The sequence below is a fragment of the Phocoena sinus genome, chromosome 10 (genome assembly GCF_008692025.1).
Source record: "Phocoena sinus isolate mPhoSin1 chromosome 10, mPhoSin1.pri, whole genome shotgun sequence".
NCBI classification, from domain to species: Eukaryota; Metazoa; Chordata; class Mammalia; order Artiodactyla; family Phocoenidae; genus Phocoena; species Phocoena sinus.
The window spans coordinates 70,476,546-70,598,441 of record NC_045772.1 but is presented as its reverse complement, the minus strand read 5'-3'; the positions used below and the strand labels follow the sequence as shown (position 1 = coordinate 70,598,441).

Here is a 121,896-nt window from a genome sequence, read left to right as displayed (position 1 = left end):
ATTTCTGTAAACAGTAATTAGTCGTGCCTCCTCTAGACAGCTCCAAGAGACAGCTTCAAGTGCTTAATTTATAAGCCATGCATTGGTGGCTTGCTGATGGCAGGCTCATTTTGTTCAAAGGGTTTCAGAAATGTCTGAATCAGTTGCTAGCATTGAGAATCTGGCAGACGTTTTAGAGAAGTTCGAATTGCTCGTTCCTTTTGGAAAGTCTGAAGGTCTAGCATGTACACTGCTTCTATGTCCACAGCAGCAGTTGAGTGCGCCTTAGGAGAGCAGGTCAGTCAGCCGAAGCCTGCCCACACAGTGTTGACAATCCTGTGCACTACGCACCCTTGGGCACTCCCCAAACACCTCCACACCCATACTTGCCCAGCCTGTCACCCAAGGACCTTGTGGGGCAGGGCAACATGCCACACAGGGAAATCTGGCAGTCTTCAGTGCCCATTCCAATTTTACTACCCTTTTAGGATGGCCCGTGCTTTGTATTCTAAAGTGAGAGGGGTTAGACAGCAAATCTCTCCCTGCACTTCTGGTACTTTTTGTTTAACTCAGGAACCGGAAAGCAGAGTGCCAAGAAGAGCAAGTGCATACACAAGGTGAATCATTTTCTTTTACTGAGTGCTGAAAGGAGTTCCCATTGACGTTTTATCGGCATCCCTACGCGGGCTGTGAGCAAAATGTTCTCCAGTTTGGTCTGAGGTGAGGAAAATGCAATCATTAGGGTTCTGCTTCACCCAGGTAGAGATTAGAGGCAGTGTTTTAATATTTGATATTTACCTTGGGACCAAATTTTAGAGTTTAGTGACTGACTAGACACTTTGTTAACTAAATCTATATGAACACTTTATAGCAGCTGTAGGCCTAGTTTTCTAGCCTAATTCTTTATAGAACTGCAAGGTAGCTGCTTCCCTTTCTTCCTTTGTAGATAGTCTCCTTTGTTATTGCTATTAACCAAGATTTAAAATCTTTAAAGGGTACATTATTATTATGAATAAATATTTCTGCATTCCCTTAAAACCTTTGGCAATCTACATGACCCTTATAGAAGGAAATGAAAAGATGAATAGGGTGATTATTGCCAGAAGCAAAAGCAACTATGACTTGAAAGCTAGAGGACAGTGACTTCAGCTTATACCTGCCTTTCTCCAGGTGAAGTAAGGCTGAGTATTACCTGTTTACTATTTGTTATCCATCCTTTCCAAGCAACAGTCTTTTCTAAAAGGATGCCCACTGTTTGCAGCATAGGTTCTGAAAAGGTCTTCAAAAATCAGGAAGTCTGCTCCTGTGTCACGTGAGATTGTGAGGGAAGAAGCACTCTCGTACGTTGTAAATGTAGAGCAGGAGATGGCCTTCTGGAGGAAAACTGGTGATAACCCTCGAAATTTTAAATGCATAACCCTGGTCCCAGGAACTGTGCTGCTCAGAATTTATGTGCATATGTGCCAGTGCAGGATAAGGTGTCTATAAGGAAATTCAAGCCCATCACTAAAGGACTGGTGACATAAATTATGGTATATCCAAAAGCAGACTATTAAGCAGTCACTGCGAGAACAGGATGAGGCAGACCTATCTGCACTAACGTGGAATGTCCACATGTAAAGTGAAAAAAGCAAGTCTAAGCCGGTCTAGTGTGCTGCCATTTTTAAAAGATACATGAAGGTAAATATGGTTTGAACATCTGAAGGATACACTAGAAATGGATAACAGTGGTTACTTTTAGGGAGGGGAACTGAGGGGTGGAGAGTGGAAAGGAGAGTCTTCACTGTTTTTGTTGTTGTTTTTTAACCACATGTATGCATTATTTTTTCGCTGCTATGTTTTTAAAATGAACCAGACAAGGGAAATGGTGATATGGTTATTGAGGAAAGAGCTCTCCCCTCACTGGTGTGTTTCTGAAGGGCCTCTGTCTAGCCCAGATACCAAACCTTGCCCTATCCAGGGGTGGGTGTAGTGGATGCTGTCGAGCACTGGTTTTCCTATTGGATTCAGGTCTGCCCTCCCAAGGCCTAACAGCTTTTCCCCATACCAGTAAATACGGACAGCTTTGCTTCTGTGCCTCAACTTCTATTTTGTGCCGACTGGTAGGGCAAGTGGACACGCAGGAGTCAAATGTTGGTCTGTTAATGGTAGGAGAACGGCAAGGTAAATCAAAGGAGCAAAATGGATCCAGTGGTCTGGATATGTTTGCAGAGATCTGTGTTCAGAAAGGTAGTTTGTTATTTATTAAGCATTTATTAAATACCTTCCTAAAGTTCTGAGATACCACCGGGACATTGAGTTAGGACTGAAACATATGTGCAAGAATGGCCCATATCAAAATATTATTAGCTCATCAGTTCAAATCCAACGTAATTCTCCCTTGAAATAGAACGCACATATTAACTTGAAGTAACCAGTAACACAGCATCCTCTAAAGATTTTAAAAGAAAAACATAACCAGAAGGCCCGTTTTTCAAAACTGCTGCTAAAGGCCAACAAATTAGCTGGAAAGGAGGGATGAAAAGGAATGAATCTACAAAGTACTCTGCCACAGAAAGCAGATCCTTGTAGTTTTTTTTGGTCTCTTTCCATGAGATAATCACTACCTTGCTGAAAATGGGAAAGGCAACCCCTGCCCATCCCAAAGAGGAAAAAAAGTATTCACCCAAACAGCTTCTACTTGTTTTTACCATATATTCCAGGTGTATGTGTATGTGTAGGGGTTTTTTTTGTTTGTTTTTACATTTATACAGTTTACATTGCTTGACCCATAAATAACACTTGTAAGATTAATAGGGCCATAGTTTTAAAGAGTATTTACATAGCCCCACCATGCATACAGAGCCTTTTTAATATTGAAAAAAAAAAAAAGGGAACTTTCCATCACTAGGCAATATAAATTTGACCATCTAAACTTATAAACCCTGACTAAAATACAAGCAATCATTTCATCCATAAATGCTGTTTCTGGTTCCCTAACAAATCTAGCACTGCAGTGTAACAAACATCTTACATTTCAGGGATATAAAAATATCAGCTTTAAAATCTGAACTGTACAGTATATACATTAATATTTGCACCGTTAAATTAGGAATACACTTAAGTCTATGAAATACTACATTATAAATAGCAATGTTCTTTTCGATCTCTAGCTGGAGCTAATACAATATCATGTTTACCTGGCTAATGAGAGTTGGAAGGGGACGACGTGGCCTCGCATGATGGGACGCACAGTGTTGGCTGGGTCACATGACTACGTGCATGCCACACAACAGGACAGACTGTCAGGACCTGGGCCAACCTGGCGCAGATAAAGGACAAACACTAGTGCTTTACAAAGGTGGCTCAAGTTCTCCATTGTCTAAAATCAACACCCCCATCCAGTCACCTCTCAACAGGTTCTTGAGGATCTCTTGAGGGTTGGAGATCAAAGCAGCTGTATCAAACTGTGATGCGCCCAACAGGCACGAGAGGTCACATCCACCTGGCACCATCCAAGGAGGGTAAATGGAGAATTCACACCTTCCAAAGGTTAATCTGACACTGTAAACAGCAGTCGGGGTCTCATTTACATGGGCAAAGCACTTGAATCTATTTTAGCAACTTTCCTATGGAAGTAAAAAGATTCGATGTAAGATGGTTAATGGCTAAGCTTACCATCTCCACAGCTACTCGGTTAAGAAATGATACAGTTTTTGCCCTTGTGTCCCTTTTTCTTCTTGGATTTAGTTGTCCTCTGGCCAAACTGAGGAGTGGGGAGTGCAGAAGTTGGACTAGAAAGGTCGTCTGTATAGTATGCATATCTCTGCGGCCGGGGCTGAGGAATTGGTTGTCCAAGAAAGTATCCTTCTTCTTCTGAGTCGGAGGAGGAAGAGGTGGTGGAGGAGCACCAAGAGCCGTCGTCTTCCCCATGGAGCCCCAGGAATCGAGGTCCCCCCGGGCTCCGCAGGGTATAGCTGGAAGCGGCACGGGCGTACTGCCCGTAGAGCTCAGCGTTCCGCACGTAGGCCTGGATCTCCCGCGCGCTCTTACTCTGGATAAACTTCTCATAGTTATCAGGGGCATAAAGCCGCAGCCCGTCCTTGGGAGAGTATTTTCTTTCTGTAACAAGGTTCAAAGCATTGTCCGAGCGGGACTTCCTACTTCTTCTGCGGCGATGGTGATGAGACCGGGGTCCCCTTTCTTCAAAATGGTACACCCGTCTCCGAGTTCTCTCACTCATCGGGGGCTGCCGGATTTCGATGTTCTCATAGCTTCCGTTGTCAATGACATCATCCGAAAACTTGACCTGCTGTGGCCTGGACTGAGACTTGGACCTTCGGAGCACTGGCAGGTGGACTGGTTTCTCCTCAGGCAGGATTTTTTCTGGACACAACTCTGAACTGAGACTCTTCAAGGACTCTGTGCTCCTGTGCAGCATGGAAGAGTTCAAAGTCCCCATATTGCTCATTTTCTCACAATCTTCTGCCTCTATTTCCTCGAAGTTTTGCAGAGAATATAACGATGGCCTTGGCTTGCTTTCTCCATCCACCGAAGCCCCTAAAAGAAAAGCCAAGACAAGATGTGATTCTCAGTAAGCCTGATACTCTGACAGTTCTTACCAACAAGCTGCTGAAAGGAAGCATTTCAAAATGAAGTCTCTCAAACCTCAGTATCTGATTAACAATCACTAGGCAAAACCAACATACTATAATATACACTTAATTGACAAGAGGTATGAATTTTGTTACTGAAACAAAGGGCCCAGCATCTCCTATGAGCCCAGCCGTTTTGGAGCCAAACGTGAGTTACAGCCCATGCGATGAGCACCAACTTGAAAAGCTCTTCGTAAGAGTCCTGTCGTTAGCTTATTGATACGACACATAGAAGCTTCTGTCTCTCAACCCATTCAAGTCAGATTGCTTCATCTGAACGTCTCTCAAAGCAGTCCTTCCCTTTGCTCTCACACGACTAACATTATGGTCCTCTTCCTATAGCCAGACTAGTCTTATACCTGGTTGCGCAGCCCAAGGGCCACGTCCAGCCCACAGCCTATTTGTGGATAGAATTTCACTGGGACACAGCTACACCTAGTTGCTCCCATGCTATCTATGGTTTCTTCCACAATGACAGAGTTAAGTAGTTGCAACAAAGACTGTAAGGCCCCAAAAGTACTCTCTAGCCCTTTACGGAAGAAGTCTGCCAAACCCCTGACCTAGACCTTCATCCAGTCTTCTGTCCCTTCAACCCATAAACTAATAATGCCACTTCCCTATTAATCTCATTTTAAAACTTTTCTCAAAACCAATATTGCACTGCTTGTCATAACAGGGCTCAGGCAAGTTAAGAGAAATGGATATAACCCAGATAGCTGCAAGGAACAACAGGAAGTGGTGTGAACTATTGTCAAATGGAGGCTATACAGCTTCCTACTTTCTAAAGAAAGCCTGTTTTTCAGCCCATCATTGTCAAGAAATGTCAGCACCAGCACGACGTATACCAAATGTTGTCTATTTTTGATATTAAATGTTAAAACACCTGTCATAGGGCCTAGCAAACAGGAGGTGCTTAATATTTAGTCTTACCCACCATTCCTCAGGTCCCCTTTATTGTAGGCCTTAACATTGACAAGCCTGACCAAAGCCAGGAGGGTAGCTGTCTTATCCCTCCTTGCCCGGTACCTGGCACAGGGTCCCTCCTGGCGGCGGGCGGCTGCTCAAGCCTTTCCTGCCTATGTTACAGTGTAACATAACCTTTATGAAAGGACTGAATGTCGTTCCTTGGACTATAAAACTAGCCAAGTGACAGCAGTATTTCTGTATCCAAAAACTTACTGCAAATGTAAGATTCAGGAGGGCTGGGTTCCAGGTTCAATCTTGTCTTTAAACACCTATGTAAAGTTGGCATTTAGCCTCTCGGCACCGCTTGCGGTATCTTAGTTCCCCGACCAGGGATTGAACCCTGGCAGTGAAAGCACCGAGTCCTAACCACTGGACCACCGGGGAATTCCCTAGCCTCTTGGAAATTCAAGTTTCGTCATTTGTAAAGTGCAGCAATATCCACTCTATCAGGTCATTTTAAGGACGAAACATAGATAATTGACATGAATGTGTTTTGAAAACATTAAAGTGAAATTATTTTATAATCTGGGTAAAAAAAACCTGAGCTCTTTTTGAGCTGTCTGTCGCCACAGGGCAATTTAGGAAAATACAAAAAATGTTCTGTGCTTATAGAGTACACGTGTTGATTTTAATATCTTGAAATTCATAGCATGATCCAAAGAGTCCAATATCTTTCTTCAGATACAGATGCAGACTCCATGATCCCAATAAATTCATTTCTCCTCTTCAAAGCAGGGATAATAAGACCTATCCCCAAAGACTGTAATTGAAAATATATTTTACATGTATGCACACATGTATACACGTGTTTGTTTTGCTACAGGGTTTTTGGCATTTAACTGAAACTCCTTCCTCTCCTTGGTCTACAGTTGTAAATAACATAGCCCCCGCTGGTGCTGACCTGTAATTTGTGGAATGAACTTTTTAGTGGCTCCTTTTTCAAATACCCCATAATCCCTAGATTATGTACCTGTGATATTAGACAAAGCCAAAGAATCCATAGAATCCCGAACACTCTGCTCTGGTTTCAAGTCTGACAAACACTCCAGGGAATCTTCATACCACTGTGTTTGATCATGATTATATCCCGAAGCCCCATGGTCCAGATCCAATTCCTGGAGCCTTCGACTGCTCGCAGGGCCCGGGTGGCTGCCATAAGCAGAATCGCCCAGTCCATCTTGTGACTGTGCCCAATACATATCAGATTGGTATTTTTTACTTGCAAGGCTCTGGTTATTTTGCTTTAACTCGGTCTTATTTTTAACCATGTTATCAGATATCCAGTGCTCACTGGCTCGAATGTCCATCTCATTGGGCTGCTGCTGAAAGAGGCTTTTATCACCAAACTTGAGGAGCAGCTGCGTCATATAATCTTCATGCTCAGCCCATTCTTCAGGGTCTTCTGGGGTTTCGTGCTCTACTCTGCCTTTCCAAAATTCTTCATTGACGAAACTTGCTCCTTGCCTGGAAAGACTCAGATCATCCAGTTTCCGAGAAAGGGTGTCGTCGGCATTGCCTGAAAGGCCAGGGAACTTGTAGTTCAGAGCAGGGGACAAGAGGAGAGACTGTCGACACTGATCTGCTGACCGGCTGCTTTTGCCCATCCGGACACTTCTTCTGGAGTCTCTTGATCGAGCCGACTGGAACGCAGAGTCCGAAGAATCCGAGGCATGGACGTCTTCACCGAGGCTGCATGTCTTTGAGCAATAAATCTGACCTTGTTTGGGAAGGAAGGGGCATCCCAACAGAGAGGTTTTGCACTGGGCGCAGGAAAAGCAGGCCTCTGTAGCGTGCCAGTGCCGCCCGTCGTAGGTCATCTGCGCATGGTCCACACCTGTTTCAAAAAAGGATCCAGTAACAGGTCATAGTTCCATCTTGAAACAAAGGCAGAAGAAACAGAAAAGACAGACTGTGGGCATGAGGGAAGGCTTGGGGGTGATGGGACTGTTCCAGATCTTGATAAGGCTGTGAGTTACACAGGGGCAATTAATTCTCATTATTTGCAGATTCCATATTTACAAACTTGCCTACGTGCTAAATATTTTGTAGTTCAAAAATCAATACTCAAAAAAAAAAAATCAATACAGAGCTTTCAAGGTCATTTGTGGACATGTGCAAGGTGGCAAAAAAATTTGAGTCAAGTGATGCGTGTGTGTGTGTGTGTGTGTGTGTGTGTGTGTGTGTGTGTGTGTCCCAGCTGGGGTCAAAGGGCACTACTGCACTCACACCTGCGGCCGATTTAGGGGCATTTTTTCGCATTTTTTGTGCTTTCTGTTGGTGGTTGTGCTGTTTAAAATGGCCCAAGCATAGAGCTGAAGTGCTGTCTAGTGTTCCTAAGCGCAAGGAGGCTGTGATGTGCCTTGGAGAAGCAATGCATGTGTCAGATAAGCTTTGTTCAGGCAGGAGTTACGGTGCTGTTGGCTGTGAGTTCAATGTTAATGAATCAACAACATATATTAAATAAGGTATCTTTAAACCTAAACATACACAAAACAAGATTATATATTGGTTGCTTGATGACAATGTTGCGACCAGAGGCTCACAGGAACCTAACCCACTGTATCCCTAGGACCAGTGGCTCAGTATGGGGTAATTCAGTGTTCACGGCAACTCTACAGAACACAACTAGCAGAAGTAATGAGAATCCAGTATACACCCATTTATCAGAACTCATCAAACTGAAACATTTAAAACCTATACATTTCACGGTATGTAAACTATCCCTCAATTAAAAAAAAAAAAAAAAAGGAAAGAAAGAAAAAAGAGTGTGGGTAATCAGAGACAGACTGATGGATAAGTGACAGAGCCAACAGGCTGGGCCATGGACGCACCAATATGCTCGCCGCAGGTCTCACAGTACTCGGCGTACAGGGACTCGAAGCAGCCGCAGCAGAACGGGCGGCCGTCCTTCATGATGTACCTCTGTCCCCCCAGGACCGTCTCGCACTCAAGGCAGCAGAAGTGTTTCATGTGCCAATGGCGACCCTCTGCTTCTGTGCACTCATCAGCAAAAATTATCTTCAGAGGAATATGAGGCCATAGGATGAAAAAAAATCATTGTGAACGATTTTAAAGGTCAAGTAACTGCACGTTTGCTGGGCAACTGACAGGCACTGGATCTTAAAGCTGCTTAGACAGTGTACTTTGTTTCTTACAGCCTTAAGCTTAACTGACTAACTCGATTTAGCTATAAAACAAGAACAGAAAGTGAAAACGTTGAAAAAGAGAAACTAAGTGCATGCTTATGCTTTAAAAAACAAAACAGAATTCTACACTGGATATAATTCATTTGGTCCTATTTTTGCTCCGCAATCACACTTTGTTGGCATAATCTGGCAAAGAATACATTAACATTGAAATAATTTAGTGGTCTGTGCATCTTTTAATAAAGAAAACTCATTAAAGTGGCTGTGGAGTCAACACAGTTAGCGCTCTCTGAATGCTGGATTATGTGAACACCACCTGTGTAGATAACACTTCGTTTGACGGTGCCGTCTCCAGATTAAGGACTTTTAATTTTTTTACATTTTTGGTTTCAAAAAATTTTCAAAGAGCACATCATTGAAAAAACTTAAACATATAAAAGTAAAAACTGAAAGTTTACTGTCACTGATTGAAGTAGACTAGGGAGATAATAATGAATAAATGCAATGAGGTTCTCTGGATGGGGTCTTGGAATAAAAAAGAGACATCAGTAGAAAAACTGAGGAAATCTAAATAAAATCTATGGTTTAGTTAATGGTATTACACTAGTGTTAACTTCTTAGTTTTGATGCATATACCATGGTCATGTGAGACGTTTTAACAATAGGGGAAGCTGGGAGAAGGGTACACAGGGACTCTCTGTATCTTTGCAACTCTTCTGTAAATCTAAAATTACTTAAAAATGAAGAGCTTAAGGAAAAAAATTTCATTTCACATCACCAGCCCTCCCCTGAGTTAACATGCTCACCACTGTTAACTTAGTGTATGTCTTTACATACCATTTCTGAGTGTTTGCAAATATGTATACAATCTTGTTCTTCCCCCCTTTAACAGAAGTAAGATCAACTGCTGCATACTCTTCCTGCAACTTGCTTTTTTCTCACAGTCCATCAAGGACATGCTACTTATCAATACACAAAGACACCTACTGCTTTCTCTTTATTAGCTGCATATTATTGCATTGTACCAACGTGAAGGGTTATCTTAAAAACGTACACACAGAGCTCAAGCAGGAGAGATTTGTATTTTGCTTAGGTGTGAACAGTGGAACATTGGCTTACTAGAAGCTTATTTTTTTCCGGTGTTAAGGATGAACTTTTTTACCTCGTCACATGCTGAACACCGGGGTTTGAGCAGCTCAGCATGGTGCCGGCCACAGTGAATTTTTCCATCCTGATAAAAATAGATGAGGTCGACCAGCAGCTCGTTGCACGTGCAGCAGACAAAACAGGATGGGTGCCAGCATACTCCAGGGCCCGCTCGAGAGGCAAACACTGCAATTTCACCTCCATTTATTTTCAACCCACACTAAAAACAAAAGGATTTAGATCTTAAATGACCCCTTTTTAATGACTGGATTCTCAGCCTTTTCCACTTTATGCTAAATCCCAAGTTTGTCAGCGGAACTTTAATTTTTGTCCCCTCCTGGTGTTTTTTTTTTTTTTTTTTTGCAGTACGCGGGCCTCTCACTACTGTGGCCTTTCCCGTTGCGGAGCACAGGCTCCGGACGCGCAGGCTCAGCGGCCATGGCTTACGGGCCCAGCCTCCCCGCGGCACATGGGATCTTGCCGGACCGGGGCACGAGTCTGTGTCCCCTGCATCGGCAGGCGGACTCTCAACCACTGCGCCACCAGGGAAGCGCCCCCCGGCTCCTGCTGTTTAATGTTGGATTGTTCGTGATTCTCCACTGGAATGAACATGCCTCAGATTTACTACCACACTGGACTGCTCCTCGGAACATGCGCAGTGGTTTTCTGGAGGCGTCCTCCTGTTGGATATACTCCTACTCTGAGGACAGCCAGTAAGGAGGCCCCAAATGTCTTCATTACGCCCCTGCGTTCTTGAACACTAGGTGCACCCCAGCACTGTGCTCCAAGCCAAGACCCCACGTAAGGCCGGACTTCTCCCGATGTTTACATGCCTCCCCCATAATACACAGCGGTGTAGCCAGTTACCAACACGAATCCCCACGTAGTAAGAAGCTACGTTGCCTTTCCTTCTCTCAGTTTTTGGAGGCTTTTAGGGCCCACGCCTGTGCTGGCGCTGCCCCCTACCCCCCGAGATGATCCACGCACATCACTACTCATCCTAGAACCGGCTACCTGCTCGCACACAGCGTGCATCACTGCTCTGGACAGAAGTTTAATCGTCCCTCTTCCGAGTGCTTCTTTCTTCCGCTGAGCACTGAACACTTGCAACTCTTTTTTCTCCTCTTCACTCAAAGTCTGGCAATACCGCACCTTCACAGAAAGAAACAGAAGCACCACTCTGAAGCAAACAGCGGCCGTCACCAATTCTTTATTTCCAGAATCAAGTTTCAGGAAATAAAACAGCAAGTTGAGCTGGCCTGCCCCCGTGAATCGCCAGTTTAAAAATGACCCCATACGTTTAAAATAACACCAAATCTTGCAGCCTCTCTAGCAAAAGGGAAATGCAATTTGAAGGAATAGTCCTTTTTTTTTTAAAAAGATGAAAAGTTTAATTTAAACTCTTATCAGCAGAGACACTAAAAAAACATAAGACATGAACCTTTCTACAAAAGGTTTAAACTTGCTAATTGCCACCTTCATTCTACATTCTACAGGCACTCAAGTCCACCCCAGGCCTGAGCCACCATAAAGCACTGACGACTCTGGGTGAAGGGGTAGGGAGATCGCAGGAATTTGTAGGCTCCTGATAACTGGTGGGTGGCTGCAAACACTGTAAAAACCAACTTGTGTTAAGTTTATTGCACTGACACCCTTTTCTCTCTTAAAGAATGGAAAGCTGTATTCTCCGGCCCAATTTTAACTGAAGAAGGACAAAAGGGCCCTAGCCAGGGAGGAGCTGGGTTTTATGGGAGGCATCACGATGCTCAGGGTGGATTTTTTTTTTTTTTCCTAATTAGGCTTCTTCCTGTTATTTTACCTCATTATCATGTGGTGGCAACTGGTACAAAAGCTGTTTAATTCGGTGTTTCTCTCCAGGGCTGTTAACATAAGGAACCTTTTCCTCTGGTAAGCAAGCAAAATAGAGCTGGATCTGAGAGAGAGAGAAGAGGACGTCAGCACACAGGAAGCGAACACTTCAGCTCATTCCATCTTCGAGTTACCCTGCCCTTTAGGTACTGGCTCTGGCCTCGGACAGGATTTGGCTACTGGTAGCTAATGAGAAGAGCAGCTGAGCCAACTCAGCAGAACTGCAAACCCTCAGATAGCTAGCATCCAGCTGCTAAATTGCTCTTCAGGAATGCAATTCATAGTGACAATTAGGGGCACCATAAATTATGGACCATAAGACATGCACATTTAATGCTAGGGTCAGCCAAGAGAGTCCTAAATGAATGCTGGAAATGACCACACAGGGCTGTGTGACACTGTCCACAATCCAGCCACGACACAACACATTGGATTTGCTCTCTGAATTTTACACGTTGCAAAGACAAAAGCTGTTTTGTTAAACTCTGTAAACTCTCCCTTATCAGGTTCTCTCAAGGTTCAGCTTTCTTTGCTTGCATGGGTGCTATTTTCTAAATATCTGGAGTCAGTTTCCCCAAGGAAACGGGACGGGAGCTATATTAACCTGTACTTAGTTCACTTGGAAAGGAGAACTCAGTTTTTGTTTGAGATTTTTTTTTTTCTTTCTGTTGTAGCTAAAGGAAATCCTTAATGAGTCTTGCGAAGGATACTGCAGTGCTGAGGAAAGATGAAAAGGATTGAAGGAAAAAAAATAGGAGATTAGGCAATTTGGGGCCTGTCTGCTTCAATATCTTAGTGTCTCACGAAACCTACTCACCCTAAGCTGCAAGAAGGGTTCTCTCTTAAGAAGCAGTTTATCAAAACATTGCTTTCCTACCTGGAGGACCAGCTCGCCACCCTCTTCCACTGTATCAGCCGCAGGAGCTTGTATAGTTGTAAACACTTACTGAATACTAGCTACCTGTGTGCCAGGTATTGTTCTAGACCCTGGATCAATCGGAGCTCCCATCAAAATGGGAAACACAACCATAACTCAGAAGCAATCATACGCCTAGTTGGCTCTTTTAATTTCAAACTATCTTGGCCCTTATGTCTAACACCAGCAATTTTTAATAAGTTCATCATTATAAGGATATTGGGAAGATAAAAATAGGTACACAAAATGTTCTCATCTTCCTTAAAATAACAATACAACAAAGCACAAAATGCGCTCTTTAATTTTTTTTCCAGTTTACACCATGTGGTGACAGAATCTTTCACGTGCAAGGTTATCAAAGGTCAAATCCTACGATAACTTCAGATGGTCTCTCACAGCTCTGTATCTCCTCTCTTCCGAAGCAAAGGCACTGCTGAGAACTGACTTGGAAACTTTCCTCTTTCCTTTGATTACCTTTTTGTTGTTACTGAAGTTTTTTAAAAAGTTAAACTCCCACTCTCTCCAAAGGGACACCCCAGTCAGAAATCCACACGACAAATGCATAGGCAGTACTCTGGTCTTCACTCAGTAGAGCAAAAATAGCATCCTTATAGGGCTTCTGGATCCAAGAGTACAAAAGGGATTGAAAACGTCCATGGAGAAACTAAGTGTGACCTTAAAAGCAAAAATTTAAGACCATCCGAAGAGTGAGACGCAAGGACACAGCATGTCACCGTGTGAAACAAACAAACAAACAAACAAAACAACCTTGAAGACCTTAAATCACATTGAAAAATAGAAAAGCAGAGGACTCGGTTCCTACCTGCTCGGGTCTGAGGCCTGGGGGGACCCAGGCGTACTCCTCCAGCGCACAGCCCGAGTCGTCATCGGACGTGGAGCTCCGCTGGCACCCGAAGGCGAGTTTGCTCATTTTGGGCTCCATCTCCAAAGGCATCATAACAAAGTCAAACAGCCAGCTTCTCAGCCACAGGACATCAGACAGTGGCTGCTGTGGACAATATAAGACAAACCGAAGAGATGAACCCGAAGGCGTTGCTCTCGCCCTCCAAGAGCTTTTACTGAATTCCCGTGTACGCACAGCGGGGCCCAGAGAAAGGGACCAAGACGCCAGTGTCACCGTCCCCAGGCCCCCGGAACTTAGAATCTAGGGCCGCGTGATTCGGAAAGAGGCCCTTTACCAGCTCAGCATTTCAGAAAATGCCACCCAAACTAGTTTACTTCCAGATGCCTTGAAAAGGTGCTTCTCTACACACTGTTCATTAGAAAGGTTCTCATGAAAACTGCTTTGCTGACTGCCCACAAATGAAATCCTGCAAAGCCTCCGGGGTTGTAGGAAGAAGCTGGGGTTGCACCCCCCGCCTTGCCCACTACTGTGTGCCGTGAAAAGATGGCTCCAGTCACCCCACTTGGTTCCCTGCATTTCCTCATCCATCTTCCCAGCGGAGCACGGGGGCCTCCACAGATTGGGTCGGCTGGGCCACACTGCTTAGGTTTCAGGTTTCCAATAAAGTTTGAGAGGCACTGAACTTCATTTACTCATGGAGTAGAAATAGCACAGTTAAATCCTTTCACAGCACATTAAATCCGCAAGCCTTTACTATCCGTGGGCTAAAGTCAGCCAGACGTTCAGTAATGAGTTCCTTCATAAGACAGTAATTGAATCCAAGCACCAGGTTAAAATAAAATCCAGCGTGGTGACAACTCGTGTTTAGCGGTGTTACTAGAAGGCTTCCACTGGAAAGCTCTGCAGTACCTACTGTACTGCATGCTCTCAGCCTGCTGCGGGACACAGATTCTTAAACACTGCGCCACCAGGGTAAGTCCGCCTCTGAAAGTCTCCTCAGATGAAGGCCTATAAAGGTGTCAAGACAACAGTCCCTGACCTACAGCCCAGGAACTTTGTTATCACCATGTATGTTCCTTCTAAGTTTCTTCCAATTCTGAAAAATCATCCCCTGTCCCCAGGCACTAAGAAGAAAAAAAAGATACAAGACTTTCAGGATCAGATGCAGCTTTTTATACCTGCCCCTTTCCCTCCACCAAAAAAAAGGAAAGAAATTTACAGATAATTAGCCCAACCCCATTTTAAAGCAAACAAGGCTCAGGGAAGTTAAGTGACTTGCCTAAGGTCTCACAACTAAAAACCAGAGTCTAGTCACACTGCGTGTCTGACACATCAGACTTCCAAAAACTCTTCTGCCTTAATAAAATTCTCTCATTTGCTGCAACAAGTAGGAAAGACAGTGGAACGTAAACATTGTCAGCCTGACACTCAGTCATCTGTCAGTGACTCTCACAGTGCAACACTAGATACTTGTTGTTAGAACATGGTACCTGTTAAAGCCTGTGAGTATGAAAACTGACGATTTTTCTCTGATGAATCAAAGGACACTAAAAAATTAAAATTGTAACAGTTCACAAATGCGAGGCCAAACATCCAATGGCTACAATCTTTATTAGGGAGGAGCAATGCCCAACAGTAGATATTATTCCAACTAATAAATGTAACTTTCATTCACCCCAAACAAAAAGTAAAGATGACCTCATTTCCTGCCCCACCACTGGGAGGGACTGACCTTTTACACAAGACATAAGTTCACACCGGTGCACTTCATTCACGTCTGAGGAAAGGCTTTCTAAATATTGGCACATTCCTTGGACTCCTCAGTAAAAAAGGACGTGTTAATGAAAGTCAGAACATTTCTTGGATCTAGTCTTTCCTTTTTGTTTTGAAAAAAAACCACTCCCCCCATATGGAAGGAAGAGAACTAGAGGTTAAGAATTTAATCAGTAGCTCAAATACCCACACCAGGAGAATGGGTGCCTTCAATGCAAATGAACCTGAATCATGAAATACGCACATCTTCCCTTTGCGAAATCTGGCTGAGGAAGGAAATGTGAAGGTACCTGCTCTGCACAGACTTAATAAGATCATAAATATTAACTAGAACCTAAATCTTAAATGTCACTATATTTTAAAACAAGAGAAAACACCACAAATTAAGACAAACTGCAAATTTTCCAGGCTAGAACAAAGATGCAGATTGCCAAAGAGCTGAATTACTTTGACAGCTATATTGCCTGGTTAGCCTTCTGTGGAAACTGCACAGAAAATGACTACCCTCATCAAGGGAAATCACCTAGCACTCAGTGCCATGGTCCTGTTCTCCCAATCACCTGGACGTGCCGGCCGCGTCTCCAGCCTGCAGCTCCCACAGCCATCCCAGCCTCGGTTCAAACTGAACTGTCACTCGCCACTCATCAGCAAAGCGACGAACTTCACGATGAACTGAAGGAACATGAGTGACACAGGCGCAGCTTTCAGTGTCCTTTGTTGACACTCTGACAGCTACCTCTCACCTCTGTGCCTAGCCTGGCATGATCAGTGCTGTGACATCTGATCACCACGTCAAGCAACCCCACGAGGGCGTATCTTGCTTAAAACCGAGGAGGAAACCGAGCCTCAGAGCGATCCTCCACGGGTCAGCTGTCCAAGGGCAGTGGCCTTAGAACTGGGCTCATGGGTGACCTTAAACCCCTGCAGCCCTGCACTGCCTCCTGCGTGGAACCTTTTCTTTGGTGAAGTAGTCACGCTGCTGCACTGCAGACATGCACAATGACACAGCCGGACGGGGGGGCCAGTCCACTTCACCCAGAGGGGGCATTTTAGGGAGGACATACAGTCAAAAAGGATTATAAAAATTCAATGGCCTTATGAGCTGTTGCTTCAGCATTCTTAATTTGGAGAAAGCCTCTCGTTTTCCTTTATATCAGAGGATAATTACTTAAAATGACAAAACATTACATTTACTAACAAGTTCTAAGAGCTGGCCAAAAAATAAACATTAAAAAATATATACAGGGCCTTCCGTGGTCGTCCAGTGGACAATGCAGGGGGCCCAGGTTCGATCCCTGGTCCGGGATCTAGATCCCACATGCAAGCCGCAACTAAGAGTTCGCATGCCGCCACCAAGACCCAGCACAACCAAAGAAAGAAAGAAAGAAAGATTAAAAAATAATAAGTTACTTCGCGTGACCTCCACGTGCCAGGCAGTGGTACACATGCTGCATTACCACTAGGTATTTTTTCTCTACCTGATAGCATAACAACCTGAAGTTGGATTTTTCTTTTAGAAATTACCCGTCTTGTCAGCAGGTCCAGAAAGCATACTGTTAAGTATATCGCCATCTCAGACTTCATCATATGGAAGCAGCATGGTTCCTGCACATGCAAGAATGTATAAAATAACTGACAAAAATGTGATCTCACAAAAATACCTTATGTAGACATTTAATTACTACCTGGTATTTGCTTTGCGGCACGAGAGAAAGAGGGAAGCCTGGCCATTACTTGTGCTCTCTGGGTGATGATGAAGGGTCTTCCGAATGCCATCCACACGTGGTTGTGTTTGCTTTGCCAAAATACTACCTTTTAGGCCAAACATGAAACCACGCCTGAATTAGATCTAACAGGAAAATTCCATTCATTCTTTTTCCAGGTGCTGTCTCTTAAGGTTGACCTGTGAAACAGGGCCCACAAATCAGGTTTGCAAGTAAGCTGGATGATAACTGAAACAGGACTATTCCGCTGCGGGCTTTGATATGGAGGGTAACAGCTCTTCGAGATTTCTTTTTAGCAGAACCACACTTAACGTGGACAAGAGTGGCCCCGTCCTGTGACTCGGCCTTTAGTCATTTTGTATGTTATTCACTACTTTTGTACATTTTTATTTTGATGTAATTTCAAACTTCAGAGAAGTTGTTAAGAAGAGTAAGGAACTCCTAGACAGCCTTTCACCCAGACTCACCAGCTGTTTGCATCTTCCTTCCTTTGCCATGTCACCCCCACCTTGTCCTCCTCAGCCTCACCAGCACACCCACACACTTCTGTGGGAACCATCTGGAAGTATTTTTCACATTCTCTTACCTAACCCCAATTAAATTAAACATGTTATCTTAAAAAAAAGTTTATTTAAAAACAAATAAAACTATGTGCGGGCTTCCCTGGTGGTGCAGTGGTTGAGAGTCGGCCTGCCAGTGCAGGGGACACGGGTTCATGCCCCGGTCCGGGAAGATCTCACATGCCGCGGAGCGGCTGGGCCTGTGAGCCATGGCCACTGAGCCTGCGCGTCCGGAGCCTGTGCTCCGCAACGGGAGAGGCCACAGCAGTGAGAGGCCCGCGTACCGCAAAAAAAAAAACAAAAAACAAAAAAGCAACAACAAAAAGACTATGTGCAAGGTACCGTGTTATATGTTAAGATAAATAGAATAAAAAAGCCAAAACAGCTCAGGCCACCAGTATTCCATGCTTATTCTGAGGCAGGTTTATTGTCCTGGTCTTGAAATGCTGCCATAAACTGAATGAACTCAATCACAAGTGAATGACAGTCATGCATTAACCAATTCTGTGTTAGGTTTGTTACGGAAATGAACCAGTAGGGATTCCACCGCTCCAATGTCTCTATGATTCTGGATGTAAATAAGTCTGATAAGGCAGGGAAAAGAAGTGAAACGGTTTGAGTCTGACCATGAAGGAAATGTGTAGGGGAAGCAACATCTTTAAAGCTAAAACCACTGTCAAAGAGGCCTGAGGTTGGGTAAGGAGAGATGACATACTTTTTCCCAGAAACACGAGGATTCGGGGTTGCTCCCCAAAAGCCATGCAACGAAGTTGAAGAGTTCCATTTCCCCCCTTTGTCCTTTATTTCCCTTCTTCCTTCAAAATAGTTAAAAAAAAAAAAAAGTTAAATAGCTACTTCTCACCATTTAAAAAGACTCAGAGACAAACAGCCGGCAGATGTATGACTTCTCAATCGTCATATACTTGTCAAGAGAACACCTGACCCAAGGGACAGAAGCAGTGCTGAGGGAAGGCAACCTGTTGCCCCGGGCATTCGGTAAGCTCAGCCCTGAAGTCCTCAGACCTTTGACAAGTCACCAAACATTGTGGGACCTGGTTCTTTAAAACAGCAACTATTTTCCTTCCAAAGATGGCCTAAGGATGTGAAAGTTTTAAAGAAGAAAATAATTATATGAATATAAAGAATTAAAGTTACCACTTGACATGTCAATCGCCACTGTTACTTCCACTGATTACACACATCTTGAAGCTGACCAGAATAAGAACACTTTACTAACAAAGACCGAACATTGACAGGGGAGTTTCATCTTCTTTGTGAGTTTGGGACACTCTAGACTCCTGAAGGGCAAACAATTTTGATAAACTATTGGCCACTACTGGCCCTCAGAGTGAGCTTCTAACCAGTCCTTAAGTAAAATCTCTGACACAGACATATACACACACACCCCATGTCTGCGGAGCATGGCAGGGTCTTTCCAGGTGTCTTTGGCAAAGCAAAAATTGGGAGCACCCAGTATATGACTGGCTGTGAGATGGCACGTGTTCCCCAAATTCACTCATTTAAGGAGGGGTTCCTTGTGAGATTTACTTTCCAGATTCATTTACTTCACTCACTCATTCATCCTTATATTTAAAGCATTATTGAGTCATTCTGGGAAACATCAAAAATCAAGGAAACTGACATTTGTTCCATTAAAAGCTAGAACTTAAAAAACAAAAAAAGTACCCACTGTGATAGGAATGCTTCCAAATTCCATTTGGGATTTCCTTGCTTTCTTTAATGGTGGTATGTGTGTAAGTTATATGTGATTTAGCCTTTGGCTGATCGTTTGTTTTCATTTTGAGTAGAAAATGAATAATATAAAGAACACTGGCTTCAGGATTCCAGCAAATGGAGTTCTAAGTCAGCCATCCAGTTGGGAGGAGTTGAGGGCTATCTCACAACGCTGAGGTGATGTCCAGAACTGCATGGCTTCAGACACGTGCCTTTAATTTGTTGCTTTCGGTATTCTATAAATTAGGCAAATACGGTTTGAAAAGTTGTCCAAAAGTATGCAGAATAATTATGCTGTGGACAAGGGCTTAAGCATTCCTCCCATAAGCACAGTAATCACTGGTTAAGGAAGATAACATACAGTATGTGAAGGTGTTATTCAAACTAAAAAACTGCCTTATTATTTTGCTATGCTGTTTTGGCCATTTGGAGATCATTTATTTTCTACTGGGCTGTATGCTGCATCCAGGATAGTTAAGGATTATTATTTTGATTGATCTTGACATATACATAAATGAGCCTTTACTATTTTCCTTAAAAAGCTTAACAGGTCAACACAGTATGTGAAGGTCCAGAGGCAGTAAAGAGTTGACATTTTGCTGGAAGACACGTTCTTCCAAAGAAGCAACAATAGATGACCATGGTCATCTATGCACTGAGTAACATTTTCAAGAATTACACATCTCAAGCAGAAGACTTTGGGCTTAACCCTAATGAGAAAGGACAAAATGCATATGAGTAGGAGGGTGCCACTCCTGGTCTTAAAATTAAAAGAGAAAAGGAACCTGGAAGGGGCCTATTAGCCCACTGTCATCAAGAGAGCCTAAACATGGTGGCTTGGGGAGAGAAAGTAAAAGGAGCCGATAAGAAAGGGGGAAACTGGGTCAAACAGAGTTCTGAGTCCTAGGTGGCTGAAAGATGATGCACCAATATGGAAATACTATAAGTCAGAAGGAGAGTTAGGATTTGAGAGCATTGAGGAGAATGAGTTCAATCAGATTCAGATTGAGGTTTTAACTGTACATCAGTTCTGGTATGGTTCCTATTATTCATCATTTTCTTGGACCAAGTTACCAAATCAAATTAAAGTCATGCAAATAGAAAACAATAATTTTCAGCGCCTGCCACTGAATAATGAAGTCTAAGGTCATACCCCTAATTACAAATACTTTTCCCAATGAAATTCCACTGTAGTTCCTATGAGAAGACTACCATAGCATTATAGGATCCCTAGGAAAAAGTATTTCTTGTGTGAACACGCCCAGGGAAGTTAGAAGTCCTTTGATCACCAAAAACCAGAACAGATACTGATTTGTGAAGTCAGTTGGGCTAACATTCCCTAAGTGTCCCCTGCTGCTAAGTGCCATCCTGTGGGCCACAAGCTGCTAACAACTTCTTTGTTAAACTGCTTGTTAACAAGGCCTTTGTACATAGAAGATGCAGATCACACACACCCATTCAAGAGCTACTCTAATTCAGCCAGGCTAAATATGCAGGTGAGTTAAATTTAACTACAGACTAATTTGGTAGTACAGAACCTCCTAACACTTCCATCCTTTTCAACACACACACACAATGTATGTATGTATGTATGTATGCATGTATGTGTGTGTGTGTATATATATATCCTAGTTTTATGATGTCCTTAGCTTAAAACTTTAAAGAAGTCAGAGACCTGCAAAAGCCATAGGTCTTAAAACTATTACAATCAAGATTTGAATTCCCTAGTAAATGACACTAAACTGTAATCTCTTTAAAGTTTTCACACAAACAGCACTCAAGCCTACTGTCTGCTAAAGACAATAAAAAAGTCATGGCCAACAGAGGCCAACCCAATTTGACTTATATTGAAATGAATTATGATAACTGTAAAATAAAAACAGAATGAAGGTATCCAAAGATATTGCTTATGGAAACATTCCTTGACTAAAAGGACTTCATACCAGCAATTAGTGGCATTAGGCCATGTGCTCTTTGACCTTTTCAGTATTTTCCAGGTAAACCTCTATCCAACTTGTACATTTTCCGACAGCTGAGTGGCCCGTCAGGCACCATACCATTGCCAAGAAGCTATCCATTTTTCCAAGAGGAAATGTGGAACTCTGCAGGGTTTCAAAGCATTCTTATTTCATGCACAAATACATTCCACGACAGAAAGACAGCTTGCTTAAACAAAAGGAGGAAACATTATGACAAAGCATGGTCCCTTGCTAGAGCGGCGCTTTGGGGGTCAGGTTATTTGGCTGTAAACCGGTCTGTAAAGATAAAACCCGAAACGCTGGCTACGGTGTAAGACGGGCCACGCGAGGCACTGTTCTAATGAATTCACTATTTTCCATAATGGAGAGACGCAGATATTTTCTCAAAATCGTGTTCAAGTCTCCTATTGATTTTTTGAATTTCCATTTTCAACGGCGGCCCAAGGAAACGGCAGCCAGACTTGACTCCAATGTACACACAGACTCGGGTTTCACCCCGTCACCTGTTGGCTCTCGAACAACACTCTTCTTTGTGAAACTTACAGCCCTCATTTGAAACAAGTTTCCAGAGAAAACACTTCAAGAAAGTGTTTGAGAAGTCACGAGACTCGAGTTGTAAAAACAAATTCCACACATAGCCTGACTTAGCTGACACAGATTAACGTGAAAACCCGGGCTTTTTAAAAAGGCCGCGGGAGAGGAGTCGGAGGAAAGGATGCCACCGTCCTTCGGGAAAACCCTGCGGGCTAATTCGAGATGGGCCGCGGGTGATGGGCCTCCGGGCTCCGCCAGGCCCTCCGCGCCCGCCTCGGGAAGACGCTCGGAGCGGGAGCCCACGCCCCTGCGCCCCGCAAACCCACCCTCCGCACCGCGCTGGCTGCTCGGGCCGCCAGGGGGCGCCCGGGCCGCGGGTCCCACTCGGCCCCCGGCTCCTCCGCCTCCGCGGCCCCCCGCACCCAGAAGCCGAGCTCCAGACCCAGCGGCGGGGAGAGAAGCCCTCCTCGGCACCGGCGCGAGGCCCGCGAGGGCAGCCTCCCGACCCTCGCCACCTCCAGAGAGGGCCCCGCGCCGCCCTCGTCGCAGCGTCATCTCCCAGGGACCGCACTCGCCCCGCGGATCCCCGCGTCTATCCCCAGCTTCGGACGCGAAGCCCTCCCCGCAGTCTCAGCGTTCAGCCGCTGCCGCCCGGCTGCCATCGAGCCCCGGGACCCAGACGGCGGCTCCCCACCTGCGGCCGCGCGACCGAACGCGGCCTGCAGCCCCTCCGCGGAGCCCTCCGCGCGCACTCGCCGCCCCCCGCTCTGCGACCGGCCTAGGCTGGCGGCCAGGCGCGGGTGGCTCCCGGAGAAAAACAGGGCTGGGTGCTCTGCGGGTCACCCGCGCCCACCCATTTCCGGAGGAGACCCCAGCAGGGCGGGGACCGAGGGGCGGGGGCAGCAAGTGCGGGGGCCCCGTCGCGGCGCAATGCTGGCCCCACCCGGCGGGCGAGGGGTCGCCACCGCCCGCCGTGACGCGCTCACCGCCGGCCGGTCCTCCGCGAGCCCCCGTTCGGTGCAACGCGGAGGTCCTCACCCGCGGCCGCCAGCTAACCTGCCGTGGGGGAACCAGCAAGAGGTCCCCCAGTTCCCCAGAGACCCTCTGTCCCCGACGGCGTCGCCGACTCTGCTTCCCCCGTATTTGAGTTGCCTACCCCAGGCCACAGCGTCCCCCACGCCCCAGCCCCGCGCCTCTACAAGATCCTTCACCGCGGAAAGAAAAAACCCGTCTCCCCTCTAGCCCCGGGAGCCGGCCCTGGGCCGGCAATCTTCAGAAGTAACCAGAGCCCGCATTAAAGAAAAGTAACCATTTCGCTTCCTGACGGTCCTACCCTCCTCGCAGCGCTGCGGGCCGGCAGCCCGGCTTGTGATCCACGCCCTGCTCCGCACCCGGCTCCAGTCCGCAGGAGGCGCCTGCCCGGCCTGATCTCGCTGCCACCCGCTTTCCAGGAACTGTCACTGCAAACCGTGCCCCTGGCAGGTCTCCACGAGGTCCCGCGCACACGCTACTCCTCGAAAAGTTACCCCCCCACTTGGCCAGCCTCGTAGCTCGAGCACCTACCTCGGTCAGCCTGCTCCGTTCCCGGGAGCCCTAGTGAGTGGAGCAGCTGACATGCAAATACCCCAGGACGCTTATGTAAACTTCCCCCTCCCGCAGGTGCACGCGCGGGCCACAAAACGCTGGGAGCATATGCAAGGCCACCTCTTAAAGAAATCATCTCCACTCTGCCCATAACAATGATGTCAGCAAATGGCACGTTTAACCAAGTTCTCACTTGGAAGGGATCATTAACATATGAATTCTCCTCTTAGGACTTCCCTTGCACTTCGGAGAGATTCCTACTGCTTAGCGCAGGAGATTTATTTTTATCAGTAAATAACAGCAAAAGAAAAGGAACCAGGTCGCGGGATGCACTCATTCAAGTACATGAATAAGAGTTTTTATAAATAGGTTAAGTGAGTATCATTATTCAAACACAAGAACTATGCTCATACTCAAGGCTAATCTTGTTTCTGAGCTACTTATAGGTACACTAAGAGAAAGCGAAGCTTGACATTAGTTGTCTACAGAAAACAAAGAGAAGCAAAAACAAGACCTCAAAGCAAGCCCAGAAAGAAACGATAGATTAATAACGCACAGCAGAGGACTGAGTCTTCGGAACTACAAATTTTAATTTCTACAATAGCCTCCTTATCACAAGGTGAAAAAATGCCAAAGGAAGGGAGAGAAATAAACATGCAATATTTAAGAGCTCTATCAGTTTATAAAATGCATGTAAATGAAAACAACTTAAAATGGTCACCAGTTCCTTGGGTATCCTACCTCTTTTTCAGGCTATATATATTTTTTAAAAATCCTTAAACCAGCAGGATTCCTTGGGAGTGATTTGCATCATATATGTTTCTACAGTATACAACTGAACAATAGCCCATTGTAACTGACTTAAAAATACACAAATAAGTTGCCATAAATAGAGCAGTCAAGTAAATAATGCTGTGGCCAATTTCTGTTATCTCCACTGCAAGGCAAGGCAGCTGAGAAGCTGCTTTTTTTTTTTAACTTACTTTTTTAAAGTGGCAGAGACAAGAAAAAAAAAAAAGGTTGCGCCTCGGCTGGTAGACTAGCTTGGAAACACTGATTTAGACAACAGGATTTGTAATTTAAATAGACTCTCTGTTGGCAAATCTAGACTCCAGTTTTGAATACAGTTCCCAAACAGTTCTCATATAGAACTCCTCTAGCCTTCAGGTCCTGTGGGGATTTGTGAGAGGGTGGTGGTGGACCTCACAGGTGACCACTTTCCTCTGTGGGGCTGTGAAATTAACCATGAATACCTAGGCCAGATTTCCTTTTTCCTATTTCCTTCCCTTTGGGCTTTCTCAGGGAAGTCATCAACTGACAGTGTACAGTCCATTACTGATTTAAATCCAACCCTGAACTATCGTGTCATTATAATAAAGGGAGTATCAGCCCACCAATGCTTCAAGCCTGGTGGATGGATCCTTTTTGAGAGCTTTTAATGGAGAACTACACATTAGCCAAGGCCCCAGAACCCTCCCAACTACAAGCCATAGCAACACTTAGGAGTATTAAATGTCAGCCATTGTAAGTATGCTTCCTCTCATGCAGTTACTTGTAAATACCGTTCGTTACATTTTCAACCAGTACTGTCAGCTTTATTGCCTATTGTAAGTGTTTTCATTGATGAAGCAGTTTGGAGACAGTTAAGAGCTTCCTACTAAAGTTTCAATCTGAATGCAGCAGACCTTCATCTGGTCTGAAAGGCACTGTTATTGTCAAGGGTGAACTTATTCAGGATGCGGAGCAAGACCCCCAACTAGCATCCTTTTGTTTCAGCCAGGAGGAATATTCACTGCTTGCAGATCACACTTGCCAGGAGGTTGAGAAAGGAAGCCCAGAAATTCACAGGACTCGGTTCCCTCTTGCGATCCTGGTCTCTGCTCTGCTCTCACTCAGAGAGGCCTTTTCCAACTACCCATCCCAAATATCATGCCCCCCTTTTATTTGTGCTATTGTCTTCACAGCACTTTGCTTGACATTATAGGTCTATTTGTTCATGTTTGCTTTCTTCTCCCCTAGAAGGTAGGGACTTTGGGGATTCGTTACTATATTCTCAGCACTGAGATTCATGCCTAGCACTTAGCAGACAAGTTCAGTAAACACGAGTTAAATGAAGGAATGATTTTTGGACATTCCTCTCAGGCCCTCACAGCCATACCATACCTGAACAAGGAATGTTTCTAACCGAAAAGCCAGACTGAACTCCAGTGTCCTAATGGAGGAGACTAAGATAGAAAGACAGAAAAATGCCAAGGGCAGAGAAACAAAGAAGGGAGCATTTTGGTTGTCAAATGCCAGTCAGCTTTATTGGGTCTGGAAGAAAGAGAGAAACATACAAAATATAAAGCACACCTGGGCTCTATTCCTTGGTTCTCCTATGATTTGTATATAGAGACCTTGAGGTCTTTTCTGCTCCTTCTGTTTTTTCATTTGTAAAACAGACCTGCTTTCTAGCTTTAAGAGTAAGAGTTGCTCTTGGTCTCGGACATTTGGAAGGATTTGTAGCTAAAAGCCAGTCATCTAGGAAGAGTATATTTAAATGACTGGATGTCTAAGTTTCTGAATAGAAAAGAGAAATCAAGGGCTCTAAAATTCATCAAATGATATTTCACTCACTAAATTGAAGGGGCAGTCGGCATAAGTAATGTTAAGTAGGGTGACAGTTTTAGTTTTTAGGACAGCAGTTGGGTAGTTCTGACTATACAGAGATAGGTAACAAAGAATCACAACACCTGTAGGATGCAATTTCTAATGAAAATAAAATAGCTTAAAAAATGAATCATAGAGGACTCCCCTGGCGGTCCAGCGGTTCAGACTCCGTGCTTCCCATGCAGGGGGCGCGGGTTCCATCCCTGGTCAGGGAACTCAGATCCCACATGCCGTTCGGTGCGGCCAAAAACAAAAAACAAATCACAGAATCAGGCAATGTTAGAGTTGACAACAACCTGTAGGACCCTACATCTTGTCCAGAAAAAGAAACCGAGATCCAGAAAAACAATCTTAATCACAATTCTTCATGTTTGTCACCAAATTTGTTACCACTAAAAGTTTACGAAAAATGTTTTACTTTCTTGTTAATTTTAAACATTTGTGTCGTATTTCCGATGGGTTAGTATATCCTGCTGGGTCACTGAACATATGCAAATTCTAGCATTAGCTAAGTCTGTAGCAGCCCCAGGGAAGGGCCCAAAGGAAGATATCAGCTCTTCTCAGAGTTAACAGGCTGGATGGTGTTTTATAATAGGTTGCAGTTTCTCTAGGTCTCAAATTACTTTCTTTCCCCCTTTGATTACTTTTAAAGCAATGTGATTAGACAGCAATGGTTCTTTAACATTTTCTACACCCAATCCCTCTTCAGATTTACTACTCCAGTCCTCCCAGCCACCCGTCCCCTCCCCCAACTCCGACCTCCTTTGTGAGTGAGGAAAATCCTCCTTGCAAAGTACCCAGATGCACTGGGTTTGGAGTTGGGAGACTTAAAAGTCTATTCTCTGTCAATTACTAGGATCTGTGACCTTGGGATAAATCATTTATCTAAGGTATTAGTTTTTTTCATTTCTAAAAATGCTAGTGTTTGGGCTAGGTCGGTGGGTAGAACTTCGGAGAAGGGAACGCAACCAATTTTTCAACTAAAATAGCAATCTTTTTTTTTTTTTTGCGGTACGCGGGCCTCTCACTGTTGTGGTCTCACCCGTTGCGGAGCACAGGCTCCGGACGCGCAGGCTCAGCGGCCATGGCTCACGGGCCCAGCCGCTCCGCGACATGTGGGATCTTCCCGGACCGGGGCACGAACCCGTGTCCCCTGCATCGGCAGGCGGACTCTCAATCACTGCGCCACCAGGGAATCCCGGAATCTTTTTTTTGAAATAAATTTATTTATTCATTTATGCATTTTTGGCCGCGTTGGGTCTTCGTTACTGCGCGTGGGCTTTCTCTAACTGCGGCGAGCGGGGGCTACTCTTCGTTGCAGTGCACAGGCTTCTCACTGCGGTGGCTTCTCTTGTTGCAGAGCACGGGCTCTAGGCGCATGGGCTTCAGTAGTTGTGACTCACAGGCTCAGTAGTTGTGGCACACGGGTTTAGTTGCTCTGTGGCATGTAGGATCTTCCTGGACCAGGGCTCGAACTCGTGTCCCCTGCATTGGCAGGCGGATTCTCAACCACTGTGTCACCAGGGAAGCCCCTAAAATAGGAATCTTGATATAAAAACTGATAAACGTAAAACTGCTCTGTTGAAGCTCTGGGTTGGTTTCTTCCCAAACCCCTCCCACAACTATCTCCCCAAACCTACTCTTCCAACGAGGACCTCAGGCTCCTTCATCTCAGACTAGATGCTCCCAGAGGCTCCGCCAGTTCTAATACTTTTTGAGTCTCTTAAATTTTTTTTTTTTTTTCAGTACGTGGGCCTCTCACTGTCGTGGCCTCTCCCGTTGCGGAGCACAGGCTCCGGACGCGCAGGCTCAGCGGCCATGGCTCACGGGCCCAGCCGCTCCGCGGCATGTGGGATCTTCCCGGATCGGGGCACGAACCCGCGACCCCTGCATCGGCAGGCGGGCTCTCAACCACTGCGCCACCAGGGAAGCCCAGTCTCTTAAAATTTGATAGCTGGTTGTGACACTAATACCAGGCAGGTGTCTTGAGTCTACAGCCCAGGCTGGGTGGGAGAATATGGGGTCAGGTCCTTTGATTTGACTCTCGCTCAGGGTTATGACTTCTAGTAGAAAATGGCAACCGTCTTTGCCCATCCCACTCCTCACTTTCAACTGCTCTGAAATAGCCCTTCCCCACCCCAGGAAATGTTTCTTTCCGTGGACAGATAATTAAACCAGCATTCAAGCACATTTCCTTCAGTTCTTCAACTTTCTCTACTCCTGTAGACCTGTAGTTTAATACAAACATACTTAAGATTTCATTGCTGAAAAACTGCCAAAATATTAAGAAATAAAGAATAAATCTTCCGATAAATATTGAGAGATCTATACATGAAAAGAGATCCAATACAATATTAAGATGCAAATCCCAATATATAGTATAATCACATTGTTGTAACTAATAATATATGGGCTAGTGTGTGCATAGCAAAACTAGTTAGAGGAATATAAATACCAAACCATTAATATGATTTCTAGGGAAAGGCAGATGATGGGAAACTATCGCTTTTGAGTTTACAGTTGACCCTTGAACAACGTGGGGATTAATCCATGTATAATTCCCTATCCTCAGTTCCTCTGCCTCCAAAGACTCAACCAACCACAGGCAGTGCAGTACTGTGCAGTGCGGTATTTACTACTGAAAAACATTCAAGTGTAAGTGGACCTGTGCAGTTTCAAACCTGTGTTGTTCAAGCATCAACTGTATATTTGTAAAATAAGTGTACTTTTATATGTATCTTCACGTTATTTATAAACTTTTTCTTTTTATAATGATCATATAAAAATTTTGTAAATGGTTTAAGAAACATTAAAGAAAATATTCTACAATATTAATATAAGGAAGAAAAGCTCAGAAGCAGAAAGTGACTTTCTTAAGTTATTAGCTGATATAGGAAGAAGTATGAATACGTAATTCCTCACTGTGCTATCTTCCGCTCAGTCACAAACTTCAAGGGTGAAATCTCTGTTGCATTATTTATAGTACTTTGGGAAGGACGTGTCACCAGCCCCGCATTTCCATGGAGCCAGACATATTGGAACAGGAGCTGCCTCAGCTTATGCCTCATGAATCCATCCATTGATTCACCGATAGATTCTTTGGTTGAATCAAAAGATATTTGTTGAAAGGCAGCACTATTGGACCTAGACCCTCCCCTTAACTTAAGGACTTCATATTTACATTTCATATTCTATTTATATCTTGATAAAATAGAGGCATAGAAAAATACACAAGATGAGTGGGGAAAATAAACAACTGGTCTAATTTTCCAAAATACATAATAAGCCATGATATGTTGTGATTATACAGTTGAGGTGTGGTTAAAATTCTAATACAGGAACAAGAGGAAATGTTGATCAATTCTGGTTAGAAGGGGAGAATCCAGGAAGGTGAGGTGACATCTGAGCTGGGCCTGTAAGGATTTGAATAGTTAATCAGGGTAATGAGTGGAGTTGGGTGTAGGAAACAGGGCCCAGGTTGAGCCGGTCAAAGCTGCACCAGGCTCTAAATGGCTGCGTGTGCCAGGACTGCTGGGACTGCTCAGCTATTCCAAGGGCTACAGGGAGCCACAGAAGCTTAAAGAAGAGTGACATGACTGTATCTTTGCCCTCGTTAGAAAGAGGGCAGAGAGAACAGTGCAGGGAAGCCAGATGGGAAGAGCCTAGAAGCCGCTCCAGGAGTCAAGGGCAGAAAACACAAGACAGTGCGTCTGAGGGCATGATTTCTGAGGGTGTGATTTCTGAGGGCAGACAGACTGGACTGTGGTGGCCCAGTGTGTATGGTGAGGACTGAGGGGTGGCAGATGGGGGCTGACATTCTGAAGGAGTCAGTGTTCCCTTAGTTTACTGGAAAGACAACCAATGCTTTAGCCCTGATATAAGCTCCAGCTTAAAACCGCGGATATATTTCACTGCGCATGGGAGACAAACTCAAGGTAACCTGAAGTATTTACATTTCTAAGCTCAAACTTTATCTTCCTGTTGGAATCCACCCTTAAAATATAGCATTGGCATCCTCCAGTGTTAAAGAGCTCAGGGTCCATCACTATGAAGGAAACAGGCCCATGACTTTCAGGTTGAAAGATAATCTACGCAGAAGAACTACCCAACCAACGCAGCTGCAGAGATGAATCGAAAGTGGAAACTTACTGTGTTATGTGGGGTCTACACCTAGCAGTTAGTGTTTTGTACAAAACATCTACATAATAAATATTGCTTTGTCTTAAATTTTAAAGTTATAGAATATTTGCTGCTTTTCTTCATGAACTACATGATCAAAGCTATTTTACTCACCTGTGTATTTTCTTATGCTGTTTAAACTCTCCCCTACCTAAGATGGTTGATTCTCCACAATGAAAAATCTGGGCCAATCAAGGCAGGCCAGCTTTTAACAGTTACCGTGTACAATAAATAATCAAGGCGTTCTTACAGGGACTTCCCTGGTGGCGCAGTGGTTAAGAATCCGCCTGCCAATGCAGGGGACACAGGTTTGATCCCTGGTCTGGGAAGATCCCACATGCCTTGGAGCAACTATGCCCGTGTGCTACAGCTACTGTGCCCACACTCTAGAGCCCGCAAGCCACAACTAGTGAGCCCGCGAGTCACAACTACTGAAGCCTGCGTGCCTAGAGCCCGTGCTCTGCAACGAGAGAAGCCACCGCAATGAAGCCCGCGTGCAGCAACGAAGACCCAACGCAGCCAAAACTAAAAATTAAAAAAAATTTTTTAAGTCTGTGGCTTACAAAAAAAAAAAAAAAGCTTTCGTACAGAGGTGTCAGCAAAGAATTATTTCAAGCAGCCTCTTGCCAGATGAAAAAGGTCAGCCAAGCTTTCCATAACATTTCTTTATCTTATCTAAGATCCCAAGTCCCTTTCTGCAACTTAAACAAGGTGACTTTGTAGTGGGGACTGGTTTACAAGCTTTAATTAGATTGTGCCAGGGTCAGGAGTTAGAATTCAAATTGTTCTGTTGGATTGACTCACATAGTTCTAGATAAGTAACTGTCTTTTTTTTTTGAAATTTATTTTTTTTTAAACAGCAGGTTCTTATTAGTCATCCATTTTATACCCATCAGTGTATACATGTCAATCTCAATCTCCCCATTCATCCCACCACCACCACCTCCCCCCACTCCCTGCTTTCCCTTCTTTGTGTCCATACGATTGTTCTCTACATCTGTGTCTCTATTTCTGTCCTGCAAACAGGTTCATCTGTACCATTTTTCTCGGTTCCATATATATGCATTCATATGCGATATCTGTTTTTCTCTTTCTGACTTACTTCACTCTGTATGACAGTCTCTAGATCCATCCACGTCTCTACAAATGACCCAATTTCGTTCCTTTTTATGGCTGAGTAATATTCCATTGTATATGTGTACCACTTCTTCTTTATCCATTTGTCTGTCAATGGGCATTTAGGTTGCTTCCATGTCCTGGCTATTGTAAATAGTGCTGCAATGAATACTGGGGTGTATGAGTCTTTTTGAATTATGGTTTTCTCTGGGTATATGCCCAGTAGTGGGACTGCTGGGTCATATGGTAGTTCTATTTTTAGTTTTCTAAGGAAACTCCATACTGTTCTCCATAGTGTCTGTATCAATTTACATTCCCACCAACAGTGCAAGAGGGTTCCCTTTTCTCCACACCCTCTCTAGCATTTGTTGTTTGTAGATTTTTTGATGATGCCAATTCTAACTGCTGTGAGGTCATACAGCAGCAATTTTGATTTGCATTTCTCTAATAATTAGTGATGTTTCGCAGCTTTTCATGTGCCTTTTGGCTAACTGTATGTCTTCTTTGGAGAAAGGTCTATTTAGGTCTTCTGCCCATTTTTTCTTGGGTTGTTTGCTTTTTCAATATTGAGCTGCATGAGCTGTTTATATATTTTGGAGATTAATCCTCTGTCCGTTGACTCATTTGCAAATATTTTCTCCCATTCTGAGGGTTGTCTTTTTTGTCTTGTTTATAGCTTCCTTTGTTGTGCAAAAGCTTTTAAGTTTCATTAGGTCCCATTTATTTATTTTCGTTTTTATTCCCATTACTCTAGGAGGTGGGTCAAAAAAGATTAAGAATATTCTTCTTATGTTTTCCTCTAAGAGTTTTATAGTGTCTGGTCTTACATATAGGTATTTAATCCATTTTGAGTTTATTTTTGTGTATGGTGTTAGGGAGTGTTCTAATTACATTCTTTTACATGTAGCTATACACTTTTCCCAGCAACACGTATTGAAGAGACTATCTTTTCTCCATTGTATATCCTTGCCTCCTTTGTCATAGATTAATTGACCGTAGGTGAGTGGGTTTATCTCTGGGCTTTCTATCCTGTTCCATTGATCTATATTTCTGTTTCTGTGCCAGTACCATATTGTCTTGATTACTGTAGCTTTGCAGTATAGTCTGAAGTTAGGGAGTCTGATTCCTCCAGCTCCATTTTTTTCCCTCAAGGTTGCTTTGGTTGCTTGGGGTCTTTTGTGTCCCCATACAATTTTAAGATTTTTTGTTCTAGTTCTGTAAAAAATGCCATTGGTAATTTGATAGGGATTGCATTGAATCTGTAGATTGCTTTGGGTATAATAGTCATTTTCACAATATTTATTCTTCCAATCCAAGAACATGGTATATCTCTCCATCTGTTTGTGTCATCTTTGATTTCTTTCATCAGTGGTTTTTTTTTTGTGTGTGTGGTACGCGGGCCTCTCACTGTTGTGGCCTCTCCCGTTGCGGAGCACAGGCTCCGGACGCGCAGGCCCAGTGGCCATGGCTCACAGGCCCTGCCACTCCGCAGCATGTGGGATCCTCCTGGACCTGGGCATGAACCCATGTCCCCTGCATCGGCAGGTGGACTCTCTACCACTGCGCCACCAGGGAAGCCCTCATCAGTGTTTTATAGTTTGCTGAGTAACAGGTCTTTTACCTCCTTAGGTAGATTTACTCCGAGGTATTTTATTCTTTTTGTTGCAATGGTGAATGGGATTGGTTCCTTAATTTCTCGTTCTGATGTTTCGTTGTTAGTGTATAGGAATGCAAGAGCTTTCTGTGCATTAATTTTGTATCCTGCAACTTTACCAAATTCATTGATTAGCTCTAGTAGTTTTCTGGTGGCATCTTTAGGATTTTCTATGTATAGTGTCATGTCATCTGCAAACAGTGACAGTTTTACTTCATCTTTTCCAATTTCTATTCCTTTTATTTCTTTTCCTTCTCTGATTGCCATGGCTAGGATTTCCAAAACTGTGTTGAATAATAGTTGTGAGAGTGGACATCCTTGTCTTCTTTCTGATCTTAGAGGAAATCCTCTCAGTTTTTCACCATTGAGAATGATGTTTGCTGAGGGTTTGTCATATATGGCCTTTATTATGTTGAGGTAGGTTCCCTCTATGCCCACTTTCTGGAGAGTGTTTATCACAAATAGGTTTTGAATTTTGTCAAAAGCTTTTTCTGTTGAGAAATCTATTGAGATTATCATGTGGTTTTTATCCTTCAATTTGTTAATATGGTGTATCACATTGATTGATTTGCGTATATTGAAGAATCCTTGCATCCCTGGGACCAAATCCCACTTGATCATGGTGTATGATCCCTTTAATGTGTTGTTGGATTCTGTTTGCTAGTATTTTGTGTGGGTTTTTGCATCTATATTCATCAGTGATATTGGTCTGTAATTTTCTTTTTTTGTAGTATCTTTGTCTGGTTTTGGTATCACAGTGATGGTGGCCTTGCAGAATGAGTTTGGGAGTGTTCCTTCCTCTGCAATTTTTTGGAAGAGTTTGAGAAGGATGGGTGTTACCTCTTCTCTGTTTGACAGAATTCACCTGTGAAGCCATCTGGTCCTGGACTTTTGTTTGTTGGAAGATTTTTAATCACAGTTTCAATTTCATTACTTGTGATTGGTCTGTTCATATTTTCTATTTCTTCCTCGTTCAGACTTGGAAGGTTGTAACTTTCTAAAATTTTTTCCATTTCTTCCAGGTTGTCCATTTTATGGGCATATAGTTGTCTGTAGTAGTCTCTTAGGATGCTTTGTATTTCTGCGGTGTCTGTTGTAACTTCTCCGTTTTCATTTCTAATTTTATTGACTTGAGTCCTCTCCCTCTTTTTTTTGATGAGTCTGGCTAATGGTTTATCAATTTTGTTATCTTCTCAAAGAACCAGCTTTCAGTTTTATTAATCTTTGCTATTGTTTTCTTTGTTTCTATTTCATTTATTTCTGCTCTGATCTTTATGATTTCTTTCCTTCTACTAACTTTGGGTTTTGTTTGTTCTTCTTTCTCTAATTGCTTTAGGTGTAAGGTTAGGTTTTTGTTTTTTTTTTTTTTTAATTTATTATTTTTACTTTTGGCTGTGTTGGGTCTTCACACTCTTTGCTGTGGTGCATGGGCTCTAGGCACACGGGCTTCAGTAGTTGTGGTGTGTGGGCTGAGTATTTGTGGCTCACGGGCTCTAGCACGCAGGCTCAGTAGTTGTGGTGCACACAGTCTTAGTTGCTCCGCGGCATGTGGGATCTTCCTGGCCCAGGGCTCAAACCCGTGTCCCCTACTTTGGCAGGCAGATTCTTAACCACTGCGCCACGAGGAAAGTCCCAGTTAGGTTGTTTATTTGAGATTTTTCTTGTTTCTTGAGGTAGGATTGTATTGCTATAAACTTCCCTCTTAGAACTGCTTTTGTTGTATCCTGTAGGTTTTGTATTGTTGTGTTTTCATTGTAATTTGCCTATCGGTATTTTTCGATTTCCTCTTTGATTTCTTCAGTGATCTCTTGGTTATGTAGTAACTTATTGTTTAGCCTCCATGTGTTTGTGTTTTTTACGTTTTTTTTCCCTGTAATTGATTTCTAATCTCATAGTGCTGTAGTCGGAAAAGATGCTTGATATGATTTCAATTTTCTTAAGTTTACCGAGGCTTGATTTGTGACCCAAGATGTGATGTATCCTGGAGAATGTTCTATGGGCACTTGAGAAGAAAGTGTAATCTGCTGTTTTCAGATGGAATGTCCTATAAATATCAATTGAATCTCTCTGGTCTATTGTGTCATTTAAAGCTTGTGTTTCCTTATTAATTTTCTGTCTGGATGATCTGTCCATTGGTGTAAGTGAGTTGTTAAAGTCCCCCACTATTATTGCGTTACTGTCGATTTCCTCTTTTATAGCTGTTAGCAGTTGCCTTATGTATTGAGGTGCTCCTATGTTGGGTGCATATATATTTATAATTGCTATATCTTCTTCTTGGATTGATCCCTTGTTCATTATGTAGTATCCTTCCTTGCCTCTTGTAACATTCTTTATTATAAGTTTATTTTATTTGATATGAGTATTGCTACTCCAGCTTTCTTTTGATTTCCATTTGCATGAAATATCTTCTTCCATCCCCTCCCTTTTAGTATGTATGTGTCCCTAGGTCTGAAGTGGGTCTCTTGTAGGCAGCATATATATGGGTCTTGTTTTTGTATCTATTCAGCGAGCCTGTGTCTTTTGGTTGGAGCATTTAATCCATTCACATTTAAGGTAAGTATCAGTATATATGTTCCTATTACCATTTTCTTAATTGTTTTCGGTTTGTTTTTGTAGGTCCTTTTCTTCTCTTGTGTTTCCCACTTAGAGAAGTTCCTTTAGCATTTGTTGTAGAGCTGGTTTGGTGGTGCTGAATTCTCTTAGCTTTTGCTTGTCTGTAAAGCTTTTGATTTCTCCGTCAAATCTGAATGAGATTCTTGTCAGGTAGAGTAATCTTGGTTGTAGTCTCTTCCCTCTTATCACTTTAAATATATCACATCACTCCCTTCTGGCTTGTAGAGTTTCTGCTGAAAAATCAGTTTTTAACCTTATGGGAGTTCCCTTGTGTGTTATTTGTTGTTTTTCCCTTGTTGCTTTTAATAATTTTTCTTTATCTTTAATTTTTGTCAATTTGATTACTATGTGTCTCGGAGTGTTTCTCCTTGGGTTTATCCTGCCTGGGACTCTATGCACTTCCTAGACTTGGGTGGCTATTTCCTTTCCCATGTTAGGGAAGTTTTCAACTATCATCTCTTCAAATATTTTCTCAGATCCTTTCTCTCTCTCTTCTCCTTCTGGGACCCCTATAATGTGAATGTTGTTGTGTTTAATGTTGTCCCAGTGGTCTCTTAGGCTGTCTTCATTTCTTTTTATTCTTTTTTCTTTATTCTGTTCCATGGCAGTGAATTCCACCATTCTGTCTTCCAGGTCATTTATCCGTTCTTCTGCCTCAGTTATTCTGCTATTGATTCCTTCTAGTGTATTTTTCATTTCAGTTATTGTATTGTTCATCTCTGTTTGTTCTTTAATTCTTCCAAGTGTTTGTTCTTTAATTCTTCTAGGTCTTTGTTAAACATTTCTTATATTTTCTCAATCTTTGCCTCCATTCTTTTTCTGAGGTCCTGGATCATCTTCACTATCATTATTCTGAATTCTTTTCCTGGAAGGTTGCCTATCTCCACTTCATTTCATTGTTTTTCTGGGGTTTTATCTTGTTCCTTCAACTGGTACATAGTCCTCTGCCTTTTCATTTTGTCTGTCTTTCTATGAATGTGGTTTTCATTCCACAGGCTGCAAGATTGTAGTCCTTCTTGATTCTGCTCTCTGCCCACTGGTGGATGAGGCTATCTAAGAGGCTTGTGCAAGCTTCCTGATGGGAGAGACTGCTGTTGGGTAGAGCTGGGTGTTGCTCTGGTAGGCAGAGCTCAGTAAAAGTTTAAGCCACTTGTCTGCTGATGAGTGGGGCTGAGTTCCCTCCCTGTGGCAACCCAACACTGTAGCCTGCCCGGGCTCTTTGGTGGGGCTAATGGCAGACTCATGCCAAGAGGTACTTCCCAGAACTTCTGCTGCCAATGTCCTTGTTCCTGCGGTGAGCCACAGCCACACCTCACGTCTGCAGGAGACCCTCCAACACTAGCAGGTAGGTCTGGTTCAGTCTCTTATGAGGTCACTGCTCCTTCCCCCTGGGTCCTGATGCACACACTACTTTGTGTGTGCCCTCCACGAGTGGAGTATCTGTTTCCCCCAGACCTGTCAAAGCCCTGCAATCAAATCCCGGTAGTCTTCTAAGTCTGATTCTTTGGGAATTCCTCCTCCCGTTGCTGGATCTCCAGGTTGGGAAGCCTGACATGGTGCTCAGAACCTTCACTCTAGTGGGTGGACTTCTGTGGTATAATTGCTCTCCAGTTTGTGAGTCACCCACCCAATGGTTATGTGATTTGATTTTATTGTGATTGCACCCCTCCTACTGTCTTATTGTGGCTTCTCCTTTGTATTTGGATGTGGGTATCTTTTTTGGTGAGTTCCAGTATCTTCCTGTCGATGATTGTTCAGCAGTTGTGATTCCGGTGCTCTCACAAAAGGGAGTGAGCGCACGTCCTTCTACTCCGCCATCTTGAACCAATCTCAGTAACTGTCTTTTGATGAAAGTTACTTTTAATAGTTCCTTTCTGCTTTATGCTTGGAGCCCTTGCCTCTTCAGCATTGTATTTGCATTGAATTATACAGGGGCTAAGGGCAGGGATCTCACCTGTTTTGTTTAGTGATGGATCTATCCCAAGTGCTTAGATACACAGGCCTGGTCCATTAGGTACTTTGCCTGCTACATAGTGGAGTCTCAGTGAATATTTGTTGAGTGGTCAATGACTGGTTCACATTTGACCTTCCATAAACCCTGACTCAGACCTTGTTAAGCACTCCTACTTTATATCAATTATCTATCTATTGATTCTGTTTTTATTTTTATTTGGATAAAAAAAGTGAGTCAGGGGCTTCCCTGGTGGCGCAGTGGTTGAGAGTCCGCCTGCTGATGCAGGGGACACGGGTTCGTGCCCCGGTCCGGGAAGATCCCACATGCCACGGAGCGGCTGGGCCCGTGAGGCATGGCCACTGAGCCTGAGCGTCCGGAGCCTGTGCTCCGCAACGGGAGAGGCCACAACAGTGAGAGGCCCGCGTACTGCAAAAAAAAAAAAAAAAAAAAGTGAGTCAACTAATTTAGGGTTCAGTTCTCTAGTTTTAATATTTAAAGGAACCTCATCAAGTTTATCATTTAAGTTACTTGTTCTTTTTAGCATATAAGATCTGATATGAACACAAACCAATTGGCTAAATTGAAATCTCTTTAGAAAGCTCAAATTGTTAAATCATGTGCTCCACCCACCTCCAGACCAATAGCCTCTTTCCTCCTCTATTCCAAGTCTGTTTATGGTACCACCAGTACTCCCAGTAAGCCAGACACCTGACCATCACAGGTGCTTCCTTCATTAGGCACTCTCCCTCTTGCCTGCCCTCAGTCAGTTGCTTCTCAAATCTTTGCATCTTTTCAATTTTCTATGTTGATTTGTACATCCCTCTCCCACCCCTAAAACTGCTGCCCACCCATCTCCCCAACCCTGGGATGCTACTGCAGCCTAACATCGCCTCAGGGCTTCTCTTCCCTACACTCATTCTCCCTCACTTGACCACCACAAAGCTATGTCATTCTCCCTTAAAATTCCCTTCTTCAGCTTTCCCAACACCTCCATGGAATAAAGGAAGGTCCTCCATTTCCAGCCCCTACTGATCCCTCCAACCCTATCTCCATCATTTGTCATACCTCACCTTTGGCTCCAGAACTGGTGGTTTCTAAGTGTATCATGTTGTTTCATGACCCTTTGCCTAATCCCGCTGCTTCCTCTACTTGCAACTGTCTAGCCACTCACTTTTATTTGCCTGGCTAACTCTTACTTCAGGACTTAATTTGGGATGGGTCCAGGAATGTTCCCTGAGGCCCCATCAGACCAAAGGTTTCTACGCTGCACTTCCATTGCTCCAAGACCCTCCATTAGCCCCAAGATACCTATCTTATTCAGACCAGTCCCTACACCATAATTACTGCTTATTTTCTTTTTCAGTTAGAAATTCTATTAACTCAAGTGATGTGTTTCTCTTCCTCTGTGCACACAGCTTTGGGATAACCCAGAGGGTCAAACTTTCCACTCAGCAGCTACACCAATGAGGATAGGCTGTAGTCACTATTTTGGTTAATATTAGTGTATGGAAGAGATGTATTTTGAGAAACAGACCTCCTGATGTTCCTAATTTGGATCACCCTCAGCCCCCAATCCTGGGGATCCTCAGACAAATGCGGCTCTGAGCTTTTGGAAGCAGTTCACTGCACCAGTTTAATTTCTACAGATACAAAATCATTTATTGTCCAAATACAACAAAACTGGCCTGTATTTGAAGATCATTTATATAACAGTTGCTCTGATGCAACTATTCGTCATTACAGTATCAGGGTGTGCTAAGCTCCTACTCAAGTAAGGGTATCACTCTCGGATGGGTTCAGAAGCCCACCATAAGCTCCTCAACTTAGAGGAAGATTATGCTGAACAAAGGGCAAACCATGAGAATGGTTCGCTTTATAGCTCGTGTGTGACCCATTCTGTTGAACGCATCTCACATGACATCCTGAAGGCAAAAAGGCACTGAAGTAATAACGCAGCCATTAATAAGCCTGTCAGACAAAATTGATTACAGCTCAACTCCCAGGACCATAATCCATTATTATTATTATTTTACTAAGGTCCTTCAGTTCAGTTGTAGCACATGAAAGAAACAAAAGACAATAGAATTAATAGTCTGTCTGGCAGCATTTCTTGGCAATTGTAATTGCCAGTATGTTCCCCAACAAAAATTTGTTGCAGATGAGCACAAATAATAGGAAACTATTAAGACTCATATAATACCACACAGGCTTGTAAAGACAATCTGCTTCTTACTGAAGGGCACACATTTTTTACTTAACACAAACTCTAGCTCTGATTTAAGACTGCTGACTACTTTGTTGCTTATGTAATAGAACAAACCACGTTTCCATTATCCACCATTTCTGAAGTTTTTAGCTTCTTTCAGTAGATGCTAACAAGATTCCAGGAATCTCTGAAATGCTTCTCTCCACCTTTTGGAAAGGTAAGTTTCGGAGGGGGAGCAGTTTAGTGAAGACTGAACGTATCATTAGCAAAATAGTTTTATGACATAATGCTTTCAGGATATAAAGAGTCAAATGTTTTTTGAAAAAATCCAACGACATGGTTAGATAACCTCTTCAAACGGAGCCACCATTCAAAAGATAAAAGAGGAGCGCCACTTCCTGCACAAGCAACATTTCTGATCATCTTCCTGTCTTTCCAAGAATCTTTACTGTGACTTTCCCGAACATGTAGCTCTCTGATTCCTAAGAGCACCGTTCATGAAGTGCATTTTTTTTTTTTTTAGCACAGTCAGGGAAATTAAAATCTACAGAAGAATGCTTGTCACTCTACAGAAAAATGTTTCTCATGCCTAATTAAGAGAGTTCTTAGGGAGAATAAGTATGATGTTCACATACATAACTATTTGGGTTCCTTGAAAGCCTATAGTAGGAACATCTAGGCATTTTGATGCTGATGCTGTGTAATAAAAAGTTTAATTTGTAGTGTAATTATAAGGGGAAAAAGAAGTCAAGATGACCACTAGTGTGCTAGCTAGGCTGCAAATTTTCTGTGCATTGTGAGGAAGATACTCTCACCGCTAACAGCGCTAGGACAAATTAGGAAAAAGTGGGCTGGGACCTCTGCCATGTGACTCCTAGAAGCTTGTCAACAGGTATGGCAGCTAGGACTCTCACTGGGTAGATGCTCGGTGGCAGTTTTTGTTTTGAGTAGGTGAGGAACTGACAGTTAATTTAAAGAATGGCTTGGGAATGAATGGACATTTATGGTTCTGTTTTTTTTCCAGAGGGTTTTATGTGTTCGATAGCTCTTAAAGGGGAAATATAGGGGCTACTTACCCAAGGTATTAATAGGCATGATTTTATTTTTTAAGTATTTGCTTCTCTGCTGCTTTATACTTCCAACTCACAGGGACCCACATTTTACACTGGCATGTATTCTTAGGGCATATGGGGAAAAAGGGCCAAGTTTCAGATGTCTCTTTTCTCTATTTCTTTCCTTCATTGTAAGGTTTCCTTATGGAGCTTTCAGTCTTAGGTTTCCATAACCTCCTAATGCAAAACAGGCTAAGAGGAGCAGTGAATGTAACAAACCACGTGTTGTTCTGCTTTCCTTTTTTTGAGGAGGAAAAATCCAACTTACAAGAAGAGTATGCAAATTTAGCAGTTCACTGAAATTAAAGATGTGTTAAAGGTTTCTTAACCCCAGTCTTGGCCATCTTGTAATATTTTAAAATATAAATTGAAACATATGATTGTGATAAGCTCTGATTTTACTTAGAAGCACAGAGAAGATGCTGAGACCATGGATAATAGTTTACAAAATTAATTTTGACTTATGGGGCAATCTGAATATTTTCACCTCAGCCAAAGATAAGAGACACACACAAAAAATAAACTGTAAGGATTTCATTGTGAAATGGACACTAGCGCTTTCTGAACCCTGGATTAACAATCTATATCTGGGCTTCCACAGACTTGCATAAATTATTCAAAATTTTTATGGCTCAATTCACCTGTCAAAGAGAAGGGCCTTTTGACAACACTTCACACCTGTTACTTATCTAGAACAGTTCTGGGCTTAGAGACTCCCCACCTGGATGATCATGTCCAGACTTTCCTCACACTCATTTTACACAAGGGGATAGATTCTTTGCAGTGCTGGGTAGTAAAGAAATTAAGACACACACTAAAATCCCTGGAATTTTCCCCAATAGACTACCACAATACAGATCTTAACTAAAATAATCACAGAAAAGAGCACAGACCTTTACAAAACCATCATAAGAGACAGTCTATTTAGAGCTCTTCCATGTAACACTCACACAAAAAACAAACAATTAAGGGCCATAGACTTCAATGTCTGTTCTAAGGAAAGCACCAACCAACCAAAAACAAACAAGTAACAAATTATGAAAGCTGATTGTTCTTCTAGGCCTTACAGTCGTAAGAAATGTGAATGTCCAAAATAAATTCTCATCAGAATATTCCCAGCTGGGGTAACGCTCAGCTGTGGAAATCTTTATCCCCACACTTTCTTCCTTCCCTAACTCAATTACCATAATAAAGGGATGAAGCCTAGGTCAAGTTTGAGATTCCCACATCCTCCACAAATCCGTCGCTGTGGTCCTCCCATCATCAATCTGCAAGTAATTCGAAAGGGGGTCCTGGTTATTTAATTAAGTGACAAAGGGGATTCTTGGGGAAAAGAGGTTTGACACAAACATCTACTTTAAATTTTATGTCTGTGGCAAAAACAACAACAACAAAACCCCCACTTCCTCACAAAAATCATACATGGATTTTAGAAGTTTTAAATGATCGTCACACTGGAGTATTAATTCTGCTGATGGTTCTTTAAAAAGGGAAATGAGATGCGCAAAGTGGAGTCCTAGGAAAAGTCTATGTCATAAAATATGAGGGTGTTTAAAAAGCAGGGGATGGGGCTTCCCTGGTGGCACAGTGGTTGAGAATCTGCCTGCCAATGCAGGGGACACAGGTTTGAGCCCTGGTCTGGGAAGATCCCACATGCCGCGGAGCGGCTAGGCCCGTGAGCCACAGCTACTGAGCCTGCGCGTCTGGAGCCTGTGCTCCCCAACAAGAGAGGCCGCGACAGTGAGAGGCCCGTGCACCGTGATGAAGAGGGGCCCCCGCTCGCCACAACTAGAGAAAGCCCTCGCACAGAAACGAAGACCCAACGCAGCCAAAAATAAATAAATTAATTAATTAATTTAAAAAAAAAAAGAGCAGGGGATGTTAAAAGTTGAATGCAGATTTCTGAAAACAGAGCCAGAGTAGGCTCAGAGGTGCCTCTCCTGAACCAGAGTCCTGGGAGTGGCGCCAGGAAAGGAAACTTCTTGTTCAGGGAAATCTGGTAGGCAGAGTATAGGAAAATTGCTTAGTTATAATCCAAGGGTCTTTAAGGAGAATATTCCGATGATGAACAAGTGTACCTGCCTCCCAAGTGAGCACATTTGGGCAGAACGTCTGAGTGGAACTTGGGTCACTCGGAACCGATTCTACAGACGGGGCTACTTCTTCTCCCTTTTGGTGGCATCCAAGCGTGGTAAGTACATTAGGGAACTATACTGCTGCAAACTGGGCTGTGTTGAAATTAATGAGGTTTGTATTAGTGAGGACACTTTTTGTAAGTAACAGAAACCAGACTAATTTAAGGGAAAAAAGGGTGGGGAGTGATCACTTGCTGGATGGATACAAGAGGTGTCTCAGGCAACACAGAGCAGGATTGTAGCTGAGCTTCAGAAAATGTGATTCAGAAAGAGAAAGGCTCAGAAAACTAGAAAGTGTTCTTTTTTCCTCTAGTCTTCCGTCTGCTGCTTTCTGGTTAACATTTTGTGCTTCTTTCCTTTCAGACAGGGCTTGGTGGCTCCTTAGTCTATGAGGTTAAAAAATGGCCCCCTCTCCGTTCTGGGGTTGGAATGCATCATGACCGCCAAGGGCCCCTCTCCTTGACCATGTATCCACGTGGGTACATGGATTTGGATTTGGGCATGTGTGTTTTATGGGCTGCAGGCCAGTAATACCCAGGGATGGTGGAACTGTTTCTGTCCTGCACAGATACTCCAAAAGTGTCTATTAAATGGATTAAAAAATTCTCTTTGTACAATGGGGCAAGAGAACTTGCTATTAGATATTACGGACGGGCATTGTCCCTAATAACGGTGAGCCAAGAGCAATCGATGCCGAGCTGGTTGACAGTTTAAGAATCACCTGGAAAGCCTAAAAATATATAGATGCCTGGACCACATCCCTATAGATTTTGATTCAATAAGTCTGAGTTAGGACCCAGAAATTTGCATTTCAGGCAGTCTTCCCAGGTAATTGCAGTTTGTAACTGGGTTTAGGAACCAGGCATTGGTCTATAGACACCATTCACTTTGGTTACTAGCTCTCCTAAGACAGTGGTAAATTTGTGGAATGAAAAAGAGAAGCGACTTCAAGTTCTTATTGAGTAGTTGCTCGAAGCAAAATTCTACCCTCCAGCGTCTTCAATATTGCTTATGAAGCAGGCATGCTGATGAGTAAATCTCAGATCTCTTTCCTAAAAAGTTCTAAAGGGATACATATCATTTTAGGGATCTGACCCACCTTAGTTAAGATGTCTTGCTCAAGTGAAAGTTAACTTCTCTTTTATTATATTAGGTGAAACTATTCTTTTGATGTGGCCTGTGGTGCTGGTTTTAATCCACACAACATTTGAGAACTATGGTTTCTAGAATGGGTTAGAAAAAAGCATGAAGTGAGAAATTTAGAACTCAAAGCCATTTAATATCTAATATTTAAACCCATAATTTGGGGGACATACAATGCTTAATTTTATTTATGCATAGTTTCTGTCATTTCAACACATTTCCTCTGCAAAAGCTCCACTCTCAGGATGCTTTTGAGGCGAGTACTGCTCCCACTGATGTAAATTAACTGCTGTCCTGCCGGGTAAGGCTGTTGAAACTTGAAGGTTGCTGGGAAGCTGCTGTCTCCCTGAGTTCTGAGTGTTCATTAGCGTCCCAGCACATGGACACATCGCAAGCAGATCACATGTCATTTCGGGAGACAGGGGATATTTACTGAAAATACTAAGAAGATCAAGGTGTGTAGACAAAGCAGAAAAATAATAAATCATGTGACCCTCACAGACATAAGCTGGGAAGGTGTCTGAATTAAACTAATTCACTGGGAGAGCACTGTCTTGGCAGAGGATAGAAAAGGCTTCCCCCATCCCACAACTTGCTGTCTGTCCCAAAGTAACAACAACAAACGATTCACTGTCCACAACTATATCTCTTGCTCTTCTCTGCTATAGTGTTTTCCCTTTCTTCTAGCACCGGCTTTTTTCGTGCTCAGTCTTCTAATTTGTTTTATTACATGGAAGATCTTTTCCTCTAGATATTATTAATATTACTGTAAGAAAGAATTATTCTGGAGGAACGAACCTCCAATCCCCATCACACCATCAATGGAGGTTGCATGGCGCTGAGCAGCAAGCAGAGCCTAAATGAGGTTGATGGACATTTCCAAAGCCAACGCATCTGTGTTGATTTAATGCAGGGAAACCGAAGATGACTATGGTTAGTCATGTGACAGATGACATAGAAGCTTATCACCAGGCTGAATCACAGTATTGACAGGATTAGTTTTTCCTCATTAGTCGGAGAACAAGATAAATACATATCTGAGGACACAGAGTAGGATAGGATTACACCTCCTGTTCCTGTGTGATTTTTATCAGGATATGAAATGCAATTACATCAATCTTATTTGAATTAATCCATCGATTTGTCACTATGGGGTTTTACAAAAGTTAACTGTATAAATAAGCAAAAGTGAAAATATATATTTTAATGACGATTGAGAACACTGCTTTTACATTTATAAAAAATCATGAAAAGATAATAATCCTTCTTTTGTAACGGTTACAGTGGAAAATGAGAAGTATGGAGACTGTGGCTCTGAGAAGGAAGGAGGCAGCAGGAAAAGGGGAAGGGGGTGGAATGTTTGTCCTAGACTAAGAATTTTTATAAAGGATCCTCCCCACTCATGCAGCTTAAGGGCACTAAGAACTTATTATATGGCAATAATCTTAGCACAACATACTTTCCTGTTAGAATATCCTGTACCATGGAGTTTTTGGCTGAAAACTGAAGTATGCCTGAACATAATGTGTAATGTAATTCCCACAAATGAGCTACTGTTTGGGAGGAAAAAAAGGCAAGTGGTAATAAATCTGTAAATCCCTACTCAGTTTTTAGGATAACCTTTATTGGTCTGGACTCAACAGTTTTATGTATGGGTGTATAACATATACCAAATTAGAAATTCATCAATGGAACTCATTGATAAAGAACTGTTGCATAAATAGCTTTATTCTTTAGAGTTTTACGTATTACTTAGAGAGCTATTATAAACAGCATTATTATTTAGTTGTTTGTTTAAAGGAAAAACAATATAGAGAGACATTTAGATTAGGTCAAACGTGGGAAATCGCTCACAACTGCGGGCTTCCAACACAGATGGGCAGAGAGGTCCCAGAAGCGGTGAGAATGAAGAAATGTGATGGAAGTGGGTGGGCGCACTCTCAGGGTCCTGGAGCGGGAGCTGTTCCACTCCGGATCTGGGTTGGAGGGGAGGGCAGGGCTTGGCATAGTAGTCCTGCCTCTGTCAGTAACTGGCTGGAAGACCTTTACCCTCTGGGCCTCAATTTCTCATCCACAAAATGGTTGATGATCTCTGAGGTCTTTTGGCTGTGAAATCCTCTAATTCTCTGAATTCTTCAGTCTAGAAAACCTAGGAATGGAGGTCAGCTGTATGCACAGGGGCCACTTTAACCAAAGGTTGGTTTTAGCATTTATTGCCACACCCCAGCATGGTGAAGTGGACCCAATGCCCGAATTCCCAGCAAGGGCAGCAGGAGAGAAGCCCACACACAGTGATGGGCCTGACCGTCTGTGCAGCCTCATGGACCCTTCTTGTCTCTTTGGGGTTTAGACGGTACAAAACTTCCAGTCAAAGTTCCCAGGCATGTACCCTAAATTCCCCATCTCATCCGCGGCTCCTTAGTCTGAATAGAAAATCCTATTTCGGGAAACCATCTCGGGACACATTTAGGCTAACGTGAAGGAACAGTTGGAAAGCAAACTCGGACATAAAACGTAGAAACTCTCAAAGAACTGTTGAAAAAGGAAAATGAGATTCTTCCTTTAAAGCACACTCCAGAATAAAGTTCTAAAGGACTTCTTAAGAATAATGTTGCCACAGCACCTCTTACTTCCCTACCATATTCTGTTCACCCTTTAATCATTTGTGTGATGTCTGGGGTCTCTGCTGGGCTGGAGGACTTATGTAGATGGAGAGTGAGATGGTCACGCTCAGCACTGCCCCTGAAAACAAGCCTAACACCTGTCACGCCATCAGGACTGACAAAGGTTTGCTGAGTGACTGAATGGTTGAATGATGAGTGCCATTAATTTTATGAGAATATCCGAGATGTGGAACATTCAGGATATTAAAATGTCAATTAAAAAATGATTACCATGTACCCAGTTTTTCTACTTTCTGTTCTACCAATGACCTTTATTAAGAAATAAGTCATGCCATTTGGTCTGAAAGATAATCAAGATCATTTTTTAGTCAGAAACGTGACATTTTCTTGAAAAAGTCTTTAATTGAGTTTCATTTGTATTTTATTCCTGGTACAATTCATCTTTTTGTTATGAGTAAACAAACAAATCCCCCAAATTGATACTATTTCCCAAAAATCTTCATTGAGATGGGCAACTGGAAGGTTTACATCTTTGTCAAAAAGGAGCTCAGGTCCTAGCCTGTGTCATTACTGAAGAGCTTGAAAAACCTTTATTTACCTGCCTAGCGGGGACATTAACCTGCTCCATTCAGAGCCCTAGTAAAAAGTGTGATAAAAATGCCAAGGCTTGCTTATCTTAAAAGATTCTTCCTAGTTCAAAGGGTCAGTTTCACACCAGGGTCCCAAGTCTTATCAGCTAGCTCTTCAGAGTCCTGCCATTGTAAAACAAAGGATTCCTCCAACTGGCATGACAATGGTACAATCACCAGACACTTCAGAAGAAGCGGGCATCTCACAGAGGATGCCCTGAGTTTGCCCCTCACTGGGATGTTTACACACGCATTCCAACAGCTCATCCCACAATAAAGGCCAGGCGGGACAGTCAAGGGCATCACGCCTGCAGAGTAGTCAAGGACTCTGTCTTTACCAATAAAGCCAGGGGAAACTTCAGTTTAAACACCATTTACTCCCAACATGGAGTTCTCAAAGGCCAGGGTCTCATTTTTCTACTAGGGTGAGGAAGCTGCAAGGGGATGGAAGTGAGCTTCAGCGCAGCGTCCTCAGCACATAATTAGACAGAGACAGAGAGAGAGAGAGAAAGAAGTATGTCTGCAGATAACCCAGAATCACCTGCAAGTGTCTGCATGAAATTTGCAGATGTGGATAAAAATAAAAAAGTCTACACTGGCTTCACAGGACGTAAAGAGAAAGCCTACAGGTACGAGGATAACAGAAGAAAAGAATTTGCGGTATTCCCTCTGAGGGTCTGGCCTTGTGATGGGGGCTCTGATCTGTTGGCCTTGTTTGTTTAACTTTCCTGAAAATCAAAAACAAATACGAACTTTCCCAAACCAAGTTCCACAGGAAAACAGGTATGGAAATGATTGAAAAACTTACCTTTGAGGTTTGCCAGGCCTTTCTTGGAGATGTGTATTAGAGACATGTATAGATAGGTTATTTCAAAGAAACCCAGGCACTTAGATACTGGAAGCAGGAGGCCAAATAAGGAACAGCTTGATTTTGTCGACATCAAACAGTAAGTTATAAGGTTTTCTTTATTTTTCAAAGCCTGTACTTTGTACATTCTAGGATATCAAGTGTGTTTTAAAAACAAGCAAACAACCTCCAATTATTGTAGGGAACCCTCTGTACTTTGCAAAGACCTTGGTGGCCTTGCTGAACACGAATAAGACTGTGAGGTCTGGGCAGTCCTTTAAGCCATCACTCTATCCCCAGTGGGGTCGTGCTATTCAAGCAACCTTGCCCTAGTTCTTTTCAGGTTCCTGTCTATGCTTCAACCCCAATGAGGAGCCTGAATGCCTGTAACAGCGCATGTCCTACTAATCAACCAAAGGGGGAAAAAAAATGAGTTCAGACAAGGTTCTCAGGGAGATGGACAGATTTGTTTTTGTCAAGAAATAATTTCAACAGGCATTTTAGTGAGCCCGTTATGTATCCACCCTAGTTAAAACTGCACCCAGCCCTCTCTCTGCCCCTCACTTCTCATCTCTTTCTCCCGAGTTATTTTTCTTCATAGCTCCTAGCTCCATCTCACAGACTATTATTTTGTTTGGCCCCTGCCTCCATCCCTGCCCCCAACACCACTAGAATGTAAGCTCCACCAGGCAAGGATTTCTGTCAATTTTGTTCACTGATGTAGCTCCAGGACCTGGTGCATAGTAGGTACTCAATTAATATGCATTACATAAATGGATATAAGCAACCGTGCTGGACACTGCGGTATAAAGAGGAACAACAGCTGCTTTTTGCCCTGAAGCAACTCACTACTCCCTCTATTTAAATATATACTGTCAATTCTTTCCTCATTTTTATGTCTCTCTTAAAGCTTTAGTGTGTCTCTTTTAAAAAATTATTACACAATAAAACATGGATATAATCTCACTGTATATTAGTGAGCTATTCAATTTAGTATATACAGTAGCCCCAAGACTATAACCATTCCAATATATGTTTGTTGTCTTTAAAAATCCTTTGAGACATCTTCATTGCAATAAAATAGTCCAACAGTTGTTTGGTATACAAATATATCCCCAAATCATGAAACATTAATGACCTAATAAAGCAATTAGTTTCAGGTTACAGCAAATGAAACTATGTCTTCCATTCTGGAATTACAGATCCTTTTATATTCTGCATTTCATATTTTCCTCTGTGTGTGCTGCGAGACTATTAAATCCCCCACCAGATAGAACTCTTATCTCATGGTTATTCAGTGGAAGAAGAATGATCATCATCTATTTTTTTTTCTGAATTTCTTGTCAGTGTTCTTATAAGAAATAGATATCCAAATACGGCTTAATTTTTGTTACAAGAGAATGATTGCATGCAGACCAACAAAAATGCCTTGGGAAACTCACTGGCTGATAAGCTAAAATTAAATCTGAACAATTTATCTATTATACGTTGTCAAATTGAAAGATCCACATTATCAAAAATGAAAACAAAGTTTCTTTGCCCATCCTGGCCTATTCCACTTTTCAAGTTTCTTTTTTAAAATTTCATTTCATTGAAATTATACAAGCACATACTTTAAAAATCAAACAATTCTAAAAGGCTTTTTCTGAAAAATAGCAGTCCCCTCCTATACCTCCCTCTCCCCTTTTCTGCTTCCCAAAGACAGCCAAGTTCATTGCTTTTTATTGATCCTTTTACTATTTATCTCTACTTCTCTAGATATTAATACTTTGATTTTTCTTTTTTTTAAATGTATTATCTATTAACTCCTACCCTCACTCTATCTCACGCACCCTTTCATGGGAGGTAAACCTGTCGAAACCTCGCATCCCTGATATTACCATGACCTACCCTTAACTTCAAATGATACTTTGATGGACTAGTGAATTCTAAGCCCAAACTGATTTCTCCAGAGAATTTTGAAGGCACCACTCTGCTGTCTTTTAGCTGCCAGCGTTGCCATTCTGATTCTTCATCCTTTACAAGAAACCTGTTTTTCTACTCTTTCTGAAAGGTTGTAGGACCTTTTATATTCCTAGCATTCTAAAATTACCTGACGATGTGCCTTCATATTGAGTCTATTTTCATACACTGGACAGGATATTTGGTGGGCCTTTCAATCCAGAAATTCATTTCCTTCAGTTTAGGAAAATTTATGGAATGATTTCTTTGATGATATTCTCCCCTCCATTTTCTCCTCCTATTTAGATGTTGGTTCCCTGGACCTGACTTCCCATTTCCTCATCTTCTCTCTCTTACTTTTCATTTCTTAGTGCTTTCATTTTACTTTCTAGGAGATTTTCTATTATTGTAGCTTCCAAGGTTTCTAGGGAATGGTTTTTCATTTCTTATTTTTAATTTCTAAGAGTTGCTTTGTTTGCCCATGAAGGTTCCTTTTTTGTAGCATTCTGTTCTTATTTACTGGGTACACTATCTTCTCCTTTCTCAGACAATACTAATTATATATATATATTTCTTTTTCTTTTTTTTTTTAAGTGTTCTTCTCCCTGGGTAGTAGCTGTTCTATCAGTACTCTCTCTCTCTGTTCCTTTCATATTAGATATTTCTTCCAGTGTCTTCCAGACATTCTTCAAATGTCTGATGATCCTTGGCTATCTGCTCACATTTCAGAGTGAGACACTAAAAATCTGATTGGACGCTGTCTGTTTTTGGGAGAATGGGATCAGGGGAAGGGAGCTTTTTGACTCTGTCTTCACTCTAGACTAAGATAATACAGGAACCCCCAAAGTCGGTATCTCTAGTTTTGTTTCATCTTTTGCCCACTTTTGGCTAACCAGATTCTCCAGAGAACACTTCCCATCTCCTGCCTACAGGATGATACCCAGCTGAATGATGTGGAAGGTAAGTTGAGGCACGTTACCTGACTCCTCTGGTTTTGGTTAGGGATCCCTGTATGGTCAGGCCACCCAAGATGCCTGTTCTCTTGCTCTCTGTACAGCTCCTGCTTGACCAGTGCCTGCTTTAGCTACATGCTACTCACATGACTGGCCTTCCTACATACTTGCCCCAGGCCCAAAGCTAATGATTGTTCTAGCTTTAGATCAGAACTCTCCACTATGCTTATCAAAGGGGTGGTGAGGGCTGTGCCCCTCTGCTAGCTTCCTGGCAACCAATGAGCCAAACTGTTGTCAGTTTCCCTTATAACTGGTAATTTCCCCTTCCCCCTGGGAGCAAAGGCTGCCGCCACGTCCTGTTCTCTGTCCACTGCACACAGTGGGTGTCACTCCAGGACCTTGCTTCAGACATGTAAGCTCCCCCTGTCCATTAAACCACTGATGTCTCTGCTGCTGACTCCGGGCTCTTTCTTCACTCTTGAAGCTGGGCAAGTGCAGGCCTAGTGGACCTGTGGGGTGCAGCCCGACAGCCCCTCCCTCAGTTGTGCTTGGTGTCTCACAGGCTAGAGAGGCTTGTTCTACTCTCCCAAGGGTAAACCTTCTTGAGCCTTTTGGGACGTCTACGGAATAACTCAGGTTGCATCTCAACTTTCTCATTAGGATCTGCTTCCTTGAGTCTTCTAAGTCCATTACCAATTACAGTCATCCCTCAGTATCTACGGGGGATTGGTTCCAGGACCCCCCCATAGAACGTTCAAGTCCCTTTATAGTCCACCCTCTGTATGCGAGAATGCAGAACCCATGGGTACAGAGGGTGACTGTATCCTGCTTCCAGCCTCCAAGATGTGTTATTTTCTTCTTTCCCATTCTCATCTTTGTGGGTTATCTCCTTTTAAAAAGTAATTTATTTACTGTCATCTTAGTGAAATTCTGAAAGAGGACAGAGGTAAATGTGCATATTCAATCTGCCATCTTTTTTTTTTTTTTTTTTTTTTTCTTTATTGGGGTATAATTGCTTTACAATGGTGTGTTAGTTTCTGCTTTACAACAAAGTGAATCAGCTATACATATACATATGTTCCCATATGTCTTCCCTCTCAATCTGCCATCTTTAACCAGAGGTCCCTGTTTCATTTTTTCCATGGGCTTATTTTTAAGGCCATCCTCGAATACCAGTCTCACTGCCTCCTCCCAGCTCAAGGTCACCTTGCAGTGACCTTAAGTCCCGAGTTTGAAGGAAAAGGAAAGGAATTTCTGTTGATAAAAGGCAAATGTGTCCTTAAATACTTAACTGGACACTTAACAAGAAGAGTGGGGACTTTAGTAGTCTGAAAGGTGTTTCTCTGCATAATAAATGGGTTTCTTTCTGCACATCACATGGACATGAATTTCTAGAGCACGAAGGAGGAACTAAAAGGTCTCAGGATGTCTCTTCTAGATTTGAGTTTGTAATTCTAAAATAAGAGAATTTAAAACCCAGCCTCGGGCTTCCCTGGTGGCGCAGTGGTTGAGAGTCTGCCTGCCGATGCAGGGGACACGGGTTCGTGCCCCGGTCTGGGAAGATCTCACATGCCGCGGAGCGGCTAGGCCCGTGAGCCATGGCCGCTGAGCCTGTGCGTCCGGGGCCTGTGCTCCGCAACAAGAGAGGCCACAACAGTGAGAGGCCCGTGTACCGCAACAAAACAAAACTAAACAAAAAACCCAGCCTAGTATAATGCCTTCATTTCATAAGCAAGAAAACTGATTTTACTGTAAAAGTTAGCTAAATTAAAAGCATCAGAAATTTTTAAGGACAGATATCTTTTTTTTTTTTTTTTTTTTGCGGTACGTGGGCCTCTCTCACTGTTGTGGCCTCTCCCGTTGCGAAGCACAGGCTCCGGACGCACAGGCTTAGCGGCCATGGCTCACGGGCCTAGCCTATCCGCTGTATGTGGGATCTTCTCGGACCGGGGCATGAACCCATGTCCTCTAGCAACGGCAGACGGACTCTCAACCACTGCACCACCAGGGAAGCCCAAGGACAGATATCTTGATAGCACTATGACTGCTTGCCTGCTAACAAGAACAACTTTTTATACCCTGGATAATTTCTCATTTTTTTCAACTGATGTGCTTTTCCCTAATAAGCACAAACAATAAATATACGACATGCTGAAATCCATATGTTGTGGATTTATTTTTTAACGAAGCAAAGTTATTTAAGTTCTGACACAACAACAGCTGTCAAGTTAATTTTAAAATGTTAAAAATAGCTCGGGGTCCTTAATTTTTCTATATTTGTCCTTGCATCTGTCTTCCAATTTTAAAATGAAAACATTCTTGAATTCACCCATGTAAAAGTTATGAGATGAATTTTAATCCCATTTTTATTTAAAACTGAACTGTATTCTATATTAGCATCTAGTCAAATTGATCCTGAAATTTATTGGGCAATATCTACTCATTGAGTTAAGAATAATACATCTTATATTTCTTAAAAAAAAAAAAGCCTAGCAACAATAACCCTACAGCCTTCCAATAAACTGTAAATTGCACTTATTGACAAGATAAACTTGGAGCCTTGGTTCACACAGCAGCTTTGCCACTAGCTAGCTGTGCCACCTCCCTGTGCCTCTATTTCCTATTCTCTAAAATGGGGGCAATAATAGCACCTCCAGCATAACGGTGCTGATGTGGGCAATAAAAATGATAATTCATATAAAGTAGCAGGTCTTCCACGAGAGGCACTGTGGCTTCATAATGGATAATTCTCTGCTTTATTTAGGAAAGTCAGGCCTGAAATGTTGAAAGAATGGCTACTTTATTTCTCCCTCATGTATATAACCCTCAACAGTAATCACTGTCATCTTTAATACTGAAAAATGTCTTCAACATGACCAATTCTTAAATAGCACTCAGGGAACTAAACTATTGCCTCCCCTGTGTTTTTTTGTTTGTTTGTTTGGTTGGGTTTTTTTGGCTCCACCACGTGGCAGGCAGGATCTTAGTACCCTGACCAGGGATCGAACCCACACCGCTGCGGTGGAAGCACAGAGTCTTAACCACTGCACCGCCAGGGAAGTCCCTCCACTGTGTTGTTAATAGACATTTACTGAATTTTTAGCTCTAGCTTTAGACTTTTACCAAAGAAAAGGGATACTTCAAGACTTCTGTGGCTTAATGTACTTGATCAACTCCAACCCCTTCGCTGATCTTGATGAGGAAAACAAAGCAGAACTTTCCTGTGGCTTTGAATGTTTTAATCCAGTGTTTACTTAGCAATTCAAATAACATTAAAGGCAGACCTGTGTGTTTAGCAGCATAGGTATGTGCTTTTTTTTTTTTTTTTTTTTTTGCCGTACGTGGGCCTCTCACTGTTGTGGCCTCTTCCGTTGAGGAGCACAGGCTCCGGAAGTGCAGGCTCAGCGGCCATGGCTCACGGGCCCAGCCGCTCCGCGGCACGTGGGATCCTCCCGGACCGGGGCATGAACCTGTGTCCCCTGCATCGGCAGGCAGACTCTCAACCACTGCGCCACCAGGGAAGCCCAGGCATGTGCTTTTAAAAACAGTTGAGAAACACTGCTCTAAACCAGAATTTTTCAATCTTCTTTGTCCCGATCAGGATGAGTAGCTGTCCCCACGATGGTGTATTTCAACCCACAGCACTCCCTCCCCTGCAGTTCTGATACGGCACACCCTCCCAGCAACCACTGCTTATGTAACGTAACCACACACCCTATTTTGATTTGGAAAATCTTAGTTTGTGCCTCTTTTCCACATACAATTATTGACGGCACCCTCTTTCAACCTCTCAAGTGTTCAGGTTTGGATAAAAAATGATAAGGTCACTGTATACCTATGAGTCCCCAGATCTATGGTGGATCTGGAGTCCTGGAAGTAAGAGAGTTATATGGAATCTGCACAGGAGAACAGATGATTCCCCCAATACACCCTGGCAACCGAACCGCTCACCATGTTTTTCCGACATAACCAACCTAACATGTGGAAAAGAAAGATGCAGGGCCTTGGTGGACAACATACATGAGAAGAATATTAAGAGACAGTGGACTGTGCAGAAGGACAGCCCTGAGTTAGAATGCCAGCTCTCCCATTTAGTAATTTCCTGATGGGGGGCATGTCACTTCATTCTCTCTTAGCCTCATTTTCCTCCACTACGCAATGGAGATGTAAAATTTCCTTCACCAAGTTGTGATGGGGATTAAATGAGATGATGCATGAAAAGTGCTTAGCACAGTGGGGAGATTCGGTGAACAAGATCCATGCCAAACAGTCCTTTACATTGTTTTAATTTGATTAAGGCTTCACTTTAGTTTGTGTTATCTGTATAACCTAACAATACACTTTTAATTCAAAAGGTTTTGAACGTAAGAAGAAGTTCTTTAATTTAGGCAGAGCCTCAAACTGTCGATTGAATTTGGTTGGTTAGCAATACAGTGAGGTATTGCAAATCAGAATGTAAGCGTCAAAGAAATTTCACTATATGCACAATTTGAATCAGATGTACTGTCATGTTTGGTAGTGTGTGCTTACATCTACTGATACAAGGATAAATGAGTTAATCTAGGCAATTTATATTGTATTAATACAAATGTTGATTATATATAATTGAAAGTCAAAAGTGATGGCAAAGAAACTTTAAAAGCTTATTTTGAGGAACACTATATTTCTTTGCTAATTACACAGTTAATGGATGAAGAGAAATACTTTTAAAACCACAATGTATTTCAATTTCAAGACCATTAGGAAGGGAATGCAGTTAAAAGTGATTAACAGTGGGGCTTCCCTGGTGGCGCAGTGGTTGAGGGTCTGCCTGCCGATGCAGGGGACACGGGTTCGTGCCCCGGTCTGGGAGGATCCCACATGCCGCGGAGCGGCTGGGCCCGTGAGCCATGGCCGCTGGGCCTGCGCGTCCGGAGCCTGTCCTCCGCAACGGGAGGGGCCACAGCAGTGAGAGGCCCGCGTAACGCATAAAAAAAAAAAAAAAAAAAAAAAAACAAAAAAAAAAAAAGTGATTAACAGTGGAAATTAACCAACCAGTTAAAATTCAGAAGAAATGGTCTGCTGCAATCTGTCCCATTTCTCCCAGCACTGAGAATGTCTCTTATGAAGACACTAGCTGTATAAACCAACAGCGAAGAGTGAGACAACTACCCTCAGAACAACCCAATTTGGTTTTAATTACCTAAATACTTCAAATGAAATCAGGGGTTTTTTAGGACTGCCATTTTCTACTTTGCTTGTACAGCTAGAATAATGTAGAATTAAATGACTACAGTCCATTTGCAATAGAACCAGATCAAAGCAGACAAGTTTTACTGAGTTTTACTCAGATAATTCAGGCTATGTCTTGGCCTTGAAATCTGCAAGTTTGGTATTGTAAACCCTGGTTTCTAAATTATACCACAGCATAGTCCATAGAATCACCACCTAATGTGACAAGAGAAAGTATATTTATCTGACAATGTATCTTGTTTTAATAAATGTAGCCAACAGTCAAAAAATACCCTAAAAATTTGAAAATGAGAGCTATGTACATCTGGCGGGGTTTGGGACTTGGCCACATTAACGCTCCTTTCCTTTGCACCTCCTGTGGCACTTTGCTGTGGGAAACCCACCACTGCACCAAGTGAGTTTTATTACTTTGGTAGCTGAGCAAAGTTTTCTGTTTTTCCATTAGCAAACAGAATCTTTCTTTAAAGCAAGACACTGGCAAAGTTATTTTTAAAGTGGATATGTTACATAAATTTGATCTTAAGGGATCTAGGAATTTTCAGTGAACTCTCATAAAGAAAGCAAGCTTTGTGCTCCTCCACCCGTTTTATCCTTAACCACTTTAATATAAAGACTGCCCATGTCCCAAAGCAGTTCATCTTAGTTGAAAGGTGATTCTAAAAGAGGTTTTTTTTTTTTTTTAAAGTTCTTTTAAACTCGGAGCAGGCATTTAAAGGTTAATCGAGTTGCCCATTTTCTGAATTTCCCTCTAGCCCAATTGATGCAGGGGGTATCTCTTGAATTGTGAACAGGACACAGGGAACTAGGTCTTTTAATGGCTATTTTACAAAAAGGTCACCTGGTAAATATTTCAATAAACTCTTTTTCACACAAGTGCACCTGTTCCCAACCTGTGTGAAAAAATAGGCTGATACTAACCACCTTTCTTGAGTCTTCAAACGACCAAGAAAGGAAAGAAAGAAGACGGGTGGAAGCAATGGATTTTCATATGCATGTCTTTCACATCCTCAGGGAGATGGCTCAAGGAATGCCCAATTATAAATAAGAACCCTCTTGGTGTATTAAAGGGTAAAAATCTGGGGGTCACATTACGTAGTACAGGTGGAAATACATCTTACAAACACAGTCAAAACAGGTGATCTGTATAAACCTGCAACTTTTATCTATCTGCAAACTTAACCAAACTTATCCCATGCTTAAATGAAATTAAACCGTGTCAGCCACAAAGTTCAGGATAAAGATCTTGGATGTCAGGGACTTCCCTGGTGGCGCAGTGGTTAAGAATCCGCCTGCCAATGCAGGGGACACGGTTTCGATCCCTGGTCTGGGAAGATCCCTACATGCCATGGAGCAAATAAGCCCATGCGCCACAACTACTGAAGCCCGCGCACTATAGGGCCCGCGTGCTGCAACTACTGAAGCCCGCGCGACTAGAGCCAGTGCTCTGCAATAAGAGAAGCCACCACAATGTGGCCCACGCACCACAACGAAGAGTAGGCCCCGCTCACCCCAGCTAGAGAAAGCCCAGGCGCAGCAACAAGACTCAACGCAGACAAAATAAAAATTAAAAAAAAAAAAAAAAGGTTTTGGATGTCAAACATAGCATTCTGAAGCAAGGTTTTATTAACTAGACATTTTGTAAATAACATTTATCTTCAAAGTACCAAACACAGTACTCATTCCCAGGTAAATAGTAAGTGCCTAGGAACAACAATTCAACAATGTTGAATTAATTTATGACCCTAAACATTCTTTCCTCTGAAATATATTTTAACACTTTAATTGAATTGACCATGGCTTCATTGATAAAAGGCACTTCCTATCTTTAAGCTAATTTTATTTCCATTAACATGGCCTTTGCAACACAGGTAATTTGAAACAGCAAGCACACCTGTAATACAGCAGCTTTACAAAGTGTTGTTTTGTATAGAATGTGTGATTATGAAAATCAAGGCTATTCTGAAACACTACAAATAATAGAAAAACAAAGAACCAGTAAGTGCAAGCACCTGAATTTTAGTCATGTAATCCTTTTTAAATTAATTTTTTCCTACTAACCCAATAGTAGATTAAAGTTTTCCTGAAATAAAGACCAAAGTTAAATTATTGAGTAAATATTATTGTAATAATTACTGTTTAAATTTTTCACATTTACCTTAAAATTCTTCTTTATTAGTTATGATCCTTTTTAGAAGAAATGTTTGTTTGGAAGACAGTAAGGCACAGTGGTTAAGGACATGGGTTCTAGAATCATCAAGACTTGGTCCATATGGCAGCTCTGCCGCTCACTAGCTGTGCCACCTCCCTGGGCCTCCATTTCCTATTCTCTAAAGCAGGGACAATAATGGCACTTACATCAACAGCACCAATAAAAATGATAATTCATATAAAGCACCATGCCTACTACACAGTGAGTGCTCAACAGATGTTAAATGTCACTATTACGAACGGACCAAAGACCATCACAATGGGCAAGGAGGGGATGAATGCCTTTTCCCAAGAAATCCGCGTGTTTTCCTGCCTAGAGGGTAGTGAGAGGTTCCGTGGTTGAGAAACAGAGAGTGCAAGTGCAAAATCGTGGCCAGAGAGGTCTGGAGGGTGGGCTGGGACCACTTTGCAAGGGCTTTGCATGAGAACTCCGGTGAAGGGTGATCCATTGGCATGTTGTAGCAGGGCCAGGCCATGATCAGATTGCCCTTCAGAACAGGGACCATGGCTGCAGTGTGGAAAATGGTTCAGAGGAATGCAGAAAGAAGCCTAGGCAGAAAGACCAGTTGCGAAGCTGTTAAATAATCACGGTGCCTTAAGTGTGGCAATGAAAATGAGAGGAAGGCTTAGATTTGAGGGCGAGTTCCCAGGAAGACACAATAGTCTATGGTGCTTGAATGTTACAGGGGCCATTGTGAGATGGCCTTGTCAAGGACGGTGTGTCCAATACCAAACTGTGGACCAGCATTATCTCTACACATTCAGATGATCAAGCAGTTAAGAAAGGAGAAGTGAGGAAGTCAGATTGGGTCACTGGGAAAGGGTAGAATTTAAGGGTGTGTTTTCCTAAAGGAAAACTGCCTCCTTCTCTCTTCCTTCCAACCCAAGATGCAACTCAGGATTCACTTAGCGGGCAACAAGCACTACTGGAAGCCCCATCTCATGACCAGGACACCTTGTCATAAGAAGACTTTACTGGGAGGCCATGAAGACATGGCATGCAGAGGGCACTTAATAATCACGTGTCCGTGAATTTGATAAGCAGGAAGTGAATAAAACAGTGGACTGGGTCTCAAAATTACTTGAATCTACTGAACTCCTGTGTTTTGAGTTTTATTCATTTATAAAATGGAGATGAGGGCTTCCCTGGTGGTACAGTGGTTAAGAGTCCACCTGCCAATGCAGGGGACACAGGTTCGAGCCCTGGTCCGGGAAGATCCCAAATACTGCGGAGCAACTAAGCTCATGTGTCACAACTACTGAGCCTGCGCTTCTGAGCCCACGAGCCACAACTACTGAGCCCGCGTGCCACAACTGCTGAAGCCCACATGCCTAGAGCCTGTGCTCCACAACAGGAGAAGCCACTGCAATGAGAAGCCCGTGACAAAGAGGGGCTCCCGCTCGCCGCAACTAGATAAAGCCTGCGTGCAGCAATGAAGACCCAGTGCAACCAAAAATAAATAAATAAATAAATTTATAAAATGGAGATAAAAATGTTAGGAATTAGAGAAAGAAAATTCTTAAAATAAGCAAGACCTGATCAAGGAGTATTGATATTGGAAAGGAGTAACTACCCAAGTTCTGTATCTAATCATAAGCAATCTACCAAAAATTTTATATATACTCTATACTCTTTAATGTCTATCTAAAGTTTCATTGTGTATCTTTTTGCCATAAAGCAATTAAACAAATAAAATGAAGTGCAAGCTTTCTCAAATTTACATGGGAAAGCTAAATTTGTATGGAGGTCTTACTGTGGAAGACATTATATTTAAGGAAAGTTTTGAGAAAAACTTCTTAAGTTTGAGAAAAACTGAATGTTTGCAAGAAGTCTTCATATTTATAAAGATAAGAACATAATACTTATGGCCTGGTTTTACCTTTAAACATTATTTCATAATAAAACATTATTATTTTAAAGATCTTAGGTATTAGGAAAAAGTTAAATGTATTAAATTTAAATTGCCAGAAATTTTTATAGCTATCAATCAGGCAGAATTTGATGTAATTAGAAATGTTTGGAATATAACAGTGAGACTCCATTTGATATTCTCACAGCGGCTCAAAAAATACCCACTGACACACCTATTAGAATGGCCAAAATTCAGAACACTGACAGCACCAAATGCTGGTGAAAATCTGGAGCAATAAGAACTCTCATTCATTGCTGGTAGGAATGCAAAATGGTACAGCCACTTTGGAAGACAATTTGGTGGTTTCTTACAAAACTAAACATACTCTTGCCATACGACCCAGCAATCACACTCCTTGGTATTTACCCAAAGGAGTTGAAAACTTATGTTTACATAAATATGGATGTTTATAGCAGCTTTATTCATAATTGCCAAAACTTGAAAGCAACTAAGATGTCCTTCAATAGGTAAATGGGTAAATAAACTGTAGTGCATTCAGATAATAGAATATTCAGCTCTAAAAGAAAGAAGGTATGAAGCCATGAAAAGACATGGTGGAAACATAAATGCATATTCCTAGGTGAAAGACACTAATCAGAAAAGGCTACATACTGTATGATTCCAACAATACGACATTCAGGGAAAGAAGACAGTAAAAAGATGAGTGGTTGCCAGAAGTTGGGGGAACGTGGAGCACAGACGATCTTTAGGGCAGAGAAAATACTCTGTATACTACAATGATGAATACAGGTCGTCATATCCCATACAATATGCAACACTATGAATGACCTGTATGTGATGTAAACTATGGGCCTTAGGTGATTACGATGCATCAGTGTAGGTTCATCAATTGTAACTAACGTACCACTGCGGTGAGGGATGCTGATCGTGGGGGAGGCCGTGCACATGGCAGGGCAGGAGGTATGTGGGAAATCTCTGTACCTTCCTCTCAGTTTTGCTGTGAACCTAAAACTGTACTAAAAAAATTTTCTTCTAATCTGTTGAGTGTGAAAAAATCAAGAAATAATCATCACATACCTAACATGTAGGTGTATGACGAGCATGTGAATTAGCTGTATTAGCTAATTTTTTAAGGACTGCACAGACCTCCAGCATCTTAGTTAGAAAGCAGTCCTTGTAGCCTCTCAAATAAATCTTCATGTGAAAACCAAAAGATGGCTCTTTGCCTCTAAAGTACCACCACTAAGGGAAGCTTCCCTTGAAAGCAGCCCGTCTTCCTCTGTACTTTTTTTTTTTAAAGAATGGATGTGTCAGATTTAGACCTTCTGCTCTGTGGCACTACACACGGAAACACTTATAAAATTACACTAAAAAATGGCAGGTTCTTTTTTTAATTAGGAAAAATTTCTAGTCCTTCAAAACTAGATATTTTGCTTTGATTTTATTTGTAATCAAAATATTTCTCTGGAAGCATTTTCTGTAGCCATCATTACTCAATTAAACATGTTCCTATGTGACTTGTATGTCGCCACTGCATGATAATCCTGCAGATGGCAAAGATTTAATATGGAATTAAACTAAGCTATTAATTATATATACAAGTTAAAAGAAATCTAAATGAATGACCTCTAAAAAATGTTTCTCCTACTTGTCTACTTACCTGGGAGATATAAGAGTCAAGCTAGAAACAGAGTAAGGATGAAGTGCTTGTACTTTGCTACTTGTTTTTATGAAATAAAATACTAGCCTTTTATGTAAAATGCCACCATAGGATAAAAATGTGATTCTTACAGAAGTCAGGTCGTCTCAGATCTACTGCTACTATATCCGATCGAAAACAAAACTATCCCAAGCTAGTACGACATGGTGTACTTTCATGTACGTTGAGCTGAGAGGCAGACAGCGAAGTCTGTAAAAGATGATTTTCACTGAAGACTCATGTTAAAGTGAATAAATGGAGAACCTTTTTTTTGCAATCAGATGGCAAAGATGGGAAACATTCACTGCAAGTTAGGAATAAAAGAGTTATGTAAATATTTTTACCTTGGATGGTTATCTCCTCTGGAGGGAAGACAAAGCAACTAAATAATAATCCAAAATGTATAGATAGTAGAGTCTTACATAACATTACCTTCGGGGACTAAAAATTCTTTTTTGGTAGTTCTGAATACCATTCCGTTGAAAGTCAGTCTTCTCTTCTCCCTTCCCTCATAAGGGGAAAAATCCAGCTTGGAGTTTCTGTTCATGGAGGTAGGGTTTGGATCAAATTCATTAGATCCAAAGTTAGGAAAAGGAAGAATTTGTCAAGTTGGATGAAATTATGGATTTTTATTTCTGTTTCTTCCATTGGTAGACAATGTAGTTCATTATTTTAAATGAAACACTGCCAGAGAACCTGAAACTCTTTATTTTATACTTTAGAAATGCCATGAATCATTCCCCCTAAATTATATTGAAGTCACTGTTTAGTGACTTGCTAACTTCCCTAGTCAAACATAAGCTCTCTTTTTGAATCGGCATTTTCTTTACTACACCCCTGGGGAAACGAAAGAGTTCAGTAACTCCTGAGGGTTCCTGACTTTTTCTCTAAGAGTCCCTGAGACACTAGAGAAAAGTACAAAAGGCAAAAACCCTAAATAAGCAAGGAAGGTTTCACAGAGATCTACTGGCCAAGTGACACAAAAAATTAAGTGCACTTTGTCCAGTTAATATTACAAGAAAAGCACAACCTTGTTCATCGAACATATGCCTTATCGCTAAACATCCTAAGGCTTTGTTTTTAAGGTACAATAGTGTTCAAACAGTGGTACCTTTCCACCAATGATAGATCAAATACTCTGGATCTCTGATAAATAATCTTTTAGGCTCACGACCCCCTCCCCCTTCACATGATGTAGTTTTACAAAGATAAATCAGAAAGGTTTAAAAAACTATATACTGTTAACCTTTTCCGTTTCATGATTGTCTACAAGCAACAACCGAGAAAGCGTATGTGTTTTTTTTTTTTTTTTTTTTTTGCGGTAAGCTGGCCTCTCACTGTTGTGGCCTCTCCCGTTGCAGAGCACAGGCTCCGAACGCGCAGGCTCACTGGCCATGGCTAACGGGCCCAGCCGCTCCGCGGCACGTGGGATCCTCCAAGACCGGGACACGAACCCGTGTCCCCTGCATCGGCAGGCGGACTCTCATCCACTGCGCCACCAGGGAAGCCCGCGTATGTGTTTTAATTCAGGAGGAAGAATAATGCTGAGTCCAACTCTTAACCCCTTACAATTCACATAAAACATGAAAATTCAGAGCCAACTTTACAGACAACTTAGAGCTAAGTTTGATTTATTTGAATATAGTTGATGTGATATTTTTGATTCAATGTAAAATGAGCAACGGTTAATAATCAGAAGCATATCTTTCTCTACGAGGATGATAACATAATGAGAAACAAAAGCATTATTTTTTTCTTCTTCATTTATTTATAACATATTTCTCATTTAAAAATTTCTGTTCTCGGCCTTCCCTGTTAGCACAGTGGTTAAGAATCCGCCTGCCAATGCGGGGGACATGGGTTCAAGCCCTGGTCCGGGAAGATCCCACATGCCGCGGAGCAACTAAGCCCGTGCGCCACAACTACTGAGCCTGCGTTCTAGAGCCTTCGAGCCACAGCTACTGAAGCCCGCGTGGCTAGAGCCTGTGCTCCGCAACAAGAGAAGCCACCGCTCATCACAACTAGAGGAAGCCTGTGCGCAGCAATGAAGACCCAACGCAGCCAAAAAAAAAAGAATTTCCATTCTCCCAGCATTTCTACTTCTAGCAGTAAATCCTTAAAGAAGTAATCAGAGATGTGCAAAAAGATTTATGTACAGGGTGTTCCAAGAGTAATTTTTAATACTGAAAAATAAGAAGTACCTTGAAGATTCAACATTATGGGACTGATTAAGAATTAGTTAAATAATTATATTCAAGTGGTATAAAATTGTGCAGCTATAAAAATGATGCTATAGAACCAGTGCTGTCCAACAGAAATAGAGTGTGTATGATATTTGTAACTTTAAATTTTCCAATAGGTGCATGAAAAAAAGTTTTAAAAAAGTGAAATTAATTTTATTACTATATCTTATTTAACCCAATATTTCAACAGGTAATCAAAATAAAAATTAATAATGAGGCATTTTCCCTTTTTTTGTACCTCCTCTGGAATTTGATGTTTTTTTTTGTAGTCACAGCACATCCTAATTCTAACTAGCCACAATTCTAGTGCTCAACAGTCCATGCTGCTGTGATGACAGTACTGAACAGTGCAGTCACAGACAATATTTAGATCTAGAAAGTAGTTAATAATGTATGAAAACTTCAAAACAGATTATATGACATATCTATAGTATGATTCTAATCGCATGCTTTAAAAATTCATGAACAGGAGAAAAAAGCATAGGAGGGTATATGCCGAAATGCTCACGGTATTATTCTAGGAAGCAGGATTATAGTTATTTTCTTTTTTCTCTTCTGAGTTTTCTAAATGTTTGAAAATAAACCTGTATTATTTTGAATTTAAGAAATGATTCTGTTAACATGCTCCAATCAGCACTGATGAGATTTATGATGACCTTAGACATTCAACTCTTTCTAAGAATTTGATCCCTGAAAAGTAACTGTATTTATTTTGTATTTCATACTAGTGAATACAAATTTCATTGTCCTTAGAGAATAATTCACCACTATGTACAAGATTTATATTTTGATCATGAGCCCTAACATTGGCCCCTTGAATGCAGTGTGTGTATTTACAGTATAAGAACTGTGAGTAAATTATTTCATTGCCTGTTAAATAACCATTTTAAGTCTAGACAAAAATCATAAATAGCCATTATTTATAAAGTTTCCATTCAAGGTACTCGGGAAATTGTATAATAAATAGGCAATGTGACCAACACCTCCTCGTACCCCCAATCACACACAAAAAAAGAGAGAGAAGATATATAAAATGGGCAAAGATGCTAAATACAGACAAAATCCACTTTGAAAAAGTGAGACTAAACTAAAATGACTGTTGCAAGCTCGGCATCCACCTTCAAGCAGCAGAGAGCTTACTCTGCCGACCCTCTTCATCACTGTAGCCCACTCTCCCAAACCCCACACAAAAGGCTCTTAAGACAAACCAGCCTATATTTCCTCTTCAACCATCTCTTCTCAATATTCCCCATCACTGTCTAGCTCTCTGGCAGTCCTCATTTTATCCTCAACAAAATTCCTGGGGCCCTTAAGGAGGTCCAGAAAACGTCTGACATTAACTTACTTTACTGATAAATATTTACTGAGTTCCTATTTACTGCATTAAAGTGGGGCTTATATCAGATAGGAGAAATACACAAAAACATAAAAATACAAAAATAATTTTAAATGGTGGTAAGGAAAATAACGGAAAAGAATAGAGTGCTATGGAAGACTGGGGCTTGGGGCAGGAGCAGGGTGGTGGTCAGGAAAGCCCTCTCCAATGACAAAGGACAAACCCACTGATGCTGAGGCCTGATGGATGAGAGGGAAAAAGCGGGAAGAAGTGCCTTCCTGAAGATGTGCATGTCCCAGCCCTAGGTGGACGGGAGCAGGTAAATTCAGGAATCTAGGGTTGGCTGGGTTAGGGTTAGGGAGTGGAAGAAGGCTGGAGCCACTCCAGCCCGTGGGAGTCTAGCAGAGGGGCCAGTGTGTAAGCATGGTCATTACTAGTATTAACAACGACAGCAATAGATAAAATATAAGCATTTTTGACAAGCTAGGCACATGCTAAGAGCTTTACACACAATCATGGACTAATTCCTCACAGCAGCCCTTTGAGATGGGGATGATGAAGCACCTGTGAGGTTACAACCTTGTCTGAGGTGACATGACTTGTAGAGGGCAGGGCAGGGGTCTGCTGACACAGTATCCTCTTGGATGAACTGCCTCTCCTTCCAAGTTTTGCACCCTGATCCATTGTCACCAGAGTTATGGGCAAAGGCAGAGTGTTTTGAAAGAGGATACTGGAAAAGAACAAAGAAACTGAGATTTCTGTTCCTAGAAGGAGAAATCTATCTTATGGACAAGTAAGACCAAATTCACTCATGTCTAAACCACAGAAGAAGGACAAAGAAAAATATGTGTAGCACACTATAGTAGATACCTGCAGGTTTTGTCTTCCTGACACGTTATTTTCATTTTTTTCTAGTAAAAACTATTTTCTTTGGGCAGCTCTCCCTACCCCACTCTCAGTCTACAGTGGTTTTGGTAGGGCAGACCCTACCCCTGGCTTTAGGGCTGAGCACATGACTCTTCACACCTAGGCAACTGGAACATTTCATTCCCTAGAGTTACTGGCTGCTTGAGGTGTGCCAGACTCCGTGCTGTGGTGCAGGAATATGTTGATGAACAAGACACAGTCCCTTTCCCCCTTGGAGTTCATAGCTACTCCAGAGGGAAAAGGGAGGAAGCACAGGTGAGCGTACCTACATCATAATTTACCTACAAACTGAACACAGTGCAGTAAAAACAGCACCTGATGAAAAAGAAAGTCTTGGTTCTCTAGTCTAGACATAAACATTGTCCACTGAACTCTATAATGAAAGGCTTGAAAGTGCAGAGGCCAAAAGACAGGGAGACCTGGAAGATGAGAGACGAGCCCTGGTAGCAGCAGCAGCTATGGGCAGAAAGGCTTAGTTAGAACCAGAACTGCAGGAATCTAAGTGGACTCTGGTCTGTTTCCAGAAATAAAGTTGCTAAAGAAAGAAATCAATCTAGGAACTGAGAACAGAACGTCAGGGGGGACACCACAAAGAGCCACGGTGAAAAATGCCTCCAGCTGCTACAAAAGGACATGAACCTGCAAGACTTTTCTGGCCTTTACCACCATAGCTCTCAGTAGCTCATCTCTCCTCCTGACCAATTACTGTATTTCCCTGAGCAATTCTACATCTGGCTCCCTCCTCAGTGAGGTGGGACATGAACTGCTCTGCCAAACACAGGATCCAGGGCCCCAGAACTTACCAAGAGCACCTGGCTTCTGGGTTCCTACATTCCTGTGTGTCCAGCCTTCAAACGGGGCCTCTTCCCAACTCGCTGTGCAGATGTGTAGGTTTTTCACACTACTTGGTATGAAGACTCATTAAGTTTCATGCCCAAATCACAGATTTAATTCATATTAAATATGAATTAAATTTAATTCATATTAAAGTGGAGGTGAATGCTCTTAAATTAACTGTTTGGAAAAACTACATGTAGTCCACCTAGAGTTATATTTGTTCTTCTCTGTTCTAATATTTACAAGATCCCAACATAAAGATCCCATTTGGGTGTTGCTAAATTAAAACACCTCACTCAACACAAATACACTTCCTGAATTATCTGTTTTGTGTTAACTGGGACCTGAGGGGAGACTATTCTTGAATAAGTGCACCAAGGAACAAAAACCAAAACCCAGTAATAACGGACCAAGTCAAACGGACTTAAATACCGACTCTGATGATTTGAGCAGTCATTTAACCATCACATTGATTCACTTACGCAACAAATTTACAGTGAGTGTTTACTGTGTATCAGACAGTGATCTAGGCTTTGGGGATAAGGCACGAACAAGACATTTTCTGAATATTTTGTATGTACTGAGTACCAAACTATTCTCTCCTCCTTCGTGGAGATAAATCCATCTTTCCTTCCTACTTTATTGACTCTTCCCAGGATATACTCTTAAAAATGGCATGTCCGTGTCAAGACTCAGTTGTTCAAAGAAGCGTTCTTTCAACAAAAGCAGTCTTGTAACAGTAATACTAAAAACAAACAAACAAACAAACAAAAAACCCAAAACACACACAAAAAACCTTTGAGATCATCTAATTCAACCCATCATCTACAGATGACAAACCTGAGGCAAAGTAAGTTAAGGGTACTTCCCCAAGGCGGTCCATATCATTAGTGCTGAAACAAGTATTAAATCTCTTGGTTTTTCATCCAGTGTTTTCTTCTCCTGCACCGTCCAATACGGTAGCCACTAGCCCCATGTGGCTCTTTAAGTTTAAATTTAGAATTAAAAATTCAGTTCCTCAGCGGCACTACCTCCGTTTCAAGTGTTCAACAGCCACATAAGCTAGTGGCTCTTGTATTGGGCAGCGAACAAAAGAGACTATTTCCATCATTGCAGAGAGTTCACTGGACAGCGCTGTGGGGTCTAAAACACACTGCTTGCCTTATTCCAGCTCAGCACTTCTCAAACTTTAATAGGCAGAGTACTCAATCTGTGGGGATCATGTACAAATGCTGATGCTGATACAGTATAGGTCGGGATGGGGCCTGACATTATACAGTCCTCATAAGCTTCCGTCCGCAGGACTGCCCTGGGTCTGAGGACCACACTTGGCAGTATGGAGTGTCAAGGTTCTGGTTCAATACTGCAGTCAATACTGCAGGAGTTAGTGTCCTAACAGTTTAATGTGTATGATGTTTTTGTCTGCCCCATGAGATTTTAAGCTGCTTAAGATAGAGCACCACATCTTATACTTCCCATCCTTCATCATGACTGCACAGCGTAGGGACAGACCAGGAGTAAGTTTTCCTATCTATAAATGCATTATGTTTGGTGCAAGTTACTGCAATGCTACACATAAACACACACACATAAACAGTTTCTTTCCTTTTTTTTTTTGCCACACCGCACAGCTTGTGCGATCTTAGTTCCCTGACCAGGGACTGAACCCAGGCCCTCAACAGTGAGAGCACGGAGTCCTAGCCACTGGGCTGCCAGGAAATTCCCTGTTTTTCTTTTCAAAAGACACCAGGTCTTTGATCTAACCATTCATTGCCTTTGATTTCCCAAAAGTGAGACACTGGTAGCTGTACTATGTCAACTTCAAGAAAACACATAGGAATTAATTGTATTTAATGGCTTTAAAATGAACTGTGAATTTTACTAAAGCATACATATTCAAAATAATTTTTAAATAGTTGAGAAAAAATATATAAGGTATATTTGATAGCTGAATGGATGCTAAATAGTCTCCTGAAAGTACAATTGAATATCCAACTTCTCTCTAAAATTAGAAAATGATTAAAATATTTACAAAAATAATACAATCAGAAATTTTATCTGTGTCTTTAAATTACTGTGGCCTTATTTCCTAGCCTGGAAACACAGGGCACCCTTTCTTAATGGGACAGCTGACAGCTGTCTTGGTATGAGCAGGGACTTCTACAATTCTTATCATAGTTTTCCATCAGCAATTTCCATTTTCCTAGAAATTTCAGTGATTACTATATGTAGTCAGTTATTAATTAAGAACTTTGCATTAGGTTTAAGAGTTCAATCACTTTTGTATCTAAAAGTCACATATCTATGCATTAAGCTTTTAAAGAAATGAGTCCTTTGTGCCTTTCTAAATGTATTCCTTATAAAGCAACAAGAAAAAAAAAGTTTTATTAATGCACAAGACTGAAAGAAATGTTAAGTATGCTAGAGTTCTGGTTTTGATTTTGGACTTCAGAGAAAGTAAAAGAAGCAGTGGAACAGAAGAGCCCTTTAATTACAATCCAATGTCCTAGAGAAGACTATCTGATATCTCTTCCAGTTGGCATTCAAGCCAGTGTAAGAAAATCAACTGCGATGAGTACAGCACAAAATCATCCCACCTCGTCAAGATAATCAGAAATTACACTGTGAGTATGTCATGAACCTCCCTAGTTTTGTTTAAGACCTTCTTGGACACATTAAAATATGGAAATGTTTCAAGACTTAAATCAATAAATTTATTTATGCTACACAACCTAAGCCAATAAAAGTTTGTGCTAAGATTCCTCAAACTCCCACTTCATTTTGGGGAGGGTAACTAAATGAGCATTTTTTCCCCTAGGAAGAGAGTAGACTGCTCTCCGGCAGGAAGGTGGCAGCAGTATGACGGTTGACAGTTTGAGTCTGGAGTTACTGGCTGCATACAAATTCTCATCATGTCAGCCTTAGGAAAATTAGCTATCTCTTTAAGACTCAGTTTCTTCATCTGTAAAATGCAATACTGATCATATGGCACTTCACACAGTAAGTAAGCATGTAGCACACAGTAAGCTTTAAATGAACCTTAATTATTTTTACTAGATCTGAAAGGGATATATCATAGCTCAGTGGCCATGAAATATTTTCCTTCACTTTCATCAAGCTCCTTTAAGACCTCTTACTTTGTGTTTGTATCTAGAAATCTTCCCTTAAAATATTAAAAAAAACCCATCTATTTATGAGAGAAATAAAAGATGTATTTGGGGATTTGTTTTTTCAAAACAAATATGTTATCTGCTCACCTGGAAATGCTCTATAGCCCCTATTCAGAGAGAAAATGATTCAAAGACACTGAAGTACAATCTCAATAAATATAGTATCAATATCCAGATTGAGTCAGTAACATTAGATACACTCCTCTAGAAGAAAACTTTCAGTCACGGGGTTGCTGAAGTGAGGTCCAAGTAGCTGAGAACAAAGTAGAAGTAGACAAATACATAATTTATATTGCATAGGGGGAAAATTTGACTTAGTTCACACAGAGGACTGTTTTTGTCCTTCAGTATCTAGTCTGGTTGTTGCCTACACAAGAATCATGTCGACTCCTCTCTTTCCTTCCTGAGCACAGAACTGACAGAGAAAGAACAAGAACCGTTCTCCTCATCAGGGACAGGAGACAGTGGTCCCAGGAACAATCGCTCGGGCTGGCCAAGCCCCCATCATCAGCCAAAGAAAGGGCTTGTGTGTCAGCACAGTCAGGTGAGAAGGGGTCTGATGTGCACACTCCCTGCATCAGGGTGACCTGTCTCTGAAGGGAGGGCGGTGGACACATTCCCATTGAAGATATTTAGTCAGCAACAGAATCCAGGCCCCCTCCAGTCATATAAATTCTCCACTCAGCCTCAGGAAAATTAGCTATCTCTTTAAGACTCAGTTTCTTCATCTGTAAAATGGGAATGAGAATAGGATTGCTGGGAGCATTTAACGCAATACTGATCATATGGCACTTGACACAGTAAATAAGCATGTAGCACACAGGTGCGGGGCAGGGGGGCGGCCCAGGTGCGGGGCGGCGGGGGGCGGCCTGGAGCAAGGAAGAGGAACAGGCTTGACACTGCACATGTGCATAGCACTGTCCCATCTACAAGGTCATAACAGAACTCACTTGACCATGGTCCTCATGAGGTTGGTACAGTTATTTTATCTTGTCAAGAAATGAAGGTCTGAGGGGAAGATGGCATGCCCAAGAAAACCAGCAACGTGGCAGAGGTAGGAACTCCATCCATGTCATTCTGTGGGCAGAGGGCGAGAAAAGGGTTGTGGGGAGGGAAGCACTGAGAACTCGGCCGCGGCAGCACTAGATTTCACCAAGATGTGGTTCTTGTGGCCTTTGGTTTTATTTTCTACACTGTCGAAGCAAGTAAGGTTCTAAAACTAGGGTTTTTATATAATTTTTCATAATATCATCAAATATTTAATCTCTATTCAAATTTTTCAATTTGTTTTTAAATTTCTCTTTTTTTTTTTTTGGCTGCGCCACTTGGCTTGCAGGATCTTAGTTCCCAGACCGGGGGTTGAACCTGGGCCCTCAGCGGTAACAGTGCAGAGACCTAACCACTGGACCACCAGGGAATTCCCTAAAATGTTTTAATAGCAGCTTTTTCCTCACCTAACCAGGATCCGAACAAAGTGGTACACTGCATTTGGTCACTAGGTCTCTTTAGACCTTTTAGACTAGAATAGTGTCCCCATCATTTCTTTAAATCACACTGGCTTTATGAAGCATCACAACTGTTGTCTTCTAGAAGGGCCACATTCTGGATTTGGTTGTTTCCTTATATCATCTTTTAACATATTCTGCTAGCCCCTTTATATCCTGTAACCTGTGTCAGGTTTGATTGGATTCTTGGAAAGAAGATTTCACTGGTGGTGGTATGTTTCACATTGTTTCACATTGCTCACCCTGCCTGCTATTGTTTTACATCAAGAAACATATAAGATTGCCCCACTGTTACTGAATTTCAGGGTGATCACTCCGTTTAGTTGGTGAGCACCATATATTTCTCCATTTTAAAAGTGCGTTTTGTTTTACTTTGTTTTTGTCAATCGTTAGTATACGTAATTTTTTTGGTACTATGTAGATAGGCTATTCCTCAACAATTTCTCAATTTTTGTAGCTATTTTTTATGTTATGTTTGTAAATCTATCATGTTTTACCAATTAAAATCCTTCTGCAACATTCATTATTTGGGTTGGGAATCTGGTGAGCCAAATCTGCCCTACTTCCACCTCCCAGTGTTACATTCATGGACCCAACTGCAGATTCAGGCCTTTTCCTCCACCTGCCAAGTAAAGATGGTGGGCCTTACCTTTTGCGGGACAGGGGAGTTCCATCAGGATATGGACAGAATTCAATCTCTACCCAAAACTCTAAGAACAATGCTAACCATCTGGTAAAATTAGTTATGCTTTTGAAAATGTCTATTTTATCAAAGATTTATATACACACACAGACATAAATACACTTTTTAAAAGCAAGACAATGCTAAAAGGCTCACAACAGAAACAGTAGTCATTTGGCCACCCTTGGCCAACAGAGTCAACCACTTTTACCTCTTGTAGTTATTTCTTCCACTACTTACCTCCATTTTTCTAAATAATATGTAGAACTATTATACTTAATTTAAAATTTTTAGTCATTATCTCTGACTTCCTCTTATAGTAGATGAGGATTAACTGCTTTTCCTATTACTGGCTTTGGAAGAGAAGTGAACGTGAACTCCTAAGGTAACCACACTGAATTTTTTTTTTTTTTTTTTTTTTTGCGGTACGCAGGCCTCTCACTGTTGTGGCCTCTCCCGTTGCGGAGCACAGGGTCTGGATGCGCAGGCTCAGAGGCCATGGCTCACGGGCCCAGCCGCTCCGCGGCATGTGGGATCCTCCCGGACCGGGGCACGACCCCATGTCCCCTGCATCAGCAGGCAGACGCTCAACCACTGCACCATCAGGGAAGCCCGACCACACTGAATTTTGACAACCACTAGCACATGGTTAGCGGGCCTTAGAAATACTGTTGAGTGTCATTGGATGAATGATGTAGATATCCAAATGCATAAAGCCAGGATGCATTCTGCAGTTTCTCATAGCACGTATGCATTGAGCAGAATGTAGGAGAAATACCTAATCTTCCCAAATCACATACATTAAGTTGGTTATTTGTATTTTGTTTTAGTATGTTCTTAGAAAACATTAAAATTCAACACATTAAAATATTTTTAAAAGAGGAATGTCATGAAACTAATTTAAAGGACTCAGTAAAAACATCTCTGCAGCCCAAAGATTTTTTTTCAAGTAAATTCTTAATTGGCAGTAGAGAAAGAAATCTCTAGTTTCTTACTTTAGATGTGAGAAAGTAGTCTTTTCTAAACAATGATGAGCAAACATGCTTGAAAATATATGGGAGAACTTCCCTGGAGTCACGCAGGCTCAGAATTCAGCCCTTTGCCTCACAGTCCAGAGTCTCAGAAGGTTCCCTGATTTGGTGTAAGAAGGGAGAGAACTTGGGCAGCTTGTAACTTTCTAGATAAGGTCGCCTCCCCCCACAGGAAGCTAGAATAAAGGTATGAGGCGTAACATTAAGGAACAATTGGCACCCATCCCAGCGTTCCTCATCCGCCAGGGTTCCCAAGCCCCTGTGGCATCGAGGGGTCTTGCTGAAGCTGGTCAGAGGTCATACATCCAACAAGCTACAGCAGAATCCACACCAAATGGGGGTTTGTGAGAATACAAAATAAAGAGTGTAAGAAACACAAGAGGGAAACGGGTTGAAATACCTGTTGTTGTTAAGCCTATATTGACATAGTTGCATGGGTCATATGCAGAGTTCTCAGAGTGGGGCTCCCAGTGACTCAAAGTCTCCTTTATGCCCTGGGACGGTGTAATGCCCCCATCTTCCACCCTACTGCTACTGACCATCTCCACTTGGGTGACTCTAGGCACCCTTTCCTTTCTCCTTCCGCAGTCTATCTCATAGGATACGCATGCCTCCTCCCAACAGTGGCCTAAACCAGAAACCTGAAAGTCCCCATGGACTTCTGTCTCTTCCTTAGACTCTTTAATGGATGGTTCACTATCTCCCCAGTCTGGTCTTACCTCCTATAATCTATATATTCTCCAGACTGCTGCCACAAAGAGTATCACTTGCAGGATAAAAATCTCAACTCCTTTTTAGCAAGGCAGAAAAGGGCATCATTATCTGGCCCCAGCTGACCGGTCTGACCTGAGCTTCCAACACTCTTTCCTTGAAATTTGCACCCTGGCAACATCTAATTACCTGAGAGGTCCCGGAACCCACCCTGCTTTGGGGCCTCCCCGTGTTGCAAACACTCTCCCCTCCCACTGTGCTGACAACTTGGAACATTTCTATTCATCCTTCTAGCCTTAGCTCAAGTCCTTTCTCTGCTCTGATTCTTTCCTGACACCTGCCCATGTGCTGAGATGCTCCTGTCCATGTATAGCCTAGAACTGTGACAATTTACAATGTCTGTCTTTGCACCTGCTTTGTAAGCTCCTTGAAGTCAGGAACAAAAACCTTTTTCCTTCCAGCTCTAGCATCCTGCACACAGTGCCCACCCAAACAAAACTTTGTTGAGCAAATGACTAATTTTAAAATGAAAAAGAGAGGAATCGATATTATTTGGTTAAAATCAACAAGTCTGAAGAAATCCACTGGGAACATTACAGTCTATTTAATTGGAGGTGGGGTGGATTTGCATGGGGATATTCTCCAACAGTTTATCTTTTCTTTGAAACTGTCAAGCCAATGAAATAGACTCACGCATGTTGTACAACAGGGCAAGGAAGCAAAGGAGCATTTGTTTAAAAGAAATGACCTCTATGGTACTACCTGAATTTACAGGGTTTTGGAACTCTTTTCCACCCTGCTGGTACTCAAATTTAACTAGAATATTTTCAACCTCTTCTCTACTACCAAAACAACAAAAATACCGCAAAAATTTAGAAGCAGCCAGACAACAGAGATCTAGCACCAACTTAGCTTTGAGAACTCTCAAAATTACATTCAAAGGCCCCCTATAAAATGGGCGATGTTATGAAATTGTCTTTGCATCCCTTGAGGAAAAGGGTGACACACAGACTCATGCTGGAAATCGTAGGACTGAACTCTAAAATCCTCAAGTTTTGAGTATCTGGTTAATTGCAATCATTTACTTTCCTTGGGAATCAATAGAAACCATCGGCTTAATGATAAAGCTGAGTTCTGCAATTATTTGAGGAAACATGTGCTGTAGTCAGCGTCTTACTGAGGAAGCCTGCTAGACATACGTATTTTTGTTTTATAATTAAAGCCAATCACATTCACTAATTTAAAAATGCTGGGTTTTTAAAATTTATCAGCACCACCCTTGTTAATATGCACCCATGCAACCTTTAATTTTAAACTTATGGTAGGTTAAATAGCTGTAATTGTACAAATGGCTGTGATCACACATCAGAATGTTGAGGTGATCATGAGAAAAAAATAAAGATGAGAAATAAATGTCCACTCTGAACCACATACCTGCCTTTGGGTCTCATGCCTGTGTTCGGAGGGATATTTCCCTCTCCTAGCAAACAGGAAAATGGCTGAGTGCTCCAAAGAAAATTCCTTTGAACCGGCCATCTCTCAAAGCTCCTGCTAAATCTAACTGCAGTTCTGCTAGCAGATGTGAAGAAAAACAGGCAGCTTTTGTTACACGGCAGCCTAGAAAACGGGAAGAGCCAACGTCTCCTCTGAATGGCTGTAAATATTGATCCACCTGTAAAGAATAAGGGTGCCATCTCTGAATGGTGGCAAATAAATAAAGCAGGAGGAGAATAGAGGAAAGAGAAACACACACGTTGGGCCAAGAGCTCCAAGCCAGTTTCTTCTGTGTGTGTGTGGCCCAAGGGAGGAGGAGATGTTTATTTGGACATCTTCCCTTCCGAAAAGAAGCCAGCTGATTGTCTGCTTTTGTATGCGTCCACTGTTAGAGCCCAGTCAACTTCATAGGCAAAGACCGTCCAGTTTTTAACCAATGTAACGAAGGATTTTGAATTTTTAAAACCAGTTGGTAAGAAACAGCTAATCCTCACCACTCCAGCCCACCAAAAAAACCCACTTTGGCTCTACAATGTTTAACTAGTTATTACTATGGTCCTTAACCTACAGAACAGCAGAGGGGTTAAGAAGATGGGTTTTGCAAAGTATGACAGACACTGATTGAAATCTCCATTAGCCATTCACTACCTGCATACATTAAGAAAGTTACTTAATGTCCTAACACCTTATTTTCTATTTCTGTAAAATGGAGAAAACAATAGTATCTACCATAGAGGGCTGTGAAAATCAAAAAAGATAATGGGGCTTCCCTGGTGGCGCAGTGGTTGAGAGTCCACCTGCCGATGCAGGGGACACAGGTTCATGCCCCGGTCCGGGAGGATCCCACGTGCCGCGGAGCGGCTGGGCCCGTGAGCCATGGCCGCTGGGCCTGCGCGTCTGGAGCCTGTGCTCCGCAACGGGAGAGGCCACAACAGTGAGAGGCCCGCGAACCGCAAAAAAAAAAAAAAAAAGATAATGTATGAAAAGTGCTTAGTGCAGGGCCTGGAGCAGAGAAAGTGCCCACAAATATGAGTTATCTTTGTCATTTTTATTCTTATTATCATTATGGCCAGTCTTACGGTAGAAACTAGCAGGAAAATCTTAGGAATCATCAAGATTCCTGAGGGATCACCCCTGCCAGGGGCATCATTGCCAGAAAGAAGGCATCCTCTCTCTTCTTTTGAAAAGGAATCCAGGGAGGAAGTTGAAAGAGTTGGGCTGAGATAGGCTGTGAGCAGTACCACAAGCGGCCGTTCTATCAGAAATGTACATAAAGACCCTGTTTTAAAGTTGAGTAAACACAACAAATCTTTTGGCAGAGAGGGAAGAGGTGTTTTAGAATATGAATATTTGTATGCCACCCTCAGTTTCTTTTTTTAAAAAGTTTCAAACAAATATGTCCATTGTATTATGTTATCAAAAGGCATATGGGTTCTAGAGTCAGGGGGACCAGGGTGCCTCCCCCGTGCTGCCACTTACCCTAGGTGACCTGGGGCAAATCACTGAATGTCTGCCTCAGTTTCCTCCTTTGAAAAGTGGTGATAATAAAAATACTCATCAAGTTATGTAAGCATTAAATAAGCTGATACTACAATGAGGCTTAGAACTGAATTCATTTTGCTTATCATTGTAAAGATCGAAAGAGATAATGCATGTAAGCCGTGCATGTATTAAGTGCTCACTACACAGTACCTATCATTCTTACTGTAAAGAAATTAGAAAATAAAATGAACGAACCAGAAAAAAGTAAAATAACTCAATTTTTAAATGGAAACTTCTAGAATTAAATAGTATAAAAATGACCAGAATTGTGGTTGGAGAAAGACACTATTTCCAAGAAAACTATGGAAATTTTTTTCCCCTAATAATCCTTTTAAAAGGAGTCTGGACTAAGACGTTCCAAAGGTGGGAGATGACTTCTGTATTTCCCTTTTAGACCCATTAACAGTTCACAAATTATTCAGTGGAGGAACTATTAATAGAACCTGTAAGACAGCAAAAGTATATCACACGAAGCAAGGCAAAATGCCTACTAAAATGGGAAGCTCCAAGTTCAATAAAGACTTTTAGCCAAACCCAAGAGAAGCAAGGGAATGCATTTATTAATGTCAACAAATCCAAGTCCTATTCGAGGTGGAGGTTTTAAAATATGGAACTTTCCCCCTAAAACCCAGGTTCAAGTTCCCTTCATCAACTCTTTCCCTAAGGCACTGGGCAATAATGGGTATTAATATGAAAATTTCTCTAGTCTGAATCACAGAGAATGGACCTAGACCTTTTTTTTAACCAAGAGTGCCATACTAGGTAGTGTGATACAGACACCTGGAGGGGATGGTCCACTTAAAAGTATTGCTTTGAGTGGGCAGCTTTAAAAAAAAATTTCAAACTCCTTTAGAATACACAAATTCTGTTAGATTATAAAGGAAAATAGAATAAACTTAGGCCAAATATGTTGGGGGGTTTAAATAATATTATTTTGTTTAGATATGTGGAAAACAATAATCTTTCTGTGGGACTATAAAATCAGCTTAGCAATGTTTCTTTGCTTTCCTTTTCTTATCCCCACGTTCAAAATTTAAAATCTTTCACAACATATGTACTGATTACTACATACATATAATTAATTTTTAAAATAAGAATGTACAAAAATAATTATTTCTAATGTATTTTCAAGTTTCAAATGACACAAGAGCTCAGGGTTAAATTTTTTCTCATGTTTTTTTATGGTCTAACATAATTTTGAAATGTGACACATGAGTATTTGTAAATTAGTATTTGTAAATTTGTAAAAATAAGGAATAAAGCTTACTTATTCAAGAAGAGCTTTTTAAAATCGTCCCTCTAGGATCCTTCTAGAATAACCATTATTCGTATAACAGCATTTCTTTGTATGTTACATGGTTACTCAGAATTAGCAACAACCTTACTCTTATTCCTAGCGCATATAAACCTTTCATTATCCTAGGGAACCCAGAGAGTAAAAAGAATTACACCTTTCAGCATTTAATCACCAAATTTGATTTTCTTTACGAATAGCCTGAAGGTAGGTCTGCAATATTATGTACCTCTTAATTCCACTTTGAAGGTAAGCAAACATTTACCACCCCACCTAGTTCCTGAATACAATCCATATTCTTTTCTGTGGTTCAGACATAAAGCCCTATTGATTATGTTCAAGTGGCCGCTTACAAGGGTGCCTTAAGCAAGTGCTTGTTGAATTCACTGAAGGAGGTTCTCTGGCCTTGATAGAGGCAAAACGCTACAGACTTCACCACCACCGTGCCCCAGCTTGAAGGCTTTGATGGCCTCCTAGGGTGGAGGATGAGGCCCCAAACTGGGAGATGTGGTCCTCCGACCTTTCCGGCTTCATCTCACAACATGCTCATCTTTGTTCTTTCTAATAACCACCAACAGTAATAACTACTACCCACACAGGACCTAAGCACTGGATATAAAGCAGTTAATTTCATCCTTACAACACCCTATAGTGGAGGGACTATTATTACCCCCACTCTACAGAAGAGATTAAATGACCTGCTTGAGATCTGCCAGTTATCAATTGTGGCAGCCGGGATTCAAACAAGCACAGTGTGGCTCCGGGTCTGAGCTCTCCCATCTTGACACTTATACAGAGATAGGGTCTCGCACAAAGTAGGACCTCAATAAATCTTTATTAAATGACTGAACAAGTGACTTCTACAATTAGTCAAGAAGTCTATACAGTCAATCCTGACCTCCCAGTTTCTACACGTAACTCCATTATGAGTTTCAAAGGAGGATTTAAATGGATAATGCAGAAATTTGCTCAGCAAACATTGCAGAGCACCTACAATGCGCCAGGCACCCAGGCTAGAAGGAGACACTGCCCTGCCTCCAAAAAGCTCTTGGCCCAGTGTAGGACACAGACCAAGAACAGGCCACTGATTGCTACCAGAGTGGTGACTGCTGGGTGCTACTCAGCCACAGAATAGCTCATCTGAGCTGCAAAGAGCTAAGCCTTGGGGAGGGTTCAAGACAACAGTGAATGCTCTATAAATAAAGCCAGTTTATTCAACACATATTCATTCTGCTTTAACCTTTTGTGAGCTGGCCTGAGGAGCAACTCAATTACTGTTTGTTAAATGGATGAAGGAAGTCAAATGAAGGCAGCAAGCCAACTGTGACTGGTCACCTTGTTTGATGACCTTGGAAAATGCATTTCAGGTTCTAACCAAACTTGCAGGCTCATGTAGTTCAGGACTCTCATTATATCAGAGCAGGAGAGGAGCCATAGTTAGCAACTCCTTGCCCCCCACATATGCTTCCCTTAAAAATGAGGGGCAAACAAACAAAAATGAGGGGCAAGTCAAAAATCAAAATAGCAAATGGAACTCCAGATTTTATATCACCTATTCACACACCACCCTCTCTTCCTTTCTGCAAATGCTTTATTTTTAAAGATGTCCATGTTTACTTAAAAGATGCTTTAGGGATTGGAAAGGCCGGATCCCTCCTTATGTCATCTGTGACACACGGAATACTTGAGTTATTACAATTCTGAGCTTTCTGTGGGAGTCATTTTGTTTTTATAAAACTGGCAAATCAAAATTCTAGGTTTCATGACTGCTTTATGTAACCATGCAAAGTTTTTCTCTCTATATAAAAAAAGGTTCCTCACACACATTAAAATATTCCAAAATCATCACAACTTTTTCAATCAAAAACTGAACAGCTTTGACATTTTAAAATAAGAAACTGTCACTTTCAGAATTTGATTCAACTATTCTAATAGCAAGCTGGAGTCATTAAAATTGGATTTCAGAGAGATACTTCACATGCTTCGTAACTGCCATACTGTAGTGGTGACAGCCTCCAAATCAGGTTTCCAAGGAAGACAGTGTCTCTAAAGACTGGATAAATGCATGTCTCACATGAGCCGCCCATTAGAAATGTGCTTCAATCTTGCTTAGTCATACAGATGCTACATCTTCATAATAAAGTAATGCTATTTTGCATAAATAAAATGTAATATTTACACTTTAGTGCCCACATATTCTTGTGTTAGAAATGGAAAGATAGTCTGGGAAACACGCTACCTTAATTCAAAAGTAAAGTACAAAAGAGCATTTCATAATTCTTCTCTTTGTCCATTATTACCATTAAGGGTGAAAAAGAGAGGGAACAACCAATAATTTGTTAATGGTTTATGAGAGAAATGCCAGGTTAATTAAAACAAAAACGGCACAATGTTTCCTAAGATTTACTACCATTTTATTGCAGGGCAAACTTTCTTTAAAATTCCAGATGTGAAAGTGCCTTAGGAAAATTCCGATGCTGTGGTGGAAAATGCGGTGAAGGTCTCCAACAGGACTCGGCATGTCTGGGTCCCCAGCAGCTCTCCCGGGAGCAGCAGATGCCAGCCGGGAGTGGGCGCTGGACCACAGGCTCACTGGACAAGCATCACTTTTGCCTTTGGGTCACTAAGCTACAAAGAAACGCTCTGTTTTAAAAGTCTTCTTACAGAAAGTAATAAAGTGCTATTTCTTGGCTTTTACGACCTTATATTCTTTTTCTTTTGGCTGTGCCATGCGGCATGTGGGATCTCAGTTTCCTGACCAGGGATCGAACCTGGGCCTCCTGCAGTGGAAGCACAGAGTCCTAACCACTGGACCGCCAGGGAAGTCCCATGACCTTATATTCTTTTAAAGAACTTCCTTTTCCCATAGAGGAGCCAGAGCTGATGTATACGGTTGACATGGTATAAGCCACAGCCAAGGGAAGCTAAACTGAGGAGGCAGAAGATACTGCTGGAAATACAAGTATATTGAATTAGTTAATTTTCTTAGGCAGTCAAATAGCTACCAAATAGGCAGGATTTTTTTTTAATCTGACATTTAACCAGGCGTACTGAATTGAATGATTTATTTTACATGTCTTTTTTCATTTGTGAGACATCCTAGCTTTTAGGTTGCAGTGTAGAAGGTAAATTTCTGTAGAAGACTGAGAAATTGGGAGCAGTAAGTGATTTGAAAGAAAAGAAAACCAAAGGACAATGAGTTCAGGCCCATGTGAAGTGCTAGACATGCACTGAAACTCCTTCAAAGAAATCACTTTTTCTTCTTTGGCACTAATATCATCTCTCATTTCAACAGCCACTCTGTTTCCTGGTGGCTTTTAGAAAATAATGTTAACCTATATAATCCATTTAGCCATCAGAGGTCTTTTATTTAGAAGAGTTATTTTGATGTCAAGATGCTTAAATGCTCCTTCCTGATTAAAATGTACCAAAATAAAACCTACTTAAGACTTTCCATGCGAAGGGAAACATCCTGATCTCTCTTCCCTTAGATATAGGCTACCGACCTGCCCTTGGCTCCAGTATTGATTTTACCTGATTTGATTGACCACAATTAAACAGGTTTTTACCACATTCTCACAGCGGGGGAAGTACATTCCAGGTGCAAAGTCTGGAGCCTGTGCTGAAGGTGTTATACAATACACAAATCACTGGCAAGCAAAACAACTGTATCCATGCTCCCTAAACATCGCTTCACAAAATTAATGTGCTAACCATTAGTTCTACATACGCTGGGAAAGAAATAAATAGGAACGAGTTCTTCAAACAAAGTGGAGATATAAATTTTTAAATATCACAGATAAAATGGGAAATCATTCAACATTTAGATATCCTTAGTCTTTGAACTCAGTATTCAAACTTATTTATACCATTTCTGTTGTCTGAGACTATTGGTTGAAGAGTGTGGAGATAGTACCAGAGACAGAGTGTGGGAGAGAGAGAATAAGTGATCCGATTTTCCATTAAAGGCAAGCTTTTGTTAATTCTGGACTAGGCAGTTATTTAGTTACATCTGTGCTTTGCCGTGGCTGAAGGCAGTAGCCCCAACCCTGGACAGTCACTTCACACATGGCCACTACTGTTCACAAGGAACGGTAGGCAAGAAGGGATGTGCATCTGATTCTGGAAAAAATTTCCCTTAATCTTGGCAGGTCCCAAGCACCATCTTCATGCAAGAAACACATGTACCATTGGCAGTTCTAAAAACCAGTAATAATATTGCTAACTTGTGTTAATAATATAAAAAATATTAATAGAATCCTACCCCCAAAAAGAACAAAAATGTCTTCCAGGATTTGTGATGCCTGAAATGCTATAAATCTCTGAAGACAGGTTATATCCTTCCCACTTCCCTGAGGCATTTGTCACATTGCCAGACAAGATTAGAACCAGATAAGCCTCAGACACTTTTTGAAGATATTAGAAAGATCATGTTAGGGGAAATGGCTTAGGGGTTATACTTTATCAAACCAACATCCTTCAAATGCCTCTTACTAATAATACACTGTTGTCTGCTACAGCAAGATGGTGGGCACTGAGGCAAGAAGGGAACCATATACTTAGTAATAACCTTTATTCTGCTTTCCTTTTCTGTGTGCTTGTGAGGGAAAGATCTATTAAAAAGATAACACAATAACACAATCGAAAATAAGACAATAGAAAAGTCCCCAGCACCAAAGGCATTTTTCATTATGAAAGCCCTTTCTAACCACTCCCAGTCACTTCTCTGACCTTCTTTTTTCTAAACTTTCCTGTTACTCCACCCAAATTTTTCTCCTGAATAGTATTTTTTTTCCTACTCCATTCGACTCACAGTTTTGTAATACTCAGTCACAGAATAGCTTACTACTGGCATCTATCTTGGGTGAATATGTGTTTTCAAATGCGTTATTTACAGTAGAAAGTTAACGCCATTCTGTCCAAGAACTAATGAACTAATTTGGTTTAAATTTAAAAGTTATACTTTAGAAGCCCACAAATGTTTTTCAATTGCAGGCAAACATATACATTACAAATCCTCACTAGAGATTTTATCAGGGTGTATAATGAAATTTGTCTTATTTTCCATTTTAGATGTCCGTTTTTAATGAAAATGACTCAACGCTTATGTACAGTAACTATGAAAAGTCATCTCTAAGAATGGCCAAGATACATTGCTAATTCAAAATCACTGTGGGAAATTTGTCAGTCATTGAAGTCACCGTACGGTTGCTCCCAGACAAACAGGTGAAAATGTAATGTCTCACCCCCCCATTTTCAAATCAATCAAAAGGCAAAGATATCTTATCTCATTTATTGTATTAGAAAATTAAAATATATGTGCTAACATGGTAAGAATACAAAGGGAAAGATTAGGAGGGGGAGGGAAACTTCACTAGAGATTGTCTAAAAGAGTGAAACCCATTTTGAAGATGTAAAAGATGTTGATAACAGACTCAAAGTATATTATACACATAACAGAGCTAAAGGAAATTAAGAAAAGTTGCTAATGTACTTGAAATGTTCCTGAAATCAGCTGAAGTGAATTCTAAAATAAAGCACCTCTGGAAGATATCTTAAAAATAAATTTAAAAAATGAAAAAAGTTAGAACTAGCAATGCAAAAAATGAGAAATGAATATATGTAAGAAAAGCCAAGATGAGAAAGAATCAAAGCAAGGCAAAGACCTGCAGATAAAATTTAAATATCAACTTCATACTGTGGTGAAGATGCGAACTCTTCTCCTTATATGAAGAGTGGCTTCAGTACCCTAAATCACAGATGGAAAAGAGAAAAAAATAAATGATGTAACAGTGGAAGAAACTTTGTTGCTAAGACAGATGATGGAGATCACTGGCCAGAAACACTGGATCACCAACAAAGACATAGCTTGCATTCAAATTTTAGCAGATTTAATTAAAATTTTAAAATTGTGCTCAGGACAATTTCACAGCTCTGGAAGATAAAGAGCTAAGTTACTGCCACAAACAGAAACTTGCCTGTGGTGAGCCAAGTTCAAGCAGGGTGAGTAAGAATACTGACTGTGGCTTTCTCAAACTACACTTACATATTGGGTTTTTTAAAAGCTATTTATATATATATATATATATATATATATTTTTGCATTTCTTTGCAAGACTTAATTACAGACAAACAAAAATCCTGATCAGTTGTTTCATACTTAAATAGAATACAGTTGGGAGATCATATAATTTATCAATGCAAACCAGGACATTTTTTGAGTGCAACTAATAACTATGTTGGGACAATAGACATAAACCAGGATGTATAGTCATCCTAAATATAGCACAATTCTAAAGTGAAATAACATTAAAAAAATTGGACTCACCACCCCCCCTTCTCCCACTATGAAAAATGTCCCTTTCCAAAATTCTATTGCAATCCTTCTGGAGGTCGTATTTTAAAATGTAGGAATAACATTTCCCAAACTTCACTGAAGAATTCAAAGAAATATCCTCAGAAGGGTTAGTTGTAAAAGGATTTAATTTAATTTTTGTCAGTTTCAGAATCATTTGGATTCCAAAGTCCAAGTGGAATGTAAACAAAAGCAAAAGGATACATTTACTGTAATGTATCCAGATGTAGAGCTTAGTGACACTGGTAATAAAGAACAATAATTCAATTATTGCAAAAAGGATTAGCTTGCATTTAATTTGCATTAAATAAATACAAATACATTTTATCTGGGGCAAGACACTAGCACTAGCAAACTGAAAGTAAACAAAGAATCTCAAAAGGAGTTGACATTGATACCACATGTTTGAAAATATCATTCATAAATATCTGAGTCAGTACCGTCAAGGTCAAATACAAATATTAATATCTCACTTAGGGTTCCCAGATTCAGGGACATCTGAGTTGCTGCTGGATATCACTAGCCTTCTGGGGACAGCAGCTCTCTCTGTGCTGAGGAACATTCAAGCAGCACAGCAGGACTGCTGTGGGTGACGCCTAAAGGGAGAGGCCATCAGCGCTGAAAGTTTTAAAACAGGGGGTTCTTCCAAATTCTCATCAGCCAAGCAAGTTGGAGACAGGGGAGAGCAGTGTGGGGAAGAAAACCGGTGGGTTGGGTCACCTTAAGAGCCCAGAGACTCTGGGAAGTACCTCCATCTAGGAGGGGTGTGTTTTGGAGACAGGGGGAGTAGAGCAGGGGTGTGGAAAGCAACTGTCCCACCTCAACCTCCCCCCATGCCCCATTCCCAAAGTGGTGCTTTATCAGAGGCCATAAAGACCCTGATGAACTGGCATTAAAGAAACCAACATGGAGGCTTCCCTGGTGGCGCAGTGGTTGAGAGTCCTCCTGCCGATGCGGGGGACACGGGTTCGTGCCCCGGTCTGGGAAGATCCCATGTGCCGTGGAGCGGCTGGGCCCGAGGGCCATGGCCGCTGAGCCTGCGCGTCCGGAGCCTGTGCTCCGCAGCGGGAGAGGCCACAGCAGTGATAGGCCCGCGCACAAAAAAAAAAAAAAAGAAAGCAACATGGAATATAGGATGGGATCCTTAAGGGACACAGGGAAAGAGAAGAGGTAAACAAAGGGGAGCCCTTTTTATGGGTTCACTCTCCCCAACGACCAAAGCAGCCCCTCTTCCTTACTGGTAAAGCCTGACTAATCCTGCAGTTTGTTTTTTTTGGCCTCGTGCCTTACGGGATCTTAATTCCCAGAGCAGGTATTGAACCCCGGCCCCAGCAGTGAGAACACCGAGTCCTAACCACTGGACCACCAGGGAATTCCCCAATCCTGCAGTTTTTATCCATTTGTTCTGTGTATTTGCTTGCATCTGCTTTTTTTTTTGCTAATTGCTTTTCACCCACAGCCAGTTCCCCTAGCTTCCTTTTTTCTTTTTAAATCAGCACTGACCTCATGATCCCAGAGGCTGGTGAGGGGAGGTTGCTGGAGACGGACTGGGCTAAAGGAACTGATGGAAGAACTACAACTACCCTCTGAGGAGCTTTCTTCCAGGTCTCTGGCTTTAACGCCTGATTCTGTGGCTGTTATACTCACCTACAGTGGGCCAGAATGAGAATCTGGGGGTGGGGGGAGGGGGAGAGAAAATGTGGTTCTGACCTGGAAAGAGAAAATCTAAGCAAAATATGGGGGCGCTCTGTCTGGCCTGTGTTGCTAGATGGTTAAAGGCAAAGGAGAGACTCGAGTGAGATGCTTGACGGGGTGGGCTCAAGAACCAGGCCATGGAGGGCTCATAGGAGAAGCACAATTTGAACGAAGAAGTGGCACAGTCAAATTTTCATTTTAGATCACTCTGCACTGTGAAGGCAGCACGACTAGAGTCCAGCAGTCTGGATGGTGGTTTAGTGAACGAAGATGAACTGAATCTTGGAGAAAACAGGATAGCTGGGCCCAGAAATGTCCAGGAGGTAAATTAGATGGGACTTGTGGTTGAAGGAATGTGAAAAAGAGGAGTGGAGGATAACATTCAGGTTTCTAACTTGGACAACTACATGGTTTATGAAGTTACTGTATAGATATAGGACATATATAGATGGTGGAAAAGGTTTGAGGATGGACAGTGGCAAGCAGAGTGGCTGGCCGGGGAGGTGACAGTGGTGTCTCAGCGTAGGTACCCTACGTGTTGATCTCAAGCAAACTAGGGCGAGAACGTACTGGACTCGTGTAAGAAGTCTGGATTCCAGTCTGGTGCTAACATTTAGTAACTGTGTAACCCACAGTGATTCTCTCAACCACGGGGAACCTGATTCTTCATTTATCAAATGAGACAACTGACCCACAGTTTGTTACCAGGACTAAATGAGAATGTGTGTAAAAGCATTTTCAGTGCTGAAGCATTGAAAGTCTGAACCTAAGAAAGTCTCCACACCCCCGTACACTCATCAAACGTTTGGTACTATTTTCAGCCAGGAACCAGAGGTACAGAAGTGGACAGTAATCTCACAGGGGCTGATGCAGTCATCAGGATCTGGTGTCCCAAACTTGGCTTTTCACTTGAGAAACATTTATTTACTCATCAAGGAAAAAAAATTTGAGCCCCTACTTTACACTTAATCTAAAAACGGAAACACAAGTAACACTGTTTTCCTTAAGGGCCTCAGACTTCAGGGTGCAGGAGATAAAATATAAAGAGATGAATTATAATATATGTTCAGCACTGTAACAGAGGTCCGAGGATGAATGAATTGGATGAATTTGCATGCCATCTTTGCCAAAGGGTTAGCTAAACTCCTTACTATTCCAATTTCTGTATATGAGGGGCAAAAAGATTATTACTACTATTTTATTTTATTATTTTTTAACTACTATTTAATTTTAATTTTATTTTTTTTGGCCGAGCAGCATGCAGGATCCAAGTTCCCGGATCATGAATTGAACCCATGCCCCCTGCAGTGGGAGCACATAGTCCTAACCACTGGACGGCCAGGGAAGTCCCTATTTTAATTTTTCAGTTGAAGTATAGTTGCTTTGCAATGTTCTGTTAGTTTCAGGTGTACAGCACAGTGATTTAGTTATACGTAGGGTAGGTGTGCTGAATGCATTTTCGACTTACGGCATTTTCAATTTACAATGGGTTTATCGGGACACCTAACCTGTGGGCTGAGGAAGATTTGCATATGGAATACTTTTCCATATCAAAAGCAAAATTTTATATTGTGATATTAAGCTTCATAATGCCCTTATATTTGCAATTTTTATAAAGTATAGTTCAAGTCCACATTCATTTGGAACAGAAGTGACTGCTTTTAGGTAATGCATTTGTTTTACGAAAGGAAAGGTCATTTCAAATTTGTTTAAGACTGCCATCTAGTGCCTCCTTTCTCCCTATTGGATGCAGAGGCTTTCTGTGAGCAAGTTTAAGGAGAGTCTGTTAACTCAGGTTTTAGATACATAGCAGTAACCTTTTTCAGCTTGGATGGCATTCTTACGGTACCAGCTGTGCCGATTAAGGAAATTAATTGTCCTGCTCAGCAGTCTTAGAGAAAAAGTGAGGCACAGACTTGAAGTAAAGTAAAAAGCAGTCATTTATTATCCTTTGTTGACCTATGCAATCAGACATGACCCTCAAAACAAGACAAATTAACTCCTTTGTGGTGATGTAATCCCTATAACAGATGGATTGATGATGGAAACATGTAACCCCACCAAAGTTCACGTTTAAGATGAGCAGTGTGGCACTGGAAACTCTGCTCTGGCCGGTACAGCTGAAAGATTATGTCAGCGGCTGAAGAGCACAGATTCTGAAATCAGAGTCCTGCAGAGACACCTGCTACAGACTAGATAGTCACTGTGTGACCCAAGGCATTCCTTTGTGAATCAATGTGAAATCAATGTCCCAGCATGATGTTAGGTGGAATTGTGCTAATGGACAAGTAAACTAGTAAGGGACACATAGCAAAGGAGGCTTCGGCCTTATGAGCTCATTAGCCAATTGGAACTGGAATAGTTCCAAGACACCTGTGTGGTTATGTCCACCTACCTGAATTACGCTGGAAGTTTCAATTGGATACAGTTCCCTTCCATGAGTCATAGATTATTTAAGTTTTACTGTGCACTGTTAAACAATTGTCATATTCCACGCTTAAGTGGCTGCCTTCCAAATGGGGTATGAAGTGATTTTTGTGATAAAATTCACTGGAGTCCTAAAGTATAAATGAAGTGTACTGGTTTTAGATAAAATTCCATCTGGAAGCTCAACTTATCAAGACATTGATTTGATTTCAACAGCTCACAGAATTATGATGAGGCAACTCTGAATGGCACCCATATTTCTCTTTCTAGAAAATACCTAGTTTACTCATAAGTAAAATAAATCTTTAAGAAGGTCTTTTCATATTTATTTCAGTTTAATATCACAAGTTAAAAATTCCAAATTCAGTGAGTTCTTGAAAATTATTATATAAACTTTAAAATATATAGTCAAAATAAGAAAATATTTAACTTTATTTTGAAGCAACTATTTTGTATATTTGGGAAATTATTTTCACAAGCATTTATGTGTTAAGGTCAACAATAACCAGTTTAATTTAATATGCAATAGTTTGTGCGAATGTAACCTTAACCCCAGAAGTTGTCTTAGCAAATATAAAACCTTTAATTTCCTAGGCTTTATCGTGCAAATCCCCTCAAATCACCTGTCAAATTCTACCTTCATCTAGCCACTGAAAAATGTAGAGTAAAATGTAGCCATTTGAACTGTGAAAGTAAGTATAAACGTCATGGATAGGTAATTTTTGCACATGTTAAGATTAGAAAAGAAAAAAAACAAATATTTTGGGTTTCTCCATATTATAGACTTGGTATGAGTTTCAGAGTCAACAAAAACGACCAGTAAAAGGGATTTTTTGAAGAAGTTATTTCCTCCTCCAAGAGAATTCAAAAAGAAGCTAATAGGAAAAAGAAAATATCCCTGTAGCTTATATTATATATTGATCAAAACCAAAATCCCTGAAACCAGCCTAGGGGAGGGTAAAACCATCCAGCACAAACCCAGTCTGTAGTTAAAGCTAGTGGTGAGAAGCAGACGAACTCTGGGGACCCAAGCCTTTGGTTTGGAAACAAGCAGGGATTCTGGTGGCTTTTCAAATCCAGCTCCTGGGATGGAAGCTTGCACTTGTTTTTATGGTACAAGATGATGATCCCCCAGCAGGACTCGGGTGACCTGGGTCTTCAGGTCCTGATGTGCCAACAGCCTCGTGAATGTCACTTTCATTCATTGAGCATCAGAGGGCTCATTTACTAATGGAGGCCAAGCATCCTTCCTCTTGCGTGAGTGCATTCCCCAGCCCAGCCCACCACATCGTGGCGTCCTGAAGGATGGAGCGGGTGGGTCACATCTTTGGATCTTCCTTTCCTTTTGCTTCTACTCATCACCCCCTTTCTTGTGTTGTACAGGAATATGTCTATGTTTCTTCAATAAATATGTGTTAAATGAATAAAATGAATGAATGAGAGATAAATTTTAAGTGTGAACAATTCGGGTAGATTTCACATTACAATTAACCTTCAAAGATATGTAAGCATTTGCAAATGAAAACTATCTATATTCCAGATTATCTTCATCTATACTTTAGAACATTTAAACAAGGAAATATTTATGGGTTTTCCCCCTGCCAAGAAACATTTAAAATATATCACTAATACTTAATTTCCTTATTTAAAAACTAACACGCCTACAGCATAAACTACGGAAAAAATGAAAAAGGGACACAAAGTCATATCCATTCCTAATCTACCCACCAAGAAATAAACCATTACTAACATTTTGCTGATACAAAAACTTCATGGAGAGTCAGTAGGCCATCCACACAGGGCATCAAACCCAAAGCACCTGGGGACCCATAGGTCCGGGAGAAGGTCCCCAGTTTCTTGTATGTTTTTAAAAGACTTTTCATCAGTTAATCCAGGGAGTTCCTCGAGCACTGCAGGACTGTTTCGTCCTAAAGAAATTTAGTGGCTTCTGATCGCTAATTAGACTGTACTCAGTTACACTGAGAAATGTAATGACCAAATAAATAAGAATATTCCACAAAGGAGTCAGCTTGAGAAATGAAAATAATAATGAGGGCTGCTTTAAAATTCTGGAGCAAAATAACCGAATTACCTTAACAGGTATTCTCTTCAAGCCAGGACCACTAAAACATGTGCATGTCAACTAGACCAAAAGCCAAGGATGGGCCCATGCAGGCACCTCTCCCTTGGGTTGCATTAGAATCAGGCTCACAAGCTCCCATCCATTTTTCTCTTTATGGATGGACTCTATCTGGCCAACCTGCAATCCGGATTTACCATCAGTTCTCCTTCCTCTTAAATTGCTGACTTATACGAATAGGTGACTCGACAAACATTGTTCCCAAAGATGGGGAGACTGAAGTTTTTTGTTTTTTTTTTTTTTTTTTTTCAGTACGCGGGCCTCTCACTGTCGTGGCCTCTCCCGTTGTGGAGCACAGGCTCCAGACGCGCAGGCTCAGTGGCCATGGCTCACGGGCCTAGCCGCTCCGCGGCATGTGGGATCTTCCCGGACCGGGGCACGAACCCGCGTCCCCTGCATCGGCAGGCGGACTCTCAACCACTGCGCCACCAGGGAAGCCCTAGACTGAAGTATTTTATCCTAAGAATAAATTTTTGTATAGATTTCTTCTATCTGTGGTTTTCAAACTGTGTGCAAGGAACCAGGACCCTCACCTGGCTGAGGAGGAGACAAGGGCACTGAAAGGGCAGGGCTATAAACGGGAACTTTGAGTTGCCAGGTAACATACAGGATGCACGGTTAAGTCTGAATTTCAGACAAACCATCAATCATTTTTTTAGGGACATGCAATATTTGAGACACACTTATACTAAAAATTCTTAATTGTTTACCTGAAATTCAAATCAACTGGGCATCTTGTGTAGTTTTCTTATCTTGACAAACCTGGCAGCCCTATCACTAACTCCCTTTCTCCCTCCCAACAAAAGCAGTTTCTACTTGACGTGCTGGAGTTCCAGATTACCTTGTGTTTGAGAAAAGTGTTCAGCTATCCGAAAAAAGTTTGTAAACCACTTTGCTAGACGAATCTGGGCAACACTCTGAACTCCACTGTCTGTGGACTTCTCATGAATAAAGCAGAGTGCATCTGGTTGTTGTGAAAATTAATTAAAGCTTGTAAAGCCCTTTGCGATTGGCATGTTCACCCACATATGCTACAAAATATTTATCACACGCCAGACTGCCTGAAAACATACTGATTGCTCAGTGAACAATCAGATGGCAGAAATTCTGAAAGATGTTAAATCACAATTTTAATCTCACTACACTGAAGAACCACATATTGAAACACAGCAGGCCTTCCAGCCTAAGAAGCGAACTTACCTTTGAAAAACAAACATAACGTAATTTGCTTTTAAAAAGTACAGTATTCTAAATTATATTGTTATGGATTTTTTTCAGCTGAATCATAGTTTTTGAAACAGGAGATCAAGAAATAACCATCAGGAAATGAAGAAAATAGTTCATCTCCTACAAGTCTACTGTCTGCTATTTCTGCTTGGTAAGGTTTTTTAGACTAAGAAAAAGTTTTTATGAAAACAAAACAGAGATACCAACACAATAAAACACATCTGGTGGCCACTTGGTGACATTTAGGCTCTTTTTTGTCCCAACCATTAGCTTTCATGGAAAGCACTTACAGTACTTAAAGCAGATGTCATAAAAGTACAACACATTATATAATGTTGTCTAAACACTTGAGTCTGAAATTGAAACCTGGCAGTGAAACTGAAGAGTAAATAAATTTAGATTGTACCAACATAACAATGAAAAGACACAAGTGTAAATAAATACCTGGTGGGTTGGCCAGGTTAATGCAACATTTAAGGAGAAGAGAGAGCCCTTAATCAGAAGCTTAAAGTCAATTACAGAGAAGAAAGACAGGGTCACAATTAAAGTTGTCAAAACTCATCTCTTACTTCTGATTGAAACTGAAGTTTTATAAAGGTGACAATAAGTCCATGACTAAGAGCATAATTAATCTTAGAGCCAGATAGAAAGATCTGCAATTCATTGAGCATGATGCTTGCCTCATGTTTCCTGCCTTTGCACACACTTTGCCTTCTCCCCAACCTGAGTCATTGTCCAATTCTAATGGCTTGGTCAACTCCTATTCAGTCGTCAAGACCCATCTCAACCATATCCTCCTCTCTGGAGCCTTCCTTAACATTTCACACAGAACAAATGACTTCCACTTTTGGCTTTGTGCCACTACTATATCTAGTACATTTCTATTCCTGCCTCTACCACAGTATTTCACAAGTGCTTAAATGCCTTCCTTCCCTACAAAACGGTGAGCTTTTTAAAGACAGGAACCATTCTTATTTGATGTTTGTATTCCCAGAGCCTAGCACAGTGCCTGGCAAACCATAGGACTCAATGAGGGTGTGCTGAAGTGAAAATGGTGCCCCCAACCTGAAATAAAAATGGGAAGCTTAACATTAAATGGTTAACATGCGTTTGTAAGCGCAATTTCTTCTTACCTTTCAGAGGAGAGAAAAGGCGGTAGAGAATATGCAAAATAGTTACCATCACTTTGAAGTGAATAAACGGTCAGGAAATGAGGCAGAAGATGAAAGGTTCTGTATACCCATTTAAGGAGCTAGAACAACAGAAACTACTGTGAGCTGTCCCTAAAACATCTCTGCAAAAGTATGCCAACTGTAACCTGGAGGGCTGGCCTCCAGACCAAGGAGCAGATGCGACTTTATTTCTATTCCTCCCTCTAACCTTCTGCTGAGAAGGCCCACAAAGGTGTCATTAAGAGATGGAATGCCTTCTCGCAGCACTTTCACACACTCATTACCATCTGATAGCGTTTGATCTCTGAGTCATGGCTGAAGCGACCCAGATTCAAACTGGTGATTATTAATGTCACATTTCTATAGTACTTCCTATTGGAACAGCACTTATAGTCACTTGCATATCTGCTGGGATCGGGGCCACGGCTCATTGAGTTGTTCATCTGAGCAACTCACAAACTCCATCTTCAGAGATATAAGTAGTACCCTACTTCCCAGTGGGCGGCTGTAACTTCAGGCTCAGCCTAATTAGAATGTGAATAAGATCCAAGGGCCTGAGAATTTGCGTAAAAGTTAGTGATTTAATTAATCACAAAAATGATTTTTGCTACAAAAATGGAACAGCCAGGCCAGTAGGTATGGTGACACAGGCCAACATGTATTATTTAAGATTAATACAGAACGAGTTTCACCACTGACTGCGTATTTATACCAGCTTTTATTGGGAGGGTTGGGGGGGGAAGAATATTATTATGGTTTAAAAAATATTAAGAATGCAACTAAAATGGATGCTGCGCTACTTTTATTTTCCAGCAAACCCTCTCTAAACCTCCCCCAATTAATTCCAATTTGGTCAATGGACACACACATTTTAAACAAAATTATAATCACTATTGATTACATAAGTAAGTGAACATACTACTTTGAGTCTTACTTTATAAATTTTCCATATTTCCCACGTATAAACACAGTACTCACGTTTGTAGCTTTTAGTATGACTATAACTATGCCATTGTTGTAACTACATCAGATTAATAATTTGCTCTGAATATTACTGCATTTTTTTAGCTCCTCATATTAAATTATAATGTAACTTATTAAACCAGACTTTTGGTAACGGGAAGTGTACATTCTCTTAGGTCTTTAAAACACAGCTACTGTTGAATTTTGAATTGACCACACTGAGTCATGAATAAAGAGACCATTTTTAAAAGTTGCACCTGGTTAACATGAATAATTTTGAGTAGATTGTTAAATAATTCTAGTCAGGGACTTAGGTAATGATGAAAATTAATAATAATAACAATATTAGCTCCCATTTATTAACTATTCCCCTAAAGTTTTAGCCTCCAAATCCAGTATTTTAGAATCAAGGAAATTTTGAGCCTAAAATGTCATCAGGCCTCTCACTTATCATTCGGGAAACTGAGGCACAAAGTGGGTAAGAAGTCCAAAAAATTAAGTGACTTGTCCAAGATTACATGTAAGTTAGTAGTAGTAGAGGCTATAATTATCTAAAAGCATTTAATATAGAACAAATATAAACACAGCAATGTTTACAAAACAATAAAACATCATCAAACTACTTTAGATAGATTGTAAGTGCTTGCTTATTTTTCCTCTTTCTTTTGTTTCCTTCTCTAGAAAAATTGAACTACTAATTTATTTAGGAGTCATCAAACCAAAGCTCCTTAGGAAGGTGCATCTTGAACGAACAGGCAGCTTCTCCATCAGTAAACTGGGGATAACCTTGGTTAGACCTCTACACAAAGATGCAGTGAAGGTAAATGAGATGAATCTGAAATTGCTTTGTGTACTTCGGAGGTATTAGCCATATTAGTAATAAAGAACCCCTGAGTTAAAACATGATAATTTCTGGACAAATACATTGGCACAGCTCCTTAACAGGAAAGCTGACTCACCGCCAATTTAGCCCTGGAATCTGAGACATTAAAATAATAATTTCAAGCAACCAGGTTTCCTACTGAGCTGGCTGAAATCACTTAGAGGATTAGCTTTTCACCTCCGGAATTTAAGTTGGGATTTCTTGAGTGAAAGATAGTCCATCATCCTTATTTTAACATAAAAGTCTGTCAGAAGATACTACCTTTTTTTTTTTTAAGGTTACAGAACAGCATGGGTGCATTATGAAGTGGGAAGTCACATAGCTCACAAATATTTGGTCTTACTTCTATTAATATGGCATCGATTCGCTATAAAATTACATATCATTGAGCACTTTGTGGTGGAGAGAAGGGAGGAGGGGTATTTGATCAGTTTCTTTCCTCATACTCCATAAGATTTCTCTGGCTTTACTCAGATAAGGGAGGAAACAGCTCAGAAACTCCACTGTAGCTGCCCCGCCCCCAGCCAAATACACCAAAAGACTCTGTTTTGGAGATTTTCTCTCAGATAAAAACAGCAGTCAGGTCTCTGTTTTGTTTTTTTGTTTTTTCTAAGGGTTATTTTATGACATATAGATTTTCCTTTTTTTCTTTTTCTTTTTGGCTGCGCTGGGTCTTTGCTGCTGCGTGTGGGCTTTCTCTAGTTGCGGCAAGCGGGGGGCTACTCTTCATTGCGGTGCGCGGGCTTCTCATTGTGGTGGCTTCTCTTGTTGCAGAACACGGGCTCTAGCCACGCGGGCTTCAGTAGTTGTGGCACGCGGGCTCAGCAGTTGTGGCTCGCGGGCTCTTAGAGCGCAGGCTCAGTAGTTGTGGCGCACAGGCTTAGTTGCTCCACAACATGCGGGATCTTCCTGGACTGGGGCTCCAACCGTGTCCCCTGCATTGGCAGGCGGATTCTTAACCACTGTGCCACCAGGGAAGTCCTGGTTTCCGTTTTTACTTTATATATAACATTAAAATGGCCCACAAATGCCTACCCTGTAAAATGAGAGTGGCCATTTGCTAACTTTATGATTCTATTATGAGAATGGGAATGTAAGAGTAAAACCCTCTAACTAGCTTATACACATTATTATACATATTATTAGATCAGAGAGGGGTGTTCCAATTCGAAGCTCCCCAAATATTTGCAGTCATTCATTCTGCAGGTATTTATTAAGTAGTGCCCTACTATGTGCCAGGCACTACTCTAAGAATGGGCATAAAGCCATATACAAGACAGCATAGAGATTTCTTCCTGGAACAAACAGCTACAATAAGTAGATATCTGTCCAGGAGTGGTAAGTGCTATGGAGAAAAGTGAAGCAGGTTAAGGAGTTTGGGGAATGCTAACTGGTGGCTGGGAAGGCAGGGGTGCTGGTGTTTCATGTAAGGTGATCAGGGAGGGCTTCCCTGATATCAGATGCCTTTTGAGCCGAGACCTGAAGGGATGGAGTGAGCCATCTTCCCACTTGGAAAAACCAACACGTGTGCTTTTATATTAGCTTGAAGTCCAGAACAAACAAGATTAGCTGTGAAACTTCAGGAAAGTGAAACCTACAAATAATAAGGCTTATACCATACTTTGGACCAGCCCTCAATTTATCTCCAATGATCCTGAAACCCTGTTTAGCGACTACTTAATCTCTTTCCTGACTAAAATGCCTCACAGTAGTATCCCTTCACATAATGACTAAGAGAGAGCTTTCCTGTTGCGTTGTACAAACAACCCAAGCAGATAACTCAGGTGTCAATGTCCACTCTGAGGCCCTGATTAGTTGATTTGGCAGTGGGTGTAGGAAAAAAGAGCTCACGCTAGCTGATTTTGCTACTGGCCATGCCTTCACAGTGAAAAAGTTCAGAGGAAACTGGACAGTTATCCAGGTTTTAGAAAGGTGAATTTTTAAAGTTCTTTTAATTAAAAACAAAACAACACCCTCCCTCCTCTCAAGAACAGCAACATACAATAACAACAAAAAAATCAAGTAAACTAGGTAAGTATCAAATGTCTCCTTTTGTTCCTATTATGCAGACACAGCCAGCAGTTATACTGATTGGTTTAAGTTATTTTTATTTAGTCTATGTTCTACAGTAATGGTAATAATGGATAATGATAGGAAATAACCCAATTTTTCAAAGACTGAAGAGCAGAGAAACAAAATGAGCAACAAACTCTTTTAATCAATTTGCACAAAACTATGCAACCAAGAGTTTTCCTACTCTTGATAATAAAACTTTCAGATGCATCATAGTTATGAGAAAAACAGAGTGTGCTTCTCATATTTTATTGAGATTTTCTGATTTATCGTATCTAGAACAATATACACATGTGTGTACATATACATATATCTGTGTATACACACATGCACTGTGGATATGGACACTTTAAAAGCACTTTATATGTTATGAAATATATGATGTGGAATCATGTCTGTAAAAGGATCCAACACAATTGCTGGCTATAAAAAACAATTATAATTAGCAATCGATTTTAAAAGTTTGACCTTTGTAATTTAAAATATTTAAAAATAAGACTTAAAATTGTACTAGAGTTGTACATTTGTCAGATGAGCTCTGAAACCTTTATAGTGACTTGGTTGGGTTATACTTCTTAAACTGACACACATAGGTCATGGCAGAAAACGGAACAATCATTCATTCAACAAATGCAGGAGCCCAAGAGATAAGGAAACATAAGACACATTATGGTTTTCATAGGATAATCTGTTTTTCATAGTACATTAATTGCACTTTCAAGTAATATGCTTAGTATCTTTTTTGTCAACCTCCAGATACCTTTTCAGGTGATGTAACTCCACATTTAAAGCAATGAGGCCAATTGTTAATCTCGGAAAAACTATAATCAGTACACTATAGAGTATCCCAAAAGTCTGGAAACATAAGGTAAATAATGTATTTATTATGTTATCTTTCAGATGAACAATTACATCCATTGTCTTAAACTTGGAGGCACTTTACCTGAAAGGTACCTGAAGGCTGACAGAAAACATATTGAGCATATTATTTTACTTTATTTCATTTTTAATTTATCTTTTATTGAGGTAATATTGGCTTATAACATTATATGTTTCATGTGTACAGCATTATATTTATACTTCTGTGTACACTACAGAATGTCGACCATATTAATCTAAAATAACTAACATCACATTTTCAAAGATTCCTGAGTTTTGGGGCTCTCTGTTGTTGAGTGTCCACTATGTGCCAGGCACTGTGTTAGGTGTTGGGTATGAAATGGTGAACTAATGTTGTTCCTCCCTTATATCAATTACCATCTACTCACAGGAACAGAACATAGATCTTCCCAGAACTGAGTTAAAATGATGTCTATATTTTGACAGCAACATTAGGAATGAACGTAGCTGTTAAGAATGAATGAACAAATGAACAAAACAGAAAGGAAGGAAGGAAGGAAAAATGTTCAGTCTGGTAGGATTAGAAACATAAAATTTTAGAACTGGAAGGAAATCTTAGAGATCATCTAATTTAGTGGCTCTTAACCACAGCTGTGTATCAAATTACTTGAAGAGCTTTTTCAAGTTAAATGTGCAAGACCCCACCCCAAACCTGCTGCCTTAAAAATCTCTGTGTATTTGCATTTTGAAAAAGCTCCATAGGTGTTTACGGTTCAAATCTTTGGTTAACATGCACTGACCTGGCCTAATTCCCTTACTTTATATATGAGGAACTGAGGCCCAGAAAGGCTGAGTGGCTGACTAGAAATCACACAGCTATTATACTACAGTCCAAATTTTCTGATTTTCAGAAAATGATGGTAGAAAAACTGACTTTTCCTGTACTATTATATTGTATCACCACTGTCTGTTCTTGAATCTCTGCTCAAGAAGAAATAGGATAAATGGACATGTACTTGACCAAAAGTTACTGAACCAAGGTAAAAAAAGCTAGTGTGTACAGGCAACATGAACACATAAAAAACAAAGACCCATCATGTACCACTGTAACCTGGTTGCTCCCTGCTTAAACAGCCAAGTCAAGCCAGTTTAAAACTCTCCCACACAAATATCATTATTCCTATCAGTTTCTCATTTCAGCACTGCACTGAATAATAATTTTGGCTTTTGTGGGTAAGGAGAAGAAGAGAGTGATTTTTTCTGGTTTATTCCTAAAATTCAGAAGGTTAAAAAAAAATATGTTTCCAATACCTCGATATGAAGAAAGCTTGGTCTGCTTTTAACACGTTTGGCAGTACTTGAGGACATGTTTTTGGCTATTAGCCTGACAAGCTGTTTAAGCTTATAGAAGACCCACAAAGGGAACTTATATGATTAAGTTAGTTAAACACAAACATCTTCTCTGTATATTTTATTCCCTCCCTTCACATTCACAAAAACATAAAAGGCTAAAGCATTTCAGAACTAGGTGAGGGGGCAAGTTATTTATCACTTCAGCTCCCTTCCCAAGGCTTGTGTAAATAAGAACTGAAGCAACTCAATGAAATTATTCATATGATCCTTGCAAGGAACAAAAGCTAAGCATCAGAAAGGAGTTCAAAATTCCTAAGAAGCATATGAATTTTCTTACAAGAAACATCTGTGATGCTCTAATGCACTTCAGAGCTAACTTTATCTCTTTCTAAAAATTATGTAACATGCACATACTTCAAGCACTGAACATACTTATTAATTACATAGTCACGGAAGAATTTAAAATGCTGTCTCCTTTTGACACACATTATAACAAGTATTTCAACACTAGAGCACTAAGGAGTCTTCTTACATAAAATCTAACAGTTCCTGAAACTGTTTGGCAGAGATATTTTATTTATTTATTTTTAGGTCTTTTTAAAAATTAGTTATCTATTTTATACATATTAGTGTATATATTTCAATCCCAATATCCCATTTCATCCCATCACCTCCCTCCCTTCCCCACTTTCCCCCCTTGGCGTCCATACGTTTGTTCTCTACATCTGTGTCTCTATTTCAAGGCAGAGATATTTTAAAGCAAAACAAAATGCCATGCTATCTAGGTCTTTTTCAGATCCTAACGAAGGAACATAGATTATTCAAGCATGTAAATAACAGAGTTGGAAACATCAATTACAGTTAACAAGTTATGAGTTTCTTCAGAAGAATACCATACTATTTATTTATCACTGAGATAAAAGACAAAAAAAAAAACAAGTACAAATGCCTCTCGTGAAACTATAACATGGTCTAAATCAGTTTACTATTATTAGATTAAAAGAATGTTGTGTATGAGTGTGTGTGTGTGTGTGTGTGTGTGTGTGTGTGTGTGTGTATCCAGAAGACTGCACTGCAACGAGGGCAGAGGAGCTGGCCAATATAGAAATGGGTTTTAATAGACTTTCTACTTCAACCATAGTTACTATAGTGGGTTTTGTCACTATAGCAATGGACCTGGGTGGACTGAGTATTTGGCAGGCTGGGGTGCTCAGCTGGGAAAGCAACATAAATCTCATTCTACCTTGAGTTGAATAAATTTCCTCTGAGAAGGTTTGCTTAATTGAAAGAGTTTTCAAGGAGAAAGGACAAGTCTAAGTGTCGGTTGGTAGGTGCTTCTTACACTAAGGCTAACCTCGCACCCTCTCCTAGGTTTGGTCAAAGCCCCCCACCATCATTCATTAGTGGTAGGACACTGGATGCAGGCAGTAACTTAACCTCCAGGATCTCAATGATCCCTAGCAGCCTGGGTTAATTTCAGCTGTCTCTACAGGGGCTACATGAAACATGGCATTTACAAATTTGGATTATACAGCACTATTTATTACATGATGGAAGATTTCCAAAAATGCCAGAAGAGATGTTGGCATTTATGCAAGTCAACTACTGTTCAACCCAAAGAAACACTACATTCTATAGGATGTGTTTGCCAGGATTGAAAGAGCCTGTGTGAAAACACCCTAATTGGGACCATCTTAGCACCTCAGCTATTGGATACCCTCTAGCTCCAGGTGTTATGTTTCAAATGGGCCAACAAACCATCCTGGAAACAGAACCCCCCAGTCCTGCTACTAATCCCTTCACTCTAAATCCTGAAAGTGTATATTTTCTTATTTTCAGATTTAATAAGTCAAGTATATCTGGTAGCTATTAAAAGATTTAAGCCACTACTGTTTTAAAAGGTTTCAGTGTTCAGAGATTTCAAGCCCACAGAGTGGGTGATCTGGCAGGTTTGGTTGCTGTAGAATGGTGAAATTATTTCCATGGTTCCCTCCCTGCCCTGCCCCCCACCCTATGCCCACTGTTTTAAGAATATTCTTATTGAACTTTCTCTACCTTTTTAATGTGTCTTTAACGTATGTTCATGGGCTCACAAAAAGAAAAGTAGAAGAAGTTGAACGAAAGACACTGTACCCAATAATCTTCAGTGACCTAAATTGATAATTATAATGACAGATCCCTAAAGAAGGAGGGGGAAAAATTCGAAAACGTTGGCTACTTACAATATGTGATCAGATAACCTTTCCTTCTTTTCTTCTTTGGGGAAATCCAAACTGCTGTACAATGTTTCTTTACGTTTTCCTTTACTGAACAGTCCTCATGCTTGCACAAAGCCAAGGGCCATCCTAGAAAACCAGGGCCAATACTGTATCACATTAAGTGGTGGCTACCTTATATCAGACTTTTTTTAAAAGGTGACAAAAATGGGGTGGGGGAGAGAAGGTGGTTATAAAAAGCTTCCCAGGAAACCAAATAGCCTTTATTTAAATTAAAAGCAATCACAGCCTGATTCTTGGAACACACTTGGAAATGCTTTTTGGCATGCAGCTGCTACATGCCGCCAATATTGTGTGTAATTGGAAACATTTCAAACAGAATTGTTACCAAAGTCAAAGACCATAATTGTAAGCTGTGGGATCTGCACTGCAGATAAAAGCAGGGCAGCTGAGGGAGAGCACGCTGCACCCAGGGGTCTCCTTAAGGCCACATCTGACTACAATATTTTCACTGTATTATTGACAACTCTTTCTTTCCAGAGACCCAATGAGACAAGAAGGAAACAGAGAGAAGCGTACACAAAGCAAAAGCTGGTGGGTGCTATAAATCAGCAGTCGGGACAAAACTCTTAGAAAGGAGTACATGACTTTAGTACTTGAACAACTGAAATAACACAGCCCGCACTTTTTTTTTTTCTTCTGAAGTGTAATCCACTCGAAATGAAAGGCTTCTCTCCCAAGACTTTAGGACAAACCTACCAGTGAGAAAAAATGCAACTGCTGTTGAACTGGTCAGTTGTTTTATAGAATCGCTTCAGACGAAGTTATAGACAGGAAGGAAAAAGTTAAGTAAAGGGGAATGACAGTTGCTTGCTAGTTTAGAGCTCTAAGTTTTAAAATGTTTACACTGGCTTCTGTCTTGCTGGTATTTTTATTTTTATTTTACATTTAAAATCTCTCTTCATAAGGAAATGAATCTGGAGAGGTCTAATCAGTTCAGGCTGGGCAATCCTTCTTGTTCTAGAGAGGTCCATTCAAAAGTGACCAAAATGCATTTAGAGTTTAGTCTAAACAAGCGCACAAAACAGAGACACAGGAAGAATTACTGCATTCTTTCTGAGAGGCTTGAACCCGTCCCCCCTCCCGCCCCCCGGGGACTGGAAATAGAGCCAGTGGACCACTGGCTCAGGAATGGTTCTTGGAAAAATCGTGTCATTCTGGCACACGGGAGAGGGGTCCGATTATTCTGTCGTGTCTCTGCGCCAGGAGTGTCATGACACCAGCGTGCTCCATCTTGTAAAGCCTGTCTCTTCGTCCCATCCCTCCTTCAGGAGAGAGGAGAGTGAGGGAAATGGAGAGTGAGGTGGACCCCCGTGTGCCATTTCGGGCCAGGCCTTTTCCACTGTTCCAGAATGTTCCTCCACCAACACACACTTAGTTAACCTCCGCGACTTCAGTTCTGCACGGCCACAGACAGGAAGGTTGGCTATTGGTTGCTGGCGGCGCTGAGGTGCTAGGCTTGTGTGCATCCAGAGACGGAAGAGTCCAGAAGGGGGGCCGGCTGGGTCCTGGCACTCGGCTCTGGCTCCACGTACCGCCTGAGGTTTCAAGGAACTGCATCAAGGCAGGACTTGGCACCAGGACTACCGTACTTCCCTCTCCCAGCTCGTTTGCTAACACGACCTTCTAAAGACATTAGTGTGTAATACGGTACTGCTTTATTCTGTGACCAGAAGACAAAGCAGGAGTGGCCCCTCAAAACACCAACCAACCAACCAACCAACCAACTAAGAAATATAACTCATTTACTTTCCTAATTCCTCTTTATTGTGAAATAATTGGACCTGCATTTAAGCAAACTGAATATTCTCACATGAATAAGAGTTAAACAATTAACATTATTTTACGTAACCTGGAGGGAAAAAAAGAGAGAGAGCTATTTTTTTTCCCAAGGGGAAGGAGTATACCCTGGTCTACTGGCATCTTTAACATTTCTATGCACAGATGAGAATCACTTTGATTTTCAAAATTACTTTCCTTCTTTAAAAGGAAAAATTTACTCTTTAGACACCACCTTAATGGGAAAATTAACAGTAGTTAACTAGAATAATGTTTTCTGAAAATTGTTTCCTGTAATATGGACAACCCAAACTATATCACTAAAATAGTTACTTAATTACTGGAGAATCATTTTAAAAATTCTTGTTCCATCTAACGAGTATTATGAAAAGTCACTCATAATACTCAAGTATTTGTATTTGGTTTTCAAGTAATTATCAATGGTTTTAGAGAAATTATCTTACAGTGTCACTTTTTAAAACTTAGATTTCAGCTTACTTTTTAAAATTCTAACTTAAGAAATTTTAAATTGTCACCTTTTTTTCTTTTGTGTCTTTTCAGAGTTATCATAGCAGAGGACATTAGGAATAACCAGACTTTTACCCATATCTGACTCTAAACTTAATAGTTTAGCTATTAACCCTATAAGGGTCTTTTTTTTCCTCCAGCTGATATTAGCTTTTATTTGGGTGACCCAAGCTGACTCATTACCACCTCCTTTATTATAGAGACAAATGGCGGTTCCATGGACCTTGATTTTAAAAACATGATAAACTTTTAATTAAAGGTTCAGTGGTATTGCTGGCAGAACTGATTGAATCTGTCACTTGAGTAAAATACATCACTTTTCTTTTAAAAACCTGTGAACCAACAGGCTCCCTCAGTGATAAATCACCAATTAGTACCAAATTAAGGATTGAAAATTAATTTACAAAATCCATTCTCTCACATCAATATAGCTACCCCTATGTCCCATCCAGTCCTTTAGGCCTCTCTCCCTCCCTCCCACACTGATTCACAAGAAGTCACTATTGTTAGCCATGGTTTATTAAAAGAGAGATTTTCAAGTTCATCAGCAAGTGTGCTAACTTTCAACTGTGGGTAACGTCCATTCATTTCTAGCACCTTTTAGTATTAATATGTAGAACACATGCATTGTTAACCTTTAAATCCTTTGTATAAACATTTCTGGAAGAGCTTGTAAAATATCTCCTTCTGTGTTTCCTGACTCGCCAGTTGATGGCATTTAGGAACCTCCTGGTACCAGCAGGTGCTGTATTTTGTTTTCTTCAGGCTCCAGCTGGGCTACAATGACAGATTCCTGTCCCAGGCCCGGCCCAGCCACCTAGGCTAGGACCACATGGAGGCAAACTGAACCGGGCCCCACCAGACAGCAAGATAAATGGCTGCTGTTTAAGTTTATATCCCCTAGTGGGAGTAAATATTGTTCCAAAGAAAAAGGCTTGACAAATATTGCGTCATCCTTCCAGAGCTGTCTTGATTAAAGCAGAATCTTTGGATTAAGTTGGTGCTCAATTCAAAATGTATCTATCTTGCTGTCATGGGATTTTTTTTTTTCCTTCCTAGAGTCTGAAAACAGACATATTGTTGGGGATGGTGAAACAAGGCTGCCACCTCCCAAGGGGCTAGAGTCTACTCTGATAATAGAAGGCGGCTGAACATTGACACTTCACTGAGGATAATGGAGACAGCAAAAGCTTAGTGGGAAAAGGCCAGTTGTCACCTAAGTGACAGGCAACAGCTGAGCTCACACATCTGGAGCCAGACCAGGGCAAACATTCAGCAACCCTCACCCATCTACACCTTGGGTTTGTCTGAAGTAACAGACGGAAGTTCCTTTTACTCCAGAGGCACATTATAAATTAACTGATGGTGAACCGCATCAATTATATAACATCAGCGGCAGACAGTGCCTTCTGAGGTCTGGTTAAAATCGGGGGGTAGACAAAACTGTACCGGCATGCACAAATACAATTTCATCACATGTAATCTGTCCTTCATAAAACCCGTCCCTCATAAAACCCGTCCCCAAAGCCACGTATATATGCATGCTTTTTATAGCACAAATGCATCTTAACTCCTCGGGAGAGGCAAGATCCTTACATGTTCTTTTCCTTTAGGCAGTTCCCATGCTGTGTTCTTCACCCTGCTCAGGGCCGCAGCTCTGCCTACCATACTCTTCAAAATCAGCAACCAAACGTGTTTGGCTTAAGACTCTGAATCCTCCTCAGGGAAGCTGGAACTCAGGGCAGTGCCAGCCATCCTCCCCCCACCCCCACCTCCTTCTTCAGCCTCCTGAAGACAATCTGTGGACAATTTTCCCGAAGTCCCCCAAATGACATGGCACTGCCAACAGTCACTGGCGATGCCGTCTGTTTTTCTTAGAGGGCAATGAAAATTTAACAGCTTTCTGCTGCATCCCGAGTCCTGGTCCTGCTAATTATTAACATGCCCAGTTTCTCCAACTTTTTCTGCCTAAAGGGAAGAAGACGCTCCCACTCTTTCCCATATACGTGCAAAATCCAGAAAACACCACTGCTGGGGCGGGAGCGGGGGCGGGGGTGGGAGGGGAGAGCTGATGCACCTCAGCCAAAAAGCAATCGGCCCTTTCCCCAGAGCGTTAGGGGAGAATAGGCACCCTGCCTCCGGACGCCAGTAGGTGACAGGCGATCCTAAGAGGTGGACACAGACCAATGCACCCCGGCCTCCCCGCGCCCCGCATCGCCCCAACTCTGGGGCTACTGAACGGGTTTCCACGCAGGAGAGAATCAAGGGAAGAGTTGGTTGTGATGCCGCAAGCGGGAGCCGTGCGGGCAGCCTCTCTGAAGCCCTCTTGGTGCTGCAGCCCCAGTATCTGCTTTCACTGTCTACCAAGCCCAACAAACCGATTATGCCCATCTCCCCCATTTTCTGCGACACCGACCCAGTCTGGGTGTCACAGACCCCCCGCAGTGACGCGGACCGTGCCGGGCCCTTCCCCTGCGGCGCTCGCCCCTCACCGCCGCACCCGCAGCCCCTCTGCGGAGCCCACTCACCCCGGCGAGGGAGCGGGACTCGGCTGGACCGTCGTCGGCGCCGCGGCGGGTCTGCAGAGCTGAGGTCCGCGGCGTCAGCGGCGGGCGAGGGTGGGCAGCACGCGAACCATCCGAAGCCCGGGACGTGGCCGTGCCGGCCGCGGTGCCCCTCGCGGAGGTCAGCGCAGGCTGTGCGAGGCGGGCACGCTCCGGGGCGCGCTGTCGGGCGCGGCGGCCGCGGGAGGCGGCGCTCGCTGGGCTGCAGGCGGAGTGCGCCCTGCTCTGCAGCCCGCGCCGCGCTGCAGCGCACCCCGCCCTCGGCAGCCTGCCCGGCGCTAGCGAAAACGCGGACCGCGGACGCCGCCGCGGGATCAGGGCTGTTCGCGCGCCCACGCGCCCCTGGCTCCGCCTGGAAAGGCCGGGTCGGCGCCCGGCTCCGGCGGCGGGGCGGGCAGGACCGGCTCTGCGCAGCGGGAGGGCTGAGCTAGGCGCTGGGGGACCGGCTAGATGAAGTTCGCCTGGGCGCAACCCAGGTTCTCAAGTGCAGTTGGGTAGTCTCCTCTGCCCCGCCCCCGATCTTACGCCTTTTTTTTTTTTAACCAACCATTCTGATGGATTGAAAGACAGGAAGGGTGAAGTGGGGGAAAAGACAGACTCAATTTCCTCTGATCAAACGGTTTGGGGGTTGCCTATTTGGGTTTCTCCTCCTTTGGCGTGGAGGGGGGGGGTAGTTAATTAAACTCTTACTTAGATTCCTTCCGGCGCGCCTCGCCTCACTGGGGACCCGCTTGGACTCGATCCTATCTCGTGTAATCCCACAGGCTGGGCTGTCTCCGCCTCGGAGCACGAAGCCAAAGATTCAGCCTCTAGTCTGTTCCCTTCCCTCCCCGACGATCCTGGTCATCTCAAAAAAAAAAAAAAAAAATCTCTAAGTTTGGGGAGTGCACGTGAGAACCTCAGCCCATCGCAATGTCCCCAACCTGACCCAAGTTAGCGTGGCGAACTTAAAGCCGTGTTCAAAGTGTTAATTTGATCACGATGATCATTTTGCATTGGCCAAGCTACTCTCCATGTTTTCATTCTGCCCAGTTCCCAGGGCTGGGCTCTCAGGCGCTTTCGCTCAGGAGGAACTTGGACTTAGCCTGTCTGAAAGTTCTGCCCTGACGTCTGGGTTACCTTAGAACCTTAAAACCCTTCACTCGTTCCAGTTCCAGATCAGTGGAGTCTCACAACGTGGGAGTACTGTTTCCCCCGTTGCAGAGGGTGAATCCGACAGCAGCTGCTGAGCCCAACTTGACAGGTGTCTCTGCAAAGCTGGAGCTTCGTTGACCTCTCAATCCCTTCTACAGCCCTCTAAGACACTGTAACATCTTCCAGAAAGATGAGGATGTGTGTATGTGTGTGTGGGGGGGGGGGTGGGGGGAGTGTTGATCAATGCATTTTTTAAATTCCTTTAAGAAAAATCAAAACAGCCAATTTCTGGAATTTTCAGAGCACCAAATCTCCTTGATTTTCATTGGGAGTAAAACAAGGGAATACTAAACAAATTCGGAGCCGATGAAAAAGAGGATGTAGAGCAATAACATCTAAAGGCAGAAGGAAAGAGAAAAGGTACAAATCTAGGAAAATGTTTGACCACAGCCCTGTGCTCTGTGATTCCAAGTCAGATTCAGATCTCCCTGCACTGTCGAAACCCCTCTAGATTCATGACTGAGTTTCTAAACCTCTGAGCATAGATCCCTCAGGAAACAAGGTTGTTGCTTTTGAAATAACTCCACTTGTTCCTGGTGTTTGTAACTGATGGGAATCTAGGGAAAAACAATCTGGGCTGTCTTGCTCCTCGGCATTTTATTGGAGTTGGCCTTTTAAGTTGTGTCTGTTTATCTTGCCAGGGTTACAAATGCTTCTATTAAGCTGTAAACGTTTATCTTCTACCTGAACTCCAGAAATGCCAAGAAGACTGACAAAATGATTTATTCCACCCATGAAGGTCATGAAAATTAGTACTTATAAGGGCAAAGAGTCCACTCTCCTATTAGCATCTGTGGGTGCCTATCTGTCTATTGTCTCAATGGAGACCTTCAAATGAAAGCAGTTTCCCAACATACTGAATGACGCAGTGGAATAGAATCAATGGAGGATGGAGTGGAGGACAGCATCATTGAACTCCTGCAGCTGTGTCTTCATGAGAAAGTCCTCTTTGATGGACCAGTAGACACTTGTAGCAGGCAGAGCTGAGTATGGAGAAGCTCAAGAGGAGGATCTTTGTGGAAACTGCACTTGGCTCTCCCTACTAACTGGAGACAATGCTACTTTCTTATGATTAGAAATGAATCTGATATCAGAGGACTTACAGCTCTATGGTGACTTCACAAAGGTTTTGTTTGTTGAGCACCTATCGTTTGGTATCAAACATGTTGGGCACAGGAGGACATTCATAATTGCCCCTTAAGAGGACTGTTGCCTCTTTGGACAGTGCGCTGGGCAGCATCTTTTGGACCCATTGCAAAGACGAACCCTTGGTCTTCAACCAGGACTCACAAAATTACTTTGGATGTTACATGTGATAATTTGTGGTCAGAGAAATTTGAGTTCAAATCTCAGCCCAGCTGCTTACCAAATGCAGCCTAGAATAATGTAATTAGGATTAAAGCGGTGCTTAGCGTCTTATTTGTAAATGAGGATAATAATATCCACCTCAGAGAGCTGTTGGGAGGATTGAATGCTAGGTATGCAGAAGAGACTCAGTAGGTGGAAAGTTTACACAATGCCATTGTATAAGGCATTGTCTCACACCACTCTTCTCTACACCAGCCTCCATGCGAAATCCTACAAATTAGAAAAGAACAATTTTGAACGTAATCTGAAAAAGCATTCTTCATTGTGGACTATTCGGTTGCTTCTGGGTCTTTTATATTAATGGTGTTATTTTCTTTGTCTTTACAAACCAACAAGTACCAAATCTTTTATAAATAAATCAGTTCACTAAGGTAATGTCTACTTTTCTTTTAAAGATTTGATAACAAATGCATCTTTTTGTAAATGATACCTTTATCCATTGAAGTGTCCTCCAAATATTCATGTGTTGGAGTTCTTGCTTCCAGTATCTCGGAATGCAACCCAATTTGGAAATAGGGTCTTTACAGAGATAATCAGGGAAAAAATTAGGTCACTGGGTGAGCCCTAATCCAGCATGACTGGTGTTCTTCTAGAAAGTGCAAACAGACACGCACATAGGGAGAACAGCATGAGAAAAGGCAGAGGTCAGGGTGATGTGTCTTATAGATAAGCCAAGAAACCACCAGAAACAAGGCACGAGACTTGGAACAGATTCTTCCTGTGGTTCTCAGAAGGAACCAACCTTGCTGACACCTTGATCTCAGACTTCTAGCCTCTAGAGCTGTGAGACAATACATTTCTCTTGTTTAAGGCACCCAGTTTGTGTTCTTTGTTATGGCAGCCCCGCTCACAAATACAATTCCCAATCAAGTCATGCTATGAATGCCTTGGCTCGCTGAAGAGGACTTTCAGGTGAAGATGAGGAATTCATGACGGTTTAGGCCACAAGCTTGGGACTTTAAAAAGGAAGAACCTGATGGTGTTGTCAGGCTCTGTTTGATTCCCAGGTCTGCTGGGTTCCTAGGCTTTGCTTGGTTCCTGTTCCTTGTGTCTCTTGTTTGCCCACATCTGGGACTTTTCCCTGACCTGCAGACTCAGCTCCACTTAATGTTTCCAGAATGAATCATCTTGACCCTGGAATGACCTGCATGGGCTTAGCTGTAAGGCATATTCCCCTGTTGAGGAATCCTACATAGACTTCCCAGTGCTTTCTGGATAGAGTGTACCCTATTTGGTTAGCCTAAAAGGTCTTTCATATTTGCACTCTGCTTATCTTTCTACTTTATTTTCCTACCACTCCCCATACTATTTGCTCTTACCATATTAAGCTATTCACAATTCCTTGAAAGCATCAAGCTATTTTATGCCTCTGTGCTTTGAACACGCCTAGAACATTACCCACTGACAAAAGTTCCTCTTTATTAGCTAACTCCTGCTTATCCTTTAAAATTCAACTCAAGCATCAACTTCTTGACAGTCCATTGATTTGCATATTTGTTGTTTTGTCTGCCCAGCATTTGTTTCTCCTTTGTAACACCCCGGATTTCCTTTGGGGAACAAGCTTCCTTCACTGTGAGTGCACAGGCTTTCATTGCAGACTCATCCCTGGTTTTGCTGTTGGGATCATGTGACCCAGACCTGGAAGGGGAGAGTTCTGGATCCCCCTGATCAAAAGATTGGTTCAGGGAAGGGTATGTGATCCAAGTCAGGTCCTGTGATTTGTGCACGAGCTTTTAGGAATTCCACAACAACAAATTCAACAAATATGTACTGAGCACTGATGTACCAGCCACCTTTTTACTGGAAATCCAACAATAAACCAAACAGACAAAGTCTCTACCCCTGTGGATCTTCTTTGAGCCCCTGGATCAAACCCTACCTGAAAACAACTACCACTGAACTTGTCAGATTACATCAATATATTGTTGTTGTTATTTAAGCCAATTAGGGGTTTAAATGACTTGAAATTAAAGAATACTAACTGGTATATCCCTCCCCCATTTAGATGTCACTTTTCTCTGTTCAACTTTCCACTCCTTTACCACTTTGCTTAATTAATTAAACCTGACATTATTCCAGAAAAGACCTAAGTCCACTTATAATCACGCAACAATAAAATGCAGCAAGTTGATGTGAAATCGTAATTTGAAAATAGTTATGAAATGTGAAACAGAAATGAGACAAATTCATAAAATTCATCCCATAAAGAGTGGGACACAATTTGGCTTTTAGTTTTCTAGCAGCCAGTATAATAAGGGTTACATAATTCTTACACAATTGAAAATGTATTTAAGGTAAAACAATCCTATTAAGAGAAGTACAACTATTGCTAAATCAAAGAGCAGAAAGTAACACCCTCACCCCAGGTCTTTATGAAGAAGGCTCTAGAAAACTGACAAACAATATCCTCAACAAAATCATCCCAGAAGCACACAACAATGGGTCTCTTGAGGCTGTTTCTCAGAGCATCCCTCAATTCACTCTTCAGAAAATCCATGTTTCATCCAATAAAGATGGTAAAAAAAAAAAAAAAAAAAGGAAAATCCATGTTTCAGAAGGAGCAATTTAATTCACTTCATAGAGTGTGAGCAATGACATTAAAGAGAGGTCCAGAGTGCTCTGGTAGCGCATAGCAGAGGCAAGCTACATAGCTAGAGGGGACAGAGGTAGAGTGAGGGAAGGCTTCCTAGAAGAAGAGTCATCTGAAAGATGAGTTAACCTAGGGAAAGATGTATGTGTGTGTGTGTGTGTGTGTGTGTGTGTGTGTGTGTGAGTGTACATGTGTTTAAGCATTTTAGGCAGAGGGAAAATCACGTGTAAAAGTGAGGAGGTGAGTGTAAATACGGCGAATCTGAGAAACGAACCATGTTCCGTCTGGCTGCAGTCTGAGGTACTGGGGGAGAGTGATGGTGGAGGCTTGGATGAGCCTCGAGGGGTGGGCAGAGGCTGGGTCATGAATGAGCTTAATAGCAGGGACAAGTTTGTTGGGGGAAGATTCAGTTTTGGAAGACAAGAGAAAGTAACCTTCAATATTAACTAAACAGTAGTTAAAGCAAGTGGAAGGAGCTAGGGAGAAAGCAGTGTGCAAGAATTCAAAAGAAGAGAGTATTTCGAGAAGAGAGTAGTACCTACCCTCTTCTGCTAAATTTTAGACTGTCCAGAGCAGACTATGTTCCATGGAGCCCTAAGAGTTCTATCGAACCCCTAAACTAAGAGGTTTGATGGAGGCTCTCAGAGGGCCTGATGGGCGGGTCCTGGGCACCTCGAGGGGTTTCAGCAGTTTATTTATATCCATAAAGTGGACCAACAAATCTGCATATCCTTCAGGCAATCCTCCTTAAATAAAAGTGCACTAGGCTTTGGGGAGTTTGACCAGCAGTGATCTTGAAATTATAATCCCTGGGAAATACTGAACTATTCCATGTTGCTCATTTTAAAAGGAATTGTATATTTTAACAGTCAGCTGAGTCCAGTTGATGATCTCTTGTAAAAATTGTGCCTACTCAGGACACCTGAGAATTGAAGGCCATTTCAAAGGTGAGTGGAAGGAGATCACTGGGTCAAGGTCCACTCGTCCATCACAGCAATCTCTGTGGTCTTTAATTTGCTGTCTCTTCCACTAGTCTGGTCCTTGAAGGCAGTGTTGCCTCTTTCAATGTTGTGACTCCAGTGCTTGGCACAGAGACTGGAACCCAGTTGGTGCTCAATATACACAGAATGATAAGTGAACACTGGGACCCAATGGAGAGCTGCTGGGGAGGAGGGAGAGAGGTAGAGGCAGGTAGGGCTGGTCTTCCCACCTTAAGGTGATCCAGCCAAGGCTAGTGTGGTCCTCAATCTGCAGGAGCTCAGGACCAGGCCTTTGGGCAGTAAGGACTGCATAGATGGAGAGGCAGTGGGCTAGGTGAAGCAGCATCGTGGTTTAAGGGCAGGCTCTAACATCCCAGGAAGATGGAGTGTCAGGTTGTCCGTGTTCAACCAAAGGAGCTGAGGTTCAAGGGTGGACCAGAGTCCCAGTGGCCAAATTAGAAATCAGGGTGAAGTCCAGTGGTGTCTGTGTGTGATAGGGGCACAGCTGCTGCTTAGAGAAGCCCTATAGGAGATCTCCAACTTTGGAGAACAAGATGAATTCCAGACCTCCGCAGCCAAAATGAGGAGCTGGTCTGGAGAATAGATTGGTGTTTTATTTATTTTGGTTCTCTGATTCTGGCTTCCTTCTTTATACTTCAAACCAGACACCATCGATTTCACATACCTGTGAGTTTGAGAAAAAGAGAGGAAAAGTTAATGTCCTCTCGCTCACAGCTGTTAACCCTATCTATTTTTTTTTTACATCTTTATTGCAGTATAATTGCTTTACAATGGTGTGTTGGTTTCTGCTTTATAACAAAGTGAATCAGTTATACATATACATATGTTCCCATATCTCTTCCCTCTTGCGTCTCCTTCCCTCCCACCCTCCCCATCCCACCCCTCCAGGGGGTCACACAGCACCGAGCTGCTCTCCCTGCGCTATGCGGCTGCTTCCAACCCTATCTATTTTATTTCAGGTCTTTGTGCTATGTAGAGGCACTAAGACTAATTCCTTCGCTTTGACAGCTTACAAAACTTAAGAGGCATGATGGCTTCTAACGACCTTTCTGGAAATATCCTGGGTTAAATGGTGCTTTATTTTCTCTTTTTTTTGTCTGAAAGGAACTTTGGAACTTGTAGTTGAATCACTGAAGGAAGACTAAAGTCAACCCTTTGTCTCTCTAATCTTAGATTTTACTACCTATTTTCTCTTTTTTTTTTTTTTATAAAAAGTAGCAATTCCTGCTTCAGAATGTGGCGTATTCTTTTGGCCCCAGGCTTGAAGCTCTCCTACAGATAACACATGGCATTCCATAAATACCTTCAGGTATGACCTGCAATGTCTGAATTAGCTTTTCCCCTCACTAGTGCTTTGGCTGGGACAGAAGTTCTCAGATGTTGGAGTTTAAATAATCCCACGACTCCTAATCATACTTGCACCCCATGTCCCAACTCCCACCCTGAGCCCAGCATTTGTGGGCCATTAAAATAAAACAAAGCTCGGGCTTCCCTGGTGGTGCAGTGGTTGAGAGTCTGCCTGCCGATGCAGGGGACATGAGTTCGTGCCCCGGTCCAGGAAGATCCCACATGCTGCAGAGCGGCTGGGCCCGTGAGCCATGGCCATTGAGCCTGCGCGTCCGGAGCCTGTGCTCTGCAGCAGGAGAGGCCACAACAGTGAGAGGCCCGCGTACCGCAAAAAAAAATAAAATAAAACAAAGCTCAAGCAAGCATAAAAAAAAAAAAAAAATAACGTGCTCAGTAGTGTGGTTATGGGCTATAAGTGTCAAAAAGGAGCAACTTTCAAATAGAGATTGCTGGATTTACATCCATTTTTTTCTGGAGTTTAAGATGGGAAGGGCGAAATTGTGGGGTGCTGACTGCATGCCATTTCATGAGCAAAAACAGGAACTGCTGGCTTTGCTTACCAACTCTGAAAATTCAGATACAAGCCACAGGGTAGAAAGAGGATGAGGGCAGCATTTCTGATCCCCTGAGATCGGGCTCCCAGGCTGGCACCCTCCACCAGGATGTGGTTTTCTGGTGAGTGAGAGCCACTGATGGGCCTGGAAATTAGCCTTTTATGTTAGTGTGTTGACCACGTGACTCTCCATTACTGTCCTAAAGCATTAGCAAAATGACCTGTCACTTGTGATGTGGTTGAGAGAAATGTACAAAGGAAATGAGTTTACTAACTCCATTAGGATAAAAGGCAAATGAGAGACTGAAACCATAATCAAATGGTAATATTTTAATTTTCAGAATTAGTTATCTGACAGGGTATTCTCTTTTAATTTAGCGTTCTATATGGTGAAATGATGAAGTTTAAAGAGCTTAATAGAGGAACAGAGGAAATTAGGGTGCCAAGCAAATCAACACGCTTAATCCTCTTTATAGAGTTTCAGAGTTACAACCCATTCTTGCTAAAAAGTACTATTCCAGCCCCCAAAGCAGAATAAGTCAATATGAGAAAAAGGAAAAAAAAAAAAAAAAAACACAAAAAACCCACCTCAGACCCCACACAGGAGCTGAAAATGAAATCAATGAATTTTCCCAAATGAATGACTCGAGATGGTGAGATCCCAGCCCATGCTTCTGCATGGCGCTTGAACTTCTATGTTTGCAAGTTATATGAAATCTCTTCTAGTCTGAAATTGGAGTTTGCCTGGAAGCAGCTATAATTCTCTTACTGTCTCATTAAATAGGTTAAAACAGGCAGGCAGTCCTGTCAGCAGGGCCTAGGAGAAATGTGAATACAGTGGGAAGTTGATGTCTCTGCACAGCGATTCTCTCTGCAAGAATCAGCAAAGGTGTGTGGGTGACAGTAGTAAGGAGGAAAAGGAAGAGAAAGGAGAGGCAACTCTCAAAACACAGCCAAAGGAAATGGAGCTCTTGTCACAACCCCGCGGGTATATACTGATACTGTTTTTCCCCCTCGATTGCGGTGGATGCCTCTGTCAGGGAAGTGCTCTCCATGGGAGCAAAGTCCTTGGAAACAGATCTAAGCCATTCCATTTATAGTGCAAATGCCTATCAATGGACTCGGCTCTGGGCAAGTTGTTATTGTTACTCTTATCGACATCATTTTTATTGGATTCTTGAGGGTTAATACTGGAGGATGAAGTTTTCTTCTCACTTTTAGGATTTGATGCTGAAATTGATTTAAAATGTTTAAACAAAAACCTTAGCTTATTCACTGATTTATGGGCATCATAAGGATGGGATGCTAGGTGTGTTATTTTTAGTATTTAAGTGGTGCATTCTCTCTCTATTCTGTTTATGAATGAGGTTTGCTGACACAGCAGCTATGTGGTGGCAAAGTTTTTACCATCTCTCCCTCTCATCTGGCACTTTACATATCTGCTTTCTTTCTTTTTTTTTTTAAAGCATACATTTTAAAAAAAATTAATTAATTAATTTTGTTTTTGGCTGTGTTGCGTCTTCGTTGCTGCGCACAGGCTTTCTCTAGTTGCGGCGGGGGCTACTCTTCGTTGTGGCACGCGGGCTTCCCATTGCGGTGGCTTCTCTTGTTGCAGAGCACGGGCTCTAGGCACACAGGCTTCAGTAGTTGTGGTGCATGGGCTTAGTTGCTCCGTGGCATGTGGAATCTTCCTGGACCAGGGCTTGAACCTATGTCCCCTAAATTGGCAGGAGGATTCTTAAACACTGCGCCACCAGGGAAGTCCTGCACATCTGCTTTCATATTATTTGGCATGGTTTGTGTGCTTTAAAGCTCCGCCGATTAGACTGTTAGCCGTTGGAAGACAGGGGTCATTTCCAAGATTTCTTTCTATCCCTCCCATATACCTATGCACGTGGAACTGTGTCTTCACACTGTCGGAAAGCAATACATGCTGGTTGATGACTCATATTGATTAACTGAATATTTCCACATCCTCAATGTACTCTGAACACAAAATCATAGAAGAGTTGTGGGAGACTCATTTTATAGAAGAGAAAACTGAGAAGGAAGAGAAAAACTGTGCTCATAAGCACACCACCAAGCGGAGATTAGAACTCAGCTGTCAGACATCTATGATTTCCTTTTGTTCCTTCCCAGTTGGAGAAACTGGTTTCATTAAGTAAAGTTCAAGAGATTAGGGGCTGGTGGTAAAACGAATTCATGGCACACATCCTGGGATGCTAAGGCATCGTTCTTAGCTTTGAGTGTGATGGCTGTTTTGTAAGTAGAGCACAGGGTGTTCTGCACGTCACTCAGGACCCAGGGCTATCGGGAATGCTTCTCTGCCTTGATATGGGGCAAAGAGAATGTTCCACTAAGCAGTAGCTCCCAGGCATGAGCCTAAAGAGAAAGCAAAGAACGTGGCAGCCAAAAGTGTGCCTGCTGGCTTTCTTACCCGAGGCCTAGGCTGCCTGGTTTTCTGTAAAGTTTCTTTTTAAGCAGCTATTTCTGGGCACTGGCCGCAGGGGAAACATTCTTTTCTTTGACCACAATCCAAAGGCAAACATATAGGAGGGCTTTTTTCTGTTTGCATCCCAAATAGTGGCCTCCTTTCCTCCCTCTCTTCCTTCTTTCCTTCTGAGAATATTTGTTGATCACCTACTATACGCTGAACACAATGCGGAGTAGATGATGGGGAGACAGTTATGAAAAACCTCTGCCCTGCTCTGGAGCGCCTGGGTTTATTAGGGAGATGAATGTCACCATTATTCACCCAGCAGTGAGATAAATGCTGAAAGAGGCATCTCCGAAGTGGGAGCACAAAGGAAGGGACAGCTAGTGACGTCTATGAGGCCAGGCGAGCGTTTTCGAGGAAGTGACATTAAGTCTTCATGGAAGAGTTATCGGGTCAGGTTTCTCTGGAAGAGAGATGTCCCTGGCGGAGGGGATAGCATGTGCAGCTGCAGGAAAACCCGGAAGGTTTAGGAACCCAGAAATGTTTTGGGGTGGTAGAAAGTGGGGAGTTGTGTGGAGGGGACCTGAAAGCCAAGGCAGGAAAGAAGAAATCTAAAGGACATTGGATGCTGTGCTAAGGAGTTTATATTTTAGCTCAAGGTGATGGGGAGGAAAGAACCAGCAGAGCAGAAACCTACAATACTAATGTCCTTTTCCTCAAAGTAATACACGTTGCTAAATATAAATAGCTCTGCTAAAGAAAAAATAGACCCGGGCTCATTTTATTTTCCTATAAAGATGAAAATTAGTTCTTGGAGATACCTTTTTCTTTAGCGATTTTTAAGTTTTTCCCAGTGGTATACAATAGTACTTTTATAAAGCAAATCATGTTTTTCATGGACTTAAAATGTAAAGACTGTCATACAGGGTGAAGTAAGTCAGAAAGAGAAAAACAAATATCGTATATTAACGCATATATGTGGAATCTAGAAAAATGCTATAGATGATCTTATCTGCAAAGTAGAAATAGAGGCACAGACGTAGAGAGCAAACGTATGGATGCCAAGGGGGAAGGGGGTGCGGGACGAACTGGAAGATTGGGATTGACTACTATGTATAAAATAGATGTATAAAATAGATAACTAATGAGAACCTACTGTATAGCACATAGATAGATAACTAATGAGAACCTACTGTATAGCACAGGGAACTCTACTCAATGCTCTGTGGTAACCTAAACGGGAAGGAAATCCAAAAAAGGGGATATATGTGCACATATAGCTGATTCTCTTTGCTGTACAGCAAAAACTAACACAACACTGTAAAGCAACTCTACTCAAATAAAAATTAATTTTAAAAATAATAAATTAATTAATTAATAAAAATTAAAGCAACAACAAAAAGTTAATGGAAAGGACAATGGAATGGAAATTGTGAGACCTGGTTTCTGGGTCCAGGGCCCCCCTTAACAGGGGAGGGTGGAAATCCCCTCTGCTCAGGTTTCCTCATTCATCAGGCGAGGGGGTTGGAAGAGGAGACTTCCAGGGATCTTTCAGCATTAAGATTGGAGTGTGTAACTTGTGTGTGTGTGTGACGTGTTTCTGTCTGTCTGTATTTGTGTATTTATATCTAGTCTAATTCCAATAAGAATGTGAGGCAGATTAGAATAAAAGGGACTGATTCAATAAGAGTCAAAATCTTAAACTTAAAAAGGTTATTATAAAATAAACAAAGCAAAGTAAAACAGCCTACTGATTCTCACCACAACCAGGGAAGGGAATAATATTAGAATAAAGAACGGCCTTCTGAGTTGCCATCATCATGCCATCTCATTTAAAGTTTATTAATTTTTTAGATATAAAATACCTGCATAAGTTTCAAAATTTGAAAGTTAAAACATACATACAATAAAAAGCCTCCATCTCACCCCTTCTCCTAGCCACCCAGGCTTCCTCTCACCAGGCAGGCACTATACTCTCTAGCTGCCCAGATAAGGTAGGAAATAGGACAATTTACAAAGTTCTCAAGGATCAAGGTTTATCACAAAAGAAGGGCACTTTTTTTTTTGAGGGAGGAGAATTTTAAGCTCTTAAAGAAATTTGTCAAAAGGATGCCTACACAGCAAATGCTCTTGAGTAAAACCATGGAAAATAAACTCAGTAATATCTATGGACAACGTAGAGGAGTTCCTCCTTTCTGAGCTCTTCATCTGTTTCAGAATTTAAAGAAATACTTTGTTGAATTCCCCAAATTCTGTCCCATTAAAAAAATCAAGAAGAACAGACTTCGACCTGGGTATTTTGAGGGAAAAATTTACCCCAAACCTCATTTATTTCTGCCCTCGAGGAACCTTAGCTCCTGAGTTATGTTTAATTTTGAAAAGGACTGCAACCTGATTTGATTCTAAGATAATTCGTTCCCCAGATGAAGCGCTGTATAACTGAATGGGGAAATCTTTTGGCTAAAATTGTTTAGTGTTACCATTTACATATGACAGTGCAACTGACAAGGGTTTGGTTTGACATAATTACTATTTAGCTGTTCTCCTAGGCAGTAATTGGTCAACAGGTTCAACTGCTTTTAGAGGCCACTCCCAGAATGTGAAAGTGGTGCCATGTGATCAGCATAAAAAGGGTCCTTCTCTTCTGTTGGCCAAATAGGTACCTTGGATTTGGAGCTAGTACCAAATAGTCCAGGTACAAGTTAAACTCAGAAGGGGTTGTGTGCCACTGAAGAGATGCTATAGTTGTCAGAAAGTGAATCCTGTCAGCTCTGATTCTCAGACTAGTAGGGAATTAAATGCGGTAAAGGGGTATTAAAAACCTTGGGTCAACGCACATTATGTAATCTGGCCATAAATCATTGCCTGTAGAATGAAGGACTGACACCAGATCAGTAATTGCCAGAAAAATTAAAATTTTCATTAAGTGAAACAAAAAGCAACATTTGAACAGTTAAACCTCAAATCAACCTGCTTTCCAGGGGGCATAAGAGGTGGAGTGACCCAGGCCTGGACCTTGTTGAGCAGAACTGGCATTGAGGAAATGAGAGGAGGTGAAATGGGTCTATATCTCATTTTTGTTTTCAATGGTCTTTGGGTCCATCTAGTTAATGGAGGTACAGATTTCTCCAAAAATCAGACCTGTAAATTGCAGTAGGTTAAAGAGCTCCCAGGGCAGGGCTTCCTTGGGACCCTTCTCTGGCTTAAGACTTGTCTTAGGGAGTGTTCTGGAAGCAAAACAAGAGCCCTTGTCCCGAAGCTGCAGCAGCAGAGCCGGGCCTTGACAGAGATCTGTAAGTCACAGTTCCTCCCGTCACAGTCCTGTGAAAACATAGCTCCAGCCATCAAGTACAGTCTAAGGGCTAGGCCTTCCACTGAGGTCTGTGGGAGCCCCTCCCCTGCCCCTCCTCCCCTGCCATGTGTGAACCCAAGGCAGCTTTCTCAGAAGTACACAAAAACCACTTGCTTCCTTGCTAGTCTGCCTCTTTTTCTCGGCTCCCTAACAGTTCCTTCCCAGACATGGGGCAGAAAAAATGGGGTTGGATTCTCCACCAGAAAGCTCTGTTTCTAGGTTTAATTGATCTCTAGTTCATGGTGGCACTGGCTCTTTGGCCCACCCCGGCTTCTCCTCATCTTTCAGCCAAATAGTTAGTAACCTGTAAACAAATAAACAGCTGTCTAAGGGGATCCAGATATTAAAAAAGCCCTGACGTGAATCTTTTGTGAAGCAAAGCATCTTTTTTTGTGATGCAGATATGCTTCCTCTGATTCATCTGTTTTATAGGTTAGTATGATATAGGGCTTTCCAACCATAAAGGTATCATTTGTCGTTGTAGTCAGAAGAACGCTGCTGCGGTTTCCAGTTAAATTCAGATAAAATGAGGTCCGATTTCCTTATCGTGGCATAATGGCCATTACCTTAAAATGTCTCATTCCAACAACCCATTCTGCAGCGCTGTTCCATATTAAAGATCAGTGTTTTAATGGTTTCAAGTGGCAGAAACAAGACGAGTCTCCTCTCCACCAGGGAACTGCACACTCCTCCTGCCCGCTTCGTTGCCTGGAGAGGTGGGTGAAGATCCTTTGTGACGAAAGTAATGAACTTGGAGAGAGGAACTTCTGGAAGGAGGTGCCCTATCACAGGCAAACTGGGAGATAGTGCCAATGTCAGAGCTGAGTCTC

The 121,896-nt window shown here is 41.8% G+C and overlaps 1 protein-coding gene across 5 annotated transcripts; it reads right to left on the bottom strand.

Annotated features, from left to right (window-relative positions):
* Nucleotides 1-2,199: 2,199 nt before the first annotated feature.
* On the bottom strand, nucleotides 2,200-107,460 carry PRICKLE1 (prickle planar cell polarity protein 1). 5 transcript variants are annotated; one of them, XM_032646083.1, is made up of 9 exons: nucleotides 107,189-107,460; nucleotides 102,300-102,422; nucleotides 13,480-13,665; nucleotides 11,691-11,804; nucleotides 10,886-11,023; nucleotides 9,888-10,091; nucleotides 8,411-8,597; nucleotides 6,550-7,413; nucleotides 2,200-4,518 (listed from the first exon to the last, which is right to left on the bottom strand). In XM_032646083.1, exons 3-9 carry the CDS (start codon nucleotides 13,612-13,614, stop codon nucleotides 3,656-3,658), a joined length of 2,505 nt encoding a protein of 834 aa, XP_032501974.1. In that variant the 5' UTR covers nucleotides 13,615-13,665; nucleotides 102,300-102,422; nucleotides 107,189-107,460; the 3' UTR covers nucleotides 2,200-3,655. The 5 variants fall into 5 exon arrangements, with proteins under 5 accessions (XP_032501974.1, XP_032501972.1, XP_032501971.1 ...); XM_032646081.1 differs by lacking the exon at nucleotides 107,189-107,460 and adding an exon at nucleotides 106,257-106,338; XM_032646080.1 differs by lacking the exons at nucleotides 102,300-102,422; nucleotides 107,189-107,460 and adding exons at nucleotides 15,855-15,966; nucleotides 16,819-17,660.
* Nucleotides 107,461-121,896: the final 14,436 nt, after the last annotated feature.

Excerpts from the sequence above, each read along its gene's own strand:
- PRICKLE1 (XM_032646079.1), bottom strand. The coding sequence starts at position 18,362 with ATGGAACTCTTCAACTTCGTTGCATGGCTTTTGGGGAGCAACCCCGAA. Across the intron at positions 11,805-13,479 it reads CAGGCCTCAGACCCGAGCAG|ATCCAGCTCTATTTTGCTTG; the intron begins GTAGGAACCGAG and ends TCTCTCTCTCAG. Across the intron at positions 11,024-11,690 it reads TGCCACCACATGATAATGAG|GTGCGGTATTGCCAGACTTT; the intron begins GTAAAATAACAG and ends CTTTCTGTGAAG.